A 117,923-nucleotide genomic window follows, 5' to 3' on the forward strand; every position below is an offset into this window, starting at 1 on the left:
GATAACGGGTTGTGTTTCATTTGGTTATAATAATAACTAATTTTTTAATGTGAAGTTTACAAGATATACGGCTAGGACGAGAGGTCGGTCACAAGACGTTCTTCACATTACTGTATTCTTGAAATGGCGTAAACACTGATCATGACTACTTCCACATTCCTGGGGAAAACCCTTGGAATTCCCTGGTACGAATTTATACAGAAGCGTGGTTGCATGCCTGTTTAAGGATACCCTCGCTACAACCCATCCCAGAGAAAAAACAAACGAAAAAAACATCCAAACTATCGTGTGACAATCTACAGCAATCTATGAATTTACCTTAGTATCTATTTGACACATCTTTACAATCACCTTTCAACGATCGGCCAATTGATCAGTGATGACAAAGGCTTGAAATAGCCACAGGTTGATTAACAACTTCGGAAATATCTCCCGCTATTAAAGATAGCAGTAAGTCAAGGCACCATGCGTGTATATGATCTGTTATTATATGTGTTTAAATTACGGTTTGGGGCGTTAATAAAATACACTGACGCAAGTATATTCTATTCAAATCAATTGGATAATTGAATATGCTTTCTTTTACATATTACATAACAGCACTGCACAACATTTGAACAGTTCCAGTAACAAAAGACTGTAATCGCATTAAACACCATTTTCAACTGTACAGTATTTCAGTATTTCAGTTATATCACGGTGTATCAGACTGATGTGGGATTAAAATCCGAATTGGTTCAGGCCATCCAACGGGTGTTCGGCAAAAGGTGAGCGTATCCTGCCACACAAGTGGCACTCGTCACAAACACATGCAAGGACAAGTCAATTGTTCACCTGAACAAAGCACGGAAACACACAATGATGCCCGTCCTCACTTTTACCGAGCATGTTAATTATATTGTCCGTCAAAAACATGGAAGAGTATAAACAATATGTTCATCCACGTAATACATGTCATTATACATTTTGACAAAATGTATTGACTCGGAGCATTATTTGTTAATCACAACGTATAGACTCGGGATGCAGTTGAACTCATCACCCAACCCATTATTGATAATCCTTCTTAAAGATCTATGAAATCAGAAGCTGCAACACTTTATCTTTTAATTAGCATGTCAGACTTCTATTTCATAACTCAGTTTTATTTGCACGATCACTATGGAAGGGACATTGTCGCGTTGTCGCATTGTCGCATTGACGTCCTTATAAAAACAAGCAAAACGTGTCAAAATTAACAAAAGCGCGACAATTGGCCATTTGTCGCATTGTCGCGTGTTTGCATTGTCGCTCTTCGAATAATCCTTTTCTTTATTTTACAAAAAGGGCGACGATGCCGTAACGCGACCACCTTACCCTTTTCGGAATACAATAAATGGTCCGGCCAGGCCCGTGTGCGAAATACGCTACAGTCGGAAAGCGCACGTTAAATCTCCTATATCAGTCAGTCAGTAACGCGACATTTTCAAGGTCAAAATATGTCTCGATGTCGCATTGTCGCCCCATCACAAATGTGTAGAAAAGGCGTAAAGTTTAGTTAATGTTACAGTTAGGAAGCGGTAACCAAGTTACATCTGTCGTAGAAGTTTAACCTGATACATGTAAGTCTTAAAATGAAAACACAAGTCCGTCCGCGAGTCCATAAGGTTTTATTGTGAGCTCTTCTCTAAAAGTGCTTAGTGTTCGACTCCCAGTTCCAATCACGTAGTACCTCATCAACAATGAAGTTGTAGTGCAGTCGTCTTCCGGAAGATCTTACTCTTGACGCATTAGACAACTGACGAGTGCACGCTTGACCTGTGACCTCGTTGCAACCCTCATGAGGTGTTTGCCGAAGGGAATGCTGAAGGAAATGTGTGCTCCAGGCCAGCGCAGAGCTCGCGACACACTGTATACTGAATGTTGTATACAGTATATTGCAGTTGATATACTGTATACTGCATGTGATACTTATTAGCGGAAATGTTACAACTTTCAAGATTCAAGATTCAATTTGCATTTATTTCATATACAACAGACCGCCGTCATATATCACTGGAATACTGCTGAGAGCGGCGTTAAAACAATTTGTTTTCACAATGGAGCGCTGCAGTCATTTAAAATAGAACCGTAAACATATGTAGTACCAACTCACTCACTCTGTTTCGAATATTCAGCAGAAAATATTTTATTAACCAGGTCTTTGGGAAGAGATATCAGATTTTTATGAGCAGTCACATAGGGATGATAAAGGACCCCTCGCTGATTAGGTTCTTGTTTACTTAAGAGCAGAGTTGGCCAAGCTAAATGATATAACCAAAATCCAGGAGCTCCGGCGGGGGGCAATCTGGTCTTGTTAGTGTATGGTATGAGCTGTGGCGTTGACCCAAGAGAATAATGTAAAAAATGAGACCAACTCAAGTCTATTATGATTGGGAAAGTCTAGATTTCCACAGCCCTAGCCTGAAATTAAGAATTGTTCTAGGCTCCATTTTAATTGTATTATGTTCATTTTGTAGACATGGATGGACCAACCAGGAGAGAAATTGATGGAATATTAATATCACATGTTACCAATGATCCAGTTAAATTCATCACACAATAATATATTAGTATTTGACATTACGGCATTTGATTATTAGGGCATGATCATGTACATGTTCACTGTAGTAATGTACACACCAGTCAACTTGATTATAATTTATATTATAGTGTAGCGCGGCATCAACGGTTACTTTATGATATCCTCACTTGTCATCGATGTATTGACATCGAACAATGGAAGACAATTCGAAAATTCTTATAAATAGCTTCAATAGGGACAGCGCCGGTGTCAGTACAATTTTCCTAGTTAAAAATATGTCTCTACAAAATATAATCTGAAGCAGACAAGAACAATATTTTTTTATTAACGCTTACTTTCATGGATAGAATTGAGTCAACCTAGCTAGGCTTGCCAAATCGTTCTGGACTTGAGCTGGATTCCTTTTAAATTTATTCACTATGGTCTGGGAGACGAACGGGCGTCAGTATCGCATGGAGAACTGGGACAGCCTGAATCAGTGTAATCGGATATGTTGTGGAGTTTCGGTTTGGGGCTGTTTGCTGAATAGAACAAGGGCTCACGAACAAGGGCATCAATGTAGAGATTAAATCATTACCACCTCTCTTTATATCGGATATGTTATTGTGATTTGAAATCTTTTTTGGAGAATTGCGAGTTATGTATACTCTGTATTCTTTCGTCATGGTAGCATATATATTTTCTATGTTGCTTTTTTGAATTATCCACAAATAATGATAACTACAATGTAAACCTCTCTTTGGAGATGTACAATAATACTACTGAAGGGCATTTCTGAAAAATGGGACTTATCGACAAATATTTCTTTCTTAAATACTACCCGTTACAGGCATTCTGATCATTATATTATACTTTGTACAGTTTAAAAGTCAAATAATGGCAAATTGTGTATCTTTCTACATTTTGAATCAATTATATAATTTCTGCAATAAAACCTTAGCATCAGATAGTGATATAAACGAATATGATCTAAACTGTGATAAATGAATTATCAATTTCGTATTATCAATTAGATAAACAGAAATATGATAGTGAAACCAATAATTTTTATCTGTTCGTGTGAGTAGGGGATCTAGGCAACTCACTAACGTAGCCATTTGTGAAAAATGAAATATTAAAAGTTTAGGGGGTTGAACATGTACATTGAATGACAGGGAAGAAAGCAACGCAATAATTAAATTATGAATCAAATTATGTTATAAATATAACAGAATATATAGAAATATAAGTTTAATTTCTCATTGTTGGAAGGTGTTTAATAATAGATTTTGTTTGTTTGTTGTCTAACGCTATCTTTAAGGAGGTATATCTATATCATCGAAATGTCCATACATATATGTCCACATATATATGTATAAAGCAAGTCGTCCAGCACTCTTCCTTAATAGTAGTTTTTGTTTGATTGTTTGTTGTTAAACGCCGCACTCAGCAATATACCAGCTATATGACGGCGGTTTGTAAATAATCCAGTCTGGACCAGACAATCCAGTTATTATCACCAAGAGCACCGATCTACGCAATCGGGATACGATGACATGCATCACCCAAGTCAGCGAGCCTAACCATATTTCAAGACATGTATTTGATATTCATAATAAATCCACAAAAGCTACACAATGGCGACAAAACGGTACCAGCATCACATATTACTTTAATTAATATAATTACTTTAAAGTTAAAACATGTATCTAAATAGAAAATTGGAAGGATACACTTCCGACATTTTTCGTATTTTGTTTTCGTTTGGAGAGAGAAGTTGTGATTGGTATCTGATGGGTGCAAACAGGTGTTCCCTTCCGCCCAGGCCTTACGGCAATGCTATAGCCCAAAATGAAACAAGCCTAGATGTTCAACAGGTTCAGGCTGAAATTTCCATCCAACTTGGGCTCCTTAGAAATTTAGATATAGTTTCTCGTGTCGATATGTGTCAAAAGAAATGAATTAAATATTACAGCACTGGTGAATAGGTTGTATGTGCATGTCAGCGTCGATCCTACAATATCCTTTTATGCAAAATACATATATGCTGATGAATTAACGTAGTAATACTACGCAAACATATGTCAAGATGTGTACATCAGTAGCATCTCGTGATTTTTATTCGTGCTTTAAGCTCTTTTTCTACCGGAGATTCTGGGGTGTTACATCACACCAGAAAGCCAGGTCCAAATTCAAGTAATAATTTCATGGTCCGTCTTGTATGTTGGAAACCAATATCGCAATGTGGCTGAATAGTGCTAAACGTGGTATTAACCCGATTACTCACATAATTATTCCATTTTCTACAATCATCTACGAACACTATCTTTAAGGAGGTATATCTATATCATCGAAATGTCCATACATATATGTCCACATATATATGTATAAAGCAAGTCGTCCTGCACTCTTCCTTAATGGTAGTTTTTGTTTGATTGTTTGTTGTTAAACGCCGCACTCAACAATATACCAGCTATATGACGGCGGTTTGTAAATAATACAGTCTGGGCCAGACAATCCAGTTATTGATATCAAGAGCACCGATCTACGCAATCGGGATACGATGACATGCATCAACCAAGTCAGCGAGCCTGACCACCCGATTACGTTAGTCGCCTTAGTACAAGCATGGGTTGTTATCGGCCTTTTCTAACCCGGATCTTCACCGGTAATGTTTTTAATACTAAGTTACAATGAAATTATGTATATGTCCATAATAGGTGTGTATAAGTAAATGGATAATATATCCATACACGCCAATTAAATGTCTGCATATGGTTCTTTGATGAACTCTTTTACAAGTCTATATTTCAAGACATGTATTTGATATTCATAATAACTCCACAATAGCTACACAATGGCGACAAAACGGTACCAGCATCACATATAGCTATATAATTACTTTTAGGTTAAATCATGTATCTAAATAGTAAATTAGAAGGATTAAAAATATACACTTCCGACATTTTTCGGGGTTTTTTTCGTTTGGAGAGAGGAGTAGTGACAGTAGTGACTGGTATCTGATGGGTGCAAACAAGTGTCGAGTGGCTGTCTCAGATGGCTCTAATTTCCTAGCTCTAAAGATCACGACGGCGATACAGACCGTGAAGTAGTTTGTCTCACAGTCCCTGAACCATATTATTTTCCCTTCCGCCCAGGCCTTACTGCAGTGCTATAGCCCCAAATGAAACAAAGCCTAGATGTTCAACGGGTTCAGGCTGAAATTTCCATCTCACTTGGGCTCCTTTTGAATTGAAATATAGTTTCTCGTTTTAACCAAAACAATGTATTTTCAGACTAAGCGTTTGTCTAACCGTGAAGTACAACTATCCAAAAGATCCCATGCATGTCTATATTTCTTCAGACAGACTCTCCATGTTCCTATCTATATGTATCAAAAGACAAATGAATTAAATCTTACAGCACTGGTGAATAGGTTATATGCGCATGTAAGCGTCGATCTACAATATCGTTTGCGCAAAATACATATATACTGATGAATTAACGTAGTAACACTACGCAAATATATGCCCAGATGTATACAGAAGTTTCCTCTCGTGATCTTTATTCGTGCTTTTAGCTCTTTTTCTACATTAGATTATGGGGTGTTACATCACACCAGAAAGCCAGGTCCAAATTCAAGTCATAATTTCATGGTCCTTCTTGTATGTTGGAAACCAATATCGCAACATGGCTGATTATTGCTAAACGTGGTATTAACCCGATTACTCACATAATTATTCCATTTTCTTCGTGCACGTTCTACAATCATCTACGATCACTATCTATAAGGAGGTATATTCATCCAAATGTTCATACATATATGTCCACATACATATGTATTAAGCAAGTCCCACATTCTTTCTTAAACGATAAATGCTAAGCATTTCCTCTGTATGTATTTATATATGTAAAAATCGTTTTTATGTCAACGCTGATGGAGTATACGTACCACAGACCTGATGCTAGAATAACATCTAATCTCTGAAATGAACATATTTTACAGAAAGAAAAAAAAGTTGTTAAACAATAGTTATAAAATATAACAAAAAGGAGCCAAGAGACTTTCTTCATTTTGCCAAATTTTGGGCTGTATTGGACATATTTGTTTCGGGGTCTGTATGACAGACACACCTAATTTTTTAAAGTATAAAGATAAGTACATGTAAGTATAGATGTGGTATATATTCAAATATGTTTGTGATTAACCCGACCTTGAAAAATATTGAAGGGTGAGTGGTAACTATTTATGTCATTATTTCGAATTAGAATGATAGCACATCAGAAAAGCATGGCACTCTAATATACGTATCTTGTTAGCCCAATGGTGTTTTAAGTAAGAGCAACATGTATATCGAGAGTATAGGTTTGGTGCGTGACTTACCCCACATTACTGTCAGAAAGTGTGCATGCTCTGTTTATCGGGAATAAATGACATAAGGCGATTCATGCGGGTAAATACGATTTACTTCAGAACTAGTATAGATTACTTTAGGTTAGGAGAAAATGTATGTAATTAACAGAACTTTTGATTTTGGCAAGCTTCGTGCTCAGGGGGGTTGTTTGGGCGGGTTTAAAGGATTCGGGTCCTGGCTTGGTCTTTGTGTTGAACGTGTAGCTGGCATTTCCAGGTTTGACGTATCAATGACCAAACTGATGACTGATGCAATTCTCTATTTTGACTTGTACCGTGTGTTTCCGTGCCTTTTCGGGTGAACAATTGGCTTGCCTTTGCATGTGTTTGTAGCGGGTGCCACTTGTGGATCGGGATGAGCTCGCCTTTTTGTGATCACCCAGTGTCATCATTTTATAAGGTGAATAATGAAACATGCATGCTCCTGGTGTTGTCGGAATCGTGCAGTTGGCGCTACCTTTGGCAAGGATTTCTTGTGATGATGGAACGGCTTATGTCGTTTTTGTCAACTGATATAATCAACTGTGATATAATGTCAGGGTATATGGTCATGTAATTAAGAAACAAACCGCGAGTGGGAGTTGTTTATTGTACGATAAACAACGACCACGACTCGTTTATTTCTTATAAAAGATATCAACATTATGTACGACCGCGGCAATGCCAGATAAATCCATTTTATGAACAGGAGGGTTTGAATTTGGTCTTTCCCGCATATTCTTCACAATTTTCTCGTCTGCACCTTTTCTCCCAATACCGATTAACATTTCGCTCTCACTTTCTGATGCGATTGTTCGGGCATTGCATTTATCTACCTTCCCCAGCTACATCTATTGGGAACAACTCACTGGACACTTCCCTCTCACAAATAACATCAAAGTTACGACGTCCTCAAGTTGCGAGTGCATGTTCGAATCTCCATAAATGACGTCATGATAGAACAAGGTTTTATCGTTAAATATATATCGCTTCCTTCTTCTTTGTTCTTTGCGATTTATCGCGTAGCTGTCTTATATCAAATGTCAATTTATCATTGCTTTATCATGACGTATCCGTGTCATAACCAATCATGTAGCAATAGCAAACACAAATATAGTTGACTTAGAATAGAATAGTGTCATGATATATAATTATCCTTTGGTGTGCAATATTTCCGGTTGATAAATCTAACATATGTTTACTTTTAAGAATAGCGACTGTACATTTTTATATTGCTTTATCAGGTCTCTGTAACATTTGCAAAATAAAACAAATTTAATAATACAACTGAACCTAAATGTATGTTGTAATATCCTTAAGTTCCCGAGAGCGGCATTAGACCATAAACAAAACATAATATCTTTAAATATTATGTTAATAAAAATAATCTCCACAATATCCATACCTCTTTCTCTATGTTTAATGTGAAACATAATAACTCTTTTTAATGATCTGAAGGAACAATAATGACAATAATATCAAAATAATATCATCATTATTCATGTTACTTATCCTCAACTGAAGTAGTCCTTAACACTATACGTTCAGAGAAGAAACCCATGAACATATTATCAATGTAACATACATTAATGGAAATTAGATGAACAGTTGATTGAACAAATGCTATTATTCGGTCGAACATCTATCAGCCAATACTACATTTTTAAATTGTGAGACTACAGTGATTTTTGCAAGGCTACTCTCATAAATGTCATGACGCATTTGAGGCCAGAGTTCCTCTATACTCGCATTTATGTGCTGACTTATTATTGCGTTAAATTCATGATTTACAGTATTCATGAAGAACATTTCACGTGGGACCAACAGAGGGAAATATGACTATCGACTATGTTTTTTTATATTTAGCTAGCTCAAACGATCTATTGATTTGATTTATTGCTATGGTATCCACAAAATAAGTTGGATCCGTTTTTCCGTTTTTGTTGTTCTTTGTGTAACGCCGCACGTAGCAATATTCCAGTTATATGACGGTTGTCTGTAAATAATCGAATCTGGACCAGACATTCAAGTGATTGATATCACGACCACCGATCCACGCAATTGAGATACAATGACATGCATCAACCAAGTCAGCGAGCCTGACCACCCGATCCCGTTAGTCGCCTTTTACGACAAGCATAGTCGCCTATGACGGCAAGCATGGGTTGCTGTAAATCTATTCTTAACCGGATCTTCAAAGGTCAAGTGGGATTCAACTGATATGTTAAGATGAAATAAAACTGAATTATATGTGCTGTTTACATATTAAAGTTTGCCAAATTGTTACAAAATTATTGGCCACAGCAAGGCTACGTATTCACAACTTATTGCGGTAGGCACAGTATAACTCATGAGTCTGGACTGAGGGAGGGCCGTATTCCTCCTTGTGGGTCACCTGCTTGGTAATATGGGACGGGAAAGCTGCAGGGGGTGAGGGCAGTTAAGTTGATGGTACAGACAGATAACAGAGATCATTTTACAACTGTGAAACCTCATTCCACAAAGGAAGAGCTGAAAGTTGAAACTTAGTGAGATTTACAGAACAAAGGCAGTTATTTCTAGTTTCTTACTGACTCTCGAGGACACATTTATTAAAAATTCGTGTGTGCGACACGGCCACCAGTCAATAAAGTCTTCTTTCATTTGTCATCTGAAATACCATCCCTTCGTGCACTTGTGCTTCCTACTCAAGTTACCAAACACATCCTCTTTACGTACACGTGCAAGATATATATTACGCCGAGGAGAATTTACGATTATACGTTGATACGTCTAACTGCTGGCCTGGTATGCAATGTCATATTTCTTATCGCCAGGGATCACAGGTGTGATACCAGTCTCCCTCAAGGAGACGTCTGATTAAACTCTTTGCTTCGTCAATGCTTCGTCTTGCCCAAACTGGTAACTGGTACCACTAGCAACGATACAATGGCGTACAAAGACTTACAATGAGTCAAGCATCCGTCACTCGATTTCCATTTTGATTGATTGTTCGATTGATAGATTGATAGATTGTGAGTGAGTGAGTGAGTGAGTGAGTGAGTGTTCCACTGGTATGTCCGGATCTGGGTACGGGTCCCCGGCTTAGCGTCACCGATCTAGATATATCTATGCAGAAATAGGTCATCCATGCGGATAGCGTAATCTCGATTATTGTATTCAGGAACCTTTCGTGAACAACATTTAGTGAAAATGCTACCGAAGAATCAAACAACTTTAAGATTTGGCTTCTGTGGTGGAATCATTCTAATATTTCACATAACCGTTAACGTATTTCTTGAATGTTGTCACGCCATTCATTCAGACAGATCTCGAAGATATGTTAATATCTATGCGAGGACAGCGGATTAGATATCGCGAGGCCGGTTCACAATCCGTAAAAGCCTGTGATATGCCATGAATAGTCCTGCACCATGACCGTGGAATATATTTATTTTATGAAAAAATAATAATCTAGAAATGCATACAAAAGCAAGTCTAGCCAGCTCAAGCTAGCTCTGAAATCAGCATAGGGAATTGTTTTTATTTTTAGTCAAGAAGGATATTGAGTAAAATAAGATTTCAGAGACTAAATGTTAGTCTATGCCATGAATAACCCATTGCATCTCGTATATACGGTACTCCACACAGAGATTAACGAAGGGCATCTATTTGATCAGGGGTTATTTAAATATCTATAACAGCTGTGTGTCAGTATATCCAGTTTCCGTCAGTGCAAAAAAAATACCAATTCGGTCAGTTGTGAACACGGTTCTTCAGCATCGGACAACAGCTGTCCTTGACACGCACATTTCAGCGCATTTGAAGCTACTGAGAATGCCCCCTGCAGAGTTGGACGAACATTCTGTGGTAGCGCTCGCGGCGGTGTTGACCAGAGGCTATCAGCAGTATTTCCTGTCCAGGTTATTTAGGTCCTCGTGTGTGTGTGTGTGTGTGTGTGTGTGTGTGTGTGTGTGTGTGTGTGTGTGTGTGTTCGGGCGTGCGTGCGTGCGTGCGTGCGCGTGTGTGTCGGGGAGGGGGGGGGGGGGGGGGGGCTGAGAACGGGGGGATAGAATGATGGATTTAACAACAAGTAAGGTCATCTTGAGCGGGACGGTTTTCGTAGGCAATAGATGGATTAGCATTATGAACTATGATTCTCTTTAGGTAGAAAAAGATCCACGATGTTCGACCTGGTAGAAGTGTGTAATCAAACCGCACAGCATTGGTCTTTGATTGACTGTGGCGTCAAAACAAACTCATTCATGTACTTGATCTGAATGTTCATCTTAATTGTTATGGATAGTCACGGAACCGTGATCCAGAGAACAGGGTGTCATTAGATAAAAATGAAGTAATAATAGGATTACCAGAAAAACGGGGTATAACACCCAAGCCAATAACCTCCCCGCAGGAACACCAGAGTAAGTCAGTACAAGATTGAAAACTGCCACATAAGTATGTATGACAGGCTAGTCGGGTATTGCTACTTGTATATGTGAAAACAAAGTTATTAAAATTAATAGCAAAACTGATGAAAGTCACCAATAAACGTTTATAAGTGTTACATCGTCACTGCAAAAATAATGAGTGTTGTCTTTAGGATTAACATTCAAATACGCGATATCTATATTAGCGATATTGTCTACGTTCCGCCGGTGAGTAAGCGTTAGGCTTACTATCTCGTAGTATAAATGTTGCAGGAAATTGTATTTCTGAAGACATCACGATACAGTTTTTTACGATGCATCACGTCTGCACCAGCGCTTGATAACAGCCTTGTGTTTGGGTGTTCAGTAGTTTAAATTGCTGATCTTGATGTTGTTGAATAAACTTTGATACTATGAACAATATAAGGTTATATGAGAGTATGACTTTAGAATGGTAACATGCGTTAATGTATATCTGATATAAATATATATATATATATATATATATATATATAACAGGATGACATAAATAGAACAATGAGTAGTTCGTCCAGATTAGTGAAAAGGCAACATTTAAAAGTAGATGAAAGAACACAATCGTCCGGAATACAATGTATGATTCTAGTGCACTTCCATGTGACTATATAGCATACAATAAGCTATCGGGTCCCGTTTGGGTCGGTTTGGGTGGCAGCGTAGATATCCATAGAGTAGGTTCATCTCGGAATCTCCCATATTACTGGGGCTCCTCTTCAATTTAAATGGAGTTACTTGTTTCTTTCAAAACTATACAGTTTTAGAGACTAAGCATTAGTCTGAATAGATATCACCAGTTTGGAATTTGAAACTAATTTGTTTACAGTAACAGAACACTGTTTAAGTGCCATGTACAAATGAGAAAGTGGAATCCCGTCAATTAGGCGGACGAACCTTAAAACTGTTAATAAACATTAAAATAAGCAATATCGGGAAAATGTATATGCATATACTATCTGGCAATAAACACCAAGATCACCTTCTACAAAAATAAGTTTTAAAAGCCGGTTGATATTCTTTTGCGTATTTGACGATTATATAACTTTCGAAAGTATAAATCCTTTTCCTATACTCAGTCGTTCCTGAGCCTTACGCTTTCCTAATTATTTTGACTAAAATTATTACCGTTATCCTTGTATTTGTTAATGGGAAATACTTGCTGATCAAGTACGTGCCATAAATTAAAGCGACATTGTACGATTCCGAATTCAGCACGAGACCGTGTTTATGAATCACTGTCAAATAGTGGTGACATATAGTGGAAAAAATACGCGAAATCGCGCATGCACAGAACGGAAAATTTGGACAAGGCATTAAGCAATCCGCATGCGTAGAACGATTGATTTCAGTACTTCCTCTAAGCGCATTTTCGAGTACAGCGTCAAACTCGGGCCTCTTATCTAACACGCGAGAACTGACCAATGAAATCTGAGAAGTAGGAATACCGGTAGACGCTGTTGCTTGATTGACAATGCCAATCAAGAAAGGGAGGAGCTTGATGATATCGTTCTCTCCCAGTAAATTCCGATGTCAAATAACGACGTTATTTGGACGGAAAAACGATGGTTTGAAAGCGTCCAAATAACGTCGTTTTTCCGTCCAATGACCATATACGGAAGAAAACGACGTTTTCGTGTTTGCAGTGTGAGATGCAGGCCGAGTGCGGATCAGGGTGAAACAATAACCAGGGTGATTCTGGGATTTGAACCAAAGATCAGCTGTTCCTGGTACTACTAGGGGAGGCAACTTGCTTCACTTTCTGCCTCCCGTTAATATGATTTACTGAGAATGATTTGCCCCGCTTTTAGCAACATTCCAATCATATGACATTGTTATCGAAGCCGGGTCTTCTTGGGACCAGCCTTCTCTTTAACCCTAATACTGCCCCACTGCCCCATCTGATGACATTATATTTGTTTGTTTATTTGTTGTTGGTTGTTTAATGCCGCACTCAGCAATATGCCAGCTATATGACGGCGGTCTGTAAATAATCGAGTCTGGACCAGACAATCCAGTGATTTACATCATGAGCATCAATCCACGCAATTGGGATACGATGACCTGCATGAACCAAGTCAGCGAACCTCACCATCCGATCCCGTTAGTCGACAGTTTACAATCATTTTTAGTCAATACTTTTACAAACACATTAGGGCCATTTATATAAATACCGGGATGATATTTGGCTTCTCATGTCATGTACCATTTGTATCTCATCCTGTGCCCTGAAAAAGTTTGATATGTTCATTGGAGAGAATTTGGTAACGTTTTCAAGTAAAAACATGTTATTGGACAAGAAAATATAAAACTTCAACGCCAGAGAATAACCAGTCTCGATTATCCGACGAAACAAATTTCATTGGGTGTAAAAGGAAAATAGCGGTGAAAATATGGATCACTTAAAATCAGTTATGACACCAGACAACTATTTATTTCTTATATTTCTTTCAAAATCATGCGTTTGTCATTGATCTTACTTCGGATTGAAATGACGATTTAATATTTAAAATACAAATATGATATTTAAGTCCCTAAAAGATGATAAATCCAGATAACTGAAATATGTACACCTGCTCAGTTAAATACAATAGGACGGCTGTCACTCATATGACGACAGAGTTCTATTACTATTGTAGGCTTCAACCAGGGAACTAATACTTTCTTATAATTTGTTAAGCATACAATAAAAACGACAAAAACCTTGTGGTATTCATAAGAAATCTCTCGATTGTTCGATTCCGACCATATCATGAGTATGAATCACGATCAAATAGGGATGATACCAGGTGTTCGCGAAAAGGTGAGCGTATCCTGCCCCTACGCTGGCACCTGTCACAAACACATCCAAACACAAAGGCAAGTCAATTGTTCACCTGAAAAGAGCACAACAACAACAGATCACAAAATCACAACAACAAACAGTTCACCAACAACAGCACATTGCTGGACTTATTACTTATGTCTTGCGGTTGTTATATACACGTATATGTACATGTTATAGTGCTTTCTGACCGCCTGGTAGAGCGTCCGCAGAGCGAAAGGTCCGGTGTTCGATCCCCGATAGCGTCATACCAAAAGACGTTTAAAGATGGTACTTGTTGTTACCCTGTCTGGCGCTCGGCATTAAGGGGCTAAAACAAGGACTGGTCGGCTCGGAGTCAGTATACTGTGTCTGAGTGGGGTATTCATGTTTAACTGCGGCATGGTATCTCAGTGAGCTAGCACTATAAATCGGCATCAGACTTGAATGCACATCGCTTTATAAGTGCAATAATTTTGGACGCGACCTCATCACCTCACCTTATGGTGCTTTCTCAAAACACAGTGCCACTCGCTTAAAAAACTATTCTCTTCTGCGTCTTGCAATTGTCCGTGTAGCCTCAAACATATTTCTGTTACTTCCAGGGCCAAGGGCAACATGGAACGTGAGTACGGCCGTGGTCTTGCCAATGAAAAGCAACTCTTTCACGGAACCACACCAGACTCAGCCGATCTCATCCCGCACCAAAACATCGACTTCCGGTTAGCCGGAAGTAGAGTGGGCGCCCTCTATGGCCAAGGGGCGTACTTTGCTGTGGACGCCAAGTATTCTGATGGCTACGCTAAAGAAGATGCAAGGCGTCACAGGTTCATGTTCTTGGCTAAAGTTCTCGTTGGGAAGTCGAAGCAAGGAAACCGAGAGTTGAAACGTCCGCCTGTGTTGGATTCCAGCAACAAAACTAAACTCGCTGACTCAGCATGTGATAGCGAAACAAGCGTGATCTACGTGATTTTCAGCGAAGGTCAAATATACCCAGAGTATCTGATTGAATATTACTGATTGTCATTATGTCCGCCCTGTGTTTGTATTGGCTTTAGATAAGTGCATTGCTATTACTATTATGTTTACTTATTTGATAGTGATTCATAAACAAATGCTGATGACATAGTCTTAATCGTACAACCGACTGAGCTTTAAGCAGATATTTTATGGATATGGAAAGGGCTTTGTCACTTCTATTTAACTGAAGGGATCTTAGAGAGTGAGTGAGTTGGGTTTAACGCCGCTTTTAACAGTATTCCAGTTATATCACGGCGTGTCAGCTTAATGTTGGAGGAAAGCCCGAAGTGATGCAGGTCCCAGACGTTTACCACTTCGGTGAAACCCACGAGCACGGGTATGGTGCTGACAAACCTAGAAACATAATTGGGGCGAACGGGGATTCGAACCCACAATCACAAGTTTCTGGCGTGCCCAAGGGACTCAACTCTGCACAGCTTATCGCGGCGCCTTAGACGACTGGGCCACCCATGCCCCCGGATCTTAGAGAAAGAAATTCATTTACTTACATGACAACTGACCGAGATCAAAGTAATCAAATGTAACTCATACGAGTCAAGAAAGGTGTAGTACAATCTGTCCCAGATTTAACCAAATTTCAAATGTCTACGAAACACTTTGACAGAAAACATCTGTATTTTGAAGATTTTTAGGCACATTTACTCTGTAACAACCCAGCTAACACACGACGTTGTCACAACGTTGTGGAAAGGTTGTGGATTGGTAACGTCGTGATATATTCACGTTGTGAAAACGTTGTGCATCGGTCATCACACAACGTTTTGTAACTACGTTTCTGAAACGTCGGTGAAACGTTATAGAGTTTGCTTCTCGATAGTCATAAAGGAATAGAGTGAGTGAGGGAGTGAGTTTGGTTTTACGCCGCTTTTAGCAATATTCCAGCAATATCACGGCGGGGGACACCAGAAATGGGCTTCACACATTGTACCCATGTCAGGAATCGAACCTGGGTCTTCGGCGTGACAAGCGAACGCTTTAACCACTAGGCTACCCGACCGCCTCCCTTAAAGGAATAGAACTGCTTTATCAAAATCAACCTGAACTTGTCAGAATACCAAGGTAGTAATGCATTACCTTTCTTTATATTCGGCATTTGAATTTTCATCTCTTAATACTAAAATTTCCAGAACGTAATTGCGTATCTCCATGACAACGTTAGTATTACGTTACATTGTAACGTTATTCCACAACGTTACAACAACGTTGCAAATTAAAGTTGTGATAACGTTGTGCTTTGGACATTACAACACTTTTTGTAAATGATGTTTAGGAAACCACTTGTAGATCTACCATCTCTACTAAATGTTGTCACAAGCAATATAACAGTTAAAAACAATTGGCGCGCATTTTTTGAGACGTGAGAGCGACTGCTGAAAGGTTTAACTGTTGCCTCGTGAAGTGACGTCAGAATGACGTCACATTGTCGCGGAAGATGTGTTGTCACCAGCCATCTAAGTTCACTCTGGACATATTACAACCAAGTGATTGTGCAGAATTTGGAACTGGACAGATGATCTGTGAATTCGGATGAGGTAAGTTAATTTTTCAAAAGCAGTCTCCGCTTGTTGATGTGTTTCTGTACATGCAGATAGTCAAATGATTTAAATGTATCGTATTATTAGAAGTGGCGGGGTTTTGAATGCAGTTTGCCGGTCACTTCCACTGAGCGTCAGTGTTGATATTAATATTTGATCCACAGAACATGATGTATATAGATATGAAGAAGGCCAAAGACTTTTTTCCTTATTATTATTTTATGGATACCAAGGGTAATTACCAAGGGCAAGCAGTATATGTTTGACCAGATTTCAGTCTGGCGGCATTTTGTGGCCGTCATATTTGTTCGGGTTTTGATCGTAAGCGTATAGGTCTGTAAATAGGCCTAACTTATGCATCGCCTACTGACCACTGGCAGTTATCGCCATTTCTTCCTTGTTATTTCTGAAATCATTTCTTTTTTAAAGTTAAAATGTACAAATCTTCTGACTTTGATTTTTGTGAAACAATGTGGCTCATTCAGGCCATGGGAAAGGTTGATTAGACTTCTATTATACAGCGAAGAGAGGGAATCAAAACAATGGAAGTATTTTCAGATCGACTCTCTGTAGGCTGCTAGTTACAATGTATAGCCCTAGTCTAAAGCGCTCAATGATGTTATGAAAAATTGTATTTTCGGGAAGAGACAGAAACATATTTGTTGTTTCCGAAAAGGCCTAATTAGCACTGACTGAAGTAGCCTAAATGTGGATCATCTGGTTGTTGGTGCTGTCTATTGACCTTTTTCACACTTTCGCCATCTTGGATCGAAAACGAGGCTTGGAGAGCATAACTCCATGCAGTGAGAGTCGTATCAGCTCATAGGGAACAGACAGCATGTTGTGCATTTAACTGATGGACATTTTAAACAAACAAAAAATGGTATCCTCTGTATCTAATACAGAAGATATTTCACATTAAATCATGAGGTCCAACTAAAATATGTCTGTAATACACTGGAATTAGCATTTTGCTGTCAGGATCCCGGAAGTGAATCGAAAGGTGCATTTCGAGATACGTATTTTAGAAATAGATTGTTTTAACATAACCTCGTCGGCATATAGATACAATGTGACAGTACATTCAATGACAGAAGTTTTGTATCGTAAATAAACCGCATAACATGAAACACGTCAGTTTCCTTTTGCAAAATTGCTCAGTCAATGCGTGGCTTGGCGAACTCTAGATCAAGATTGAGATCATGTTTATTTCGCGTTTCATAGTGGTGTTTGCTGCACAACGCACTATCGTTTTGCCATGAGTCCAGTTGACAAAAGACACTTTTTCTGCTAAGATTTTCATTTTAACATATTACAATGTTAACTATGAAAATAACTCGTGTGTCAAAATAAATATTCAGAAGGGGCGATAACTCTATTCAGTGTGTACAATGACAGATGATACTTTCAAATATCACTTACTTAACTGATTATTGGCGATTGAGATTGCACCGTGCACGACAAAAGTAATAATGTGTAAACTGTTTAAAATAAGTTAAAGGGAAACTAAAAATTGATAAATATAAATAATGTATGAAATTAAGAAATATAAGAATTGATACAACTACCAACTTCTTGAAAACCCTCACCTAATCCTGTATGATGATAGGTAATTGTATATCAAAAGGAAGCTACTAATACATTTATCCTGAATAGATATGAGTACAGATAAAATAACAAAAGATATAAAGGAATCAACTTCAATCGGTAATCAAGCCAAGATAAAATATATGTATCGGTACAAATTATGTTGATGGAACAATCTGGATTTCTCATATTTAACAAAGAAAAACAAACCAAAATTTTCATATCTTTATTTCTCACAATATAAGTTTTCAAAACTTAACATGGACTGGTTGTCTTTGTCAGTCAAAAGCACCTATTAAATTCCAGGAGAAAATAATTTTCTTGCTTGTAAACAAATGGTACAATGTGCTTTTTCAGTGTCCGATAAATATTGGCCATGTTGATTTGTGAGTGAATAAGGCTTTTCACTTCCTCGTCCTATTTAAGTGAAATATGACAGGAAGCACATTTGTTGATTAAATGATTATGGCTTTTCACTTCCTCGTCCTTTGACAGGACGCACATTGTAACCATTGTGTTACTGTCAGCAGAAAGCTCCTCCAGACATCCGTCACCGGATACTAGTACTTCATTGTGTTGACTCCCTGGCCTGAAATGAATAATTCAATAATATTGTTATAATATTCCTACTTCAATAACATTTTTTATAAACAATGCATATTCACCTTCTCTCAAAATATTGCTTATTTAGAAAACAACATTCTTCTGAAATAGAGAAGTTTAAGGAAATTTAATCACAGTGTGTAACTTTACATGCTACTTAAGAACATTCTTGAAGGCATCAATTCATCTGATATGTCGAAAACTCAAACAGTATATTCTTTGTAAATAGTAAACTCAACAGATGCATCAATTTAATGACAGTGTACTAAAGCTCTTTATATTAATGTCACACAGAAATTCACTCTTGTTTTAATTAAACACGTTTTGATATTTGCATTACTGGTATGTATTTAATTATGAAATACTTTGTTTAGTCTAACCATGTTGAAAACATACTTTCGCTGGAGTGAAAATCAGGTGAAATATCACGTTTTGTCACACCGACAGTCAGTCTGCCTCATTGACACTATGGTTTTATGAGTAAGGTCATGAAGATCACAAAGAAAATATAAGACTTGAATTTATTTTGTCAAATGCAGTGTTTATCCCTTCATGTGGTTTACTAAAGTTGATATCTTGACTTGAAAATATAAACTTTGTCAGATCATAAAGATGAAATATTATTAAACATATTTTATTGTCCAAAAAGACAAAGGGCAGCACTTATTACCGCCTTCTCCCTATATACAGTTATACATAATATTGCATAATGAAAATGAACAATTTACAGTTGAAGCTTCCCATTGTGGAAACATAGTGCGCAATATATATACAGTGCTCATATGAAGGATATGTACAATGTGCTGGAAAGTGAAGACAGTGTGCATCTCATACATATCCTAATATTATACATTTTAGTGTTGAATATAGATTTAACAATATTAATGAATAACAGTTTGGAAACAATAATATGCTAGCTACTAAATCTGTTAGTCGTTTCTATAAATTTGTGTACAGACAAGAATATTTTTGTATTCAGGAAACATCTAAGTTTGGATCACCAAAAAGAATACTATGTAGAGTTTTTTGTCCTCCAAGATTATCGATAGCTGTCAGTAATGTCTCCCTAAAATCATCATATAAGGTACATTCGAAGAAGAAAAAGGATGAGTTTTCACAAGGAGCATGCATACAAGGAGCATGAGATAAATTCATGCTATCATCGTTATTTGACAAGGAAAACAAATTTCTTCTATGTATTTATATTTTTTTAATTTTCTCGTTTTGATTGAATTATAAAAAAATATCAAAATGATCACACCACTTGACTTGATTGAAATAAACTAAAGTTCTAAAGATTGTTAACAATAGTAAAATATTACATCATAACAATATAATTATTGCAAAATGACACAGTAAGCACAACTATATTCTTATATATGAATTGATATGATTAATAATCAATAATACATGGCAATTGCTTGCACAAAAGAAATCTTTTTGTTTTAAAAGTTTCAAAACATGTTTGTTGACATAAAACCAGATGGGTTTCACAATTAAACAAAGGGAATTAATGAGTTATGATTGCAATACGCATGGGAATTAAAAATAATTCTTTTTATACTTTAAGTTTTTAGTAATGTCAATATGGCTGTTGGGCGGAGAGGTATGTGTGACTAGTGGATCAATGCATTACACCGCTAGGGTGTGTAGTGTCCATTGTTTCAGCATGTTGCTTTTCGTTATAACTATTTGTATGTATTTACCAGTGTCGAGGTTGGACGAAATGATATGGACGACAGGGGCGTAAATCCTGGGTCAGGGTTTTGCATTATTGTGTAAAGTGCATCATGTTCGTCGTGTAAAAAGGTTACCCCCAGTTTCAATTAGCAGATTAAACTTGTTGCGTCGGAATTTCGCTAATAAAGTCCGAAATATGAAGCGGTAAGTCCAGTGTTAGATATATTTCGACATCAAGAAGTGATTTGGCGCATGATATGTACATGTATATGAACATTTTCGGTTCGAATAAAGTGATGATTGGCAGTCCTGAACAAGATTACAAGTCTTTGTTTGAATTCTGACAAGAAGTCGGTGTTCCCAAATGTTTCAATACTTTTCCAAAATCCAGTTTAAGCAAAATATTTTGTATCTTTGCAGCCGAGTTTTGTCAAGCATCTTGGGTAAATTTGAACATTCTGTAAGCTTGATGTGGTAGTTTAGATGTCTCCATGTGAGTGATTGTATACACATAATTGTTCTCTTTCGTTGTACATACAAGTCGCAGACATATGCAATCTCCTGACACCATTGCGAATCATATACTATAATTATGGTTATATACTTTAACACGTCAATTTGAAATCATTATAATAAATATAGAAAAATCATGTGTTTGTTTGTTTATTAATCCTTTATATTTTCATTTCTGTGGACATAAATCATGTTGATGTATTTTAGTGATTTGTTGCAGAGACTGCTTTGTTGAAATGGTGGAAACAAACATATGTTGTATTTATTATTGGGTAGAAAACGTAAGTTTTTTATCTAGATGATTAACATAATGGTAACGATGATAATAGGACAAATTTGACCAAAGGAATAAAGAAAGACAACTGAAATAATTGACGAGAAAAATTGTAATAATTGTAATAAAGGTACAAATAAGTTGTAAGAAGATACAATTAATAAGAAAGAAATAAATATATTAATAAATAAATAGATAAATGGTTCGAAAGTATTTATCAACTGTTCACATTTTAACGAAATATGCAATGGAGTAAGTGAATTTAACGGTTCTTTTTACAGTATATCAGTTAAATCAGTTAAACTTAAGATGAAACTGGCTAACATACAGTGCATTGTGCTGACAAATCAGGTGTCATTACCGGGCTGTATCGGGGATTCGAACCAACAATCATGGGATTCTGGAAGCAAAGGGACGCAACTGCGAACAGGAACACGGGTCTTCGTATTCTGTGATCTATACCAGATCAGCATGCCCACATCTAGGAATCAAGGCTTTCATCTGCAATGAGCGACCAGATAGGTCAGAAACAGGTATAAAATCATATCCGAGCTTATTTACTATTTCATATAAACACGACCGCCTCCGTGGTCCAGTGGATAGGGTATCTGTCAGGAGAGCGGAAGATCAGTGGTTAAAGGGGAAGTGTACACGCAAAAATCACTTTCTTTCTTTTCTAAACAAAACGCAATTTTAGAATTAATTAGTATCTGTGTTTGAAAATATACACTCATTTTTTTCACAGTGAAAGTAGGAAGCTCACAATAGTGTGAAAATGATATGCCGTTATGAGGCCTTCGTTTTTCGAGCTAAACAGGCCTGAGTTATCCCCCTTAGATTATGACGTAATTGGTGCCAATTCAACTGGGTCCCTGTCTATTCTCAACGCAAAAGATATCAAGTACCAGTTTGCGGTAAAACAACATGGCCTACGACACACTCCGTCGCAGTGGTGACTCAGCATGACACTATGCTGGCTGGCATCTGAGACGCTAGAATCACACATCTAGACCTACACCACGTGAAGCGGCTCTAACAAAGCATGATGACGTCATAATGTTTATCAATTGGCACCAATGACGTCATATTGCAAGGGGCATAAGCCATGGTGTTTTTGTTGTGGAAATAGAACACTTGGTAAATGTGAAAAATATAAATCGTTTTAATGCGAAAAATATGTTAATTAATTGTGATATTTTTATATTTTTGTCTATGACACTTCTAGGTTAACACTTTTAATGTGGAAAAAGTACAAGAAAAATAGGTTAATTTCCGTGTGAACTTGCCCTTTAAATCCCCTAGCCGCGTCATACCGACAGACGATAAAAGATGGTATTTGTTGTTACCGCGCCTGGCACTCGGCATCAAGGTGGACCAACAAGGATTGTTTAGTGTGTGTCTGAGTGGGATATGCGTGTTTACAACTGTTGCTTAGTTTCTCGGTGGACTAACACTAAAAATAAAGCGGTATAAGTTGGGATTATTTCAAGCAACCACACACACACGCGCACGCGCATGCATGTTAATTGCTAGATAAGTGCAATGAACTTTAAAGTTGATAATTATATATTATAGCAACTCTATTTCTTTCAATGCGGGTCGACACTGACTAGCACCTACATCACAGGTTGGTCTCCAAAGACCGCCACCTCCCGTCCCGGATCCCCTCATCCCCCTCCCGCCCAGGATGCCCCTCCTCAAATAGACGCCAACTGGAACCGAACCTGAATTTCAAATCCTCCCAAGACTCCCTCCGTATTTAATTCGATGCAGACTCCTTTCGTCCAATCACGCGATAACATTGTTCAGATTTACAAAGCAATCGAGGAGACACATTTATAGCTACACCTTTTGAGCAACCGTCACATTTATAACCCATTGAGCCGCCGCACAGAGGTGGCATTTAAACCCACTAGACTGTGCTGACGTCAGTAACGATATCTAAAACCCATCAATATGTGCTGTCTGCTGAAACGGCCTCTCCGGTGACAGATATGCCTGTTTCGCATTTATAGTTATTTCCGTTGCTGAGTTTTCCAGCTGGCATAAAGCCAAGTTTGTGTTTCTACTTTCGATTTAGTCGATCGTAGTGTTCATAAGGAAGTCCGTCTCATTGAGTGTGTGTGTATCACATTTGTGATATCTAGGTAAGTCTGATTTTCATAATAACACAATCATAATCATAATAAAGCTCCAGGTTATACATTAGACACTCAGAATACGTTGTGTTATTGTGGGAATATGGGAACTGAGCGTGTTCGATCTTGTCATGTCGACATCGTCTACAGCACAACATGTCACGGCAGTGCTGTCTATTAGCCCAAACGGAATGCGTGATCCTCAACTGAAACATATACGTTAAAAATGATATGATACTATTTGTATTAAGTGTGGATGTTTATTTGGGCTGACTTGGAAATATAAATAGATGACCTGATAATTGACGTGTCCTCGGCCTGGTGGGTTAGACTGGAGTTAGTCGCTGTTTAACTTTAAACAGTTGAAGTATATCTTGTCCCTGGTGTTGTTTCCCTGTAGTCAGTTGATTGATTCACAATTTCGGGTCATGTTGTCAGTTGACTGATTTACTGTTGCAGGTCATGGTGTCAGTTGATTGATTTACTGTTGCAGGTCATGGTGTCAGTTGATTGATTTACTGTTACAGGTCATGTTGTCAAGTGATTGGTTTACTGTTGCAGGCCATGTTGTCAGTTGATTGATTTACTGTTGCAGGTCATGGTGTCAGTTGATTGATTTACTGTTGCATGTCATGTTGTCAGTTGATTGATTTACTGTTGCAGGTCATGGTGTCAGTTGATTGATTTACTGTTGCAGGTCGTGTTGTCAAGTGATTGGTTTACTGTTGCAGGTCATGTTGTCAGTTGATTGATTTACTGTTGCAGGTCATGGTGTCAGTTGATTGATTTACAGTTGCATGTCTTGTTCTCAGTTAGTTGATGTAATTTTTTAGGCTATGTTGTCAGTTGATTGATTTACTGTTGCAGGTCATGTTGTCAGGTGATTGATTCACTGTTTCAGGTCATGTTTTCAGTTGATTGATTCACTGTTTCATGCCATGTTGTCAGTTGATTGATTTACTGTTGCAGGTCATGTTGTCAGTTGATTGATTTACTGTTGCAGGTCATGTTGTCAGGTGATTGATTCACTGTTGCAGGTCATGGAGTCAGTTGATTGATTTACTGTTGCAGGTCTTATTCTCAGTTGGTTGATGTAATGTTTTAGGCCATGTTGTCAGTTGATTGATTCACCGTTTCGAGTCATGTTATCAGTTGATTGATTCACTGTTTCAGGTCATGTTGTTAGTTGATTGATTCACTGTTTTGGGCCATGTTGTCAGTTGATTGATTCACTGTTTCGAGTCATCTATTCAGTTGATTGATTTACTGTTGCAGGTCATGGTGTCAGTTGATTGATTCACTGTTTCAGGTCATCTTGTCGATTGATTCACTGTTTTGGGCCATGTTATCAGTTGATTGATTTACTGCTTCGGGTCATCTTGTCAATTGATTGATTCCCTGTTTGGGGCCATGTTGTTAGTTGATTGATTCACTGTTTCAGGTCATCTTGTCGATTGATTCACTGTTTGGGGCCATGTTATTAGTTGACTGATTCCCTGTTTCAGGCCATGTTGTCAGTTGATTGATTCACTGTTTCGGGCCATGTTGTTAGTTGACTGATTATTTGTTTTGGGCAATGTTGTTAGTTGATTGATACACTGTTTTGGGCCTTGTTGTCAGTTGATCGATTCACTGTTTCGGGTCATGTTGTCAGTTGATTGATTCACTGTTTCGGGCCATGTTGTCAGATGATTGATTTACTGTTGCAGGTCATGTTGTCAGTTGATTGATTTACTGTTGCATGTCATGTTGTCAGTTGATTGATTTACTGTTGCAGGTCATGGTGTCAGTTGATTGATTTACTGTTGCAGGTCATGTTGTCAAGTGATTGGTTTACTGTTGCAGGTCATGTTGTCAGTTGATTGATTCACTGTTTCATGCCATGTTGTCAGTTGATTGATTTACTGTTGCAGGTCATGTTGTCAGTTGATTGATTTACTGTTGCAGGTCATGTTGTCAGGTGATTGATTCACTGTTGCAGGTCATGGAGTCAGTTGATTGATTTACTGTTGCAGGTCTTGTTCTCAGTTGGTTGATGTAATGTTTTAGGCCATGTTGTCAGTTGATTGATTCACCGTTTCGAGTCATGTTATCAGTTGCTTGATTCACTGTTTCAGGTCATGTTGTTAGTTGATTGGTTCACTGTTTTGGGCCATGTTGTCAGTTGATTGATTCACTGTTTGGGGCCATGTTGTCAGTTGATTGATTCACTGTTTCGAGTCATCTATTCAGTTGATTGATTTACTGTTGCAGGTCATGGTGTCAGTTGATTGATTCACTGTTTCAGGTCATCTTGTCGATTGATTCACTGTTTTGGGCCATGTTATCAGTTGATTGATTTACTGCTTCGGGTCATCTTGTCAATTGATTGATTCCCTGTTTGGGGCCATGTTGTTAGTTGATTGATTCACTGTTTCAGGTCATCTTGTCGATTGATTCACTGTTTGGGGCCATGTTATTAGTTGACTGATTCCCTGTTTCAGGCCATGTTGTCAGTTGATTGATTCACTGTTTCAGGTCATCTTGTCGATTGATTCACTGTTTGGGGCCATGTTATCAGTTGATTGATTTACTGCTTCGGGTCATCTTGTCAATTGATTGATTCCCTGTTTGGGGCCATGTTGTTAGTTGATTGATTCACTGTTTCAGGTCATCTTGTCGATTGATTCACTGTTTGGGGCCATGTTATTAGTTGACTGATTCCCTGTTTCAGGCCATGTTGTCAGTTGATTGATTCACTGTTTCGGGCCATGTTGTTAGTTGACTGATTATTTGTTTTGGGCAATATTGTTAGTTGATTGATACACTGTTTCGGGCCTTGTTGTCAGTTGATCGATTCACTGTTTCGGGCCATGTTGTCAGGTGATTGATTTACTGTTGCAGGTCATGTTGTCAGTTGACTGATTTACTGTTGCAGGTCATGGTGTCAGTTGATTGATTTACTGTTGCAGGTCATGTTGTCAGTTGACTGATTCACAGCTTCGGGCCATGTTGTCAGGTGATTGATTTACTGTTGCAGGTCATGGTGTCAGTTGATTGATTTACTGTTGCAGGTCATGTTGTCAGTTGATTGATTCACCGTTTCGAGTCATGTTATCAGTGGATTGATTTACTGTTTGGGGCCATGTTGTTAGTTGATTGATTCACTGTTTCAGGTCATCTTGTCGATTGATTCACTGTTTGGGGCCATGTTATTAGTTGACTGATTCCCTGTTTCAGGCCATGTTGTCAGTTGATTGATTCACTGTTTCGGGCCATGTTGTTAGTTGACTGATTATTTGTTTTGGGCAATGTTGTTAGTTGATTGATACACTGTTTCGGGCCTTGTTGTCAGTTGATCGATTCACTGTTTCGGGTCATGTTGTCAGTTGATCGATTCACTGTTTCGGGTCATGTTGTCAGTTGATTGATTCACTGTTTCGGGACATGTTGTCAGGTGATTGATTTACTGTTGCAGGTCATGTTGTCAGTTGACTGATTTACTGTTGCAGGTCATGTTGTCAGTTGATTGATTTACTGTTGCAGGTCATGTTGTCAGTTGACTGATTCACAGCTTCGGGCCATGTTATCAGTGGATTGATTTACTGTTGCAGGTCATGGTGTCAGTTGATTGATTCACTGTTTCAGGTCATGTTGTTTATTGATGCACAGTTTAGGGTAATGTTGTCAGTTGATTGATTCACTGTTTTGGGGCCATGTTGTCAGTTGACTGATTAACTGTTTGGGGCCATGTTGTCAGTTGATTTATTCACTCTTTGGGGCCATGTTGTCAGTTGACTGATTAACTGTTTGGGGCCATGTTGTCAGTTGATCGATTCACTGTTTGGGGTCATGTTGTCAGTTGATTGATTCACTGTTTGGGGTAATGTTGTCGGTAGATTGATTCACTGTTTTGGGGTAATGTTGTCAATTGATTGATTCACTGTTTTGGGTCATGTTGTCAGTTGATTGATTTAATGTTATAGGCCATGTTGTCAGTTGATTGATTCACTCTTCGGGGTAATGTTGTCAGTTGATTGATTCACTGTTTGGGGTAATGTTGTCAGTTGAATGATTCACCGTTTCGAGTCATGTTTTCAGTTGATTGATTTACTGTTGCAGGTCATGGTGTCAGTTGATTGATTCACTGTTTCAGGTCATGTTGTTTATTGATTCCCTGTTTGGGGCCATGTTGTCAGTTGATTGATTCCCTGTTTGGGGCAATGTTGTCAGTTGATTGATTCACTGTCTTGGGCCATGTTATCAGTTGATTGATTTACAGTTTCGGGTCATGTTGTCAGTTGATTGATTTACTGTTTCAGGCCATTGTGTCAGATGATTGTTTACTTTTGCAGGTCATCTTGTCGATTAATTCACTGTTTGGGGCCATGTTGTCCGTTGATTGATTCACTGTTTCGGGTCATGTTGTCAGTTGATTGATTCACCATTTCGGGTCATGTTGTCCGTTGATTGATTCACTGTTTGGGTCCATGTCGTTAGTTGATTGATTCACCGTTTTGGGTCATGTTGTCAGTTGATTGATTCACTGTTTCAGGCCATGTTGTCAGTTGATTGATTCACTGTTTGGGGCCATGTCGTTAGTTGATTGATTCACCGTTTTGGGTCATGTTGTCAGTTGATTGATTCACTGTTTCGGCCCATGTTGTTAGTTGATTGATTCACAGTTTCGGGTCATGTTGTCAGTTGATTGATTCACCGTTTTCGGGCCATGTTGTCAGTTGACTGATTTACTGCTTCGGGCCATGTTGTTAGTTGATTGATTCACCGTTTTGGGTCATGTTGTCAGTTGATTGATTCACTGTTTCGGGCCATGTTGTTAGTTGACTGATTCACCGTTTTGGATCATTTTGTCAGTTGATTGATTCACTGTTAGGGGCCATGTTGTCAGTTGACTGATTCACTGCTTCGGGCTATGTTGTTAGTTGATTGATTCACCGTTTCGGGTCATGTTGTCAGTTGATTGATTCACCGTTTGAGGCCATGTTGTCAGTTGATTGATTCACTCTTTGGGGCCATGTGTCAGTTGATTGATTCAGTGCTTGGTGTGAAGTTGTCATTTGATCGTTGTTTATCTGGTTTTGTTGTTACGTGTTTTCTTTCTGTTTTGGGTCTTATCAGCTTATTGTTTTACTGTCACAGGTCTTGTCCTTATTGTGTCAAGTCTTGTTTCTTGGTAAGCATTTCACTGTTTGTGGTTACGTCATCGTATTGTTTTGTTATCATATTCATTATTTATTTACTACTTTTGGGACACCCAGGAGCACGGTTATGGCACCGACAAACCTCGACACTTCATCATGGTGAATCTGGGATTCGAACCCTGGATGATAGGCTTCTCGGTTTCAGGCAACTTAGAATTAGATGACTTGATCAGTTGTCCTCCCGATTAACACCTGGTGGCCTAGCCTCCAACTAGTAGCAACAACACTCATTTATCTGATATGACCGACATGACAAAGGAAATGTAAATAGGGAGATTGCAACTGTGATTAACAAAACATAGTTCTATTATAAGCTGTGATGGCGGCTTCGGTTTCAATAAATTGAGTTTCATTTGTATTTGCTTTGAGTTCTAATTCCGTTTATAATGATGACTTGCAGATGCCAGAGCCGGTTTCGCAGCGTAGCCATCACCAATTACACGATATTCAAATGCATAAACCATGGTTTACTTTCATTTGTTTCTTCAATAGCACGTGTCTACCTATGACTCCACAGCCCAAAACGATGACAGCTATTTACCCCTGTCCGACCCGTGAAGATCCGGGGTAGAATAGGTCTTCAGCAACCCATACTTGCTGTAAAAGGCGACTAACGGGTTCGGGTGGTCAGGATCTCTGACTTGGTTCATGCATGTCATCGTATCCCAATTGCGTGGATCGATGCTTATGATGTCAATCACTGGATTGTCTGGTCCAGACTCGATTATTTACAGACCGCCTTCATATAGCTGGAATGCTGAGTGCGGCGTTAAACAACAAACAAACAAACTTACCCCTGTCCAGGCGTCAGGCGTCCAGAGGCTGAACTTTTACCAGCGTTTCCAGCTATTGCGGATTTTGTAACTCATTGTCTGTCATAGCCTCCATAGTGTCCGCACACGATGACCGCTACCTACCCATGTCCGGGCATCAGGGTGGTCAGAGGTCCTGATTGGGCGGGGAGAGACCAAGATGGCGGTGAAGGTCACGTGGGAACTGTCGTCAAGATAGAGGCTTCTGATTGGGCAAAAGGCAAAGTGACCGTTTTCTGGGACAGTGGCCGTGAGTTCCAGTACCGGGCAGGGTTTGACAGCAAGTTCGAGCTGCTGGTGTTTGACTCGGGGCCTACAGGTGAGAAAAACTTTCATATCTGAAGGTTATCTGACATCTTGTATAAGAAAAGAAAACTTTACAGCTCCATTCAGAGACAAATGCGTACTTTGGATCAGTGACCGAAAATAAATATCTTGTCTCTTAATAAAATTCTATCTGTTTCAGTGTGTAAATTATTAATAATTATTATTGTGATATTAATAATGAAGTAAACAAGGTTTAAAGTTATATTACTCATTTGAACAGTACTTAAATAGTACAATCGACACGATTTTTTTATGAATATGGAAATGGTTTTGTCAGGTTTGTTCAATTGTATAGTGTTGTGTCAGATTCAAAGTAGTCATCAAATTCCATCACAAAAGACATACATGGCTTGAATGGAAGATTGAGTTCAATAAAAGCACGGATCAATTTGAACTCACTGAATTAATTGTTTTGTGAGATACAAAATAGCGATTTTCATTTTGAATTGTTTAGACCACGTGTCATTTTAGCTCTTCCAGCCTTTAGGTGTGACTTGATGAGCTTTTTTACATTTAGCGGAAATACGTAATTTCATGTTTCCATTTTCGATCAGTCTGTTCTGTATACCCTTCAAAAGATATTCTGTGTAAAAAGATGGTAACTCACAGAATGTGCTCCCATCTCTGTAATGGGCCTTTGTTTATTGTAAAGGAGTTCAACATAAAGGCTTCATATGTGACGGGTGTGGGGAGGATAACATTGCAGGAATGAGATGGAAGTGTTCGCAATGCACGGACTTTGACTTATGTACTCTGTGCTACAACACGGAACGCCATGCGACGGACCACGCCTTCCTCCGGTGTCTCACCAACAACTCACCACTGTGAGTATGCGGCTCAGTATCACACCTGTTCATCGTCACAGGGTAGAAGTAAACAAATTAGAAACCATCTATGAAATGCAAATCAAATTCGGGATTGTCAGTAAAATATTCGTTGGGTGCAGGTGGGTAGATGGGGTGTTGGGGGTCTCAGATAGAATAGTGTCACTGTTTCCAGACATTCTTTATCGTCTGGGTAGAGAAACGTTTTCCTGTTCCCAACAAATTGCAGTCGGACCGCCAAACCTGAGGCAAACTTATTTTGTTAGTATTTAGACCGCCTCCGTGGTCTAGTGGTAGAGTGGTCGGAGTCAGTATACTGTGTCTGAGTGGGGTATTCATGTTAAACTGCGGCATGGTATCTCAGTGGGCTAGCACTATAAATCGGCATCAGTCCGGCCTAGTACAAGCAGCCACACAAACACACACACGTACATGCACGTCACTATATAAGTGCAATAATCTTCGACGCGACGTTAAACCCCATTTCACCTCACCACCTTGTTAGTATTTTCTACATAAGTTATTTTGATCACTTAGAAATCTAGTAAAATCCTTTTTGCGGTTCGGTTTGTGTTGGATTTCTAGGTAGTTTGATGGAGACTCCATGTATCCGTGTTTCACATAAAGACATATCAACCAATAAAATGATATCCTCTATGTCTAACACAGAAGATATTTTACATTTAATGGTGTCCCTATTTAGTCTTAGCAGGACAATAATTCATTATTTGTTAAATTTCCTAATGTCAATAGAAGCCTTGTCAATGGATTAATTAAGGTTGTGATATAGATCTGTAGATATATTTTGTTACACTTCGGTCAGTGTGACATTAGTATATGTGACCTTTTCTTCTTTCAAACTTTTGTATATTCTTTATTTGACACTGATTTTGATCATGTGATTTCAACCATTAAAAGATTAAGATATCACACAAAATTTTCAGCATGCTCTGAATATCTTCATAATGTTCACCCTTTTTCAGATATTATCACAATTTAATAATATTATCTGCCAGCAAACAAATATAAGTGGTGTTATATTTTACTTGGATCTATGAATATACCAACATTTACCCCAAATCTAGAATAAAATATCATCTTGGAGAAATAATAATTGTTCCACCGGATGTCCAGTCAGTAATATAATGTCTAAGTGGATCTGGAAAATATCTATCTGACATATCATCCTCAATCATTTTTATTTCCAAAACCTGACAATATATTCAAGGAATAACTTTAATTTTAATTTGGACTGCTTATAAACCCAATAATAAAAATCCATTCCTGTAACCCCATCAGGTAAATAAAAGTTTTGTAGGTTCAATTAAATGATTCTGATCAAACTTAATGTTGGATATTAGTGAATGTCAAATGTGCAGCTCTCTAAAATCTTTCGGATTTCCGATACAGTAAACGAACACGCTTATAACGAGAGGGAACACTGTAGGCTGTGTAGATATTCACTGTGTTGCATTGTCTCTCTGGACTCAAAGTCTGAAATTTATATTTCAATATTGTAATAAAAGTTCTACTTCTATGATATTTTTATATACAATGCATATTCATCTTTTCTCAATATATTTTTATTCAGCAAACAATTTTCCCTATTTTTCTGAACAGAGAAGTTTGGGGAAAATTAATCACAGTGAATAACATAACATGCTACTGTAGAACAATCTTGAATCAATTCGTTTGATATGTCTAAAACCCAAACTGTATAGAGTTCGTAAACACAACAGATGCATCACTCTAGTGACACAGAATGTACTACAGTTCTTTATATCAATGACATACAAAGCCACTCTTGTTTATATGAGCAGGGCGCCGTTGTACAAAACAACCTTAGCGCTACGAGTGTCGTAAGTCTATGTTCAGGTATGGGAGTTACGATCACCTCAGCGCTAAGATAGCTTTGTACAACGGCACACAGGTATTTTTTGTTGACATGTGTTGATATTTGCTTTGTGTATGTAATCATGAAATACCTTGTTCAGTATGAACATGCTGAACACATAATTCCGCTGGCGTGAGATAACGTCAGTGTGTCTCATTGACACAAGGGGCGGTCGGGTAGCCTAGTGGTTAAAGCGTTCGCTCGTCACGCCGAAGACCCGGGTTCGATTCCCGACATGGGTACAATGTGTGAAGCCCATTTCTGGTGTCCCCCGCCGTGATATTGCTGGAATATTGCTAAAAGCGGCGTAAAACCATACTCACTCACTCACTCATTGACACAATGGTTTTTAGGGTAGGGTCACAAAGAAAATATAATTTGAATAAGACTTGTATTTTTAGTCAAATAAAATGTTTATCTCATCTTGTGGTTTACTTAAATTGAAAATATCAGCTCTCACAAGATGAGATAAATACATAGTATTATGATTATTTGACACAAAAAAAAACATTTCCTCAATGTATTTTTTATATTTATTGTCCTGATTGAATTTTTCAAATTATCAAAATGATCACAACACTTGACTTGATTGAAACAAATAATGTTATAAAGATTGTTAATCTTTACAAATAAATATTACATCATAATAATATAATTATTGCACACTGACACATTAAGCACAACTATCATATAACATATCCATGAATAATAATCTAATAATAATAATTCTAAAACTGTCAAAACATGTTTGCGTACATAAAACCAGATAGATTTCATAGTAAAACACAGACAAAGAGAATGAATGAGTTATGATTGTAATAGCCATGGGAATTACACAACACCCATAATTTCTGTCTGTTTCTGTTAACTCCGTCTTTGTTTCAAAACTTGAAATATCTCTGTTTAAGACGTATCTGTTTCCGTACATTACATAACGATAACATGGATTCACATGTAGATTGAACATGTACTGCCCATTAATTAGTTGGGTGTTTGTTCATTTAATGACATGATTATATTTGTACAGAGAAGTAAATATAATGTTTGGTAAAACCGCATATTATTTTATTTATGTCAAAACCCTCTTTGTAATAATTCTGTAGAAATAATACACCTCATACCAACTAATAATTGACAATTAAGATAACTTCTGTTCACGGTCAGAGCAGCACCAGCAGATCTGGAGATCAAATATTTTATTAGAATGTATTTAAGTGCATTACAGTTAACATCAAATCAAAACTGATGCAAATTCTGTTTTGGTATGATTGTAAATTCTTAATAGGTTACGATAAGATAAACAAAATAAACATATCAATTTAGTTAATTTCTGACATCTATCTGGACTTGGTCAAAGGTCAATAGTTTCTACTCGCCAAAGACCCAGCTGACTTCAAGTACAGCTCGCAACGTTGTTCAAACTCACACCTTGACTAAAACAAATGAATCTATAACTTCTAGTGAATGGTGCGTAAACAGTGAATAATTCATTACACAATTCCAGTAGGATTTGTATTTAGTCGTTGTTCAGCTATTGTGTACGGCACTCGGTGTTGGTTACCAGGTGGTCATAGATATATGAAATTGAAATCACAACAGAAAGTCTAGACTCACTTACTTCAGTGAGGAGACCAGATGACAATAGAATTCTTTGTCATTGATAAGAATGTGAGGTGTTCAATACTTACCATAAATGTTGCCGTGGTCGTATTGGCGTGGTCAAATTGTCACAGTTTGTCCCGGTTGTTTTGTTGACATCGCCATATGTATCATGTGCTATGCAGGCGTCACCCTTTGCTCCCAAGCCTCGCTTTCAAACCGGAAGTGGCGAAGTGTGAAAAAGGTCATTAGCTATAGAAACTATGAAAAGTATTATAATGCTTCTAAGCATGAAATCTCATTTCCTAAAGCTATTAAAAAGTGAGTGAGTATGGATTTACGCCGCTTTTGGCAGTCAATCATCAAGCGATGTCGCGGCGGGGTACACCAGATGGGCTTCACACATTGTACCCTAGTAGGGAGTCGAACCCGGATCTTTGACCTGACGAACGAACGCTTTAACCACTAGGCTTCCCCACCGTCCGCTATTAAAGAAGTGTGTAGGGTTTCCATTAAGCAATCAATTCGTGACACTCTTTACAACTACTCTCTTGATGGCGATTATCGTCTTAACCGCATGGTCGATATCACGTGACACTGACGATAAGGTTTTACCACAAAAGAAAATTTGATTGATTTTAATTGAATGAAATATAGGATTGAGTTGATATGAATAAAACAACCTGTCGAACCTCATCGTTTCAGGGGGCGGGCGGGTAGCCTCGTTGTTTAACCGTCACGCCGAAGACCCGGGTTCGATTCCCGACATGGGTACAACATGTGAAGCCCATTTCTGGTGTCCCCCGCCATGATATTGCTGGAATATTGCTAAAAGTTGCGTAAAACCATACTCACTTACTCACTCACCGTTTCAGTGTGCGAGTGTCGCCTCGTTCCGGCACACAAAGAATCCGTGCAATCGGTCTGTTCAAGGACTCAAAGGTGATGCGTGGTCCTCACTGGAAATATGGAAGTCAAGACGGTCAGTTTTCAAATATGATTCTGTCTGCTATTTCATAATTAAAGAGGTATCTACTTTCAAAATATGTTAACTAACACTAAGCCCCTTCATTTTTGCCCACGACCGTCTCCGTGGTCTAGTGGTAGAGCGTCCACCCGGAGAGAGGAAGGTCCGGAGTTCGATCCCCGGACGCGTCATACCAAAAGACGTTAAAAGATGGTACTTTGTTGTTACCCTGTCTGGCGCTCGGCATTAAGGGGCTAAAACAAGGACTGGTCGGCTCGGAGTCAGTATACTGTGTCTGAGTGGGGTATTCATGTTAACCTGCGACATTGTATCTCAGTGAGCTAGCACTATTAATCGGCATCAGTCCGGTCTAGTACAAGCAGCCACACACATACACACACACACGTGCATGCACGTCGCCATATAAGTGCAATAATCTTGGACGCGACGTAAAACCCCATTTCACCTCACCTCATTTTTGTCCATTAAGTATGAAGATACATACATAAAATATTCATTTGATAAATTTCACTGTTATTTGGTTCCTCGTTAATATCAATATTGGTATTAATATCCGTTGGTTGTTTTGTCAGTCTCATAAGCCAAGGGCCTGTATCAATACCATTATTATGCCTCCAAGTGAGATTGACCAATCAGAGAGCAGAACTACTGACCCCACATGAGTCCGTATAAAATCAGTAAAAACCCAAGATGGTTGATACTGACCTAATATGGGTGTAAGGTTTGAAGAGTAGTCTCCCTTTGACCTTTAACGTCAACGTACGGTTGTAAGTGTCAAGTTTTCACTTTGACATGACATGTGCGATATGGATACCAGAGAGTGTAAACTTTTCGGCATTATAAATTCGTTATCGTGTCTTTAGTTGCCATTTATGGTGACATATTAGGTTAGCAGAAACATATTGGGCGAGCCGTAACTAATAATATCTGGCGTCAAGACAAGTTGAACCGGTACTCCCATCCTCTGACATACTTACGCTTGTCGTAGCGCTAAGAGACCTCGGGCCTCGATCCACAAAGCAATATTAGCGCTAAGGCAATCCTAACTCAGATAATTCCATATGGACTTAGCCGTTGTACAAAACAACCTTAGCGCTGCGACTGTCGTAAGTCAATGTTAAAGCATGGGAGTTACGATCACCTTAGCGCTAAGATCCTTTGTACAACGATACCCTGGACGATAAAGTGTTAACCTGTTGTTGACACAGGACCCGTGAAGATTCCGGGGTAGAATAGGTCTTCAGCAACCCATGCTTGCCATAAAAGGTGACTATGCTTGTCGTAAAAGGCGACTAACGCGATCATGTGGTCAGGCTCGCTGACTTGGTTGATGTATGTCATCGACCCCAATTACGTGGATCGATGCTCATGATATCAATCACTGGATTGTGTGGTCCAGACTTGATTATTTGCAGACCGCCGTCATATAGCTAGAATATTGCGGCGCTAAACCACAAACCAACCAACCAAAAATGTCGACACAGAACCATGATAGACTGGACCAAATCGAGTGCATCAAATGTCACAATGGCGACGGTAATTGCTATTCTGGTGTAAATATAAATTGTCAATGCAAGAAAATAACCAGCCTAGATTTTCTGCCGAAACAGATTCCACTTGGCGTAAAGGGCAAATAGCTGTGACAAATTATATGAAGGGACCATTGAAAAGGGTAAGCATGTCCTGTCGTACCGGTAGCACCCGCCATTCATACATGTGCATAAAAAAGAACGCCATATACTCAAGCATTACATTGACATCTTTGACCACTGCGTCTGTAGGTGGAGAGGGCAACACCGGGGACGTCGTGAAGCTCGGGTCATGGACGGGAGGGTACAGTCGGGGAGCTGTCAATGTGAGGTGGGAGGGGGGGCAGGACAGTCTGGAGGGCTACCGCTTGGGTGCTCAGGGCAAGGTGGAACTCATCACGGTGGACGAGGCACAAGGCTGGAGGTATTACAAGGCTCATCTCCCGGTTCTCGGTGAGTTGATAGTAACGCCATTCCGGACATTCTGTTTGTCGAACGAAAAAATTGAAATTACTTCGTCCAGTATTTTTTCTGGAGTATTTTTGTACTTATTTTCTCCATCGTTGTGTGCATCAAATTGTTAATAGTTTTCAATAAATTTAAAAAATATTCTTTTGTCGCAATCATGCTGTTTAATTACAACAGGTGTCTGTAGGTTAATGAAGAAGAGTTAAGCTGGACATTCTGTTTGTTGAACGAAAAAATTGAAATTACTTCGTCCAGTATTTTTTCTGGAGTATTTTTGTACTTATTTTCTCCATCGTTGTGTGCATCAAATTGTTAATAGTTTTCAATAAATTTAAAAAATATTCTTTTGTCGCAATCATGCTGTTTAATTACAACAGGTGTCTGTAGGTTAATGAAGAAGAGTTAAGCTGGACATTCTGTTTGTCGAACGAAAAAATTGAAATTACTTCGTCCAGTATTTTTTCTGGAGTATTTTTGTCTTTATTTTCTCCATCGTTGTGTGCATCAAATTGTTAATAGTTTTCAATAAATTTAAAAAAATATTCTTTTGACCCAATCATGCTGTTTATTTACAACAGGTGTCTGTAGTTTAATTAAGACGAGTTAAGCTATAATCCAAGCAACTAGTTGTACAAATAACTACCACAATATCCACATGGCTACGAGGGTTACCTTATATTGGACAGCGTGGGTAATGAATTTGTACCCCTAAGGAAAGGGACAACTATTTCACTGAACAGTGTTAGGCTAAATCGTATTGACTATTTGTTTTTAATTGTTGCATTTAGCTTTTCATTATTATTTTTGTTTGTTTCTTTTGTTGTTTGTGGAGGTGGTAGCTATAGTGTAATCACAGCTAGGTGCTAATTATCTACTAGGGCATGGATATTTGTCAAAATATATATTTCTTTAATTACTACCAGCTAAATTTAGACCAGTCTCATCAACACATTTGGCATCAATAGTTCAAACGATGTAGGAATATATCTTTAGGCTTGGATAAATGTTTGAAAGCTTTATTTTAGCAATATCATTTTCATCATAACATTGACATTAATCAGGTGAGGACACGTCCCAAATTTGGAAACAGACGAATATTTGAAAATGTTTTCACAATTGCAGTTTGGTTGTTGTAGATGTTGTGAATCCAAATGACGTTCGCCTGAAAGTTGGCGACAAAGTGAAAGTGGAGGTTGACAAGGATATATTTGAACGCATGCATAAGGACCATACAGGTCTTCGTGAAGGCATGTCACAGGTACGGACCAGTCGTCTCTACCGTGTTGATTGTTCCATTGTTATACGCGTCGACATCACAATCGCATCTGTGGTCAATGACATTGGTGACAAATTCTTCTAGCTTTTCATAATTGTTTTATTAATATATATATTTTTATTTCGACAACTGACCTAAATTCTGAAGGAAAACAGGTTTACTAAGGAAACGAGGTCTTTTTATTTCCAGTGTTTGGGAGAGGTTGGTACCGTCGTTACTCTTCCCTCAAGAGACGAGAGTGCAATTATTGCGCAGTACCAGGATGCAGAAGAGTATGGTCTGGTTAAGTCCACTTTAACAAGGGTAGGTTGTTCTTTGGCAACATCAACTTTAAAAATAACACCAAATGTCTGAGTAGTCGACATATCGCATTAACTTAACGGTATTAAGTAAGGTCTGGTCCAATGAAAAGATTCGTTTTTTTGTTAAAAAAACAACTGCACTGATATGGTTCAGTTTGAGATCCAGAAAGAACGCATTGCCTTTAGGTCTATATAGACCTGTCTTCGCCCGTAAGAGTGAGTGAGTTGGGTTTAACGCTGCTTTTAACAGTATTCCAGTTATATCACGGCGTGTCAGCTTTATGTGGGGAGAAGCTCGAAGTGATGCAGGTATCAGACGTTTACCACTTCGGTGAAACCCACGAGCACGGGTGTGGTGCTGACAAACCTAGAAACATAATCATAGGTTTCTACACAGCGAATCGTGGTACCTTAGTCGACTGGGCCACCCCTGACCCTCGCCCATAAGAGTGTCCACTGACTGTAACCGTGAATGTCCGACAAAATGTACAAAAGTACATTCCAACTTACGACGTTACTGTACTTTTGAACACGCATTCACTCACTCGCCAACTCTTCTTTATTAAAGTAGAAGTTTGAAGATGTCGCGTTCATCTCGTTGTTGTAGCTGCACACCTTTGCCGTCGGAGACACGGTTAAGCTCATCACCAACTACAACGCTGCCGTGGAGCTCCAGAACGGACATGGCGGATGGAATGACAAAATGGAAGATGTAAGTGAGTGAGTGAGTGAGTTTGGTTTTACGCCGATTTTAGCAATATTCCAGCAATATCACGGCGAAGGACACCAGAAATGGGCTTCACACATTGTACCCATGTCGGGAATCGAACCCGGGTCTTCGGCGTGACGAGCGAACGCTTTAACCACTAGGCTACCCGACCGCCCCTGGAAGATGTAAGTAGTTGGGTGTGATACTAAATCCTGTAAATAAAGGACTGTACCCTACACAGTAACACTGTTCAGCTAATCAAATGCCGGACTGACGAATTGTGAGAAGCGTGTGACTTTGCTAGAACAGTGTGATTGTCGGTGTTATTGGTATCTGTATAGCACATCGTAAACACGCACACGCTGTTTTCTTAATAATATTCTTTCCCGCCATTGCCGGAGGGAACTGAGACGAATTCGAATGTTGGACACATCCGTGAACAAATTCACACCACGAGAATAATAATTATAATAAGCTGTAACGTGGTTTGATATTGACAAAAGAATAACAAAAGATAGAAATTGGAGTAATTTAATTAATTATGAATTGAATAACATAGCTGTCCCTTTACAACAAACAACTTGTCTGCACGTACATACGTTCAGTTTTAACTTTTCGATTTACAAGGGTTTATTTTGTTTGTTTGTTTGTTTGTTTGTTGTTTAACGCCGCACTCAGCAATATTCCAGCTATATGACGCCGGTCTGTAAACAATCGAGTTTGGACCAGACAATCCGGTGATTGACATCATGAGCATCGATCACGCAATTGGGATCGATGTCATGTATCAACCAAGTCAGCGAGCCTGACCACCCGATCCCGTTAGTCGCCTTTTACGACAAGCATAGTCACCTTTTACGGCAAGAATGGGTTGCTGAAGACCTATTCTACCCCGGATCTTCACGGGTTGCTATTTTTGTACTTGCATGTTGTCATTTAAAAATACCGAAAAGGTTTGGGACACAAGAAACTTCGACACTCGACATTCGGCCAGTCAGTTCGACATTTAAGAATTCGACAAGTAAGAGTTCGACACAAGGGTGTTCGACTGTATCAGTACCATTCCTGCTACATTTGAACTGGCCTTTGTTTTAGTCGTTTGTCACTGGCATTGGGATTCCCTCCTCGTTGTATTTGTAATAGTAGACGGACGATGGGGTAGCCCCGTGGTTATAACGTCGCCTCGCCTTAACCCTCGTGCAGATCCCTACCTGGGTACAATGCCCATTGTGTAAAGCCTATTCCTAGAGTGCTGAACCCTGAATGAGGAAATAGTCACAAACCCGGCGTCACAATACGCCACTCACTGTATATAGCCTCCAGCATTTTATACAAGTAAATTATTTCAATGTTATTGCCACCATTATTGCAATCCTTCTTCGTCCACAGTGTCTAGGCAGGACAGGCCAGGTGGTGGAGATCGACAAGGACGGGGACCTGAGGGTTGCCTTTGGGCCAGTAAAATGGTTCTTCAACCCCGTCAGCTGTGATCCTCAGGACAGAGAAACCTTGTCTGGCTCCGGCCTCTCCGTCGGATCCAATAAAAGCACCAGCTCAGAATCTTCTACATCCGATGTGGATGGTAATTATACATCACCTATACCATAAAATATTTTAGCAATAAACCTAATGTTTCAGGCATTGGTTTAAACCACTGGCTGGCCCAGTCGTCTAAGGCGCCGCGATTCGCTGTGCACGCCAGCAACCTATGATTGTGGGTTCGAATCCCGGTTCGCCACGATTATGTTTCTAGGTTTGTCAGCACCATACCCGTGTTCGTGGGTTTCACCGAAGTTGTAAACGTCTGAGACCTGCATCACTTCGGGCTTTCCTCCCACATTAAGCTGACACGCCGTGATATAACTGGAATACTGTTAAAAGCGGCGTTAAACCCAACTCACTCACTCACCTTAACGTATTTACACCTCAAAGCGACTTAAAATACCTTTCTCATTCACTGTATCCTTGTTTCCCAGACATAGCCGAAGGTGTGGCTAAGGTCCTGTTCGGCCTTCTGAAACCAGGAGACAGTGTTCTTTATAAGCCGAATACGTCATCCAGCAGCGCCGTGACTGCCCGAGACCTCTTCATCGCTGTCAGCAACGGCGACACAGAAACAGTGAAAGACATTGTCAAGTCTATTGGTGACAAGGTACATGTTTCGGCCTTATGAGATTAACATCTTTGCGTGTATATTCTTCCGATACTGAAATAGGTGACTGCACTTATCGTGACAGGATTCGCTGATCGTGGGTTCGAATCCCAGATTCGCCCCGATGAAGATTCTAGGATCTTGGAACGTCTACGCCCTGCGTCATAAGATGGCGCTCAGTGTAATAACTGAATAGGGTCATGGCGGCGTTAGGCTCAAGTCACACACTGACACTTACACTTTTCAGTAGGGTGTAGTTGCATCAAAATAACACAGTTAAAGTTAAACCGGGTATCAATCCCGTATAATTTCACAACCGGATACCCGGGTATATCCTAGTATCCTAGTTCTGTTTGGTCCGTTATAATTACTCTGGGGAAAAAACATCACCATTTCAAAATTTATAAGATCATTAATATACGTAAATGTAATGTACATATAGAAACAAATTATGTTAATGCATGTTTAAGCTCAACAAATTGTTTCGCCTTGTAAAGGTGATGATTTAGAAGCATCTACATGTCATCTTCCCAAGGCAAGGGAGTTAACTGACTATAAAAGTCCAATTTAGTTGGTGCCACTACGATCAAGCAACGAAATTCTAGCGTAGTTCGGCAAGGGTGGAAACTGGATTTTTGAAGTCAGTTAACACCCTGGCTTCGGGAAGATGATACGAGTAAGTAAGAGCATACATTTCTTCGAGTGTTAGCAGGGGGTACGGGAGGCCCAGCCTAAGGCGCAGCGATTCGCTGCGCAGAGTTGCGTCCCTTGGGCACACAATAAACCTATGGTTGTGGGTTCGAATCACGGTTCGCCCGAATTATGTTTCTAGGTTTGTCAGCACCATAGCCGTGCTAGTGGGTTTCACCGAAGTGGTAAACGTGTGGTACCTGCATCACTTTGGGCTTTCCTCACACATTAAGCTGACACGCCGTGATATAACTCGAATACTGTTAAAAGCGGCGTTAAACCCAACTCTCTCGCTCACTCACTCGAGTGTTAGCTTTATTAAAACAGGTGAGGTGAGGTGAAATGGGGCTTAACGTCGCGTTCAATATTTTTGCGCTTAAATAGCGACGTGCATGCACGTGTGTTAGACTAACATTTAGTCTCTGAAATGTTATATTACACAATATCCTTCTTGACTTAAAAATATAAATAAAAATCCCCAGAGCTAGCTTAAGCTGGCTAGACTTGATTTTGTATGCATTTCTAGATTATTTTTTTTCATAAAATAAATATATTCCACAGTCATGGTGCAGGACTAGCACGTGTGTTTGTGTGGCTGCTTGTACTAGTCCGGACTGATGGAGATTTATAGTGCTAGCACACTGAGATACCATGCCGCAGTTTAACATGAATACCCCACTCAGACACAGTATACTGACTCCGAGCCGACCAGTCCTTGTTTTAGCCCCTTAATGCCGAGCGCCAGACAGGGTAACAACAAGTACCATCTTTTAACGTCTTTTGGTATGACTTGGCCGGGGCGGACTCTAACCGTAGACTAAGGAGGCGATCTTATGAAAACAAGATGTTGGTATTCTTTGAAAACCTTTGCTCTGCTTACATTGAAGGGTCCGGGTCACCTGTTGTGATTAGGCTTTCCTAAACCTTGCAATACACATGCATCAAGTTGACGAAGTTGACACAATTTATGGATAACAACTTCTTTAATACTTTGAAGGCGACGTTTCGGTATAGATCCTTATAGGATAATATGACAATGATAATGTCTCATTGGCTTCCATCAATGTGTTTTCTGTCCATCATGTTGTGACAGCATTGTCCTTCTGTTATCATCACCTACTCATGTTATTCCACTCATGTAGGCAATTGTTGTTATTGTTTGGGTTAGTGAGTGAGTGAGTTGGGTTTAACGCCGCTTTTAACAGTATTCCAGTTATATCACGGCGTGGCAGCTTAATGTGGGATGAAAGCCCCAAGTGATGCAGGTCTTCGACGTTTACCACTTCGGTGAAACCCACGAGCATGGGTATGGTCCTGACAAACCTAGAAGCATAATCGTGGCGAACCGGGATTCGAACCCACAATCATAGGTTTCTGGCGTGCCCAAGGGGCGCAACTTTGCACAGCGTATCGCGGCGCTTTAAACGACTGAGCCACCCGTGCCCCCTTGTTACTGTTAATCCTCTACTGTTAATCCTCCACCTACTATATATATTCTGTACACTGCCCCTCATTCAGTCTTGCTTGACAACGGTATCAGTATCTATACCGAAACGTCGCCTTTACACTGTATTAAAGAAGTTGTTTTCCATACATTGTATCTACTTTGTCATCCGTCAACTTCTAAGTAATGCCTATCAAACAATGTATCAAACTGATATGCTCTGCGGAATAAAATGCATTCACTTTAGTCTGGAATCGGATCCTTTCAGACAACTTATAGGAACGTCCACATGATTTAATAAACATTACCCAATACAAATAATTTGTTAATCAAAACAAATAGTGTTAGTCTGGACAAAACCGTCACCAGGAAAATTGTCCGGATTAGCGAGTGTCCGTATTAACAAAACGTTGGTACTATGATATGTGTATAAATCTATGTTATCTAAAAATCTATGGGTTTAACTATATTTAACCATCTTTGAATGTAGTCTTTGTAGTCATTTACCGCCATATTGTGTTGCATTAATCCTTCACAAAGATGTGAGGGGGTTGAAATGAGGTTCAACGACTCGTTCTAGATTTGTGCACTTATATAGCGACGTCACTGCAATCTTCAGAAACGTTTACTAACGTAATTCGTTGCAGATATGAATATCTCTATATTCTTACAGTGTGATCATCATAAACCAAAATGTATTTCTTTATATATTTTTGTTATGAATTTATTCATCAGGTAAACGAATCAGTGGATGGCCTCACGGCACTGCAGACAGCGTGTTACAAAGGTCATGCTGACATTGCCACGCTTCTGATCAGCGCTGAGGCGCATCTAAACAAACCTGATGATGATGGTGATACCCCTCTACACTACGCTGTGTCAGGGTGAGCAGCACGTATTCTTAATTCTGCCACTCTCCAATTACCACAATGCAACTCTAGTCTACCCAGAGTGAGTTGGGTTTAACGCCGCTTTAACAGTATTCCAGTTATTTCGCGGCGTGTCAGCTTAATGTGGGAGGAAAGCCCGAAGTGATGCAGGTCTCAGACGCTTACCACTTCGGTGAAACCCACGAGCACGGGTGTGGTGCTGACAAACCTAGAAACATAATCGAGGTGAACCGGGATTCGAACCCACAATCATAGGTTTCTGGCGTACCCAAGAGACGCAACTCTGCACAGCTAATCGCGGCGTCTTAGACAACTGGGCCACCCGTGCCCCTAGTCTACCCAGAACCCTGAGCTATCATTATTTTACCTTAGGCAAAGTCACGACAGTTGTCCCCGCTATGCCTGCACTCCACGGTAGATAGCTACAGTAAACGAACTCACAATGGCCAATAATTTTAGTTCGTAATAACCGTAGTTCGTTATAAGCATATATCCGGTATATATACCAGAAATGGTCCGGAGTAAAAGTAATCGTTAGAGTGAGTGAGTGAGTGAGTATGGGTTTACGCCGCTTTTAGCAATATTCCAGCAACATCACGGCGGGGGACACCAGAAATGGGCTTCACACATTGTACCCATGTCGGGAATCGAACCCGGGTCTCCGGCGTGACGAGCGAACGCTTTAACCACTTGGCTACCCGACCGCCCCTGTAATCGTTAGAAATCCTTGCTCAACAAAGAGTCCATAGTACGTATGTGGCTACGAGTCACTCTCAAATAGATATGATAACAGGGCTTCACGCAGAGATGAGCGTATCCTTCTCCAGCTCCAGTTACAAACACATGCAAAGGCAAGTCAATCATGAGCGGTAAAGGATTGAAATATGAATTTGACAGGGTGATATTTTCATGGTTACCAAAATACAAATTATTATCTTTAAACAACAATTACAGTTTATTTACAATTTATAAATTATAAACACAGGTTAATACTAAATATATTAAAAATAATAATTGAGGCTCATGTGGGACAATAGTACATGGCAGACGTATGACAATGGCGGTGGCGTTAAGAAGGGATGTAGATACCAGAGGGCTTAAACAATATGCCAGGTTCACATTTAGACCATGTATCTCTGGCCATATTTTACAGAGAGCAGCCCACCCTAGTAGGGATACTGCTGGACGCCAAGGCACGGGGCGACACGAAGAACAACAAGGGACTGACACCAATACATCTGGCAGTGGCCAAGAAGAACCCCAGTGTCCAGTGTTTGAAGAGACTTATACGGTCCAAGTGTGACCCGAACACACAGGTAGACGCAGCACAATGGTTTAGTCAGTCAGTAGGAATAAGCAAGTTACCAAGACACAATATGAGACTAAATAACTTAATTACAATATATATATATATTTATCTTATTATTTATATAAATCCTTAAACCATCAGCGTATTGTAACTTTCCAATCGATTAGGATTATGTACTTCTGTATGTTTCATTTTCAGAAGCCTTACAATTTTCTGAGTCCTTAAAGTATAAAGCATTTTGTTATATCTATCCCTAAGGATGAGGACGGAGATACGCCCCTCCACGATGCCATCAGAACCCAGAACCAGCATCTTCTTGACCCCTTCCTGGAATGTGCCGAGCTCAGCATGAGACTCGCTAACTCATCAGGCTGCAACCCTTTCCATGAAGCGTGTACGTCTCTGTCTGGGGCCACAGAGTGAGTTCATCACCTGATCATGAAGATCACTGAATATTGAAGCATGCTTTGTTGTCGTCTATTCATTGATCATTGAATTTGTGAGATTGTGTTGAAGCATAACTTACTGGTATCGTATTGATAGAAAATTGAATCACTGAAAAGTGTGTTGAAGTAATTTGGGGACGCAACTCTGGATCCCAAGAACATGTATGCTTTATCATTGCGAACAGCAGTCATGTTTTTGTTGTTCAATAATTTGTAAAACTGGTAAAGAGTCTTCATGACAAGAGATCCATGCCAGGAGATTCTACCTACTCCAATTACTGTGATCTTCGTTTATGATGCCCCTTCGTTTTTTAAAAGGTTTCCACAAGCTCTAATACAAAGAGACCCGAAGATTGTCAACGTTCCAATGAACAACGCCCTAACCCCAATACACATAGCAGCTTTCAGGAGCTTTGTGGCACTGGCAGGTGTCCTGGTTAAGGTAAGCCTCTTGTAAAATCTAAAGGTTGTAAAGACTAATTAGCTCCTGCGCTTTTCCAAAATTTGCCGATACTGAGAAGTACCTGTCTGAGGTTAACGGTGCAGCATTTATCGGTAATAGTTAAAATATGCCACCAGCTGTGTCAATGTCAATTTTGTTATATCTCAACTAGGCTGGCTGCAACGTCAATGCACGAGACGACAACGGCAAGACAGCGCTTCATCTGGCTGTGCAAGGATGTAATCTGCAGATTGTCCAACTGCTCCTGGAATCTGGTGAGTATAGCTTACATGCAGTGTGCCATACAGATCTGTAACCTGCAGAATGTCCAACTGGTCGGCGTGTCTGGCGAGTATGGTTAACATGCAGTGTGCCATTCATATCTGTAACCTGCAGAATGTCCAACTGGCGAGTATGGATAGTCGAGCAATTAAGACTGAATGCTTTCAAGACAGTTGTATTTCGTCACGTACATATATCTGATATATTTTTGTAGCATATGGATGTCATTTTGGCGTCCTGGCGTGACAGTGTAATACACTCCACACACTGTCCGGCAAATAAATAATATATACCTTCCTTGTGTATATGCCAGTTATGAGATCCGTCTCTTCCTATATCATCATTTACTGATCTGCAGGGGCGGAGATCAACGTACAGGACAAAGACGGCAATTCCCCTCTACACGCCGCTCACATGGACAGCACCCTGCCAGGAGATGTGAGTACAAGGATTAGTGGATTAATGAACTGTCTGCAATATCTATAGGAGGAGTTGCGTTATGTGAATGTTGATTTTTGTGAAATGTTGATGATGGAACAGTCTTTTCTGTGTATAAAGGAGGTAAACTGTGTTGAATGTTGATGATGGAACAGTCTTTCCTGTATTTAGAGGAGGTAAACTGTGTTGAATGTTGATGATGGAACTGTCTACACTGTCTGCAGAAGAAGTTAATGTATGTTAAATGTTAATGATGGAACTGTCTACACTGTCTGCAGAAGGAGTTAATGTATGTTGAATGTTGATGATGGAACTGTCTACACTGTCTGCAGAAGAAGTTAATGTATGTTAAATGTTAATGATGGAACTGTCTACACTGTCTGCAGAAGGAGTTAATGTATGATGAATGTTGATGATGGAACTGTCTACACTGTCTGCAGAAGGAGTTAATGCATGATGAATGTTGATGATGGAACTGTCTACACTGTCTGCAGAAGGAGTTAATGCATGATGAATGTTAATGATGGAACTGTCTACACTGTCTGCAGAAGGAGTTAATGCATGATGAATGTTAATGATGGAACTGTCTACACTGTCTGCAGAAGGAGTTAATGTATGTTAAATGTTAATGATGGAACTGTCTACACTGTCTGCAGAAGGAGTTAATGCATGATGAATGTTAATGATGGAACTGTCTACACTGTCTGCAGAAGGAGTTAATGTATGATGAATGTTGATGATGGAACTGTCTACACTGTCTGCAGAAGGAGTTAATGTATGTTAAATGTTAATGATGGAACTGTCTACACTGTCTGCAGAAGGAGTTAATGTATGATGAATGTTAATGATGGAACTGTCTACACTGTCTGCAGAAGGAGTTAATGTATGATGAATGTTGATGATGGAACTGTCTACACTGTCTGCAGAAGGAGTTAATGTATGATGAATGTTAATGATGGAACTGTCTACACTGTCTGCAGAAGGAGTTAATGTATGATGAATGTTGATGATAGAACTGTCTACACTGTCTGCAGAAGGAGTTAATGTATGTTGAATGTTGATGATGGAACTGTCTACACTGTCTGCAGAAGGAGTTAATGTATGTTGAATGTTGATGATGGAACTGTCTACACTGTCTGCAGAAGGAGTTAATGTATGTTGAATGTTGATGATGGAACTGTCTACACTGTCTGCAGAAGGAGTTAATGTATGTTGAATGTTGATGATTTCTTGACAGCGTAGAAAGGAGGAAGTACACTGTGTTGAATGTTAATGATAGAACCGTCTTCAGTGTCTGTTGGAGGAGGTACACTGTTTTGAATGTTAATGATAGAACCGTCTTCACTGTCCGTTGGAGAGGTAAACTTTGATGAATATTTTTGAGTGGGCTGTCTTTACTATCTATAGGAACAGTTAAAGTATTGTTGAATGTTTTTGCTAGAACTGTATTCACTATCTGCAGGAGGGTTCCAAGGACGAGGATTTGGCACTGGAGATACGCTGCCATCTCGCTGAACGTGGAGGAGACATCAGGCTGGAAAACAAGGCCGGGAAGACGCCCCTTAATTTCGTGAAAAACAAAGAAGTCCGCGTTATGTTAGATAGGTAAGACTGATCGTTAATAAGCAGATATGCTCCAACTTTAGGATGTAAACGTTAGGTCAGTAGCACTGAGTTACTTACAAATAATGAATGTAATGCACGAAAGCAGTGTTGAAAAATATCTAATAGTGGGGCTTAACAGAGACAGGCCATAATGTGCTTTTATCTAATGTTTGTTCTGTGAAAGGAAGAGCAGAACTCGTTGTTCAGGATTGTTCTTCAGAACACCAAGGCTCTGAAAAATTTGTAGCTTGATGTACTTAATATGCAAAAAATGAAATCCTGTTACAAATTAAAATGTAATCAAAGACATACATTACATGATCAATTATGACAAGACTATACAGTACATATACCTTTACAACTTTATCAGTACAAGACTATTTATTGAACACTCTTACTCATGATGTGTATGTTGATTTTCAGAATTGCAAAGCGGCCTTTGTCCTCGAAAATGAGCCAGTCAAAGCGTCTTCCGGCACACTGGGAAAGCATGGGACGGGACGGCTTTATGAAGGTGGAGTTGAGTGAGTCCAACCCGTTGACGGCCTTTGAGTACCGACACGTCGAGTCCAGGATGGAGGACACACTGTCCAATAAGAGTATCCAGTCCATCTTCCGCATCCAGAACGTGGCATTGTGGGAACAGTATAGCGTGTAAGTATATATGATGAATGTAGTTGCACTCGTGCACAAACTGGGGGGGGGGGGGGGGGGGGGGGAAGGTGGCCCAGTCATCTAAGGCGCCGCTATTCGCTGTGCAGAGTTGCGCAGAAACCTATGATTGTGGGTTCGATTCCCGGTTTCGCCCCGATTATGTTTCTAGGTTTGTCAGCACCATACCCGTGCTCGTGGGTTCCACCGAAGTGGTAAACGTCTGAGACCTGCATCACTTTTGGCTTTCCTCCCACATTAAGCTGGCACGCCGTGATATAACTTGAATACTGTTAAAAGCGACGTTAAACCCAACTCACTCACTCACTTACTCGTGCACAAACCATCGGGCGCACAATTATGATGATACTACAAATACGTAATATCATCGTCATCAGCACAAGGGTAATGAAACACATATCACACACACAATTGACACTCGTATCCTTTGACAGGCAAGTATAACCAGATATTTTCCACTATATCCGCACAGCAATTACAACCAGACAATTGGCATCAATGTTATTCAAGCAAATGTCAACCAGACAGTCAAGTCTTTGATAAGCATTTAGAAGTGATACACACAAGGAAGAGAATATATGGATGTCAACTTCTTCTTTATTATCATAAATTATATCTTCCTTCACAAGACAGTTGCCACCATAGATTTTGTATCACACCTCTGAGACTGATAGACCGCCTCCGTGGTCTAGTGGTAGAGCGTCCAGGTCCGGGGTTCGATCCTCGGTCGCGTCATACCAAAAGACGTTTAAAGATGGTACTTGCTGTTACCCTGTCTGGAGCTCGGCATTAAGGGGCTAAAACAAGGACTGGTCGGCTCGGAGTCAGTATACCGTGACTGAGTGGGGTATTCATGTTAAACTGCGGCATGGTATCTCAGTGGGCTAGCAATATAAATCGGCATCACTCCGGACTAGTACAATCAGCCACACACACACACACACACACACACGTGCATGCACGTCGCTATATAAATGCAATTATATTGGACCCGACGTGAAACCAATTTCACCTCACCTCTGAGACTGATAAATGAGATTTTCGCTTCGATGTTTTCCCACAGTAAAGAGAGATACGCGTTGACATCGTTTCCCTATGCGCTTGACATCTACATACCGTCCCTTCATGCTAGTTGTTGTCTAGATGTCTATTGGCATGGCTCAGTTGTGTCTTCAAACCCCAAAAGACTTCATTCGTGTTGTTACTTTCAGGGCCAAGGGCAACATGGAACGTGAGTACGGTCGTGGTCTTGCCAATGAAAAGCAACTCTTTCACGGAACCACACCAGACTCGGCCGATCTCATCCCGCACCAAAACATCGACTTCCGGTTAGCCGGAGGTAGAGTGGGCGCCATCTATGGCCAAGGGGCATACTTTGCTGTGGACGCCAAGTATTCGGATGGCTACGCTAAAGAAGATGCCCGTCGTCACAGGTTCATGTTCTTGGCTAAAGTTCTTGTTGGGAAGTCGAAGCAAGGAAACCGAGAACTGAAACGTCCCCCAGTGTTGGATTCCAGCAACAAAACTAAACTCGCTGACTCAGCATGTGATAATGAAACAAGCCCGAGAATCTACGTGATTTTCAGCGAAAGTCAAATATACCCAGAGTATCTAATTGAATATTGTTGATTTTCCAATTTATGTATGTGTTTTTAGTCAACGGATTGTGTCTTCGCTGCAATCTTCAGAATGTTCGCTGACAACACTCGTGTCTACAGGACTCATTATGTTTTTTAATCGGATTCCTTATCAGTTGACATGCAAAATAATTACTTATATAAACTTTTAATCCTGAACGCGCTGGCACCACTCGTGTTCACAGGGCTCCTAGTTTTTTTAATCGGATTCCTTATCAGTTGACATGCAAAATAATTACTATTAACTTTTAATCCTGATCGCATTGTATTATAAAATGCTCTTCCGATCTACCATAAAGGGAAATACTGATTTTATATGACGATGGTACATGTATCTGTAGATTACGTCTTGGGTGAGTGAGTGTTACGTTACAGGGTGACGTAATGGGACATCATGGTGTGTTGCCGTGACGACCCAACGGTAGTCCGCAGGCACACGCTCGTCAAAATGTAATTCATATTGTGGGTGTTTTAGTGTTAAAATGCACATAAAATCAGACATGGTATATTGTGAGAGTCCCAGGAGTAATGTTTGAAACGTGAACGTTTCTGATTGACGTAACAAATTGACGCTGCGGTTTATACAATCTTTTAACATGTTAAATATATGGGTGACTTGTCAAGTTTCCATGGTAACATGCCCATCCATTAGCATTCTTGTACACCTGACATACGTCATAGACATGTAGGAACATGTCTGTACGAAAAAACTATTATATCCTTTTCGTGGAAAGCATCAGAAAAGCATCTTACACGAGGTCATGATCAGTATAATACACAAGGAATTGGTATTGAGATATAGTTCACTGGTGACTTGAGTTGTTACGTATGGATTTGTGTTTCATGTTAGCAGACACTAGATGGTCACGATGCAACATGTTCGGGTGAAAATGTATTTATCTATATTTGTAGTTGCATGTATACATGCATTCAGCATTTTCCAGCTATATGGCGGCGGTCTGTAAATAATCGAGCATCGATCCACGCAACTGGAATACGATGACATGTATCAACCAAGTCAGAGAGCCTGACCACCGATCCCGTTAGTCGCCTCTTACGACAAGCATAGTCGCCTTTTACGACAGGAATGGGTTGCTGAAGACCCATTCCACCCGGGATCATCACGGGTCTTTTACCCAAAGTAACATTCATATATGCTAGTCCCGCATTGATACTGTTTTAGTACTTTAGACAGTATAACGTTTAAGATCGAAGATGTTAACAAGTTCGGCTAAGCCTACGAGCACGGACGAGTTGCTGACAAACCAAGGATTATAATCTAGAGTTGGCGGTTCGTGTAGGAATTCGACCAAGTACTTGAACATTCTTATGAAACTAGTATGATGAAATTAAAACAGTGAAAATTCCATGACGTTTGATGTTTAGTATATTGTCAGAAGAGGGGTACTGTTTTATTCTTTCAACAATCTCATTGCCACATGTATTTCTGTTTAACACGAAAGGAAATGTTATGCATAACTCCGTTACGTGTTCAAGATTGCAAATGTAGTGGAAACTAGTTTGTTTTCATTAAGAAGACATCTATATGTGTAGTGTGTTACTTTTTCCAATTAACTCCTATATCAGAATGTGACACTCAGGATAACACACATATACGTGTACACCCCTTCCAGTTTTAAACCAGGTGTTGTCATATCTAACGGTCTTTGAGGATTGAAGGCCTGTGTTGTAAGTCGCCCGTGTGCTCGTTTCAGTTTCAGGCTAAATCTATTCAGTAGATCATTTATATCAATGCTACCCTAAAAGGTGTTGTATGTTATTGTAATAAAATGCTCAAATAAAAAATATATATGTGCACTATTTTACTCGTGGGAGTTACACAAATTGTACATAAGAATATGTGACTTCCGTGATATGAACAGTAAAATATGTCTGAAGATGCACACTTCTTGTTACATTTAATAAAACAGTAATTACAGCACATCGCCTGGTGTGTGTGTGTGTGTGTGTGTGTGTGTGTGTGTGTGTGTGTGTGTGTGTGTGTGTGTGTGTGTGTGTGTGTGTGTGTGTGTGTGTGTGTGTGTGTGTGTGTGTGTGTGTGTGTGTGTGTGTGGTAGTTGGGGGGCACACGCACACCCACGTAACCAACGACATACGTCGCCAATGAAATTAACAATATGATTATACAGAAACATACCTTTTAGCCTATGAGGGTGGGGGCCGGTATGCTGATCACGCCAAAAGCCCGGGTTCGATTCCCGACATGGGTACAATGTGTGAAGCCCATTTCGGGTGTCCCCCACCGTAATATTCTGGAATATTGCTAAAAGCGGCGTGAAATTCAACTCACTCACTCGAATATTTAAACATTGAGGTGAGGTGAGGTGAAATTGGGTTTAACGTAGCGTCCAAGATTATTACACTTATATAGCGACGTGTGTGTGTGTGTGTGTGTGTGTGTGTGTGTGTGTGTGTGTGTGTGTGTGTGGTGGCTGCTTGTACTAGTCCGGATTGATACTATAGTGCTAGCCCACTGAGATACCATGATTGACAGTGATTGTACACACGGGGCTAGAACAACCGAGGGGGATTGTAGCAGATACCACAAACAAGCAGGTCACCCCGTACAGCCATTACTCAATGGGAAGACGAGATAGCCTTGTCGTTAAAGCGTTCGCTCGTCACGTCTTAATGTTGGGTACGAATCCCCACATGGGTACAATGTGTGAAGACCATTTCTGGTGTCCCTTGCGTGATATTGCTGTAATATTGCTAAAGGCGGCGTAAAACGATACTCACTCACCCACTCACTTACTCAGATGTCCAAAACAAGCCCATTAGACACAGATAAGTTTATACAGATGTTTTAGTTGTTCCGGAAGGCATCTCTCGATGTTCAACAAAGCATCCACTAGCTGACATTTGCAACAGGGAAGTTGTCAGCTACTCGAATCAGTATCCGACTCAGCAGTGATGGATAATGGCGTCTTTATCAATGTTCTTTGTGCTTGTGCCATATCTGGTGTTGCAATACAGATGCCAAGGTAATTCAGTACATTTCTCAAACTAATTTTGTGCACTTAGCATTCATGTAATGTAAAAAGCAATACCAACTTAGTTTACTGGTTTCATGCCAGGCAATGTCCGCTGAATCCAATGCTTGTCGTTTCCAGCTGACTGACATTATGATTATTAATATTGTGCATTAAATACATTGAGTGAATCGTGGTTCGATTGCCGGGATCACTCTGATTATGACCCTTGGTCCGCCATACCCTTGGTCGTGGGTTTCACCAAGTGGAAAACACCTAAGACCTGTATCACTTCCGGCTTTCCTTCCGGCTTAACAGCATACAATGCCTCAGTTAAGCTTTCAAAAAGTTTTATGGTAGACATGTGGAGGACATTTCCAAATTTGACGCATCAGTGACAAAAATGATGTCCGATGCAATTCCCTATTTTGGCTTGTACCATATGTTCCCATGGGTTTTTTTCAAGTGAAGAATTGACTTGTCTTTGCATGTGTTTGTGACGGTGCCACCGGTGGTGCAGGATATGCTCACCCCTTCGCGAACACCTGGTATCACTGTTTGATAGTGATTCATAAACACATGCTCATGATGTGGTCGGAATTATGCAGAGATTTCTATTGGATTTGTCGCTTTATGTTTTTCACATCAAGCTGACACACTGTGATTTAACTGATCATGACATAATGTTAAAAGCTGTGTTAACTCACCTACAGTGTGAGCCTCCTGGGTGATATGTCTTTGTATTTCGATGGAATGGATAGGTACTTATACCATCAGTTAATGGTCCACGGAATCGACTAGTTGTAGGCTATCGTGATGTGGCTGCAATATTACTGACTGACATTTAAATATAAGTTGTAAAACCATTTCCATAATAATAATAAATCAGTTGTACTATTTCGATATCACACTTTAAGTATATATTTATGAATCGCCATCAAATAGTAATGATACGGTAATAGTCATGTTCGGGACACTCTCCTGTCCCACCGGTGGCACCGTCAATCATTCGTTTACTAAAAGTTTGTTCACAGAGGTCATCAAATAGTAATGATACGGTAATAGTCATGTTCGGGACACTCTCCTGTCCCACCGGTGGCACCGTCAATCATTCGTTTACTAAAAGTTTGTTCACAGAGGTCATCAAATAGTAATGATACGGTAATAGTCATGTTCGGGACACTCTCCTGTCCCACCGGTGGCACCGTCAATCATTCGTTTACTAAAAGTTTGTTCACAGAGGTCATCAAATAGTAATGATACGGTAATAGTCATGTTCGGGAAACTCTCCTGTCCCACCGGTGGCACCGTCAATCATTCGTTTACTAAAAGTTTGTTCACAGAGGTCATCAAATAGGAATGATACGGTAATAGTCATGTTCGGGAAACTCTCCTGTCCCACCGGTGGCACCGTCAATCATTCGTTTACTAAAAGTTTGTTCACAGAGGTCATCAAATAGGAATGATACGGTAATAGTCATGTTCGGGAAACTCTCCTGTCCCACCGGTGGCACCGTCAATCATTCGCTTACTAAAAGTTTGTTCACAGAGGTCATCAAATAGTAATGATACGGTAATAGTCATGTTCGGGAAACTCTCCTGTCCCACCGGTGGCACCGTCAATCATTCGTTTACTAAAAGTTTGTTCACAGAGGTCATCAAATAGTAATGATACGGTAATAGTCATGTTCGGGAAACTCTCCTGTCCCACCGGTGGCACCGTCAGTCATTCGCTTACTAAAAGTTTGTTCACAGAGGTCATCAAATAGTAATGATACGGTAATAGTCATGTTCGGGAAACTCTCCTGTCCCACCGGTGGCACCGTCAATCATTCGCTTACTAAAAGTTTGTTCACAGAGGTTATGTGGATATAGTTTTATATTTTTAAGAAGGTGTTAGGTTCAAAAGTCTTTGTTTGTTTGTTGTTCAATGCCGCACTCAGCAATATTCCAGCTATATGACGGCGGTCTGAAAATAATTGAGTCCGGACCAGACAATCCAGTGATTGACACCATGAGCGTCGATCTACGCAATTGGGATACGATGACATGTGTCAACCAAGTCAGCGAGCCTGACCACCCGATCCCGTTAGTCGCCCCTTACGACAGGCATAGTCGCTTCTGACGGGAATCATGGGTTGCTGAAGACCTATTTTATCTCGGATCTTCACGGGTCGATCTGTTGTCCATATCCAGAGCAAGATTATAGGCATTGTAAAGTGTGTCTGTGTAAATTGAAACAATATCTATTGTTAGATTGACCTAAGAAACTAAAATATGAGTGAGTGAGTTGGGTTTAACGCCGCTTTTAACATTATTCCAGTTATATCAAGGCGTGTCAGCTTAATGTGGGAGGAAAGCCCGAAGTGATGCAGGACTAAGACGTTTACCACTTCGGTGAAACCCACGAGCACGGGTATGGTACTGGCAAACCTATAAACATAATTGGGGCGAACCGGGATTCGAACCCACAATCTTAGGTTTCTGGCGTGCCCAAGGGACGCAACTCTGCACAGCGAAACGCGGCACCTTAGACGACTGGGTCACCCGTGCCACCCAATTAAAATATGATTTTGAAAACAAATAAATATTTTCCAAACTTGTGGCGACAATTGTTTCAAATTTATGTTCGTACATAGTTAGACAAATACTACATTGTTTCACAGGGATTCCGGAACCGGAAGTGGTCGTTCTTGTGACGGATGTTGGGGACGCTGGAGAAGCAGGTTCCATCTATATGTTCAACGTCTCTCAAAAGAACCTCACAAAACTGGAAGTCCCAAATATTAACAAGCCATTCGCCATAGACTATGATGTAACTACAGGCCATGTCTACTGGACTGACGTTAAGTTGCATTATATAAGAAGGGCGAGTCTTGACGGCGTGGATGATGTGGTGGTTGCCTCCTTCAACTCTTGTAAGTATGTGAAGGTGGTTGAGTGGGTTGGGTTAACGCCGTTTGGGACATTTTTTTAGTTATATTACGACGTGTCGGCTTGATGTTGGTCTTAGACGTTTACCACGTTTACCACGGCATAGATGGCAAACCCAGAACCACAAACAGGGTAATCTGGGATTCGAAACCACGATCATACATGTAGGATTCTGGCACGACCCAGACATCGGGGTTCACACATTGTACCCATGTGGGGAATCGAACCTGGGTCTTCGGCATGACGAGGGAACGCTTTAACCACTAGGCTACCCCACCGCCCCCCTCCCCGAAGAAAAAGTAGTGGGGTTGCGGTACGGGATGGGGAGGGATTTTATTGGTGAGGTGAGGTGAAATGGGGTTTGACGGTCGGGTCCAAGATTATTTAACAGAACAGAACAGAATTTATTTCGTATAGTCTGGCAATGAGGCCAATAGTACAGATGATTGGATAATATTTGACATATTGTGAAAAAGCACTTCAGTTTATTTAGGCATTGGAATTTCTAAGTTTAAACATTTTTTCACGATAAAGAGCTTGCTGAAATAAAATGCTGTCGTCATTTGTTGTGAGTAGCAATACAAACTTGTGCATGGTAGGATATTGATAACAATACGAGGGCAAATACCTTAACATTAAGTTAGTATAAGCAGGACATATAAATAGTTACAAGACCTTAAGATAATTGCACTTATATAGCGACGTGTATGCAGATGTGTGTGCCAGGCAGGATAACAACAAGTAACGTATTTTGGTATGACGCGGCCGGGGATCGAACTCCGGTCCTTCCACTCGCTGGGCGGAGGCGGTCGGTTTTATTTAGGGTTACTGTGCAGGGTATATAACGATGTCCAAGTAGTTTAACTTTGAGAATAGTGCAATCGGGGAACACTGTTATTTTCACGAATGGAACTTTAAATCATGACGCTTTAAATCAGCCCAGATGGAATAGTTCTCGTGAGGATTCCGGGTTAGAATTGTACCCCAGCAACCTATATTTGTCCTGGCTCGCGGACTTGGTTGATGCATGCAATCGTTTCCCAATTGCGTAGATCGATGCTCATGGTGTCAATCACTGGATTATCTGGTCCATACTCGATTATATAGCTAGAGTATTGCTGTGTACGACGTTAAACTACAACATCGAAAACGACGGCCCGGGTTTTATTACCCACGTAGTTACATTCAAGCCTAGTTTCGTTGGACATGGCTCGAAAATCGCTACATCAAACTGGCTCAGATAGGACGCGAATATGAATTGAAAGTTTGATATTCAAAATATGAATTAATTTATCATCGAAGGGCGGGATTGTTGGAAAAAGGGGAGATTATGATAGATGCTGAGATCCTGAAATGACACAGAGAGCATCTGATGGGATGAAGTAATTGGTCTATCCTTCATCTTCTTTACGGGCGGTCGGGTGGCCTAGTGGTTAAAGCGTTTGCTCGTCACGTCGAAGACCCGGGTTCGATTCCCCACATGGGTACAATGTGTGAAGCGCATTTCTGGTGTCCTTCGCCGTGATATTGCTGGAATATGGCTAAAAGCGGCGTAAAACCATACTCACTCGCTCATCTTTACATCCACAGCGTGCTTACTCGGAGGCGTGACACTAGACGGTGCCTCGCGGAAACTGTTCTACACAGACGAGGGCAGTAAAGTCATCGGCAGGATGGACATGGACAGCCTGGGGAGGACAGTGATTGTACACACGGGGTTAGAACAACCACGGGGGATTGTAGCAGATACCACAAACAAGTAGGTCAAAAGGTAGATGAGGTAGCCCAGTGGTTAATGTGTTCGCTCGTCACGTCTTCATGTTGGATTCGAATCCTCACCTGGGTACAATGTGTGAAGCCCATTTCTGGTGCCCCCCGCCGTGATATTGATGGAATATTGCTAAAGCGGCGTAAAACCAAACACACTCACTCACTCACTCACTGCAAAACTGGTTCAGGCGAACTGCATTATATTCATACCGTTTTAGAAGAGGTCCTGACAACATCCTCACTGGCACTATGGCCTTCGAATCAGAACTGTGGATGATGTATATTCCCCAGACTCAATGAGTGAGTTTGATTTTTAGCAATAGTCCAGCAATATCACGGCGGGGGACACCAGAAAAGGGCTTCACACATTGTACCCATGTCGGGAATCGAACACGGGTCTTCGGCGTGACGAGCGAACGCTTTAACCACTAGGCTATCCGACCGCCCCCCACAGGCTCAGATGTGTACATATACGTGATACCAGTAAAATCAGTAAATGGAGCCCCGTCAAGATTCGGGGTAGAATAGATCTTAAGCAATCCATGCTAATCGTAAGAGACGACTAAAGGGAGGCACGTGGTCTGACTCGCCGACTTGGTTGATGCATGTCATTGTATCCCATTTGAGTTGATCAATGCTCGTGGTGTCAATCAATGGATTGTCTGGTCTGACTGGGATATTGCTGAGTGCGGCGTTAAACAACAAACAGACAAAAGTAAATTGGCGTATTCATACTCAGTATATACGCATGTATTTAACACACTGGCACTGTAGGGTTATAATCACTTTGTCACCTCGATATAAAATGGTCCCCAACAACCAATGCATGACGTAAGAGGTGACTTTCAGGAACGGTTGGTCAGGCTCGGCGACTGAATTGATGGTATTTCATAGTACCCCGACGGCGTCTATCGTTGCTCATAATATCAGTCACCGGCTTGTCTGGTCCAGACTCGTTTACTTATGGACTGCCGCAATGAATGGTTTATTGCTCAGTGGGACGTTAAACAACACGCATGTATAGTTAAAACAAAGTTTGTTTGTTTGTTGTTTAACGCCGCACTCATACATATTCCAGCTATATGACGGCGGTCTGTAAATAATCGAGTCTGGGCCAGACAACCTCGTGATTGACATCATGAACATAAATCCATGCAATTGGGATACAATGACATGCTTGAACCAAGTCAGCGAGCCTGGCCACCAGATCCCGTTAGTCGTCTCTTACGACAAGCATAGTCGCCTTTTACGGGAAGCATGGGTTGCTGAAGACCTATTCTAACCCAGATCTCCACGGGTTAAAACTAAGTGGAACCATGTTAGATGTATTTGAAACTGATAACACTATTTAACATCCGCTTTGCAGAAACATCTACTGGACGGAGCTGGACAAGGAGGAGAAGATCGAGATGTGTGACTACAGCGGCGGAAGCAGGAAGGCGGTCGTCACATCAGGACTCGCTGTTCCTAGCGGAATAGCTCTGGATGAGAAGGGTAAATCTCAATAAAGGATTAATGTTGATTAGCGGTGACTCGAAACATAAAGTCTTCGGGGTCATCTAGAATATATGGCGTTACAAGTGGTTCAAGACAAACGGTGTGCTGATATAAGACCACTGCATCGTACTAGCGAAAATATTTTAGAACTGACATTTTTGGCATTTTTGGAGGTTAAAACGTTAAGGCCGGTGTGCATACCGTGTTAATCCACATACAATACGCCCAAACTATTAGCTTCACTGATCGCTTAATTAATCATTAACACAAAAACACTGAGACACTAAACAATAAAAATCAGTGACGTCATTCAGCGGAATAATGAAATGCAAGCCTTGTCCATTCTTTTATCAGCCGTCAGGAAACAAAGGTCCGTCACTCCCCATGGCCTACATTTTGCCCGGTTTATGGAAACATAAACGCAAAACCTGCATGGAATCATTTGCAATTTCCTCATATCGTGTTATCCATTGGTGGAGCCAACATGTGTGCCGAAGCTATGTCGAAGTCCTATCTCAGCGCTACGACTATCGTAAGTCTGTGTTATAGTAAGTATATGGGAGTTACGATGGTCGTAGCGCTGAGATTGCTTTGTGCATGTGGGGCCTTGATGAAAGTGGTTACACGTGTACCTGTTTGTTATTAACTCGATAAAGCAATTCACATTATGCTATGATACATCAAGACTTTGGGACCATCTAGAATAAATCGAGTTATCCATAGATCGAGACAAGCGATATAAAAGCCCCGTAATAACATTTAACGAGAAGATTTACATATCTCATATTAATGTTTTTGTTTTGATATGATAAACTGTTGTAATATAGTACGGTGATACTTCGAAGTCATCGGTACTGCGAAAATATTACGTGTTACTCGGAATAGATTAGGAAGCCAACCACCGAGACAATCGAAAATGTGTCGAGATATCCGTAGCTCGAGACAAGAGATGTAGCATTCTCTTTGTAAACAACGGTTTTACATTCATGTTAGCTGACGTTATAACGAACGAGTTAAATATAAACCGAATTACAAAGGACGTGTCAAATCCGATTATATAACCCATAAAACCAGTACATTCTTGGAAAAAAACATTTAAATAAACCAATAAACAGAAACTCCTCGTAGTTGTCAAGTGGCGTCCTAATGGGCAATAGATACGTTTCCTTGTCAACACGAGGAACAATGAATAACATACTTTGATAGCAAGTAAATACAGTACAGCCTCAAGTAGCGTTAAAGTGGGAGCCTCCGCTTCCTTGTCAATGTGTCTGAAAACAGCGTCAAGCTACTTAGCCTCTGTGTTGTGCAGGATCACTGGTGGCACAGTGATGAGAGGGTCGCTTGGTGTGAAGAGTTGTGTCTCCAAGTTTCCAGGATCCGCTTGTCGTGGGTTCGAATCCCAAATATCAACAAGCATGAAATACTCATATCCCCCGCCAATATTACATGTCCGGTTGTGTGCGGTGAATAAGCTCTGTGAACTATGTTCACTGGACCTAATTTATTGATTGCATAATTGCAGCACTAAAAAAATCTTACTGGTGTTGTTTTGCCATCTGCAGTTTATGATATAATGCGTAACTGTATTTGTAATGAGTTGTGTTATTACTTAAACAATAATCAGAGAAGTAAGGGAGTTCTTACTTTACTTAGGGATTAATGAGAGCAGGAGTCACCATGGGGTGTACTGAGAAGTACAGCACCAATCATCTGATAATCTGAGTAGTAGACTGGAGTCTGGAATGCTACAGCACTGGCATGATCAGTAAACAACAAGTCCAGTGTAGTGCATTAGAAACCAGCTTGTTCACATGTGACACTCTAATTCCAATCATAAATATGGTTCAGGCAGAGGAAGTGTTCATATAAACTAGTCATACTGACATGAAACAATTCAAAGTTATAAGTTATCTCCAAGGGGGTTTCACAGTTCCCTGTTATTTCTAGTTCAGGTGTTCTGAGAAGTACAGCACCAATCAAGACAGTGAGTTTGAGAGTGAATGATTAGAGTCATCTTCCGCACGTTAAAGAAATCTTCAAGTTTCATGTTTCAACCATGCACTGCGATGAAGTAGGCTGGTTCGGGTGCCACTTGTAAATTTTTTTTTCACAATAATTTACCATATGCCTTGACCAAGTTCCTTTGTCAAGTGGTATAATACATCTCGATCAATTAGGTAATTATGGTAACGGTTCTCAGAGAACCCTTGTAGAATATGTAAACGGTTTCCGAGTTATGCTCTTGCTAAGGACACATGCGTAAAAATTCCCAAAGTATCAAAAGGCACCAGTTGTCCACTAGACCTATTTATGTGCCAAGATGGTGAAGAAATAGTGTACGGTTTTCAAGATCTGCTCCGGAAACCAGGATTACCGCCATTTTCAGTCTAAGTCAAGGTCGTTGCCATGGAAACTCGAAAAAGGATTTTTTTTAAAATTCCAAACTGTCAAAAGGCACCAGTTCACCACTAGACCTATCTATCTGCCAAGTTTCCCTAGCAACGTATGATTGTTACACGAGGCGACTCAATGGAACTGTTGGTAAGGTGCAGCGACTCGGTGACAAAGGCAAGGATAGTTGCTCATACTATCCATCACTGGTTTCTCTGGTCCAGACTTGAATGTTGACTGTCAGCCACCATATAGTTGCAACACTGTTAAATACTAAACAAACAAACAAACATTTTTTTCGTTACAGCTGGCCGACTGTTCTGGTGTGGTCATGACGTCATAGGCTCTGTTCTGCTGGATGGCTCTGGGAGAAGGAACGTTGATACTGAAACAGCAATGATAGACATAACTATTTTTAACGGTCTCCTCTACTTCACTGCACTACGAGACAAGTAAGAATAACCATAAAATTAGTTGCCCTTATTGAAAATCACAATCTGCACTTTTGCCGATTTAACATGTGAGCCATTTGGCTCTCTCGGACAAAGACAAAGCGTGATCACAGTCATCAAATACAATGACAACGACATGCTTTAGGGCACCAACAAATCTCAGATGTAATGTTGACAATGTTAAGAAATACATTAGCGTAATATGTATTGTGAAATATATCTTTTGCATGTAAAATAAGGCGACTACAATGACTGCAAATGAAAGCGTTTCTGCTCACTTCCGGGCAGGCTGCGCAGTACAAGCCGTAGCACTGATGGTTTCGCGCATAGGCTCCAGGGCCGTCCCTCTATTTTATGGTCTCTGGGATAACTAAGAAACAGTGTCCTGCATAGTCCATACTTTATGGCTCTGTATTTACTAAGTCCATCATCAACCGTGAAGACATTCGGGCGCTGTGTAGTGCAGTCGCTATGGGTAGCCAGGGACTCAACACACGCCTGGTTCCAGCTCTTTCGTCAGAAACACTTAGAAAAAGCAGAGACCATATACCGGTATATATATCGGTATATGGTCTTTGGAAATAGCGACAGTCCGCATAGCGACCATTTCTTACTTACTTATATTAGAGATTTAACGTGCGCTTTCCGACTGCAAGCGTATGTCGCACACGGGCCCGACCAGGCCATTTAATGTGTTTCCGAAAAGGGGAAAAGTGAGTTTGTGCAACCCAGGAGGGGGGCTTTAGGGGTTGCTTATATAGTAATTTTGAAATTTTGAGATTTGGAATGAATGCCAAGAGTGGGTGGAGGACGAACTTAGGGAGCTGTGTGTGTTGGGTGGTTGTTAGATTAGGTAGTTTTGGTTTTAATATTTTATTTTGGGTTTAAAAGCGACTAATTAGTCCTCTTTTTAATTAGGTATATGCCTAATGCTTTGAATTTTTCTAATTTATTTTGTGGATTAAGGATTGATTCTAGTGTAAGTGCGGTTTTAAGGTTTAGGGTGGTCTGTAGTGAATGAGTACGTGTTCTGGTGTTTCTTGTTGTTTGCAATCTGGGCAGTTTCCTGTTGTGTGTAGATTAGCTATTATATCATAGCGACCATCTGTATCAGAGACCATATACCGAGGGACGGGCCGATGGGCCAGTTGGAGACCAATCACGAACGCGCGAGACCAAGCCGCACTTTCACGCGAGACTGTGCGAGAGAAAAGCAGCAGGGGGTCAATGTAACAATAACACTAAGGGGCGCGGCTGTGATCGTCAGTGATAATCTACTGCTGTGGCCTCTCACTCAGTAGATGGTCTCTGTATGTATTCACGGGTAGTGGAGGAACGCGTGCCTTAGACTCCAAAACTGTATTGACACCAAAACAGACCCAGGTACATAATTTTATAAAACAATCCCTCATCAAAGATTGATAGGCAGCAAAATGATCAGATTAAAGATTCTATGTCCAAAAAAACAAATATGTTGTATATAAGTTCGAGCGCAATAATATTTGTGGTTTTACTATGGGGTTTTCATATCACGTTCGGGGCGGTCAGGTAGCCTAGTGGTTAAAGCGTTCGCTCGTCACGCCGACGACCCGGGTTCGATTCCCGACATGGGTACAATGTGTGAAGCCCATTTCTGGTGTCCCCCGCCTTGATAATGCTGAAATATTGCTAAAAGCTGCGTAAAACCATACTCACCCACTCACTCATATTACGTTCACACGTGATTGAATACCCGACACCTTCACTGACTAGCTGTCATTACACGGGATGTCCAAGGCCATCACCTGTGAAAAGTAGGTCGTGATTATGTGAATATTTTCAGGAGCATCTATACGATGTTGGAGAATGGCCAACACATGACCCCCTTGGCGTCACACCTCTTCACGAAACCGATAGGTATTCACGTCTTCTCGCCGAACTTCCACAAACCAGGTAATTACTATGAAGCATTAATGGCAGTAATTTTACAAAATATAGTGAAAACTAATATCTTAAATAAGCTCAAATAAGAATATGTTATGAAGTTTACTTGTAGGTGTAAAATGTTAACTTTGAACTTCCCTGGTGTGTCTTTGTACCTGTCGTCATCATATAGCCCCCCCCCCCCCTCACTTGCTGTAATGGACGTACAGCGTTTACATAATGTATCATCGTTTACAATGGGTAGTGTTATGAACCGGTTTCGGTAAACTTTGTTTCACGGTCCATAAATATGGAAATGAGATCACCAAGCCGGTACTACTTTTAATAAACTTCTTTATGCTGTCTAAACATGTGATGTCTACTTGAATGACAACACATCAACAGGCAAACTGGGCTGTTTACTCCAGTATTGTATTCATACGCGGTTTGTGAAGTTATGTGAATGTGAATGAACGTACACCTTGCATGTCGATTATGTTTCTATATGAAGAAATAATTACCCTTAACGATTCGTATAGTACTGTCATTCCAAATATAAGATATTTACGTCACGAAAGCGGCAAATAACCTCTGCGCCTGAGACTGATTGAGACTGTTGTGTATCTGTGCCCCTGTGGTCAGCGTCCTGTCCTGGTGGTCAGTATGGGGTCAGCTGTGAGTCCTGCGGCCACTGCGAGGAAGGGGGCATCTGTGAGAAGACCACGGGCGTTTGTCTCAGGGGGTGTGCACCAGGCTACAGGATGCCCATGTGCCGGGAAGGTGAGAGGAAATTGTATTCTTACACTCACACTACACAAGGAGTGAGCTTGGTTCAACACCCCTTTTAACACTCAATTACATCACGGCGTGTCAGCTTGATTCTGGAGGCAAGTCTGAAGTGGTGCAGGCCTCAGACGTTTATAACGTTCGTGAAGCCCACAAGACCGACGGTGCTGACAAACCTAGAGACAATCGGGGCGATTTTGGAATTCGATACCACGATCGTGGATTGTTGGCAAACCTATGGAACGCATCTTTGTTTTAACTTCAAGGCTTTCCATCCGACACTTGAACACATTGAACACATTGTTCACTTCCATGAATCACGTCCATCACGAGAATCTTTACCAATGACAACCATGAGCAGTTCCCATCCGGAACAAATACTGCCATTGCAAATGTACGGTGGAAATATTTTCCTGGTAAAAAGTGTTCCATGGGCCTAAATCTCCAAGAGAAATAAAAACGGACAGTCAAACGAAACATTTCCATAGTTTTAAATCAATCTGGTTAAAAGCCGGAAAAGATAGATGAGTGATGTAAACTATTTTGAAAAGATCAAAATCTCAACGATATCCGAATCCCATATTGTTGCCCAGTTGCCCGAATTGTGATGGGGTTGCAATATAAGCTTTCAACGTAATTGACAAAGGGCCCACACATCTAACATCCTGCACTGAAACTGTATGATCCAAGAAAAAACACAACAAAAAGGCCTTAAATGTGAAATTAAAAGTTCAATAAACTCAATTTTCAATTTACCATTTTAAAGTAAATGTGTAGTACATAGTGGTTTAGCCGTGTCTTCCAACAATACGTATACATACAAAAAGCTATAAAGTCACTCGTGCGTGTACACATACACTGCACCATGATTCAAAATTATTATCATATTTCTATTAAATACGTCATTCCTTTTTCCTCCTATCGGCGGTAAACGCACAGAGGAGCCTTGACAAGTGTAAATCATATACCCGTTATCACTTTATCATTAAATAAAATAATGCAATATAGTTTAACCTTTTTATAGATTAATTATATAAGTTTTCCGTCATGTTTCATACAGCAATATGTATGACCAGTTGCTAGGACGATAGTATATCAATATGTTACCACGATACAGAGTGTCAGAACAACACGTATGGAACATGTACCCCCTGTGGCCTGTGTGCCGAGGATGATCCCTGTCACAGAGTAACGGGGCACTGCCCAAGGGGATGCAAGTTCGGGTGGACGGGACCAACATGTAAAACAGGTAATAATAATAATAATATCAACGTAATAAATCTGTGTAAAACATATAACATACATCAACCAAGTCGGCGACCACCCGATCCCGTTAGTCGCCTCTTAGTTGCCTTAAACTTAATGATGTCATCGAACCCAATTGCATGGATCGATGCCCGTGATGTCAATCGCGTAGTTACCAATGAGATGCAAAATAGTTAATCACTTTAAATATCTGCACAAATATATACATAAATGACCCGTGAAGATCCGGGGTAGAATAGGTCTTCAGCAACCCATGCTTGTCGTAAGAGGCGACTCTGCTTGTCGTAAGAGGCGACTAACCGGATCGGGTGCAGTCAGGCCCGCTGACTTGGTTGATGCATGTCATCGATCCCAATTGCATGGATCGATGCTCATGATGTCAATCCCTGGATTGTCTGGTCCAGACTATTATTTACAGACCGCTTTCATATAGTTGGAATAGTGCTGAGTACGGCGTTAAACAACAAACAAACAAACAAACAAACCTACGTATTGTCCTTCCGTGTCGGTATTGTCCCAGACGCTGCCTTCACCTCGGATGGTCATGGCCTCGAGAACGCCAGAAGCGATGGGTCAAGGGGCCGTAGCTGCTACCTACACACGACTTAATTAACGCAAAGATTTGTTATTCTGTACTGCACTTCAATCCATCTCAAAACACACTACAAATTTTCCTTCACATGTCTACAGTAAAACATGCATAAATTACTTACATACATGTATATAATTTTACATAAATAATAGTAAATGTAGTAATTATTTTTTATGGTATTCCGATTACATAGTGAATGTCTTTACATTTTTACAGGTTGGCTTATATTTGCTGTCGCGGGCACGGTAATAGCCGTCATCGTTGTCGCCGTAATCGTGGGTGCTGTATACAATGTAAGGTATGTCCAAATGTTAAATGTTAATGTCATTTGAAAATATAACCAAATACAACGCGGGAAATACACGGGAAACTGGAATAACTATGTTCCTCGCACTGGATGGTCATTCGAGTAGGATAACAAGTTAACCGTTATCATCGGTAACGAGCGTCAAGATGTGCCTTTACTTCATTTCCGGTTTTTGGATTACGATTGAGGTAAGTTCTGGGGTAGCGCCGTATTTATGTTACGAATGAGAGACAATCCGTAGCTTTCTTTTAATTACTACAACAGTCAAACTCATTTTTTGGAAAGACCACAATTACATCCAAAGTTCTGAAAACTAATGCTCACCATTGAATTTCCATCAACGCAGAGATCTTGATTGTCTGGTCGAGACACGATTATTTACAGACCGCCGTCATAAAGCTGGAATATTGCTGAGTGCGGCGTAAAACAACAAACAAAAACAAATAGATAGATAGATAGATAGATAGATAGATAGATAGATAGATAGACAGACAGACAGATAGATAGATAGATAGATAGATAGATGATAGATGGATAGATGGATAGATAGATAGATACAGTGGTGTATTCAGCTTATTGCATTGTTATACCTATATGATTTTGTTTCTTTTCACAGAAAACTCAAAACGAGATACCAAAACTCGTATGTAGACTTTGCCGAGAGATGCAACCGACTGTACGAATTGTAGGAGCGAAGGATCGACGCGATGTGAAAGATCGATGTTAAAAACAAATTTGCACCAAGAAAACCAGGTGGAACTCTGGTCCCATAAATGTATCCAAGTTGAAACATGGGCCGGTCTGCTGCCAGTATGGCAAACATTAATGACGCATTGCTGTAAAACGTAATTGGAACATGTGCACATCATCTTGAAGTACCCACAGTTTGATTACGTCAAAACCAAGAAAGCATGACAAATTACAAATAACACAGGGATTAGTGTTGTAGAGTGGTAAATATACTTTGGAGGTATTGAGTGTTTGAAGATCGATCTTGTGTAGACTTGATGTATGGAGACATGAAAGATTAGGTTGCAGTTTTCACTAATAGTATGCACTGGTTAAAGATTTACATAGCTGAATTGAGCCCTTGCTGACCAGACACCTTCAGTGTAGCATATGTCCACTGAATGTCTACTTCTCGTATGTAACTCATTCCTGTGTATTAATGTTTATTTCAACCAATGATACTGAAGGAACGTATAAAGGTATATACATGCACTTACACACATATATACACGCACTTACACACATATATACACGCACTTACACTCATATATACACGCACTTACACACATATATACACGCACTTACACACATATATACACGCACTTACACACATATATACATACATGTATACACGCACTTACACACATATATACACGCACTTACACTCATATATACACCCTCTTACACATATATATACACGCACTTACACACATATATACACGCACTTACACACACATATATACATGCACTTACACACATATGTACACGCACTTACACACATATATACACGCACTTACACTCATATATACATGCACTTACACACATATATACACGCACTTACACACATATATACACGCACTTACACATATATATACATACATATATACACGCACTTACACACATATATACACGCACTTACACTCATATATACACGCACTTACACATATATATACACGCACTTACACACATATATACACGCACTTACACACACATATATACATGCACTTACACACATATATACACGCACTTACACACACATATATATATATGCACTTACACACATATATACACGTACTTACACACATATATACACGCACTTACACACATATATACACGCACTTACATAACCACGCACTTACACACATATATACATGCACTTACATACATATATACATGCACTTACATATATATATACATGCACTTACACACATATACATGCACTTACACACATATATACATGCACTTACACACATATATACATGCACTTACATATATACACGCACTTTCACACATATGTACACACACTTACACACATATACATGCACTTACACACATATACATGCACTTACACATATATATACATGCACTTACACATATATATATATATATATATACATGCACTTACAGACATATATACATGAACTTACATATATACACGCACTTACACACATATATACATGCACTTACATATACACGCACTTACACACATATACACATGCACTTACACACATATATACACGCACTTACACACATATACACATGCACTTACACACATATATACATGCACTTACACACATATATACATGCACTTACATATATACACGCACTTTCACACATATGTACACACACTTACACACATATACATGCACTTACACACATATACATGCACTTACACATATATATACATGCGCTTACACATATATATATATATACATGCACTTACAGACATATATACATGAACTTACATATATACACGCACTTACACACATATATACATGCACTTACACACATATACATGCACTTACACACAAATACATACACTTACACACATATACATGCACTTACACATATATATATACATGCACTTACACACATATATACATGCACTTACATATATACACGCGCTTACACACATATACATGCACTTACATATACACGCCCTTACACACATATACACATGCACTTACACACATATATACATGCACTTACACATATATATACACGCACTTACACACATATATACATGCACTTACACATATATATACATGCACTTACACACATATATACATGCACTTACATATATACACGCACTTACACACATATACATGCACTTACATATACACGCCCTTACACTCATATACACATGCACTTACACACATATATACATGCACTTACACATATATATACACGCACTTACACACATATATACATGCACTTACACACATATATACATGCACTTACACACATATATACACGCACTTACACACATATATACACGCACTTACACACATATACACAGGTACTTACACATATATATATATATACATGCGCTTACACATATATATACACAGCCTACCCATTTGCAGATTCGAACCCGGGCTTCTGGCGAGACGATCGATCGCGTTGTGATCCGGACCAACTTCACTGTCAGAGCTTTAAAGTGTCACAAGGCCGAGATTATCTGTGATATTGATGTGAGCCCAATGATCATTATGAGACAGAAGCGCCTTGTCAACAGATGGTACATTCGTGACCAACTCGTGTTATTCCGGGACAAGCCGAATAGCGACTCTCTCATGGCCATTTGTGCGACCGGGTTCCGTCTTAGCGCAAACGGGCATACCTTAAACAATTGTCAACTCGTTGCGTAATGGTTCACATATTATTTCCCCATGTATTATATATACTTCAGATTCAATTTAAAACACATTGGGACGTGCGGAATTATACAGTATGATTGAACACATTTAACTGTTTCTTGGGCATATTTGTAGATGCAAGACATATGTAGAATAAAAAAAAATGAATATGTGTGTGTTATTATATTTTCTCATTACTTGTAATTACTTCTGCACCACAGAATTCACATACCACAATGTAATGAAATATATATAGGAGAAGGCCTCGTAAGTGTCACTTATGCCTAATCTATTTGGTTTTCCGCAATACAATGTGTTTAAATAAAATCAAAAAATATTTCTTAGTGATTCTTTGATGGAGAAGTTAAACTTATACGCGCATTCCGATTGGTTTGTCGTATTTTTGCACACAACATTCATCGACAGGGGACGAGTCTTCTTGCAGGTTACGGTAAGGGGCGAGTGGGGACGATGCATCACCAGCCCAACCCCTACTGCCAGCATCACCAGCCCAACCCCTACTGCCAACATCACCAGCCCAACCCCTACTCACGGCCAGCATCACCAGCCCAACCCCTACTGCCATCATCACCAGCCCAACCCCTACTGCCAGCATCACCAGCCCAACCCCTACTGCCAGCATCACCGGACCAACCCCTACTGCCATCATCACCAGCCCAACCCCTACTGCCAGCATCACCAGCCCAACCCCTACTGCCATCATCACCAGCCAAACCCCTACTGCCAGCATCACCGGCCCAACCCCTACTGCCAGCATCACCGGCCCCACCCCTACTGCCAGCATCGCCAGCCCAACCCCTACTGCCAGCATCACCAGCCCAACCCCTACTGCCAGCATCACCGGACCAACCCCTACTGCATGCATCACCAGCCCAACCCCTACTGCCAGCATCACCAGCCCAACCCCTACTGCCATCATCACCGGCCCAACCCCTACTGCCATCATCACCAGCCCAATCTCTACTGCCATCATCACCAGCCCAACCCCTAGGCCAGCATCACCGGCCCAATCCCTACTGCCAGCATCACCAGCCCAATCCCTACTGCCAGCATCACCAGCCCAACCCCTACTGCCATCATCACCAGCCCAACCCCTACTGCCAGCATCACCGGCCCAACCCCTACTGCCAGCATCACCAGCCCAACCCCTACTGCCAGCATCACCAGCCCAACCCCTACTGCCAGCATCACCAGCCCAACCCCTACTGCCAGCATCACCGGCCCAACCCCTACTCACGGCAAGCATCACCGGCCCAACCCCTACTGCCAGCATCACCAGCCCAACCCCTACTGCCAGCATCACCAGCCCAACCCCTACTGCCAGCATCACCAGCCCAACCCCTACTGCATGCATCACCGGCCCAACCCCTACTGCCAGCATCACCGGCCCAATCCCTACTGCCAGCATCGCCAGCCCAACCCCTACTGCCAGCATCACCAGCCCAACCCCTACTGCCAGCATCACCAGCCCAACCCCTACTGCCAGCATCACCAGCCCAACCCCTACTGCCAGCATCATCGGCCCAATCCCTACTGCCAGCATCACCAGCCCAATCCCTACTGCCAGCATCACCGGCCCAACCCCTACTGCCATCATCACCAGCCCAACCCCTACTGCCAGCATCACCAGCCCAACCCCTACTGCCATCATCACCAGCCCAACCCCTACTGCCAGCATCACCGGACCAACCCCTACTGCATGCATCACCAGCCCAACCCCTACTGCCAGCATCACCAGCCCAACCCCTACTGCCAGCATCACCAGCCCAACCCCTACTGCCAGCATCACCGGCCCAACCCCTACTGCCAGCATCACCGGCCCAACCCCTACTGCCAGCATCACCAGCCCAACCCCTACTGCCAGCATCACCGGACCAACCCCTACTGCCAGCATCACCAGCCCAACCCCTACTGCCAGCATCACCGGCACAACCCCTACTGCCAGCATCACCGGACCAACCCCTACTGCCATCATCACCAGCCCAACCCCAACTGCCAGCAGCACCGGCCCCATCCCTACTGCCAGCATCACCAGCCCAACCCCTACTGCCAGCATCACCAGCCCAACCCCTACTGCCAGCATCACCAGCCCAACCCCTACTGCCAGCATCACCAGCCCAACCCCTACTGCCAGCATCACCAGCCCAACCCCTACTGCCAGCATCACCAGCCCAACCCCTACTGCCAGCATCACCGGCACAACCCCTACTGCCAGCATCACCGGACCAATCCCTACTGCCAGCATCACCGGCCCAACCCCTACTGCCAGCATCACCAGCCCAACCCCTACTCACGGCCAGCAGCACCGGCCCAATCCCTACTGCCAGCATCACCAGCCCAACCCCTACTGCCAGCATCACCAGCCCAACCCCTACTGCCAGCATCACCGGACCAACCCCTACTGCATGCATCACCGGCCCAACCCCTACTGCCAGCATCACCAGCCCAACCATTATTACCAGGGATCGAAACCCAGGATCATAGAATCCTGGCAAGTCTGACAACAACCCGTACATCGGTAACTTAGACGACTGGGCCACCCGTGCCCACCTTTATGTTTTTAACAATTGAATAACTATCTAAAAAAATTCAATGTATCATTAGCATGTATAACTGTACCAAACAAAACGAACGATTTTCAGCAACATATCACAACCACGTACACGACAGCAAGAAAGCATTGTGATATTCGTGGATCTGTAATTATTAATTAGGAGATATATCATATACCGTATTCGACGTAATAAGCGCCCCGCTCTAATAACCGCCCTCGGCGATATTTGCTCATTTCTAATTTTGAGAGCGCCCTGGGCGCTTATTGCGTCGAATACTGCGTATTCAATGTAGAGCTAGGTTACCTCTAGATTTAACCGCGAAAATTGAATTTGGAACCGAACGCGCGAAAGCATGTAGCACAGTTACTTCGATGTGGCAACCCCTAAAGAAAACTAAGCAAGCTTTGCAGACTTTCGCTCCACACTGCACGTCACCATTATGACGTCATTTCGCGCACTGTGACGCAAAAGATATGACGTCACAGTCTATATCGAAAAGCGCCAAATTCCAAGCTCGCTGTTGTCCCCAAGACATAAAATTACATTCTCCTTAATGATTTCTGTCATGTTTTCTGTACGAAATGTTTTGCCATACATCCTTTGTACATTGTAGTAACCGCAACTTTGCATTTTGTAACCTTTAGTGTTATTATTTTAATATGCCTACCCACAATGACAGAAATAATACTTTTCTTGAATATTAGCTTCCGTTTTAATGCTACCAGCTGTTTTAATCAGAGAGGGCTTATTGTGATTTGAGAATGATCAGAAACGAGAAATTTCCAAATTATCTATTATTTAGACTTTAGTTACCTTCGTTTTGCCTTTTACGCCCAACTGAAAGTTTCAGAGTTTATATTTATTGTGGAATCTGTTTTGTAGATGTTATAGGTGATGCGTTCATTGATTCATAATGACGAATGGAGGTCAAACAATTGTTGTTATCGTCTTCTGTGCTGAATATGACCTTTTTTAGACGTGTCGTAGTCTTCAAATTATAAATACCGTGGAACCTCGATAATCCGGACGGTATCGTTCCTAGTCCTGATTAATACTGTCCGGATTAAAGAATCATGAATGGTAGATACTGTTGTAAAATAGATGTTGACGTTACAAATAAAATGGTCCGAAAAGAGGAGGTTTCTGATTAAAGGTGTCCGGATTAACGAGGTGTCACCTTCTTTACCAGTTGTGAATAAATTATATGAATGTTTGGTGATGTAGTATAGTATGCAGAGGAAGTAGGTTCATGTGGGAGGGCTTTCATCCAGCATCAAGGTGAAACGACGTGATGTAGCTGGAATAGTGTTCAAAGCGGCGTTAAATCCAACTCACTCACTCTTGTGAAAGCATGATTTGAAAAGGAATACATGTACCTTTATTGGGGGAAGTTCAAAGCAGGATTAAGCCGTGGTAATGTGCTGACAAAAAACTATTTCGTCTTCAGTGTTAAAGGTAGCCTTCATTCCAAACCCTGTATATCCCACAATGGGACGGACTTACGTTATCGTGATAGTCTTCAGCGTAGCCGGGTTTTCTACACATAGGCCCTTACTGGTGGTTACAGTTGGTGTCGTTTACAAAAAGGGATTTCCAGTGTGACATTCTTAGATTATGTGTTGGTTTAGATCTTCCTGCCTTGGACTATTGTTCGTTAGCTACCTTTAGCCACTCAACACGATGGTCGATAGATAGGCTTACCCGTCTTCAGCTAGCTTCACGTGTTTGTATTTCATTGTCACCTTTGATCCCTATATGTATTTGTATTATTCTCCTGTCATCTTGATATTGATATTGATGTTATTTATTATGAATTTATATTATATTTTTGTCTCTGTACAACCTTTTGGGTCTTTCTGAGAAATAAACTGAACTGACATTTGAAGTTCACACAGCAAACTCATTTTAGCCCACCACAAATACATGTTGGTATTACTGAGAGAATACGTGGCATCCCGTGCACATGTGCGTGTCATGATCACCCGTGAAGATCCGGGTTTGAACTGATCTTCAGCAACCCATTCTTGTAATGAACATTTCTGGTGTCCCCCGCCGTGATATTGCTGTAATATTGCTAAAAGCGGCGTAAAATGAAACTGACTGACTGACTCACTCACCCTTGTAATGAAAGGTGACTATGATTGTCGTAAGAAGCGACTAAGGGGATCGGGTGGTCAGGCTCGCTGACTTGGTTGATGCATGTCATCGTATTCCAATTACGTTGATCGATGCTCATGATGTCAATCACTGGATTGTCTTGTCAAGATTATTTACGGACCGATGTCATATAGCTGCAATATTGCTGGCGGCGTTAAACAAACAAACAAACATGTACGCGTGGAGCGCTAACGCCATTTTATGTAGCAGACGTAATTTGATAAGAGAGATTTGTGTGTTGTTGTCAAAGGTCAATACTTCTTTTACAAACGTTCACACGTTAAATATTACCTGACAAACAAGAATAGTTTGTATAAAGGATCCTCGAGGTTCTTCCTCTTGCCAATAACAGGCAAAACACACACACACACACACACACACACACACACACGCACGCACGCACGCACGCACGCACGCACGCACGCACACACACACACACACACATAAACAAACAGTTCACAAAGGCACACTGGTGTTGATCACATGAGAGGCGCTCAACTGATGAAGTCCAAATAGAATAGAACCGCCTAAGAAAATATATTTATGGTCAGTCTTCGGTTTCCAAAGTAATGTGAGGAAAATATTGTAATTAGGCAATGATAGAGCAGGGAACCTGTGAGTTTGATTTCTCTTTTAAGACAAGTATTATTTACGTCACTGATAGTGTAATACACGCTGCACCAGGACACCCAGCTGATCCTTGTGCCAAGGCCTTTGTTGTTGTATTCTCCATTAAGAGTCGCAGGTAGACACTGAATATACCACATACCACTAAGGTACGTCAAGGTTGTTCAAAACCGCTGCTTACCTCTGCTGCCACAGAAGCCGATATATGTAAAGCATGGTATTCCCCATTATATCTCATACTTGTCAGAATAGGTTGCCAGTATCTCATACTTGTCAGAATAGGTCCCCAGTATCTCATACTTGTCAGAATAGGTTGCCGGTATCTCATACCTGTCAGAATAGGTCGTCAGTATCTCATACTTGTCAGGTCCCCAGTATCTCATACCTGTCAGGTCCCCAGTGTCTCATACTTGTCAGAATAGGTCGCCAGTATCTCATGCTTGTCAGAGTAGGTCGCCAGTATATCATACTTGTCAGAATAGGTCGCCAGTATCTCATGCTTGTCAGAATAGGTCCCTAGCCTCTTATAGTTGTCAGGTCCCCTGTATCTCATACTTGTCAGAATAGGTCGCCAGTATCTCATACCTGTCAGAATAGGTCCCCAGTGCATCGTACTTGTCAGAGTAGGTCCCCAGTGTCTCATACTTGTCAGAATAGGTCGCCAGTATCTCATACTTGTCAGAATAGGTCGCCAGTATCTCATACTTGTCAGCATAGGTCCCCAGTGTCTAATACTTGTCAGAATAGGTCCCCGGTGTCTCATACGTGTCAGGTCGCAAGTATCTCATGCTTGTCAGGTCCCCCGTATCTCATACTTTTCAGATTAGGTCGCCAGTATCTTCTCATACTTGTCAGAATAGGTCGCCAGTATCTTCTCATACATGTCAGAATAGGTCGCCAGTATCTCATACTTGTCAGACTAGGTCCCCAGTATATCATACTTGTCAGAATAGGTCCCCAGTATCTCATACTTGTCAGAATAGGTCCCCAGTATATCATACTTGTCAGAATAGGTCCCCAGTATCTCATACTTGTCAGAATAGGTCCCCAGAATCTCATACATGTACGAAAGGGTCCCCAGTAGATAATAATTTCAGAATATATCCCCACATAAAATTAATTTAAATAAATATTAAAAATGCATACTAAGACACGCCTAAATGTAGTTGTTGGATATCGATTCCTCTAACGAGCACATTAAGGCTGAAGGTAAACAACTCAAATGTTTTAGAAATACAATCTAGGGATACATATGTCAATTATATGCGTGTTTGAATGCTTACTGTCCCTTGTTATCCTTGCACGTGATGCGAATACGTATGTGCCATCTCTCACCTTCTCCTGTTGCATCACAATTATCCCGAAAAGCCAGGTGAAGATAGCATACGCAGGGCACCACGTATTGAGCTACCAATACCTACAGAAACGTCTAAAACGATGAGGGGAACACTTTTGACGCTGGTATCTACCAACAACCCAACATTGTCCATGGTACAACGATACGTGCCTGTATTAACATGGAGAAGATATAAAGCAAATACAAAATTATCAACAGCTTATGAAAAAAAACAATCTTAGAAAATGTTCGAGAAGTTCTTACTTTGATTCTGTTGCCGTTACTCCATAGGTTTCTAAATCCGGTGACAAACGTTCCCTTACTTGCAGCAGTATAATTGAAGTCTGTTCAGTCCAGAAATGTTATTTACTTGATTGTTTATAGTGGGAGCAATGAAAAGTATAATCGGGAAGGCAGAAAATAAATAAATTGAAAAGAAGAATGACTCTTCACCGTTCACAAATAAAACAGCCACACAACCGCACAATTCAAATTAGTGAACACTTACTATATAATACATGTGGAAGTCGCAATTGTTTTTTCCCCCCGCTATTTCAGCTGAAGTTTTATGATGAACCATAATTGTCTCTAAAAGAGCTACATTTCATTCATAAATTTGTTAAATTTCTAAGTTGAATGTAAAGGCGTATGGTATTTATCCATTGTTGTCATAGTCCTCCTAAATACTGTGACGTCTCATTTAATTTTTGCTATTATTATGCCTGGGAGTTAGAACTATACTGCTCTCTCTCTCTCTCTCTCTCTCTCTCTCTCTCTCTCTCTCTCTCTCTCTCTCTCTCTCTCTCTCTCTCATTGTCTGTATGTATTTCTTCAAAACAAGGCGCTATGAACAAGCAAGTATAAAATGCTTGTGTTTCAAGATCTTATCAGCTGTGAGGTGTTTTCTTATCTCCTGGGCAATCCTTTAGAAGTCTTTAATGTCATGCAGCTTATATCGCCAGGGTCTTTACGTCTTGTAAATCCCAAGTGTATATGTCTTATCTAGGGAACCGGTGTTGTTGCTGGATTTTTTTGTGCATTAGCAGGTGCATCAGAGGGAATCTGGATGCATATACAACGTAAAAGGAGGCACAGGTGGTCCATTCGTCTCAGGCGCCGCGATTTGCTGTGCAGAATCGCATCCCTTGGGCACGCCAGAAACCTATGATTGTGGGTTCGAATCCCGGTTCGCCCCGATTATGTTTCTAGGTTTGTCAGCACCATACCCGTGCTCGTGGGTTTCAGTGATAAACGTCTGAGATCTGAATCACTTCGGGCTTTCATCCCACATTAAGCTGACACGCCGTGATATAACTGGAATACTGTTAAAAGCGGCGTTAAACCCAACTCACTCACTCACTCAACCTTTCTCAATCCGATGGCCGCATCAGAGTGTGGAGACGACGTAATGAGTGTTACACTAACTGCTGTGTCTTACAGGCCGACCGGTGGGGAGGAGCGTGTGACTGTCGTGTACAGGGATGATGTTCTTCGTAATCACGTCAGACCTCAAAGTCATGTCTTTCCGCAGGACAACGCTCGTCCCCATACAGCACGGGTCTCTATGGACTTCCGCAGAGTGAATAACATTCTTGTGATGTCCCTGCCGTGATTGGGAGGCGTCTTCAAGGTGCAAGGCTTCCACATACGCTTCAGGAACTGGAAACCTTTTTGGTGCGTGAATGGGACGGGATTCCTCAACTCTTCTTCCAAAGACTTGTCAACAATGAGACGGCGATGTGCGGCCTGTATCGCTGCTAACGGAGGCCACACACGCTTTTGATGGGCACGACTGACACTTGTCATTTTTCTGTTTGGGGGCACCGTTTTCGGGGGAATTTTTCAATAAACACGTGTGGTTGTCATTAAACAATCAACAGCCATTTGTTATCAAATCTTTTCTGTTATCATTTCTTAATATTGTCTACATGTCTTTAATGGTTTTAACGTTATCCGCATTTTATGAACAGGTTGCATTTCTTTTGCTGTTGAGTATAATATTCCATTCAAGTTAGCAATCAAAACAAAGAATATTTACAGCTAATTACATTATATGGGTGTGGTACAGGAGACGACACATTAGTCACGTGTGTGGTATAAAGGAGATACTACATTAGTCACGTGTGTGGTATAAAGGAGATACTACATTAGTCACGTGTGTGGTATAAAGGAGATACTACATTGGTCACATGTGTGGTGTAAAGGAGATACTACATTGGTCACATGTGTGGTATAAAGGAGATACTACATTAGTCACGTGTGTGATATAAAGGAGATACTACATAAGTCACGTGTGTTGTACAAAGGCGATACTACATTAGTCACGTGTGTTGTACAAAGGAGATACTACATTAGTCACGTGTGTGATATAAAGGAGGTACTACATTAGTCACATGTGTTGTACAAAGGAGATACTACATTAGTCACATGTGTGGTATAAAGGAGATACTACATTAGTCACGTGTGTGGTATAAAGGAGATACTACTTTCACGTGTGTGGTATAAAGGAGATACTACATTAGTCACGTGTGTGGTATAAAGTAGATACTACATTAGTCAAATGTGTGGTATGCGGGAGATACTACATTAGTCACGTGTGTGGTATAAAGGAGATACTACATTAGTCACATGTGTGGTATAAAGTAGATACTACATTAATCACGTGTGTGGTATAAAGGAGATACTACATTAGTCAAATGTGTGGTATAAAGGAGATACTACATTAGTCACATGTGTGGTATAAAGGAGATACTACATTAGTCACGTGTGTGGTATAAAGGAGATACTACATTGGTCACATGTGTGGTATAAAGGAGATACTACATTAGTCACGTGTGTGATATAAAGGAGATACTACATTAGTCACATGTGTGGTATATAGGAGATACTACATTAGTCACGTGTGTGGTGTAAAGGAGATACTACATTAGTCACATGTGTGGTATAAAGGAGATACTACATTAGTCACGTGTGTTGTACAAAGGAGATACTACATTAGTCACATGTGTGGTATAAAGGAGATACTACATTAGTCACATGTGTGGTATAAAGGAGATACTACATTAGTCACGTGTGTGGTATAAAGTAGATACTACATTAGTCAAATGTGTGGTATGCGGGAGATACTACATTAGTCACGTGTGTGGTATAAAGGAGATACTACATTAGTCACATGTGTGGTATAAAGTAGATACTACATTAGTCACGTGTGTGGTATAAAGGAGATACTACATTAGTCAAATGTGTGGTATAAAGGAGATACTACATTAGTCACATGTGTGGTATAAAGGAGATACTACATTAGTCACGTGTGTGGTATAAAGGAGATACTACATTGGTCACATGTGTGGTATAAAGGAGATACTACATTAGTCACGTGTGTGATATAAAGGAGATACTACATTAGTCACATGTGTGGTATAAAGGAGATACTACATTAGTCACGTGTGTGGTGTAAAGGAGATACTACATTAGTCACATGTGTGGTATAAAGGAGATACTACATTAGTCACGTGTGTTGTACAAAGGAGATACTACATTAGTCACATGTGTGGTATAAAGGAGATACTACATTAGTCACATGTGTTATATAGGGGGAAAAACTACATTAGTCACGTGTGTGGTAAAAAGGAGATACTACATTAGTCATGTGTGTGGTGTAAAGGAGATACTACATTGGTCACGTGTGTGGTATAAAGGGGATACTACATTGGTCACATGTGTGATATAAAGGAGATACTACATTGGTCACATGTGTGGTATAAAGGAGATACTACATTGGTCACACGGGTACGACACAGGAAAGACTATACATTAGTAATATGTGTGCGGTATAAGGAGACAATACATTAGTCGGATGGGAAATATACAGGATACAATATATGTGTTATATGGGAGCGATATAGGATACAATATATGAGTTATATGGAAGCGATATAGGATGCAATACAATGGTCATGTGGAGACAGTACAAGGAGAATACACATACTGTAAAAGGAGATAAGGTTCCTTACGAGAGCTAATTGACTTAAGCAATTGGCCAGTTCCAAAACACCCGAAAATCATACGTGTGTGTGATTGTATTTCGGTTCATGTTGCGTCTATAATGAGCCTCTGCAATCGGCACGCACGATGCATATATCGAAGGACTTTTTGTAGACACAGTTTACATGTATGATTAGTTACCATTCGCTGTCAGTTCATTGTGGGGACAGAGGCCGACTGTGACAGTCGCCAATGTAATACCCCAACAGCTTCAAGGTATGTGATGTATGTGGATAGGCCCAGCTAAACCTAAAATATGTATCACTGAGAGAAAATCTTAATTTTTCAAGTTGATGATTTTGGTCACTTGAATATATACAGAAACGTCTTTGATCTGTATTGATGACCTGAAACCAAGGAATGATGGAGGAAAGTATCGATTGACCTAGACTTTGCATGTCTTGGGGTACATGTAGAAATGATCCCGTGGTGATGCCGGGTGACAATAGAGCCCCAGCAACGTGTATTATGGTTGTGAGAGAAGACATAATGGCTAGGTGCTAGCTCGGTGGCTTGGTTGATAACATTTCATCGTACTACGACGGTAGGGATCGTTGCTTATAATATCAAGCACGTAATCCAGACTCGAGTACTGGTATTTACGGGGCACCGTCATATGGCTAGATATCTAGAATGTATCTCAGAAACAAACACATATAGGGACTGACGTTATGCGATAGTCGATTTTCTTCAGAATTTGTCAAATTAGTTTGCATTTCAGAGTACAAAACACCATCGAAGACGAAATCTAGCAAACATCAGGGGTAAAATAATATATCGTCTACATTAATGCTATGTCTTTTTTCAAAAGGACCTACCCATTAATCGGTAACTCTTTATGGGGATTCCGAGGTAGAATATTAATATTTCCGATCAGACATTACACCGACCAAAACGTGGTAGCTAGGTGGTAGAATCAAAACCAAAAATAACTCTCTCAAACGATATTTGCTGGTCAATGTTATTTATGGAGAATGACGCCTAATGAAAACCTTAACCAACTGACCTTTGTGACAAATACAAAATCAACCAACAAGCTGCTTCATTCCCACATACGGTAATCATCGGAATGGTTCCGAGGGCATAACGAGCACACAGACCTAATTAAACACACGATCATCCGCGCAAAAACCGGAAACATTTCTCTTTATCCTTTACACAAAACCCTCACCAATGCCGGCACGAGTAAACCAGTGGCTGCCTCCAAGAATCGTGAGTTCGAGTCCAAGATGAGCCCCCCCTTTAAAATGCTCTTGGGTTTCACCAACATGATAATCACCTTCAGCATTCCCGATTTTGACCTGTCCCCCACATCAAGCTGACACGCCCTGATATAACTGGAATACTGTTCCAAGCAGCTTAAAACTTACTCCCGCTTATTAAAAGTAACAATGTCTTGTTAGTAAGGCTAAGGTTTGGTATTTGAATATAGGATGGAAATAACATTGAAATATTTGCTTTGTGAAAGGATTAATAGTCAAAATTGTAGGCACTGAGAGATACCTAAGAATCGTAAGTTCGAATCCGAATGCGCCCTGCCCACGAATTACAGATCGTGGGTTTCACCATCGTGACAATCGACGTCTAACACGCCGTGAAATAAAACACAACTCACTCTCATAAAACATACCAGTGCCTTCACTTGCTTCTACTCTTGGGGTCACATATTGAAAAGAAGGGTGACAAAGTTTTGGAGGGATATAGGCTGAATATATATGGAAATATTTTTGTGTGAAAAGATTGTCGTCAAGTTTTATTACGTTGTAGGCATTGAGAGGTATAATTTTAATTGCTTTGTTATCACGTTTCCAAGGGAGCAGTAAACATACCCGCTATCAAGCGTTACTGTCGACAAGTACAGTCTGTCGAACCTCATTCACGCGAAAGGGGTGTTGTCTACTAATGTTTAATTTGGAAGTAACATTGACGATTTCGAAGTTGTGAAATAATACTGTACAATATAAATACAATCATGCTGCACAGACCGACAAGATGCAGTGAAACACCTGCACACCCACTCATACAAACTTTAATATTTAATGACAATAGTTCCCTATTTTAAAAAATGAAACAGCCCAAGCACCATATAAAGGACGGATCTCCCCCTCCAAGTGTTGAAAAGGGGAAGCTCTGAGGACGAGCACAGAGGACAATTATTTACACAGGTATGTCGTGATTGAACATCCCTTATCAGTTGACGCAGCTGTTGTGCTATTATAATGGTCACAACGAATTAGTCAGTGTAAGGAAATAGCATTAAAAAATGATTTATTAAAGCTTTGTTTACCGATTATATTGCATAACATGTAAGGTTGTTTGGGGTTTTGTTTGCAGCGTCTGTGTTATTTTAGAATTGAATTGAGTTCATTGGAGTATGAACCTTCATAGAGAGAGGGCCAAACTGTATGAACGTCGGACCAACACTCCAAAATATAGAAAATGTATTTACCATAAATCACGCATATAACACTAAACACTAAAACCAGGTTTGAAACTAAATTCCGTGATTTTTTTACAGGACTTTCAATTGAGAACTGACAATGCGAGCCATCATTCTGTTGTTGGTTGTGATAGTCGGTGTCATGGTGTTGAGGACGAGTGCAGGTACGTCTCTGGCCCAGCCGCGATTATTTACGGGCCGCTATGATGTAGTTTAAATATTGTTGATTGTGACATTAAACAAGCTTTCTTTTTCATTAAAAGTTCTGATGTAATTTTATTAAAATTCAACATTAATATTAATATAACATGCTCGCCTAAAGCGAGATCGTGCATCATATCCTTAACTTCATGGTCAATATGTAAAAGGCAGGTTGATATAGGAGATATCTCAAATGTCTACGATATTATAACATAGGTTGATGTAGATGTTATTGATCAAATTCTGTATTTGGTATATATACAAACTATCACCGAGGCAAACGTTGAAATTATAAACTAGATTTCGTTTGTCAAAGCCAAGGAAGTTTGACTGAAGAGTGAGTGAATAAATATTTTTCGCCACTTTTAGCAATACTCCAGCGGGGGACACCTTTTGTACATATACGGGGCCTTCGGTGTGACGGGCAAAGACTTTCACCATTAGGCTTGATACATGATCCGAACTTTGTTTGACATCTGGGCAGGCAAACCTGCAGCTGTAGCCATCATTTTTTGTTTATTTATATTTGTAGATATATACATGATAGGTGTTAAAATATCGTAATCGGACGTTGCACAAATTAAGATGTCGAAATGATCGAAAAGTGATTATGATCGACGTACAGTCAACTACGGTTATAACGAACTCGCTTATAACGAACTGACGGATATAACGAACTTACTTTTTGGTACCGACTATTTGCTGTAGTTATGCTGTATATATGCTTATAACGAACTACGGTTATAACGAACTAAAATTAGAAGTCCCTTTGAGTTCGTTATAACCGAGGTTTACTGTACTTGCGACGTCCCGCAAAGGCGAGATGTTAGGTCGTCTTGCGATACATGGCAACTAATATATACGCGACGTCACCTTGATAGATTGAGTATAATCTTTTTCCCGACTTCGATGTTCACAGCAGCTGGATCGTCGTCATCACCATCATCCGGCGACATACCAGTAAGTATACATGTATATAACTAGAAAAGTTGTCCGGCAATGTGCTGAAATTATACGTTTGGATAGAAGTCCATTATAAATCTTGGCCAGATCGGTTTATAAATGATTTTCTTTTCGACAATAACTTCTGTCAAAGAACGTCATATACCCATCACTAGATAGCTTAGGAAACACTTCGTTATGCGTTTTAAATATTTCTGTAATGAATATCAGCCTCTCAATGTTTCATGAAGAACACGCGCAATTCACGTTTGTCATGGATGCATGGATGTGAGCATTGTGGGAAAAACTTAACTACTGTGATTACCACAGGTTTATATGATCCAGAATCCTTTATGTGCAGGCTGTCATGATGTAGCTGGGCCATTGCTGACTGTAGCGTTAAACGACAATCATTCCGTCGACGTCACGAGTAGTGGATGTATGCACAGTGGTGTTATTTATGCAGATATTATTGGGTTTTTTCACTTTTGAAAGCTATCCCAAACTGAATCTTTTCCTTCCTTCAGTCACCTTCTGCAACATCAGGAACGGGTGGTGAGAACGTGAGTGATTACCCGATGTTTACTTCCAATTGGTTTCCTCGGTTGTTACATGAAAAGAAAAGTACTTTTAAATAGAAATATTGACTTGGTATAAAATGAATGCAATAATTCGTTGAGGGTATACTATACATAATAGTTCATTCTTGATACATAACTGGTTGAGTGAGTTTTCAATTAAAGCCGTTTGGACATTATTCCAGTTATATGACGGCGTCTGGGCAAATTCGACTTCTTGATTAATGTGTCATCTACGATTATCAGATCAATGTTTCATTATTTCATCACTGGTGGAACATTTGTAGTACGTTTATTGTATCCACAAGGGACCGACCATTTTATATTCTGGGGGTCTGACTCAGACTCGTATATGTTCAGGCTGCCGGGATGTAACAGCACCATAGCTGACTGCAGCGTTAAAAAAACATTCATTCCGTCGACAACACACCTACATTGTAATAGAATTATGCACAGTGACTTTATTATTGCAAATATAGTTTCACTTTTGAAAGCTACCCCTAACGGAATCTTTTCCTTCTTTCAGTCACCTTCTGCAGCATCAGGATCGGGTGTTAGGAACGTGAGTGAATACCCGATGTTTACTTCCAATTGGTTTCCTCGGTTGTTACGTGAAATGAAATGAAAGTATATTTAATAAAAATATTGACTTGGCATGAAATGAATGCAATAATTCGTTGAGGGTATACTTTACATAATAGTTAATTCTTAATACATAAGTGGTTGAGTGAGTGTTGCTTTAACGCAGTTTTGGACATAATTCCAGTTATATGACAGCGTTAGGATAAATTCGACTTCTTGATTAATATGTCATCTACGATTATCAGATCAATGTATTTCATCACTAGTGGAACATTTGTGTTACGTTTATTGTATCCATGTGACTTTATTTTTGCAAATATTGTTTCACTTTTGAAAGCTACCCCTAACGGAATCTTTTCCTTCTTTCAGTCACCTTCTGCAGCATCAGGATCGGTTGTTAGGAACGTGAGTGAATACCCGATGTTTACTTCCAATTGGTTTCTTTTGTTGTTACATGAAAAGAAAAATGTACTTTTAAATATAAATATTGACTCGATATGTAATCTATGCAATAATTCGTTGAGGGTACACTATACATGATAGTTAATTCTTGATGCATAAGTGGTTGAGTGAGTGTTGTTTAACGCAGTTTTGGACATTATTCCAGTTATATGACAGCGTCAGGATAAATTCGACTTCTTTATTTATATGTCATCTAAGATTATCAGATCAATGTATTTCATCACTGGTGGAACATTTGTGTCACGTTTATTGTATCCACGAGGGACCGACCATTTCATATTCATGGGGTCTGACTCAGACTCGTATATGTTCAGGCTGCCGTGATGTAACTGCACAATAGCTGACTGCAGCGTTAAAAAAACATTCATTCCGTCGACTACACACCTACATTGTATTACAATTATGCACAGTGACTTTATTTTTGCAGATATTGTTTCATTTTTGAAAGCTACCCCTAACGGAATCTTTTCCTTCTTTCAGTCACCTTCTGCAGCATCAGGATCGGGTGTTAGGAACGTGAGTGAATACCCGATGTTTACTTCCAATTGGTTTCTTTTGTTGTTACATGAAAAGAAAAATGTACTTTTAAATATAAATATTGACTCGATATGTAATCTATGCAATAATTCGTTGAGGGTACACTATACATGATAGTTAATTCTTGATGCATAAGTGGTTGAGTGAGTGTTGTTTAACGCAGTTTTGGACATTATTCCAGTTATATGACGGCGTCAGGATAAATTCGACTTCTTGATTTATATGTCATCTACGATTATCAGATCAATGTATTTCATCACTAGTGGAACATTTGTGTTACGTTTATTGTATCCGTGTGACTTTATTTTTGCAGATATTGTTTCACTTTTGAAAGCTACCCCTAACGGAATCTTTTCCTTCTTTCAGTCACCTTCTGCAGCATCAGGATCGGGTGTTAGGAACGTGAGTGAATACCCAATGTTTACTTCCAATTGGTTTCCTCGGTTGTTACGTGAAATGAAATGAAAGTATATTTAATAAAAATATTGACTTGGCATGAAATGAATGCAATATTTCGTTGAGGGTATACTTTACATAATAGTTAATTCTTAATACATAAGTGGTTGAGTGAGTGTTGCTTTAACGCAGTTTTTCACATTATTCCAGTTATATGACAGCGTCAGGATAAATTCGACTTCTTTATTTATATGTCATCTAAGATTATCAGATCAATGTATTTCATCACTGGTGGAACATTTGTGTCACGTTTATTGTATCCACGAGGGACCGACCATTACATATTCATGGGGTCTGACTCAGACTCGTATATGTTCAGGCTGCCGTGATGTAACTGCACAATAGCTGACTGCAGCGTTAAAAAAACATTCATTCCGTCGACTACACACCTACATTGTATTACAATTATGCACAGTGACTTTATTTTTGCAGATATTGTTTCATTTTTGAAAGCTACCTCTAACGGAATCTTTTCCTTCTTTCAGGGAGCTTCTGGAACATCAGGATCGGGTTTCGGGAACGTGAGTGAATACCCGATGTTTTCTTCCAATTGGTTTCTTTTTTTGCTACATGAAATGAAAAGTATTTTTAAATAAAAATATTGACTTGATATGTAATGAATGCCATAATTCGTTGAGGGTACACTATACATAATAGTTAAATGATGACACGTATGTGCGTGTGTGAGTTTTGATTTACGGCCGCCGCTTTGGACAGTATTTCAGTTATATCATGGCGTCAGTCACAAAGATCATCAGATCACCGTATTTCATCCCGAGTGCCATATATTGTTTATGTGTATTATATCTATGATGTGGCATAACCTTTTGCTGAACCTTACCATCTTTAGTGTGAAAGATAATAACTTGAACTGAAGTTCCCTTCCCTAAATAAAAAAAAACGTCAACGCCAGAGAATATCCGGTTTCTATTATTCAGTGAAGTAGTGGAAGTTTGCGCGGTATCTCGGTACTGCTAAATGCAGCATAAAATAACACTTAATCTCTATAGGTACACCCAGTGCAGAGTTTAAAATATGATTAAAACTGGGGTTATATGAAGGATATGAGTGAGTGAGTTGTATTTCACGCCGCTTTTAACAGTATTCCAGTTATATTGCGGCGTGTCAGCTTAATGTGGGAGGAGAGCCCGAAGTGATGCAGGTCTCAGACGTTTACTATTTCGGTGAAACACACGAGCACGTATATGGTGCTGACAAACTTGAAAACATAGTCGGGGCCAACCGGGATTCGAACGCACATTGATAGGTTTCTGGCATGCCCAAGGGACACAACTCTGCACAGCGAATCGCGGCGCCTTAGAGGTATGGGCCACCAGTGCCCCCTGAAGGATATGAGTAGGTGAGTGAGTGAAGTGAGTAAGCAATATTCCAGCAATATCACGAGGGGGGACACCAGAAATGGGCTTCACACATTGTACACATGTCAGGAATCGAACCCGGGTCTTCGGCGTGACGAGCGAACGCTTTAACGACTCAGCTACCCGACCGCCCCTGAAGGATATGAAGAATAGAAGGATATACTTGCTTATTAATATATTTTACTGAAGAAATGTTGAAAACGTAATACAGACTTATGTTTAAGGATGTCGAAAGGATTTCCCTCTTATTCTAGGAGAACGTTAAATGTAAGTGTGTGAATGTTTTTACGCCGCTTTTAGCAATACTCCGGAAATATCACGGCAGGGGACACAAGAAATGGTCTTCCACATTGTACCCATGTAGGCAATCGAACCCGGATCGGCTTCGGGGAGGCGAGACAATGCTTTAAACACTGGACTACCCCATCAACCGTTTAACATGAATTGGTTGAAAGAAGGTAATTTCAAAAATGTCAAGTTTGTGATTTGAAACAGGTCCGTGTTTAAAGTATTGGAGTACAACAATCGGGATCCTGGTGACGAGTGCACAAAGAGTTCTTAATAAACATAAAAAAAGTTTGCCATAATCTCCAACACTGAATTGAACCAAAATTAGAATATCTTGGTACCTAGGTCGTGTTCGGGTAGAATTTACGACTGCATAAAAACTGTTCTACGATATTGTGTTATATGTGTGACGTTTATTTTAAGGTGTCTGGAGCACCAAGCAACGTACGTACTTGTTCGTCCCGTACGTACTCGTGGAAGGACGGGTGGCTGATTGATGGGCAAAAGATGGGTGGCTGATGGATAGATGGGCAGATGGAGGGATGGTGGATGAATGGATGGACGGGTGGAGGGATGGTGGATAAATGAATGGGTGGGTTGACAGGGGTAATACCGCCACAAGCTTTTCACATAGGTAGCATGAAGTCTTATTATAGCTTCACAAGATGTCACAAAATATGGACAATTAGAATTTGCCAAAATGAAGTGTTCCAGATATTTCTGGGAAGACAATAATTTAAGAAATTAAACGTTTCAGAACACTGCCAGCGCTGTGACGTCATCGACCTTTGGGATCGTTCTCTCCATTGTGGGCGTGGCCACCTTTAGACAAGTGCTCTAGACCGTCCTCCTGACCAACGTCACCTGTCTGAAATGAATATTTATTCAAGTGACACTTCACGACCTTTAATTTCTTATTGACACATATACTCGCAGAACAATAACGTATCTTTGTAAATGTCCATTCGTTCTTAAGTGCAGACTTCGGAAACTTTTGAGCGTTTGATGAGATTTCAGATAAAGTGAAATTCTCACATTGCGAGCCATAGGAATCCTTGGATCCATTATCTCGCTCATGGTCACCATGGTTACGGCGACGGTACTAACAGAACAGCCACGTAGTGGCCACCCGTGACGAGATCGCCGTTGACGTCTCCAGTGGTGCAGACAACACTTGTGGTGGACATCGCGTCAGTGGAGAAGGGTCCTCTATTCACAGGAACGTTTCTTTCTTCACCGATCCGATGGCAGAGCACCGTCTACAGGCGTCGAGGTGAACGTTACGTCACGCCATGCGTTCTTGAAGGCGATCGCTGTGAAGGTTGTCGCGTATAAACATAGGACCTTGGCGGAATAACAGGAAAGACTGCAGGAAAGGCTACAGGAAAGACTCGAATTATTGTGATTGTTGGAAATTGAAATTCAACCATTCAATAGAATTTTGCTATAGTTGTGCAACAGTATCTGACTCAGATCAATGTGTTTACCTGTCATGCAAGCTCCCCTGATCTGTCACCAATCAAACATGTCTGGGATGAAAGGAACGACGTTTGTGACGTCCTCCTACAACGTTGCAACTACCGCTTCGTCATGTCATTCCCTGTCTCTGTTCAACGTGTAGTTCCACGAAGTGGACACACTCGCGACTGACTGTGAACTTGCCGCTGTGACCCCTTTGTATGACACGGCTCGTGTGTATATGACAGGAGCGCTCTTCATGGACTGTTGCGCGTTACATCAGACATTGTTGTTTCCGTTTGATATAAGTTCACGGCAGTACAATTTTTTTACTCTGATTCTGTTTGTTTTTTGTACGTCACAAGAATCTTGCATTTGACAGCACATGCATTGTAAAAACCACACATTATTGTGGCACTGTCATTCGAGACACTTTTTAAAAAACAAATTCCAGTGTGTTTTATACAGTTCAGTTGATGCAGTTATAGTCGAACATGTTATATCATCAAACTTTAACATTTCTCGAATGTTGGTTTGTTGTTTTACGCCGCACTCTATCATCAATCCATTCACCCGTAGACAACGTGAAACTGTTTCAATTCACCAACTTTGTTTGTTTGTTTGTTGTTTAACGCCGCACTCAGCAATATTCCAGCTATATGACGGCGGTCTGTAAATAATCGAGTCTGGACCAGACAATCCCGTGGTTGATATCATGAGCATCGATCCACGAAATTGGGATCGATGACATGCATCAACCAAGTCAGCGAGCCTGACCACCCGATCCGGTTAGGCACCTCTTACGACAAGCATAGTCGCCTTTTACAGCAAGCATGGGTTGCTGAAGACCCATTCTACCCCGGATCTTCACGGGTCTTGTCGAATGTAACATAACTCAAGACAATACCAAGTAGGATCCATTTGTTACAATTAATGTTCAAATAATCCATAAATAAACTGTAATCTAGGTCGCTTGCTCTTCAAATTCTATCAAATCTTAAATCCTTTTTAAACGTATTAATACATCTTGGTCATCTGTTATGTTTCTTTGTAGTTACAGTTGTGTTTTGAATTGAACACCACTGCGTTGTCCGTTGACCCAACATTAGTAACTAGACAATTGTTGTATGTTGTATGGCGTAATGTATACACTGAGTGAGTGAGTTGAGTTTAACGCCGCCTTTAACAGTATTCTAGTCATATCGCGGCGTGTCAGCTTAATGTGGGAGGAAAGCCCGAAGTGAAGCAGGTGAAACCCGCGAGCACGGGTATGGTGCTGACAAACCTAGAAACATAATTGGGGCCAACCGGGATTTGAACCCACAATCATAGGTTTCTGGCGTGTCCAAGGGACGCAACCCGTGCCCCATGTAGACATTGATGTAAAACTTTGAGAATCCATTAGTAATAAGTATATACTTCATAAAAGGACAAATCCGGACGGCTGAACCCGTTACCAAGCATATCCTGGCACAGGGAAGGGATGCAATTCTGCTAAACTATTTGCCGAGCCCTACAGCACAGCATCTCCCGTTATATCCATAGATACAAAGACTGTTCTGTCGAACACTGATGGGGTGGTAGGGTAGGTTAGTGGTTAAAGCGTTCGCTCGTCAAGCCGAAGCCCCGGGATCGATTCCCCATATGGGTACAATGTGTGAAGCCCATTTCTGGTGTTCCCCGCCGTGATATTGCTGGGAAATTGCTGACAGTGGGTCCTTGTTTTCGCATATTGACCTCGTAAAAAAGTATTTTTTTGTATAGAAACTAAAGTGCTGATAGGCTATTAGTAATAGCATCCAAACATCCTACTATGAGGCAGGTTGTAAATAATCGAATCTGGACCAGACACTCCAGTGATTGATATCATGAACAAAGTCCCCCGCCGTCAGGGTACGATGACACGCAATCCACCAAGTCACCGAGCCTGACCACCCCGTACGCTAAGTCGACTCGTATGACCAGTATGTGTAGCTGGGGAAAAATTCTTACCCGGGACCCCTACGGGTAGACTTTCAAAACAGTTTACCGTTACTAATGAGTCTCCGTTTACACTCCCAATAGTATATTTCATTCAAGTCATATTTAGCAGTGAATTTATGCATAGAGTGCATGATAACCTCTACAGTCTCATCTATCCAGGGTGTTGTTCGTTCCGTCTAGTTGATCGTCATGATATAGACATTGCCAGCACTATTCCTATGGTGTCCACTAAAGTGGTAAATGTCTGAGGCTGCATGGCTTTGTGCTTTCCTTCCAAATTATGCTGGCGCGTTGTTTGTTTGTTTGTTTGTTTGTTTGCTGTATAACGCCGCACTCAGCAATATCGCAGCTATATGACGGCGGAATGTATATAATCGAGTCTGGACCAGACACTCCAGTGATTGACATCATGAGCATCGAGCCACGAAATTGGGATCGATGACATGCTGAGTCTGACCACCTGATCCCGTTAATCGCCTCTTACGACAAGCATAGTTGCCTTTTACGACAAGCATGGGTTGCTGAAGACCTTTTCTATCCCAGATCATCCTGGATTAAAACTATGTTGAACGCGTGGTATATTGTCCAAAGTACATGTACGTAAGTGACGGACTTTTTGATATTATCGAGATTAGACATTTTTTCAGCTACAGTTACAAAACCAGATAATGTTTTAATATAAAACTATGAGCATGAATTTATCTTAAAGAAAAAAAACAACATTGTATCAATGTAATTTTGTGGAAGGCAATTTCTTTTTACTTCAACAGACTGAAACATGATTATTTTTTCAAGACTTATCAGGTATAATTTATTCTTTTCGATAACATCCCAGGACTACACAAAACCACAGACCGGGTATGTGAAAGCATTCACGTGTGTCTCATGCTTAATCGCGCCGCGCACACTCTCTGTAGTCATTGAGTGTCGAGGGAAATGCCGCCATGATATTGCTGGAATATTGCTAAAAGCGGCGTAAAACCAAACTCACTCACTCACTCACTAGAAGGGAAATGTATTGTCGTTGCCATGCAGAGTTGTGTCTCTTGAGTATGACCTCTTGAGGGTCCGCACTAATTAATATCCGTCATTTGTAAGCACCACACTCGTGGTTGTGTATTTCACAATCGTCTACAACCTGCACCCTCTCGGACTCTCCTCCTGTATTAGTGAGTGAGTTTGCTTTCATGTCGCTTCGAACAGCATTTCAGTTATATCACGGCGTGTAAGCTTGATGTGGGATGCAACCGGAAGTGATGGAGGTCCTACCATTTTGGTGAAACACATGAACACGTGTATGGTGCTTAAAAACAAGAAACATATTCATGGCTAGCCAGGGACCCACGATCATAACTTACTGTCACACCTAAGGGAGGCAACACAACAAATTGCGGCGCCTGAAATGTCTGAGCCACTCACATGTGTGCACTCTTCTATATTCAGGCAGCACAGTGATACAAAGCGGCCTTAATCCAAACTCACTCACTGACTCACCCAGACCACTCACTCACTCACTCACTCACTCACTCACTCACTCACTCACTCACTCACTCACTCACTCACTCACTCACTCACTCACTCACCCACTCACTCACTCACTCACTCACTCACTCAACCAGACTCACTCACTCTCAAGTATTACCAAACAATAACATGTTTCATGTATCACAGATCGGAAACAGTGTTTTATTGCAAAATCATTATTGTGTATTACAGAACAGGGTTTTATAGCAAGTCATTTCAGATACAACGGTAAAATCATAAACTTCAGTCTCTCTATGACTGCATTACAACATGTAGTGATTGCCAGATTGCAGTGGATGTCAATCACTGGATTGTCTGGACCAGACTCCATTATTTACAGACCGCCGTCATATAGCTGGAATGTTGCTGAGTGCGGCGTTAAACAGCAAACAAACAAGCATTACAACATGTGATCACGCGAACCCAAGTCATTGCCACAGAACGGCTACTTATAAACTCACTGTACAAAACACGTGGTACTTTGTCTTAGCGGGGAGACAAGTAGAAATGGCTTCGTTGGAATTCTTAATCATGGACAATTTAGAACAGGAAGGTATGGAAATAGGTAGAAAATGGAGACAGTGTGACGTCAGTTTGCCAGGGGTTATGTCACAAGGAAAATACCTATATTGCCAAAACTATATCCTCAAAGAAAATGAATATTTAAAACATATGAACAAAGACACGTTATTGTTCTGAGAGTAACTGTGTACATAAGAAGTTCTAGGTGGTGAAATGTCACTTAATAATACATCTATACAATTCTGACGTTCCCTTTTGTGTGATAAGTATTCTCCTTGTACAGTTGACGTTGGTCAGAAGGACGGTCTAGAGCACTTGTCTAACGGTGGCCACGCCCACAACGGAGAGAACTGTCCCGAAGATCGATGACGTCACAGCGCTGGCAGTGTTCTGAAACGAGTCATTTGTTTTCCTTGTAATTTCTGAAACAAATTATTCTTTTCAAATGTTAATCGTCTATATTTTGTGACATCATGTGAATCTGCCATAAGACTCCTCACAACATATGCCCAAGAGTGATTGTATTACCCCGTCAGTGGATCAGAGAATTCTCAGGCTCACAGAGAGTGTATTGCTCTATCATCCATCCATTCACCCGTGGACAACGAGAAACTGTTTCAATTCACCAACTTTGTTTGTTTGTTTGTTGTTAAACGCCGCACTCAGCAATATTCTAGCTATATGACGGCGGGTTGAAAATAATCGAGTCTGGACCAAACAATCCAGTGATTGGGGTCATGAGCATCGATCCACAAAATTGGGACAAACACAAGCATCAACCAAGTCGGCGAGCCTGACCACCCGATCCCGTTAGTCGCCTCTTACGACAAGCATAGTCGCCTTTTACGACAAGGATGGGTTGCCGAAGACCTATCCTACCCCGGGTCTTCAGGGGTACGATTGGAATTACCTTCTTTCAACCAATTCATGTTTAACGGTCGGTGGGATAGCCCAGTGGTTAAAGCATTCGCTCGTCACGCCGAAGGCCCGGGTTCGATTCTCCACATGTGTACACTGTGTGAAGACAATTTCTGGTGTCCCCGCCACGATATCGGTGGATTTTGCTAAAAGCGGCGTAATATCATTCTTATGCACACACTCATACTTAAACTCATATATGTGGTATATACTCACATGGTTTAATGATGTTTCATTACCTCCCTGAAGAAAAGACAAAAATCAGTTAGCTTTCAATATTGACACAATATCTGCAAAACCAGTCACTGTGAGACGATGGAGTGAATGTTGTTTATCGCCGTAGTCAGAAATGTTCCAGCTACCTCACGGCGGCCTCATCATAAACGATTCTGGATCAGACAAACCAGTGACTGAAATTAGCAACGGTCTACACCATCAGGATGCGAAGACACGAGGTCAGCCAAGCCACAGAGCTCTCTTTAGTGGATTTTTTTCAATAAGCGTGGTACAATTGGAATCTAGTCTTTTCCGAAATCCAACATCCATTCATCCATGAAGAACGTACATATGCTTGTGCCTACATAGAGGAAATGATCATGAGTAGGACATGGTTCATGCATTTCGTTCATCTCACATGCACTTCCATGTGCTATAGTATGTAATGATACGTTCAAATAAGAATCGTTGAATCATTTTGATAAAGAGGCAGTAGAACGCAACTTAAAACACAAAACCAGCATGTATAAATGGGTGAGTATGGTTTTACGCCGTTTTTATCAATAATGAGAAACTGCACATGGGTGTAGAGGCAAAAAGAGGAGAAATATCTATAATTTCATAATCTTAGATGCGGAATTTATCACTCTGATCTCATTTGCCCTGACACAGTGATATAATTTAAACACTGTCCAAAGTTAAACCAACTTGGCGTTAAGCAAAACCCACTCACCCACTGATGTACCACGAATTTACTATTATAAAAAGTTTACCCTCCACGAAATATGCTTTCACTTCATACCCAGTATATATTTATCTTTAAAAACACTTTTCCTTTCACGTCACATATAAACAAACAAACCAATTAGAAGTAAGCATCAGGGCTACACTCACAGTCGTTGTTGGTGTTGAAGAAGGTCCCTGAAGGAAAGAGAAGATTCAGTTAAGGATAGCTTTCAAAACTAACAATACATCTGCAAGCCAGTCACCGTGCATACATCCATTACACGTGAATTTGATGGAGTGAATGTTGTTTATCACCGCAGTCAGCTACATAACGGCAATAAACATAAACAAGTCATAAACAAGACAAATCGGGGGGCTAAAAGCATGAGCATTGATCCACACCATCTGTATGTGCAGACACGTGATCAGCCCCGTCACAGAGCATCACCACCAGGACATCTTCATTCAACTTTTAAAACTAGCGTCGGATACTTGGGATCTGGTCTTTTCTGCAACGCTCACATCCATTCATCCATGACGAACGTACAAATGTTTGTACCTATATTGAGCAAATTGGTAGGACATGGTTCATGCGTTTCATTTATGTAACGTATGTGAACTTCTTTGTGATGACAGAGAGCTAAGGTTCATGACAATTATTTCATCATTTCAGAAAATAGGCAAAAAAATGCAACTTACGGGCGTAGTTGAGCCTGAGCTTACCTGTAAACAAATCGTAATAATCACAAAAAAACTGACAACGTGTATAAATAAAATATATTATCTAATGTTTGTTTGTTTGTTGTTTAACGCCGCACTCAGCGATATTCCGGCTTTATGACGGCGGTCTGTGTATATGATCGAGTCTGGACCAGACAATCCAGTGATTGATATCATGAGCATCGATACACGCAATTGGGATACGATGACATGCATCAACCAAGAGGGCGAGCCTGACCACCCGATCCCGTTAGTCGCCTCTTACGACAAGCGTAGTCGCCTTTTAGGGCAAGCATGGGTTGCTGAAGACCTCTTATACCCCAGATCTTCACGGGTCTATTACCTGATGACACTCTGCACATGGTATTAGCTAACGGTGATTATCGTTAATGGTAAACGCAACACATGTATGTCAATAGTGTGATCTGGTGATCCTAGATGATGTGGTTATCACAGCGATCTAATGTAATACTGTGTCCAAAGGCCCACCAAATCTCACACCCCCACTTATGTGCCATGTAGTAACTATTATGTATTGTACCATGAATTTGGAAATTACTCGATTCTCATTAGTCAATCCGAGGTGGTTAAATACAGGGACAAAAGGTGGGGACAAAAGAGGTTGGAATTTGGCGCTTTTCTAAATACGACTGTGACGTCATATCTCTTGCGTCACAGTGAGCGATATGACGTCGTGATCATGACGTGCTGTGTAGAACGAAAGTTTTGCAAGGTTTGCTTACTACATAACATAATTTTCTTTAGGGATGCCCACCTCATATTTGATTCCAAGTTGCCGTGCTTATATGCTTTCAATGCTTTATATATGTTGGAGTGACGTATTACGATGTTAACAAACTGCTTGAGCATATACAGCCCCATATTTTGTTTAAAGGCGGTTGTCGGTGATTCCGTAATTCAGATTTAAATTTAGTATTTTTATATTTAAAAAAAAAAAAATTTTAGTATTTGAAACCTCGCGCCGCACGTTAGGTTTCAAATTCAATTGAGCCCGGTTAAATCTACAGGTAACAAAGCTCTACACTGAAAACATACACAGTATGTTCATCTCCTAATAGTGTACACGAAGCTATTTATTGCATTCATTTCATAACCAATCCTCGTAGCCAAAAGTCCTTATGAAAAATATATACGTCTCCAATCTGAGGTTTTATATATTTAAGATGAACAATTGCATTTAATTATTCCCCATTAGCAATGTGATGCGACTTAGCACAGGCTGTTTGCCTGATCTTGGTTAAAGAAGTGTTTAAAGTGTATAACGATGTGTTGCATATACCTTTTGGCGTGGGTACATAGAGTTTTGTTCTGGGCTAAAGCCATTATAGAAAGGAAAATCACCACTAAACTGGACTCGAATCAGCAGATTTTCGGATAATCAAATATGGGGACGGGGTAAGTCCTCTTGTATTAGCTCCAGTTATATACTTACTGGTGGTTTTGATGTTGATTTTCCTGGTGATACTGATGATGGTGATGTTGCTGGAATTGAAGACGTTCGTTGTATGAAATCTGGTTACATGGAAACTGCACTCCTCAGACAAGTAAACAAGTGATCGATAGTGCGAACCTCGAAATCGGGCAAAGATTCTACTCAATCACTCTCGGTGACGTCGTGGAGATGTATCGCAAGATTAACGCCTTCTGCAATCTCTTGCGATGTCGCAAGTCGAACATAACTTCATAACATCGTATAACTATGTGTTTGAACGATGTATTTGAAGCCCCCTATGGGTTCAAAAAGTGAAACCTATTTCTGGTGTCCCCCGCCGTGATATCGCTTGGGTATTGCTAAAAGCGACGTAAAACTTTGTTCACTCACTCTTCAGTCAAACATACGAGTCTCACGGAACAAGCCTAGTTAAGATTATCAACGGATGCCTTCGTGAAGACTTAAAACGAGGGGCGGTTGGGTAGCCAAGTGGTAAGGGTGTTAGTTCGTCACGCCGAAGAGTGAGTGAGTGTGGTTTTACGCCGCCGCTTTTAGCAAAATTCCAGCAATATCACGGCGAGGGACACAGGAAAATGAGCTCCACACATTGTACCCATGTGAGGAATCAAACCCAGATCTTCGGTGTGACGACCGAAATCTTTAGCCTCTAGGCTACCCCACCGCCCTTAACGCCGAAGACCCTGGTTCGACTCCCAAACATACACTGTAGTTAAATTGTGGTGAAGCCAATTTCTAGTGCCCCCCCGCCGTGAAACTGATATAAAGCGAAAAGGTGCGTAAAACCATACTCACTCACTCTCTCACTCACTTAAACCAAAAACAGTATTTGATGAATAACACCACCACCAACCTACATCGTAATATCGTAGAAATTTCCATATGTAAACCTGCGTTTTACATATGAAGTCAAGTGTATTATGCACCATCTCGCTACATCACACCGCCCTCACCTGTAGTAGCACTTTGAGTCGTCACCACCATGACACCGACTAACAACACCAACATCGGAATCATGGCTCGCATTGTCAGTTCTGAATTGAAAGTAGGAATCCTGTAAAAACAAAACACGGATTTTAGATTCAACTCGGTTTTCAGTGTCTGAATGCGTCATTAGTGGGAAATACTTTTTCGTGGTCAAATTACCCACAATCTGTAAAATAAATCTCCAAGGTTATGTTTGATGATGTAAAGCAAAGGAAAATCCATTAACAATACTTTAAAGGGAGACAATTCTCAAACAGTTACTCTCAGTCGTCTGTCCGGCGCCATTTTCCGGCGCCATTTTAATTGAAGTTTACTCTATATATTCAAAACAGCAACGACCCTGCAAATTGCATATAAATAAAAGCGACAAAACCCTTTCCATATTCATAAGCAATCTCTGCCAAAAACGGAATCGAGTGTACGATTTGATTATATAACTGAGCATATGTTAATAAATCACTATCAAAAACTGACGACACCGGGTGTTCGCGAAATACAACAATTTTACTTCTCCATTCTTGTCATCCATGTTTCATTTTAAAGCTCTACACCTGTGTATTTGTCGTCATTCACTTGATGCTTGTTCATGACTTTATTACAGGTATAAGTAGTGTTGGAACCACTTACAAAGTGCAAAATAACTCAAGAACGTTCACCCCGGCCTCAGAGGGTGTCAAGGATATATAGCAATCAGCGGTTCACCTTTGGCATTTCTGGTGTCTGGGGCAATTACTCAATCTAAGATTTAGGTTATGATTCCGAGTCTGACGTGGCAAGTGTATCACAGGGTACATAATATACACGTGGCAGCGCAGCATGAGAGGAATGGTTAGTTGAGTTGCTGAAATAAACGTCGACCAAAGGATTAGCCGATAATACATTGATTGATTAATCACTGTTATCTCACACGGTGGACTTGTCATAAGTAGGTCTTTATATACGTAGGTTTACTAAAGCAGACGAAATGCAGCCAGATCCTGGCGTGAAGTGCCGATGTTAAAACAACATACTTTGTCGATAATATGCTGTTGTTTTTGTTGTTGTTTTGTTGTTGTTTTAATTATTATTATTATTATTTTATTATTATTATTATTATTATTATTATTATTATTAACTACAGTTTAAAATACAAATTAAGCAAAGAGGGTTTGGGTGATCCTGGCACGGTTAGGCTGGTTAGGCTCATCATCAGCTCAGGGCCCTTGCCCCCTCTACACGCAGCCCAGACAGCGAATGGGACTTCTCCCAGGAAGCGCTGCCTAGAAAACCCACCCAGAACTTTTTCGGAGAATGTGAAGACTCCCCAACACTACAGCCTTCTGCATTACCCAGATTGTCAGAAGGTCTGTATTTCTGGTAGCAAATCCGGGTACTCTCCCAATGTCAGTCAACAGATTGGGAGGTACCAAACCTAAGGCACCGAAAACAATGGGGAGTCGGGCAATTTGGTACTTGGGACGCAAGCGTGACATTTCAAAAGCGAGGTCTGCATATTTGCCACGTTTTTCCTGAATATTGTCAATAACATTAGTGTCAAAAGGGACAGAAAAGTCAATGATATAAGATATTTTCATTGGATTTATCAAAAAGGACAAGATCGGGTTTGTTGGCCTGGATACGTCTGAGGCTGTAACCGGGCCTATTCAAAAGAATTTGGTATTTATCATGACGACCTCTACATATTCCTGGTCGTACCATGGATGGACCTCTGTGACGAAGGTGAGGTTAAATGGGGTTTAACGTCGCGTCCAAGATTATTGCACTTATATAGCGACGTGCATGTACGTGTGTGTGTTTGTGTGGCTGCTTGTACTAGTCCGGACTGATGCCGATTTATAGTGCTAGCACACTGGGATACCATACACAGTATACTGACTCCGAGCCGACCAGTCCTTGTTTTAGCCCCTTAATGCCGAGCGCCAGACAGTGTAACAACAAGCACCATCTTTAAATGTCTTTTGGTATGACGCGGCCGTGGATCGAACCAAGGACCTTCCGCTCTCCGGGCGGACGCTCTACCACTAGACCACGGAGGCGGTCCCTCTGTGTCAAAACCACAAGCATGGCGAAGACGGTAATAAAATGATCGATCTGCACCATCATGTCGTTTAAGATACTGTGTTTGTGCCAAAGCTGGGCATCCACTGATAATGTGTTGGACAGTCTCATTAAATTCATTACATAATCTACATTTCATATGGGGCGGTCGGGTAGCCTAGTGGTTAAAGTGTTCGCTCGTCACGCCGAAGACCCGGGTTCGATTCCCGACATGGGTACAATGCGAGAAGCCAGTGCCTGGTGTCCCCCGCCTTGATATTGCTGGAATATTGCTAAAAGCGGCTTAAAACAATACATTTCATATCTTCATTTTGATGCAAAATCACACATTGACGGTTTCGAGTGGGAAGTGACTGTTTCACTTTTCAGGCCAGCCGACCTCATCCAAGCGAAGGACTCTGCAGGGTTGCTGGCCTTATCAACATACTGCCCATAATCCCGATATAGTGGTCGTTCAGATAGCCTCTCCTTGACAAACTGAGTTTGGGACGATTTGATATGGCACTTCGCTTGGTTGACACTCATTTCTGTACCGTCCAGCAGTACAGAACCATCAACATAATCATTACTGACATTGAGATTATGTCCCACATCCTTGGCTCGTTTTAGAAGACTGTTAGTATTTAATTTTATTATTATTATTATTAGTAGTAGTAGTAGTAGTAGTAGTAGTAGTAGTAGTAGTAGTAGTAGTAGTAGTAGTAGTAGTAGTAGTATCCAACAAACTTTCGTGATCAGTTGAGAGACGAAGAATTGTTATAATATCCCAAAGCGCTATAAATATTTTAAAATGTGATTGTTACAAAGACACGTGACATCGAACAGGTACATACAACTTTTGTCGATGTTTACATTGTGTTTTCATTCATTTGCTGTAGCAAGAACGCGAGCGATCTCAACGGTAACTGATCAAATTGTTCCAAACGCAACACATACCCGGCAACAGATATCAGTTGTATCACAGTGATACGCTTATGGATATTATTATTTTAAATATATACTGAACCGCAAAAGAAACGTCACCATGGATAGATATATGAGAAACCTTATTTGTCCAAACACTGTAATACTTTGAGACATATTAAAAAGATGAAACTTGGCAAAACTGATCATCAAGGTTGAAATTAAAGTGTCAAATGTTCTTAAAGTGAAACACAACACTAATCTCTGAGAAAATGGCATCACAAGTCAGTATCTCGTGTGTCCGCCATGTGCATTGATGACTGCCGTGCACCTTCGATACATGGAATGGATGAGGCGGTTGATGAAGGCCATAGGCACTTGGGCCCACACTCTGAGGAAAGCCTGACGCAGTTCAGTTGCAGTTGTCGGGCTTGGTCGGACGGCATTTAGCCGTCTTTGTATCTCGTCCCACAGTTGTTCAATGGGATTTAAATCGGGATTGAGGGCAGGCCACTGCATGGTTCTGATGCCATTCTGATTGAGGAAGTCTCTTGTTGCTCTCGCAGTGTGGGCACGGGCGTTATCATGCTGATACTCGTGGTTGCGGCGACATGCCAAATGAGGTATGGCGTGTGGTCTCAAGACTTGATCAATGTACCGAGCTGCTGTGACACAATTGCCTCTCCCTGGACCGATGTCCTGGAAGACCACAGGGCCGACCCTCTGTGCAAGACCAATTCCACCCCACACCATGATGCACGGACCACTCCACGTGTCTCTCTCAACAACAAAAGCATCCGAATAACGTTGCCCACGGCGTCGCCAGACTCTCTCCCTCCCCCCCCCCCCCCCCCCCCCCCCTCTCTCTCTCTCTCTCTCTCTCTCTCTCTACCATCTGCAGAATTAATGTTATCCGATCTGAGTGGATTATTATAGGGCAAGAAATGGGGGAACGCATGTGCATTTTAATTTGCACGGAATTCTACATCGGGTTACCATGGCCGTTGCCGTGATGCGTTTGGGCGATCGGTTTTAATGTCATCTGCTTTGTTTTTTTATCATCAAATTTCATTTTTCCGGAAAAGGTAATTATAATGTTAAATTTTGACAAAAATTACCCAGATATTTAAACGACAACTTTTCATGCAATGTCACTTGGGGTGACGTTTCTTTTGCGGTTCAGTATATATAGTAAACGCTGCAACTTAAGTAACTCGATATAGGATTATAATATTTCTGATGAACTAAAAGTTTCCGACATAATTCACCCGATCGTTGTATCAAAATTCTTTGAAGTTATATTTATTGGGTATTTTTTAACCGAATCACCGGTATATTGGTAGAAACTGTGCGTAAAACTGATTGCTACGTCCTGCTTAGTGTACTTGAAAATACACACGGAAATCAAAACAAAAACACAGCTCTTTATCATATACCTTTGTTATGATGTAAGGCTTCTTATTCTTCGATCCTCCGATAGGTGTCTCTTCGCCCAGCGCAGCGAGAAAAGCGCGGAACACAAGTCAGACCAGTCGAAATTATACTCCACTATAAGCAAAGTTTGAAACCGCGAAAAAAGCCTATCCATATTTCAATACTTTCAAAATTGGAGTGTTGTTGCCCTCAAATTCTTCTTTACAAAATAAATGTTTCTCCCTTACACTGACAGTGAATCGTTTTAACCAACACCCTGCTGTATAATAGCACAACAGCTGTGTCAGCTGATAAGGGATGTTCAATCACAACATACCTGTGTAACTAAATGTCCTCTGTTCGTCCTCCTGTCTTCCCCTTTTCAACACTTTGAGAGGGAGGTCCGCCCTTTTTATATGGTTTTATGGACTGTCTCATTTATATGGGGGGGGGGACTTTTGTCAATAAGTATAAAGTTTGTATGAGTGAATGTGCAGCCATCTACGTACTATCACACCCGCCGATCTTTCTAGCATGTGTTTAAGATTATTACTATTATTTTACAATTTCGAAGTCGTCAAAAATCCTTTCAAATTTGAATATCTGTATTCAACACCCCTTTCTCGCCAGACTGAAATCGTCCAAAACAATACTTGATATTGAGTATGTTTACCGCTTCCTTGGCAACACGATAACAAATCAATGAGAAGGTCTCAACAGTTACAACGTGATAAAACTTGACTGATAATCTTTACACGAAAAAATACTTCAATATAAATGAAGCCATTTTCCCAATACCACTTTTTACCCTTCTTCACAATGTGTAACTCAAGGAGTATAAGGAAGTGACGGAACTGGTATGTTTCGAAAGAGTGAGCAGTGTTTTATGCCGCTTGCACAACATGTCAGACGAGTACGACTGAAATTAATAGGCAGGGCGCATCTTGGATTCGAACCGACCCTTCTTGGAGGCTGGTTTTAGACCGAAGGGCTTTCAGTGCCTGGCATTGGTGAGGGTTATGAATAATGGTTCCTTAAGAATGTGTCCGTTTTTGTGTTAATATTACGTGGATTATCTCGTGTTTAAATACTCCTGTGTACAAGCTATGGAGTGAGTGAGTGAGTATGGTTTTAGGCCGTTTTAGCAACATTCCAGCAATATCAAGGCGGGGACACCAGAAATGGGCTTCACACATTGTACCCATGTCGAATCAGGGCCTTCGGCGTGACGTGCGAATGCTTTAACCACTAGGCTACCACAGGGACCGTTAAACATGAATTGGTTGAATTGGGGAATGGAACCGCCCCACCGCCTCTGCCTTGGAAAATTCCGATGACTACTGTAGTCTGCAGGTTATGTGGAAATGAGGCAGATCGTTGGTTAAATTGTTATTTGTCATGAAGTTCACATAGCAGGAGTAAAATCCATGGAGATTTGTTCCATGTAATTAATGTCAGATCAGAAATACAATAATTTTCTACCCTCGAGGGCTTTAATAAAAAGAAATACCATTATTTTAGAACATAATCTTACAATATTTGGTATATGTAGATTCACGTTCCATTAAATTGGTGGTGTGTGCTTTGTAGGTAAACAAAATGGGCAAGTACATTCAGCAGAACATGGACCAGCGCAAAACATAAAGTCAAGTCTTTGTGACTATTTCTTGTTTAACGCCATACTCAGCATTTGCCCGCTATATGACGACGTCAGTAAATAACCTAGCGTGGACCAAACAGTCAATATGAGCAGTCGTGGTACGATGAAATGCCACCAACCAGGTCACCGAGCTTGCACCTACTGCACGTTATTTAAGTCGCCTCTTACAACCAACATGCATTGTAACCCGGTATATCCACGGCGTCACTGCCACAAGACGTGAAATCTAGCTCAGTCTATCCTTTCATCCAACATTCCTTGGTTTCCTGGCTTGAAGTCATCCACACAGATTAAAGATTTAAGGAAATACCCAAGCAAATAAATCAAGAGAATAACATCGTCAACTTGAAAAATAAGCCTTTCCCCTTAGTGCTAACTTTGGAGTGTAACATGAAATAACATTTTGATGAAAACCCCTTAGAAGATTGGATTGGTCACTGCCACAGGTTCACGTCCCCTATCAACTTATTGGGCAGTCAGGACATGGTAACCAATCCTAGATACCTACTGCTTCCTTCTCAATATGTATCATGCATGCTGCTTGCAGGGGCTCAGTGTCACCCAGTGCAACAAGAACAATATCGTCCTCACTGTAATCTCATGCACTTATCTGTAATGCTCATGTGAGCTCATGTGAGCTGGCGAGTTGTTAATGTCAATGACTTAGCCTCTCCTATCACATGTTTGTTCTCCCTATACAGCTCCAATATGACAAGTGTATCGTCTCCTGTACTGCAACTATATGACTGATGTATTGTGAATTGTTAGTGTCACAAAGCTCTCGTTATGAACCTTATTTCCATAATTTAGTTTATCTATTTTCTGCTCCCAGGTGATTAATGTATTGTCTTCTGTGTTGTACACACATGTGTAATGTATTGTCTCCCTGTATCTTACACACACAGAGTCAAACACCGCTGTGTCGAACTTATAGTTGTCTCGAACTAAAAGCTTGGTCCCTGTGCATTCGCTATATATTTATTACTAGTTTGTGTCGAACATAACTTGAAGTGTTTCCGAAGGTGTGTGACTGTTTAACTAATGTAATGTCTGCTGTAACGCACTAATATGACTAATGTATTGTGTCCCTGTACAGTGCCCATACTTATGATACATTATATACATGTACCGCACCAGTATGACTAATGTATTGTCTCCTGTACAATACCCATACTTATAATACATTATATACATGTATCTCACCAATATGACAAATGTATTGTTTCCCTGTACTGTGCCCATACTGATAATATCATAGGTTTTTGGCGTGCCCAAGGGACGCGACTCTGCACAGCGAATCGCGGCGCCTTAGAAGACTGGGCCACCCGTGCCCCCTCGATGAAAGTAACACAATTGCTAACAAATGTCACAGATATTATAATGTACCACTAGGGTTGATGTGTAGTTTTCCCGCACAGTACTGTTCGGGTAAGTTTAAATAAAAACCCTTTCCATATTCATAAGAAATCGATTGTCGATTGTATGAATCCAACTCTATAATAAGCATGTGTCTATGAAACACTATCACAATAAAATGCGAACACTTTTACTTTTATTTCGAGTTAGAGAGAAGCTGCGTGGATTCCCTCCATTGTTGCCGATTTCAATTCAGGAAAAACAGTTAATAAATGGTGATTTGTGTGCTTGTACATATATATACATGCACCGCACCAATATGACTAATGTATTGTCTCCTGTACAGTACCACTACTTATAATACATTATATACATGTACCGCACCAATCTAATTAATGTATAGTCACCTGTACAGTAACCATAATTATAATATATTATATACATGTACCGCACCAATATAACTAATGTATTGTGTCCCTGTACAGTACCCATACTTGTAATATATTATATACATGTACCGCACCAATATGACTAATGTATTGTCTCCTGTACAGTAACCATACTTATAATATATTATATACATGTACCGCACCAATATGACTAATGTATTGTCTCCTGTACAGTAACCATACTTATAATACATTATATACATGTATCTCACCAATATGACTAATGTATTGTCTCCTGTACAGTAACCATAATTATAATATATTATATACATGCACCGCACCAATATGACTAATGTATTGTCTCCTGTACAGGAACCATACTTATAATACATTATATACATGTACCGCACCAATATGACTAATGTATTGTCTCCTGTACAATAACCATACTTATAATACATTATATACATGTACCGCACCAATATGACTAATGTATTGTCTCCTGTACAGTAACCATACTTGTAATATATTATATACATATAACGCAACAATATGACTAATGTATTGTCTCCTGTACAGTACCCATACTTATAATACATTATATTCATGTACCGCACCAATATGACTAATGTATTGTGTCCCTGTACAGTGCCCATACTTATGATATATTATATACATGTACCGCACCAGTATGACTAATGTATTGTCTGCTGTACAGTACCCATACTTATAATATATTATATACATGTACCGCACCAATATGACTAATGTATTGTGTCCTGTACAGTGCACCTACTTATAATATATTATATACATGTTTCTCACCAATATGGCTAATGTATTGTCTCCTGTACAGTACCCATACTTATAATATATTATATACATGTACCGAACCAATATGACTAATGTATTGTCTCCTGTACAGTAACCATATTTATAATACATTATATACATGTACCGCACCAATATGACTAATGTATTGTCTCCTGTACAGTAACCATACTTATAATATATTATATACATGTACCGCACCAATATGACTAATGTATTGTCTCCTGTACAGTAACCATAATTAAAATATATTATATTCATGTACCGCACCAATATGACAAATGTATTGTTTCCCTGTACTGTGCCCATACTTATAAGATAGTATATACATGTACCGCACAAATATGACTCACGTATTGTCTCCTGTACCGCAGGTAACGGTCTGTATATCCCCACATTGTACCTTAATGATAAATGTTAATGCGTTCTATACCTGTGCAGTGAGTCTACGCTTACTGATGTGTTGTACGGTAAAGTAGTCCTCTGTTTTGTGTTGTATTCGATGAAAGTGAGTGAGTGAGTTGGGTTTAACGCCGCTTTTAACATTATTCCAGTTCTATAGCGTGTCAGCTTAATGTGGGAGGAAAGCCCGAAGTGATGCAGGTCTAAGACGTTTACCACTTCGGTGAAACCCACGAGCACGGGTATGGTGCTGACAAACCTAGAAACCTAATCGGGGCGAACCGGGATTCGAACCCACAATCATAGGTTTTTGGCGTGCCCAAGGGACGCGACTCTGCACAGCGAATCGCGGCGCCTTAGAAGACTGGGCCACCTGTGCCCCCTCGATGAAAGTAACACAATTGCTAACAAATGTCACAGATATTGTAATGTACCACTAGGGTTGATGTGTAGTTTTCCCGCACAGTACTGTTCGGGTAAGTTTAAATAAAAACCCTTTCCATATTCATAAGAAATCGATTGTCGATTGTATGAATCCAACTCTATAATAAGCACTTGTCTATGAAACACTATCACAATAAAACGCGAACTCTTTTACTTTTATTTCGAGTTAGAGAGAAGCTGCGTGGATTCCTTCCATTGTTGCCGATTTCAATCCAGGAAAAACAGTTAATAAATGGTGATTTGTGTACTTGTACATATATATACATGCACCGCACCAATATGACTAATGTATTGTCTCCTGTACAGTACCACTACTTATAATACATTATATACATGTACCGCACCAATCTAACTAATGTATTGTCACCTGTACAGTACCCATACTTATAATATATTATATACATGTACCGAACCAATATGACTAATGTATTGTCTCCTGTACAGTAACCATAATTATAATATATTATATACATGTACCGCACCAATATAACTAATGTATTGTGTCCCTGTACAGTACCCACACTTGTAATATATTATATACACGTACCGCACCAATATGACTAATGTATTGTCTCCTGTACAGTAACCATACTTATAATATATTATATACATGTACCGCACCAATATGACTAATGTATTGTCTCCTGTACAGTAACCATACTTATAATACATTATATACATGTATCTCACCAATATGACTAATGTATTGTCTCCTGTACAGTAACCATAATTATAATATATTATATACATGTACCGCACCAATATGACTAATGTATTGTCTCCTGTACAGTACCCATACTTGTAATATATTATAGACATGTACCGCACCAATATAACTAATGTATTGTCTCCTGTACAGTAACCATACTCATAATATATTATATACATGTACCGCACCAATATAACTAATGTATTGTGTCCCTGTACAGTACCCATACTTGTAATATATTATATACATATACCGCACCAATATGACTAATGTATTGTCTCCTGTACAGTAACACTACTTATAATATATTATATACATGTACCGCACCAATATGACTAATGTATTGTCTCATGTACAGTAACCATACTTATAATATATTATATACATGTACCGCACCAATATAACTAATGTATTGTGTCCCTGTACAGTACCCATACTTGTAATATGTTATACACACGTACCGCACAAATATGACTAATGTATTGTCTCCTGTACAGTAACCATAATTAAAATATATTATATTCATGTACCGCACCAATATGACAAATGTATTGTTTCCCTGTACTGTGCCCATACTTATAAGATAGTATATACATGTACCGCACAAATATTACTCACGTATTGTCTCCTGTACCGCAGGTAACGGTCTGTATATCCCCATATTGTACCTTGTACCGCACCAATATAACTAAAGTATTGTCTCCTGTACAGTAACCATACTTATAATATATTATATACATGTACCGCACCAATATAACTAATGTATTGTCTCCTGTACAGTACCAATACTTATAATATATTATATACATGTACAGCAACAATATGACTAATGTATTGTCTCCTGAACAGTAACCATACTTATAATATATTATATACATGTACCGCACCAATATAACTAATGTATTGTCTCCTGTACAGTACCCATACTTGTAATATATTTTATACATGTACCGCACCAATACAACTAATGTATTGTCTCCTGTACAGTAACCATACTTATAATATATTATATACATGTACCGCACCAATATAACTAATGTATTGTGTCCCTGTACAGTACCCATACTTGTAATATATTATATACATGTACCGCAACAATATGACTAATGTATTGTCTCCTGTACAGTACCCATACTTATAATACATTATATACATGTACTGCAACAATATCACTAATGTATTGTCTCATGTACAGTAACCATACTTATAATATATTATATACATGTACCGCACGAATATAACTAATGTATTGTGTCCCTGTACAGTACCCATACTTGTAATATATTATATACACGTACTGCACCAATATGACTAATGTATTGTCACCTGTACAGTACCAATACTTATAATATATTATATACATGTACCGCACCAATATGACTAATGTATTGTCTCCTGTACAGTATCCATAATTATAATACATTATAGACATGAACCGCACCAATATGACTAATGTATTGTGTCCCTGTACAGTGCCCATACTTATGATACATTATATACATGTACCGCACCAGTATGACTAATGTATTGTCTGCTGTACAGTACCCATACTTATAATATATTATATACATGTACAGCAACAATATGGCTAATGTATTGTCTCCTGTACAGTAACCATATTTATGATACATTATATACATGTACCGCACCAATATGACTAATGTATTGTCTCCTGTACAGTACCCATACTTATAATATATTACATACATGTACCGCACCAATATGACTAATGTATTGTCTCCTGTACAGTACCCATACTTATAATACATTATATACATGTACTGCAACAATATCACTAATGTATTGTCTCATGTACAGTAACCATACTTATAATATATTATATACATGTACAGCACGAATATAACTAATGTATTGTGTCCCTGTACAGTACCCATACTTGTAATATATTATATACACGTACTGCACCAATATGACTAATGTATTGTCACCTGTACAGTACCAATACTTATAATATATTATATACATGTACCGCACCAATATGACTAATGTATTGTCTCCTGTACAGTATCCATAATTATAATACATTATAGACATGTACCACACCAATATGACTAATGTATTGTGTCCCTGTACAGTGCCCATACTTATGATACATTATATACATGTACCGAACCAGTATGACTAATGTATTGTCTGCTGTACAGTACCCATACTTATAATATATTATATACATGTACAGCAACAATATGGCTAATGTATTGTCTCCTGTACAGTAACCATATTTATGATACATTATATACATGTACCGCACCAATATGACTAATGTATTGTCTCCTGTACAGTACCCATACTTATAATATATTACATACATGTACCGCACCAATATGACTAATGTATTGTCTCCTGTACAGTAACCATAATTAAAATATATTATATTCATGTACCGCACCAATATGACAAATGTATTGTTTCCCTGTACTGTGCCCATACTTATAAGATAGTATATACATGTACCGCACAAATATGACTCACGTATTGTCTCCTGTACCGCAGGTAACGGTCTGTATATCCCCATATTGTACCTTAATGATAAATGTTAATGAGTTCTATACCTGTGCAGTAAGTCTACGCTTACTGATGTGTTGTACGGTAAAGTAGTCCTCTGTTTTGTGTTGTATTCGATGAAAGTGAGTGAGTGAGTTGGGTTTAACGCCGCTTTTAACTTTATTCCAGTTCTATAGCGTGTCAGCTTAATGTGGGAGGAAAGCCCGAAGTGATGCAGGTCTCAGACGTTTACCACTTCGGTGAAACCCACGAGCACGGGTATGGTGCTGACAAACCTAGAAACCTAATCGGGGCGAACCGGGATTCGAACCCACAATCATAGGTTTTTGGCGTGCCCAAGGGACGCGACTCTGCACAGCGAATCGCGGCGCCTTAGAAGACTGGGCCACCTGTGCCCCCTCGATGAAAGTAACACAATTGCTAACAAATGTCACAGATATTGTAAAGTACCACTAGGGTTGATGTGTAGTTTTCCCGCACAGTACTGTTCGGGTAAGTTTAAATAAAAACCCTTTCCATATTCATAAGAAATCGATTGTCGATTGTATGAATCCAACTCTATAATAAGCATGTGTCTATGAAACACTATCACAATTAAACGCGAACTCTTTTACTTTTATTTCGAGTTAGAGAGAAGCTGCGTGGATTCCCTCCATTGTTGCCGATTTCAATTCAGGAAAAACAGTTAATAAATGTTGATTTGTGTGCTTGTACATATATATACATGCACCGCACCAATATGACTAATGTATTGTCTCCTGTACAGTACCACTACTTATAATACATTATATACATGTACCGCACCAATATAACTAATGTATCGTCTCCTGTACAGTACCCATACTTGTAATATATTATATACACGTACCGCACCAATATAACTAAAGTATTGTCTCCTGTACAGTAACCATACTTATAATATATTATATACATGTACCGCACCAATATAACTAATGTATTGTCTCCTGTACAGTACCCATACTTGTAATATATTATATACATATACCGCACCAATATAACTAATGTATTGTCTCCTGTACAGTAAGCATACTTATAATATATTATATACATGTGCCGCACCAATATAACTAATGTATTGTGTCCCTGTACAGTACTCATACTTATAATACATTATATACATGTACCGCAACAATATGACTAATGTATTGTCTCCTGTACAGTAACCATACTTATAATATATTATATACATGTACCGCACCAATATGACTAATGTATTGTCACCTGTTCAGTACCATTACTAATAATATATTATATACATGTACCGCACCAATATGACTAATGTATTGTCTCCTGTACAGTATCCATACTTATAATACATTATATACATGTACCGCACCAATATGACTAATGTATTGTCTCCTGTACAGTAACCATAATTATAATATATTATATACATCCACCGCACCAATATGACTAATGTATTGTCTCCTGTACAGTAACCATACTTATAATACATTATATACATGTACCGCACCAATATGACTAATGTATTGTCTCCTGTACAGTAACCATAATTATAATATATTATATACATGTACCGCACCAATATGACTAATGTATTGTCTCCTGTACAGTAACCATACTTATAATACATTATATGCATGTACCGCACCAATATGACTAATGTATTGTCTCCTGTACAGTAACCACACTTATAATATATTATATACATGTAGTGCACCAATATGTCTAATGTATTGTCTCCTGTACAGAATGAATGAATGAATTTCTTTATTTCCTCCAGAGTTGAATCCGAAGATTTTACATGGGCAAGTACATTATTTACAATACATCAATTAAATTACTTGACTATATACAAAGAAATCATGTTATACACTGCTATGAATAAACAATTTACAATGTACATTTTGAGAGCAGTAAGGTATCTAGTAGATATACATAAGGTATTTCTTTAAATTCCATAAGAAGTGGCAGAAAGACAGTATGATGCTTTGCCAAGTATCGTAATCAAGTTCGTTTGTCAAGTCATGGACATCTGCACCGAGAAAGAAAGAAAGCATATCATCATCGTCAAGCATATCTATTTTCACGTATACATCTACATCAAGTTTATCAATTAGGCATGAGAAGAAACTATTTCTGTCAGGCATAAACATTTCACAGTGCAAAATAATATGGCAATCATAGTCATAGCAATGTCTATTGCAATGGTTACATTCTTTCGACACTTTTGCTCTTGATCCGATTTTAATACAAAGTTGCAGGGATTGTCTTAGATGTGGATAGAGATACATTACATTATAAAGAACATGCATTTGTAACCGTTTATGAATTTTATGGTATCGTGAAAGATCCGGTCTCTGTGCTAGTCTCTCTCTCCAGATGTACTGTTCATTCTCTGATAGACGTCTGATTACAAGAGCTCGCCAAGCCGATTTTGTTGGGAACGAACCGCTATCAGTATATCCCTTTATATAGTTATCCAAATGGTATTTTTTAGCAGTAAATAGAAGGATGTTGCATATGCTTACTGGACGGCTAATACTGACAAAAGCGTTGGTAGCAATGTGAGCACAAAATAGGTCTTTTGTTATTGAGTTACAATCGTTATTGCAGAGCCTTCCTAATAATTGTAGTCTACATTTATCAATGTAGCCATTCATTGACCACATTCCCAAGTTAGAAATAGACGAATCGGTTGGATGTCTTTTACCAAATCCTGGTATATGACGAGCAAAGTAACGTTGTGTACATTCAATCATTTCAAGTTCTTTACCGTAAAAGGCTGGTAACAATTCACATCCATAAAAGCTTGTAGATAAAATCATTCATTTCCATATATTGACACATGCAACTGGGTGGAGGTCTGAGTCGTTGAGGCCGAGTGATCGTAGTGAATTAACACTTTTTCTTGCTTTTGAGCAACATGTCATGATTCTTTCTTTACAGGATAAATTATTGTTTATGATTATTCCGCGATATTTGACGGTGTCGGAAGTGTCAATTATTGCATCGCCAAATTTGTAGGTTACTTTATTATGACGCTAACGTGTTTTGCAGAATACAAGTGATTTACTCTTGGAGGCATTATAGGTGAGTCTCCATTTGTTGGCATATAAACGAACTGAATCAAGGGAAGACTGTAAGCCCCGTGGGGTTGTAGACAAGAGCGTTGTGTCATCGGCCAATAACACACCGGGTATATAGATGCCATAAACAGAGAGGCCATCGTTTGCTTTCCTTAGTTCACATATAAGGTCATTTATGAAAACGAGAAAGAACCATGCTGACATAACTCGACCTTGCCCAACACCTTGTTTAATGGGAAACACATCAGATCTTTCTCCGTTGTAGGATATAAAAGCACAGCTGTCTGTATAGCTATGGAAAAGTAAGTTCCATAATTTACCTTTCACACCAAGGTCATGTAATTTAACAAAAAGACCGTCGTGCCAAATACGATCGAAAGCTTTTTCATTATCTAAAAATGCAGCAAACACTTGTGATTCTCTTTCTAGGTAAAAATTAACACATTCTAAAACGGTGAATACAGACATGATTGCTCCATGTTCCTTTCTGAAACCAAATTGTAAAGCATCGGGGAATGATTGGAGATTACTGGGTGTATATTTTTCTATTCTACTTAAAATGATTTTCTCTAGGAGTTTAGATAGACACGATGTAAGAGTTATGCCCCTGTAGTTACGTGGATCATGTTTGTCGTTTTTGCCTTTATAAATAGGTATTATCATGCCTTTTCTGAAGGCACATGGATAATACTGGGATGCAAGTATTTGATTGAAAAGGTGTTTGAGGGTTACTACAAGCATCTCTCCTCCAAATATCAGGTGTTCATTTGTAATACCATCAGGTCCTGGAGATTTGTTTCTTTTAAGGTTGTGTATATGTGATCTGATTTCTGGGCCTTTGATTTCTGTATACAGGATATCATCTAGTGGATCATGATTATGACGATTTTGTTCCATGATATAATGAAGTTTTGATACAATGATGAGTTTAAAGTTTTCGTCAAAATCATCAGACTGGTGAGGTTTTGCCAAGTATGAATAATAGTCACCCCACAGTTTACATATATCAGCTGAAGAAACAGCACTACGTCCATTGTAAACTAATTTATCAATAACCGGACTCTTGCGTCTCAACTTACGAACATGTTTATAGAATGTATTTATATCGGCTCCACATGTCTTTTCTAGTTCTGTACTTATTTCTTTGCGCTGTTTACGTTTTGATTTTCGGTGTAAACGTCTAAATTCCCTTTTTGCATTTTTATAGGATTTGTATAATCTAGAGTTTCCTCCCCGTCGTCTATTATCTGCTATCCATTCTCGTCTGGCCGACCTCATTTCAT

At 40.2% G+C, this 117,923-nt stretch overlaps 4 protein-coding genes and 1 long non-coding RNA gene across 10 annotated transcripts; 4 read left to right on the forward strand and 1 right to left on the reverse strand.

Moving 5' to 3' along the window:
* Nucleotides 1–14,798: 14,798 nt before the first annotated feature.
* Nucleotides 14,799–15,200, forward strand: LOC124152855 (protein mono-ADP-ribosyltransferase PARP12-like). The gene has a single exon (XM_048394674.1). The coding sequence runs from the start codon at nucleotides 14,799–14,801 to the stop codon at nucleotides 15,198–15,200; it is 402 nt and encodes a 133-aa protein (XP_048250631.1).
* An 8,291-nt stretch (nucleotides 15,201–23,491) lies between these two features.
* LOC124152853 (E3 ubiquitin-protein ligase mind-bomb-like) lies at nucleotides 23,492–53,389 on the forward strand. Its single transcript, XM_046525905.2, has 19 exons — nucleotides 23,492–23,560; nucleotides 29,634–29,883; nucleotides 30,544–30,715; nucleotides 35,084–35,190; nucleotides 36,978–37,178; nucleotides 38,330–38,451; nucleotides 38,659–38,772; nucleotides 39,379–39,483; nucleotides 40,870–41,062; nucleotides 41,457–41,632; nucleotides 44,502–44,650; nucleotides 45,810–45,972; nucleotides 46,224–46,384; nucleotides 46,730–46,853; nucleotides 47,026–47,128; nucleotides 47,494–47,573; nucleotides 49,036–49,178; nucleotides 49,602–49,832; nucleotides 51,062–53,389. Exons 2-19 carry the CDS (start codon nucleotides 29,655–29,657, stop codon nucleotides 51,477–51,479), a joined length of 2,991 nt encoding a protein of 996 aa, XP_046381861.2. The 5' UTR covers nucleotides 23,492–23,560; nucleotides 29,634–29,654; the 3' UTR covers nucleotides 51,480–53,389.
* A 1,024-nt stretch (nucleotides 53,390–54,413) lies between these two features.
* On the forward strand, nucleotides 54,414–80,207 carry LOC124152844 (low-density lipoprotein receptor-related protein 5-like). Of its 2 annotated transcripts, none has more exons than XM_046525894.2 (10): nucleotides 54,414–54,492; nucleotides 57,147–57,398; nucleotides 59,005–59,173; nucleotides 60,551–60,678; nucleotides 63,383–63,527; nucleotides 65,350–65,459; nucleotides 66,072–66,209; nucleotides 67,333–67,464; nucleotides 68,290–68,371; nucleotides 79,885–80,207. In XM_046525894.2, the coding sequence occupies exons 1-10, from the start codon at nucleotides 54,429–54,431 to the stop codon at nucleotides 80,054–80,056; spliced, it is 1,392 nt and encodes a 463-aa protein (XP_046381850.2). In that variant the 5' UTR covers nucleotides 54,414–54,428; the 3' UTR covers nucleotides 80,057–80,207. The 2 variants fall into 2 exon arrangements, with proteins under 2 accessions (XP_046381850.2, XP_046381851.2); XM_046525895.2 differs by lacking the exon at nucleotides 79,885–80,207 and adding an exon at nucleotides 68,997–69,688.
* Nucleotides 80,208–84,582: 4,375 nt separating this feature from the next.
* LOC124152843 (sericin-1-like) lies at nucleotides 84,583–92,149 on the forward strand. Of its 5 annotated transcripts, XM_046525891.2 has the most exons (10): nucleotides 84,583–84,653; nucleotides 85,007–85,092; nucleotides 86,049–86,089; nucleotides 86,599–86,634; nucleotides 87,176–87,211; nucleotides 87,601–87,636; nucleotides 88,174–88,209; nucleotides 88,597–88,632; nucleotides 89,172–89,207; nucleotides 91,111–92,149. In XM_046525891.2, exons 2-10 carry the CDS (start codon nucleotides 85,029–85,031, stop codon nucleotides 91,192–91,194), a joined length of 405 nt encoding a protein of 134 aa, XP_046381847.2. In that variant the 5' UTR covers nucleotides 84,583–84,653; nucleotides 85,007–85,028; the 3' UTR covers nucleotides 91,195–92,149. The 5 variants fall into 5 exon arrangements, with proteins under 5 accessions (XP_046381847.2, XP_048250730.1, XP_048250731.1 ...); XM_048394773.1 differs by lacking the exon at nucleotides 88,597–88,632; XM_048394774.1 differs by lacking the exon at nucleotides 88,174–88,209.
* A 3,312-nt stretch (nucleotides 92,150–95,461) lies between these two features.
* Nucleotides 95,462–98,348, reverse strand: LOC125378633. Its single transcript, XR_007220422.1, has 3 exons — nucleotides 97,869–98,348; nucleotides 96,975–97,001; nucleotides 95,462–96,230 (listed from the first exon to the last, which is right to left on the reverse strand). It is a non-coding gene; the product is annotated as an uncharacterized LOC125378633 (long non-coding RNA).
* Nucleotides 98,349–117,923: the final 19,575 nt, after the last annotated feature.

Source organism: Haliotis rufescens, unplaced genomic scaffold (genome assembly GCF_023055435.1).
Source record: "Haliotis rufescens isolate VD_foot unplaced genomic scaffold, xgHalRufe1.0.p SCAF_13, whole genome shotgun sequence".
Classification (NCBI taxonomy): domain Eukaryota; kingdom Metazoa; phylum Mollusca; class Gastropoda; order Lepetellida; family Haliotidae; genus Haliotis; species Haliotis rufescens.

Bases quoted from the DNA above. Each gene is read 5' to 3' on its own strand.
- LOC124152844 (XM_046525894.2), top strand. From the start codon at position 54,429: ATGGCGTCTTTATCAATGTTCTTTGTGCTTGTGCCATATCTGGTGTTG. The intron at 57,399-59,004 runs GTAAGTATGTGA...TTACATCCACAG, and splicing joins GGTTGCCTCCTTCAACTCTT to CGTGCTTACTCGGAGGCGTG. The intron at 63,528-65,349 runs GTAAGAATAACC...GAATATTTTCAG, and splicing joins TTCACTGCACTACGAGACAA to GAGCATCTATACGATGTTGG.
- LOC124152855 (XM_048394674.1), top strand. From the start codon at position 14,799: ATGGAACGTGAGTACGGCCGTGGTCTTGCCAATGAAAAGCAACTCTTT.
- LOC124152853 (XM_046525905.2), top strand. From the start codon at position 29,655: ATGACCGCTACCTACCCATGTCCGGGCATCAGGGTGGTCAGAGGTCCT. The intron at 38,452-38,658 runs GTACGGACCAGT...TTTTATTTCCAG, and splicing joins TTCGTGAAGGCATGTCACAG to TGTTTGGGAGAGGTTGGTAC. The intron at 41,633-44,501 runs GTACATGTTTCG...TTTATTCATCAG, and splicing joins TCAAGTCTATTGGTGACAAG to GTAAACGAATCAGTGGATGG.
- LOC124152843 (XM_046525891.2), top strand. From the start codon at position 85,029: ATGCGAGCCATCATTCTGTTGTTGGTTGTGATAGTCGGTGTCATGGTG. The intron at 85,093-86,048 runs GTACGTCTCTGG...CGATGTTCACAG, and splicing joins GGTGTTGAGGACGAGTGCAG to CAGCTGGATCGTCGTCATCA. The intron at 86,635-87,175 runs GTGAGTGATTAC...TCCTTCTTTCAG, and splicing joins CAGGAACGGGTGGTGAGAAC to TCACCTTCTGCAGCATCAGG.